The sequence below is a fragment of the Pagrus pagrus genome (assembly GCF_965226575.1).
Source record: "Pagrus pagrus genome assembly, chromosome: 9".
In the NCBI taxonomy this organism is placed as follows: Eukaryota; Metazoa; Chordata; class Actinopteri; order Spariformes; family Sparidae; genus Pagrus; species Pagrus pagrus.
Window position 1 is genome coordinate 31,357,262 of NC_140193.1, and position 144,179 is coordinate 31,501,440.

At 40.9% G+C, this 144,179-nt stretch overlaps 5 protein-coding genes across 5 annotated transcripts in view; 4 read left to right on the forward strand and 1 right to left on the reverse strand.

The window, feature by feature from the left end:
* Positions 1-14,288, reverse strand: part of kdm6a (lysine (K)-specific demethylase 6A) — a 58,308-nt gene extending 44,020 nt beyond the window's left edge. The window contains exons 1-4 of the mRNA XM_084362740.1: positions 13,472-14,288; positions 13,268-13,331; positions 11,108-11,216; positions 10,573-10,622 (exon numbers count right to left, since the gene is read on the reverse strand). Of these exons, the coding sequence (XP_084218866.1) occupies positions 10,573-10,622; positions 11,108-11,216; positions 13,268-13,331; positions 13,472-13,698 (450 nt within the window). The 5' untranslated portion in view covers positions 13,699-14,288. The remainder of the gene's footprint in view (positions 1-10,572; positions 10,623-11,107; positions 11,217-13,267; positions 13,332-13,471) is intronic.
* Positions 14,289-15,525: 1,237 nt separating this feature from the next.
* Positions 15,526-18,319, forward strand: fundc1 (FUN14 domain containing 1). The gene is made up of 5 exons (XM_084362742.1): positions 15,526-15,574; positions 16,089-16,242; positions 16,622-16,697; positions 16,823-16,951; positions 17,511-18,319. Exons 1-5 carry the CDS (start codon positions 15,556-15,558, stop codon positions 17,586-17,588), a joined length of 456 nt encoding a protein of 151 aa, XP_084218868.1. The 5' UTR covers positions 15,526-15,555; the 3' UTR covers positions 17,589-18,319.
* Positions 18,320-18,736: 417 nt separating this feature from the next.
* efhc2 (EF-hand domain (C-terminal) containing 2) lies at positions 18,737-33,280 on the forward strand. The gene is made up of 15 exons (XM_084362741.1): positions 18,737-18,847; positions 19,895-20,083; positions 20,428-20,578; positions 20,778-21,001; positions 21,958-22,206; positions 24,478-24,585; positions 24,938-25,076; positions 26,273-26,438; positions 26,539-26,681; positions 27,149-27,345; positions 27,627-27,760; positions 28,832-29,026; positions 31,292-31,384; positions 31,706-31,805; positions 33,088-33,280. The coding sequence occupies exons 1-15, from the start codon at positions 18,806-18,808 to the stop codon at positions 33,214-33,216; spliced, it is 2,259 nt and encodes a 752-aa protein (XP_084218867.1). The 5' UTR covers positions 18,737-18,805; the 3' UTR covers positions 33,217-33,280.
* Positions 33,281-44,295: 11,015 nt separating this feature from the next.
* ndp (norrin cystine knot growth factor NDP) lies at positions 44,296-63,774 on the forward strand. The gene is made up of 3 exons (XM_084362780.1): positions 44,296-44,562; positions 55,118-55,616; positions 59,568-63,774. Exons 2-3 carry the CDS (start codon positions 55,410-55,412, stop codon positions 59,790-59,792), a joined length of 432 nt encoding a protein of 143 aa, XP_084218906.1. The 5' UTR covers positions 44,296-44,562; positions 55,118-55,409; the 3' UTR covers positions 59,793-63,774.
* Positions 63,775-72,655: 8,881 nt separating this feature from the next.
* On the forward strand, positions 72,656-115,042 carry mao (monoamine oxidase). Its single transcript, XM_084362385.1, has 15 exons — positions 72,656-72,744; positions 90,587-90,681; positions 91,945-92,082; positions 102,881-102,985; positions 103,084-103,175; positions 105,306-105,447; positions 107,886-108,035; positions 109,198-109,357; positions 109,468-109,564; positions 110,489-110,542; positions 110,628-110,685; positions 110,777-110,874; positions 111,293-111,404; positions 112,035-112,097; positions 112,194-115,042. The coding sequence occupies exons 1-15, from the start codon at positions 72,690-72,692 to the stop codon at positions 112,353-112,355; spliced, it is 1,581 nt and encodes a 526-aa protein (XP_084218511.1). The 5' UTR covers positions 72,656-72,689; the 3' UTR covers positions 112,356-115,042.
* Positions 115,043-144,179: the final 29,137 nt, after the last annotated feature.

Genomic DNA, 144,179 nt, shown 5'->3' on the forward strand with positions numbered 1-144,179 from the left:
TGTAGGGTTAAGTACTGAACTCTGTATTCACATTAAATCAATCAGTGCCAAATTTCAGTACCTGAGTGTGCATCTTTACAGTAACGTTATAGAGAGAAAGAGTGAGACGTCTACCCAAAACTCAGCCACTGACTGCGTCTGAAATACCTTCCCAACATGCTGTTTAGTGTACTAAAACTTATGTCCGAGACCTTGGTATTAAACCAATAGTATGTGAACAGCATATTGTCTAGGAGGAAATATTACAGTACACTTTCTATGACTCCCCAAATGGATTTAATTAACTCAATCTGTTGTTGTTGCACTGTAACACTGAGCTGCTACAACAAGCTCATGGGGGCAGAACATTTTATTTTATTATAAAAAAAGTTAAATAAAGTTACCACTAGTGAAGACACTGCGTGCCAGGAAAGGGCAGCACATATAGGTCTTGATGTGTTCTATTACATTTATTCTGAAAGCACTCAGTTGATGAACAGGAACAGCTAAATGTAGCCATTTTCTATTTTTTTCCCCCCAGATGTATATGCATTAAAGCAAGATGCTACTGAAATAAAACTTAGAAAGACTAACTGACATGTAATGTGCATTGTTAGTGGAAATATGACTCAAGATATGTTGTCTCCAGAAGTGAATGATTGAACTGGTTAGAACTGAAATTACTTTTTTATTATTTGAGAGGGATTAAAGTACCGAAATAAGGTATAGGTTCAAATGTGAACGTTACTAACCCTATTGAGATATAGCCTAAAAATATAACAATACAATTTTCTGGCCATATCGCCCAGCCCTAAGGTGTACCTAGACTTTTCTTTACTGCTCCTGTTAACATTACCCAGGTTTCATCTTTAAGCCACACAAAATTTTAACCTGTGGTACCTCTGTCAGTGATAACAGATGTGTTACCAACAGGGCAAAGGAGTTGATAAATATACTAGTTTAAATATATCTCTCAGCCATTATGACCATGTCAACTCACTGCACACACAACCTCTGCGTGTAGTTAGTGTCATACTACAGGGGATTTTTGAGACCGATAACGATTTAAAAGGGGAAAAAATCCACTGATTGCTGATATGGCAGTTGAAATACTGACTTTTTGAGCTGAAATTAAAATAGACCTTTTCAACATGGATTGTGCACCAATTTTGATAAATGCAGAATAAATGTAATTGATCATATATTGTACAACTAATATATTAATCTGAAAAGTAACTAGGAACTAGGGCTGGGCAATATGGAAAAAAATCGTATTACGATTTGTTTTTCATATCAGTCGCGATCAATATATATCATGACATAAATCAAATCACTATTTCTGTCAGGTTTAAAGGATTTACTTTTTTACTCCTTAGTGAAATGTTAATGTTGGTTTAATCATTCATTTTCTGTCAGAAGCTGAACATGACAAATGTACTGTTGAACATTACACAACTATTTCAAATAAATAAAATGGGTATATATAATAAACTAAAATCTTAGTTCTGATTTTGCAATAAAGTAGGCTATTGCATTTGTGATACTGCCTCTTAATTTTCGTTTTTTTTTAGCCAGAATAACTCTAACACTACCGAATTCCACGGACCATCTTTTCAACAGTGTCCTTGTCTTTTGAGCCTTGGGCTGTTGTCCGTTGGGTCGTCTTCTTCGGTAACGCTGTCGCTCAAGTTAACATTTCTGTCATCATTTGCCCTTTCATCTCGCTCCCACTCCTGGAGTACTGATGAGCACGACTGCAGTAGCCCAAACATTAACACATGGGGTGCTGCCAGCTGCTTCTCCTATGCTCTGTGCTGTGTGCGTCAATCTTACCCGACGTGGCTGTAACTCTATTCCATCGCGCCATTCTCATTAACATTGGCTCGTGTTGTTTATCAGAACATGGATGGAATTAGTTCAATAGACGTGATCGACCATTTCTTATATTTCTATAGAGGAAGAGTTATTTTGCGATAATTATCTTTATTGTTTTATCACCCGGCCCTTCTAGCAACTATAGCTGTGAAATAAAAAATGCAGTGGAGTATGGGGTGTCACCGAGAACTGCTGTCGGCAATAAGTGTAATATTCAAAAAATTATATATTGATGTCTTGTTAATAATAGAATAATTTAGAGCCTCTTAATAGTAGGTGGCGGTAATGTACTTTAACACTGGTTGCCAATTGCCATACAATGGAAAGGAAGAAGAAAAAGCTGCCATAACAGTTAACTGTTAGCTAACTAGTGTGTGGCATGGATCTGCTGTGTGGCTCCTATGCATAGTTTCATTGCCGCTGTGAAAAATTAGCAAAATGCAAATGTAAATGTTTTTCACTTAACAAAAAAACAGATAAAACAGACAGTAAACAAAGTTAAGAGGAATTTGACGGAGAGCATTGTTTTTCCTTCAAAATGTCAATATATATTGGGATAGTAACATTGACGTGAATTATTACAGTTACTAGTACAAGCACCTATAAATTGTACTCAAGTACAGTACTTGAGTAAATGTAAATAGCATTAATGAGTATGATAAGCATGTTGTCACAAAGTAAAGGACAGGGACTCTTCTGCATAGCTGCACATAGATGCTCCGACGCTTACCCTTTCATCTGCTTCTACTACTACTATAGTACTGCTTATACCCACACACTATAGCCGTCTAGCTAGTTACCTCACTAACATTAGCAAGCAGATGTCATATTAGCATGAGTGATGGTTGGGACAGGGTTGTAGTTATATTGAAAAGGGAAAATGATGGGGTCATTGTTTATCAACTTTCCAGAATATGCTTCACTCACAAACCAGTTAGCAACTTACTGTGAAGACGGCGCTTCACTTAGCTGCGTCAGAACTACTACCTACTCAGCTGTGACGCACCCTGCTACATGTACTGCTTGCCCTGCTGAGTCTGAGTGTTGTTAAGAATCGAGTTGGAGCGCATTCTACTGGACAAAGTGCGTCATGACACCATTTTAAAGGACCCCAAGCATTTTTTTCTGTATACGGTGTGTGTAAAATACATTTTTCATATTGCCCCATACCAGAAAACAAATACGCTGATTGGTCTAACAGGCCCATTTAAGGGGCGACCAACAAATGGTCAGGCTCTGTGTTAAACCCATTATAAACTAATGTGCCACAGCCACAATCACACTTTCATGGGCTTTGTAGTATCAAGGCTCATTATCAACGTATGATTATTATCCACAATGGCAGCATTGGCAATCAAGAGAAGAAAGAAGAGCCACTTTAGGATGAAAAACTACAATATTTTTTTTATTTTCGTACTAACAATGTATCAAATGGTAATGTAACACACACACAAGATAACATGAAAGGTCACTTGTCAACTATCATCTGTGACAGCCCAAACTTGCACAGAGTAAAGGGGCCTTTAACCTTTGTACCATAATATTTCATAACTGACACTCCTCTCTTCTGAAACCCAACACAACACTAGGTCAAACACTTCAGACAACCACAAAGGATAGACACTTTTTTGTTTCGCTCCCATTTATCATCTCCATCTTAGGGAGCACTTCAACATTGCCAAGATAATATAAAGATGCTGATTAAACACCATGATTTAGTCACAGGTGTGCCTTGAACTTGCCACAGTACAAGGCCACTCTAAAATATGCAGTTTTATCACACAACACAATGCCACAGATGTTGCAAGTTTTGAGGGAGTGTGCAGTTGGCATGCTGACTGCAGGAATGTCCACCAGATCTGCTGCCTGTGAATTGAATGTTCATTTCTCTACCATCAGTCATCTCCAATGTCATCACTGAAAATTTGGCAGTACATCCAACCAAACTCACAACCGCAGACCACCTTTAAGCATGCCAGCCCAGGATCTCCACATTAGGTGGCATCACCTGCAAAATTGTCTGAGCCCGGACACCTGGACAGCTGATGCAACAGTTGGGTTGGCAAAACCAAAGCATTTCCTCACAAACTGTCAGAAAGCGTCTCAGGGAAGCTCATCTGTGTGCTCATCATCCTCACCAGGGTGCTAACAGTACTGCAGTTCGTGGTCATATCAGACTTGAGTGGGCAAATGCTCACCTTCAAAGGCACCCAACACTTTACAGAAGTTTTCTCTTCATGGATGCACCTAGGGCTGGGCGATATGGCCAAAACTGTTATCACGATATGTTTTTTTATATTGATCAATGTCGATAATTATCACGATATACAGTATATTTAACAATAATAATGTTGAGCTGACAGTTTAATACACTTTAATGCCACCTGTTCTGTAAGACGTAATGTCAGGCATCATATCTTTATTGATACAGTACATAACTGTGCTGGTTCTGTCTTTGTGTCGCTTTGGCTTCCTTTCATATGGGGTAATGGCTGAAAAAGCAGCAGCAACTGTTGGTTGTCGAATTGAAGTTTGACTAGTAGAAGCAGTGGGGCTGGGCTGTTGGCTACTTGAGGGGAGGCTAACGCTAGCATGATAGCGCTAACTCATACTTTTGAAGTACTGTTTGGGACGGTACCTTTTGAGATGATGGAAGAGGTTGGTGGTGTTTCCAGTTGGAAACACTGGTCGCCGACACATTTTGCACCTAATGGTGGTCTGTGCTTTGTCAGACTTCAGGTAGCCGAACTATTTCCAAATAACCAAAGTGGTATGACCTTTCTTCGGTACAATTTCTTCGTCTTTGTCAGTTTCCTCGCACTCAGTTTCGAGTGGACACACAGGTGGTCACCGTCACTCTGAGTAGTTGTGAGTGGGAGGGGCCGGAAACATGCATCAACCACATGCATCTGTTTCTCTGCTGTGTGATTGGCTGTTGGTGTAGTGTTTTCTAGGTAAAGGAAAACAGACTCAAAAATAACTATCGAAAATAAAGTAAAAAATGCATCATTGTTATTGTGGAGAATTTTATCATGAAAATGATCAAGATCGCTTTATCGCCCAGCCCTAGATGCACCCTAGTTTCTTCTGTACCACACAGATGGCATACAAAGTCCAGACAAGAAGGCCAGGAAGGAGCTGGCCTGCTTGATAAGTTTATCAAGTCTCTTCCTATCTCGGCAGCAGATAGGAAGAGACTTGATAAACTTATCAAGAAGGCCAGCTCCATCCTGGGATGCCCTCTTGATCCAGTGCAGGTGGTGGGAGACAGCAGGATGATGGACAAGCTGTCATCGCTGCTGGTGAAGGAGTCCCACCCCCTGCAGGTCACCATCACCGCACTGGGCAGCTCCTTCAGCGACAGACTGATACACCCAAAGTGTGTGAAGGAGAGGTATCGCAGGTCCTTCCTTCCTGCTGCTGTCAGACTCTACAACCAGCACTGCTCCCAGTAGACCTCACTGTGCACTGTGCAATACAAAACTATACACATATCCACACACTTTCTGGTTTGCATTAGTTGGACAATTTTTAATACCCATATTTATTATTTATTGTTTGTAAATATAAATAGCAAACTGTTTATACTTACACTGTCCATATTATAAATACTATGTCACATTGTAAATACCAAGTTCATATTGTAGATACTATATATATACACGAGTTAATTCTATTTCTTATCTCTTATTATATTGTTTATTTTTTACTTTCTATTATTGTTTAAGTGTGATACTGTCCTTTGGCTGCTGTGACTAAGAAATTTCCCCATTTGCGGGACAAATAAAGGAATTCTGATTCTGATGCAAGCACTGTGCATGTTTGGGCACTCTGTATCAACAGTGTGTTCCACTTCCCTCCAATATCAAGCAACTTCACACAGCCACTGAAGAGAAGTGGAACAACTTTCCTGGTGTTTTCGATTGGTCACCAAGTAACCAAAAATGACAAATGAATATCCTGTTAATAAACACTAATATAGGTCATGTTGTTAGATAGGTGTCCTGCGTCTCTCGCATTCAAATCTGAACGGACGCAGTGAAATCATCATCCATGCATCCAGGGGACGCACCATATTTTGTCCCCAATAGCGCTACATCATGAACAACACATCCATATTGAAATAATTATAAAAGGAAACTAGCTACCAAGACAGAAAAAAAAAAAAAAAAAAATCATCTTGACATGATACTTTCTGCTTCAACAAAGTCCAATCCTTGACACACAAAATGCAAACTGGGCCACCGTCAAGAACAATCTGCTCTGATCGATTCTGTATTCTCTCACAGCGATGATGACGGATGATGCTTTACCGTTGAGGACACGTGCCATGTTGAAACCATAAAAGTAAACTACTATTTAGTTTATTTGAATTTTTAAGACAAGTGTATCAGGATGATGTTTTGGGGCTCTAGGCCTACCAGAGTTCATCAGTTGAATTGGATTTTACTGTCCAACTATTCATCTTTATTCAGTTTAGCGCCAAACTAAACTTCCTTATCAGCATATTTTACCTGCAAGCCCCATTCACACTGCCCTTTTAGTGCGGGAATTATGCGCCAATACTCCACCCCGCCCTGTGTGAAAGTTACAGATGTGGAGAGGGGGGACAGTTTTGCTGCGGTTATGATCCGCTGGTGGAGGTAGTATCAGAGCCGCAGCAGAGGCGAGACGGCTTTTGTGTGAATGGAAAAGCCAGAGGCGCGGATCAGGGGTGTGTCGGTCTGATGGTGTTCACAGTCTGACAGCTAAACAGATCCTTCACTCATCAAATAAAAGAGAAATAACCCACAAAGCAACGTTACAGGACCAAACAACAGTAATGTGGTAACTGGTAGTGTCTTTGGCAACTTATGAGGGAAAAAATACCGTAGTTATACATGGAAAAGTGTCTGTCATCCTGTCTGTCCTACCGACTCAACGTCACATTTCCGCCCGAAAAACAGTGTCTGTCCCCGGCAGCAGAGCCAGACAGCTCTTGAATGGCAGTGATTATGTGACATGATTTAACTCACCACGTCTTTGTCTCCTTCCACTATTGTGTGTTGTAGTTACTGTCTCTGGCAACTTGTATAGAAAAAAAAGTAGTAGTCGATGGAGAGTGGCGCATGATCTGAAATAACTATACTACTATATGAGCAGCTCTTGATAATAGGCAAAATTATTTTGAGATTAAATAAGTATATATGCGAGTGTGTGCGATATGTGGAGGAAAAGCATGAAAATTCCTCTATGCCAGGGTTTAGTTCTCTCCATACGTCACAAGGATTTAATTACAAAATAAACTGAGAAATTATTTTTCTAGTCTGTACATGGGAGGTGTCTCGACTTGATGATCGATTTAACATAGGATTGAGGGTACAGTTTAAGTCCCCTCCCATTATAAAGTTACCGCTCAAGAATATAATATTGAAAAATTGTGGGTTGTTGTTATTTGGCCCAAATATATTGATCAAATTCAAATTTTCACCGAATTAAGTTCCTTGCAGTATCATAAATCTGCCCCCTGGATTCATAGAAATATTGATGACCTGAAAAGGGATAGATTTATTAATTGACTGCCACTGCTCTTGCCTGGGATCAGTGATTTGCTGTTATGACCTGTACCTGCCATCTTCTCCTCAGTCTTAGAACATTATTTGGACTTAAGTGGGTTACTTGCAGGAACACTAGTTTAGTTTGCATATGTTTAATTCTTGTCATTGCCTGTTTTTGTTTGGATAATACTCCTAGGCCCCTCACATTCCAAATTCAGATTTTGAAGTTATTATATGCCATCAACTTGATAAAAGTGTAACCATAAGTGCCCTGCTGCATACACAAAGTCAGCTCTAGATCCATCTACAGACATCATTACAATGTCAGAACACAGAACAGAAAATAATAATAAAGACATGAAATAACTCTATCCTCAGTCTCCCCAAATGAGACCTGGACCCCTTACACTGCCCATCCACCTGTCCATCTGTCCCACCTCTCTTTTAGACCTCTAGGTTAGTATTCAGCCGACCCTACAAAGAGGAGCAGCTACAACGAACAAAGTAAATAGCACACAGTATATCCCGTTTTCCCAACCAAAGAAAATAGTAAATGATATTCAAACCATACTGGACGTGTCATAGTGGGCTATAAACCCCCCCTTTATGATAGTCCCTGGGCGTCCGACATGTCACTATCACAATTGGCGGCACATCTGTCCATTCATTTGTCTGACCAGAGCTGCATGTCAAATTCCCGCTCCATTCATCTCTGAGCCGCATTTACTGAAGGGGAATGCTCAGTCATCTTAAATGAACAAATTGATTAAACTATGTACTGCCAATTTATGTCTATTTGAGTGTTGTACCATCAGTTTCATTCCTCAAAAGTCTAACCAGGGACTGCAAATCAGAGGATTATTCTGTATGTGCCACATGTCATGGGCCTGACACAAAAGTGCCCATCAGCCACTCATCTGTGACCTTCCATTGCCCTCAGTTCTTGCAGTGTCTCTCAGGCACTGGTGGTACTGGTCAGTTCTTGCTAGTGTTTTAGCCAAGTATATCAGTGCTCTAGAGCAAAAACAGAGAACCAATCAGAAAAGCATCACTCCACAGACCACACAAGCAACATGGTCATAAAGTGGAAAACGCTGCATCTGTTCAAGCCACCTGAGTAATCAAAGAATATTTTGTAGGATAGAAGGCTTGTCTTCATTTCCTGTATATCCGCTCACATAGGCACAGAATGTACGCATATTCATGTCATCAACTTTGGTGTTTGCCTGTTTCGGTTGTTAAACAATATGTAATGATGGTAATGTTTTTCATTGTTTGGCTCTGTGTAATTATATATATATATATATATATATATTTTAAATGACTACAACATAGCAGTGGCGAGTCGTAGCTTAGCTCTGAGGATGGCACCCTCAATTCATTCATATGACCACAATAAATTTATTGCAAATTTCCCTGTTGTGGAACTAATATAGGATTATCTTAAGCACATGTTTCACTTGCTGAAGACCAGATGTAAAGCAAAAAAGCCCAAAAATAAGCAAGAAGTCAAAATGACTGGAGTACAGGCCTATTTTGACTTCAGCTATTGACCAGAACAGGCTGGACACACTGGATGCATGTGCAGTGCTGTTGCGTGTTGTTACCTCTCGCTTTTCATTTCAGCATCTATGTTAACAGGTTAGACCGGCCACATTGGATGCATGAGATGCACTTCTCACACGCTTGTCAAGTGTGGCTGCTGCACCGCTGCTGCGTTGCGTGATCTAGACATTCAGAGTCTCACCTATTTCTACTGCGACACGCGCAGTTATGGGCAAAAACAGACCTGGAAACGACGTGTAGACAGTCATATCCACATCATACCAGCATTTCACAACAGTTTTAATGTCTGTACCTGTACAATATGTCACAGACATGAAGAGAACACACACAACAACAGGTGAGGGGCAGTTTCTTTCACTTTCTCTCCCTCCCTCTCTTTCCCCCTCGTGCTTTCACGCTCATTCAAAGGGGATGAGGCAAAATCACTCCATCATATTTATTGATTGATATTGATTGATTATTATCAAAGGCAAACGCCATGTAAACACATAGGGCAGGAAGGAGCCGCGCTGCAGCAGCAATGCAGCCTATGTGAACACGGACACATGAGTGACCTGCAGCAGCTCAGCAACGCAGCCGCCACGCAGTACACAGGCATCCAGTGTGTCCAGCCTGGTAGGGTCACCAGGGTGACAAAGTTTTCCCCACCAACTAATGAACTTGTGACAACACTAGTGATACCAGGTACACTGGCTTCGTCAATGACGGTCATCATATTTAGACCGCTGTGTTAATTTACTACAAATCAAACTGAACATTTCATATTGCAGCAGCTTCACATTAAAAGCATTTAACTGGCGACTCATTTAACACGAGTTGACATTTATTTTGAAGAAGGGTAGAAACACAAAATGCAATGTGTTCAGTTAACACCGCTATCGTTCATTGAAAATGTGTTTACAGAGAAAAACAACGGTCATTTTCAGCATTTAGTGACACAGGAACTATTTTAAATATGTCAGGCAGTAGTTTTATACAGTCTGTGGGAGTAACAGAACAAGAAGGAGCTGTTAGATGAAGCACTGCAGGCAACTAGCTGCACCCCTCCAACTTTTGCATTATCATGAACATGAACATTATCAGGTTCAGTATTTGCATTGGGTTTAAATCTGACGGCAGGTGCTTAACTTTGCAATTTTACAACAAATCGTCTGCCTTTATCTTGTCAGTCTTCTACTTACTCTCGTCACATTACACATGAAACGCAACTCTGCTGCTGGCCCCGCTGCTCCACAGAGCAGACAACCGACAGTAATTGTAGCATCCGCCGTCCGAATAAGTATTGATTTTTAAAAAAGCAAAATGATGGTAGGGGCGGTGGGCAAGTAATGTAATTGGTGTATGCCTTAAAACCATGCAACATCGGTAACTATCACAGCAAGCCTAATATGTATAAAGAGACGATGCATCATTGTCCCAGTATGTTCTGACTGCTCTAGCATCTGACTGTTCAGAGTATGCTGCAATAGTCTGTGTCCAAAGAGGACCATGTAGACTCCAGGACTACTACAAGAACAGCTGTGAAGGAGGTCGGAGAGAATAGTGGCTTCTCAGCTGTTACAAAAGAAGATTTAATTGGACTTTAACACCAATATGGAGTGTTGTTCAAACTCACCTTCCAGTAGTCCGACTGTAAACTGAAGTACCTCTGGTATGCAGATAATGCTGAGAAATTGGTGAGATGAATAAAAGAACATGTTAAAGAAAACAGACAGAGAAGGAGATTGTCAACAGTTTGTAACCATTTTAAATGCACTTTCAACACTTCAAGTTGCCAAAGTTTTCAAGAGACGCACAAAATGTCTAATGGCATAATAATAATTGTTTTCCAACCAGTTTTAGCAGTGTAAACCAAAATAATGACTGAACAAAATCAAAGTAACAACAGCACACATCTGATGACTCCTCATGAAAAATCAGCAATCGATATTTTGTTCTTTATTTGGACCCCCAGTGAGTTCCATAAAGTGGTCGCTAGTCTTTCTGGGGGCCACATACTAACAATAACAATACAAAGAAATAATCTAAAATCACACAATAGCAAAACAAACAAAGGCAAAACTTGCCAAACATAAAGATCAGAAACTAATCAGCTGATCTTGAGCCACAAATATGGAAAAATAACAGGATTTACACGTCGAGACTCTCACCTTTTGGATAGTCCTCCAGCAGGAGGTTAAAGTGGCCCAGCTGACAGAAAATGTCAGGGTCCACTTTCCCCTCCGCTTTCAGGATGAGGGCATCATAGCAGTTAACAGCCTGAATGAAAGAACAATGGCAATGTTGAGTTAAAAGGGTGTTACAAAGCTGCAGTGAAGAATAAAGATTTAAAGGGTTGGTAAATCTATGCATATTACACAAAAATGGTCAGGTTATAAATGGTGAATATGGCAAGAAAACTTAAGCTTGACCCGAAGTCTTAGGCCAATACATTGGGTTTAGAGGTTATGACCCAACCAACTGATATAACACCAAAGAGGTGCATTTTCCCTTGTTCTTTAACTTATACAATTGTGCTGCAGAAGCATGCTAAGGCCCAGCAGAGCAACCTGCAGAGACAGTGCGATTCAGCAAACAAAACAATTCACTAACACATGCATCCTCCAATTGTGAAAACTATGGATAGCCCTGGATGACTGAGAACCTTCATCAACATATTCGGGATGGCACCATAATGAATGTATCTTTCCTTGATTTAGGTGTGTTGACTATCAGTTTAAACAGTACCTCATACTGAACTAATATTCTCCCTTCCCCCACATTTAAAGTGGTAAAGTCCAGAGGGAGGATATAAAAGGAACTTGGTATCGATATAGACACCTTCCACCAGATAAAATACAATGTCATTTAATGTGACAAAGCCTTATATGTGTAATGTTATTAAAAAGAAAGATCTCACTCCGATTTTGTAAGTTAAATGATATGATGTGGATAGGCCTGACTGGCTGGCCAGGTATCCACTATCCAACATAGTATGGTGGACAGCGACAAAAAAGGCAATAACTGAGTACATGGCTGGGCCTAATCTGAAAGTACACACTGACAAAACAATGTTAACAGCCAGCCCTCCAACAAGAAACCCAGAAGCCACATGTTGAAGACACACATCAACCACAGGCAGCGTAACGGTGGTAACATGGACTGCATGGACACAATTACCTTGTGTGCAGCAAGCACTGCACTGTTAGTTTAGTGGGTGTCCCTGGCTTCCGCTTTATAATCAATCATCTTTGTTACAAACACTGAACGCCCTCGTCGTGATATGGGTTTGCGAATGGTGATTAGCCTGCTAGTAAGCTAGCAAACGCTGCTGCTAGTAAGCTAGCAAACGTTTGCTAGATATTTTCTTCCCATCCCCGCCATCTTGGGCCAAGTCAAGCAGCCATTATTTTGCAACCCTAAACTAGCACTATGTATTTGATTCTCCGTCATTAATGTCAGCTAAGTTGAGCCGTTGAACCTTCGCTATACGTGTAAGTGAAAGAGGGAGAAAATCGCAGGACAGTTAGCCGCTACATGCTACCAGGCTGAGCTGACGCACAACCCAAACTCTGCCTGCCGTTATTAAAGATGGGACAGGGGGTTACAAACATATCTGTCGACTTAATGTCTCTTCTCTCGATAACCGTTAAGGAAGTGAGCGTCTCCCCCTTCAGAGACTCGTTGTCATACTTTTGCAAGTCACAACAGTTAGCTAGGTGGCAAGGTGGTTTACATTCGTTAACCTCACCTTAGAGCCCCTTAGTTTAGCTTGACTATAGCATATGGCGCAAGCAGAGTAACAGCAGGTGGAGTATTAGTGAGTTTTCTTTACACATTCCCGTCTCTATTTAAGGATCATTGTATTGATAGCTGTACCCAACAGTCATCATTTGACAAACGTTTTCAAAAGCCGATACAATGCTATCACGTAGCATGGTACCTATTCTAACAACCGATGACACCAGCGATCGTAGCAGGGTGGAGAATCATATCATCCTGCAATTCTACTGTGGCGATTGTGTCTGCTAACTCGGGCCTGTTTGTAATTGAAATATCAAACAGGACTGCACTGGAGTAGTTTTATCATATGCTCGTCAGTGCAAAAATTGCTTGGTTAATTTAACAATCACGTCCATAATTGAAAGCAGCTTTTCCAGTCAGACACTGCTTCAGCGTCAAAGTTGGGAAAATTGAGACTTGTGTATGTCGCGGCTAGCCATGTAGCCAGAGTGGCATTGGGAGGTCTGTACCACTAATTTCAGGTGGGATATGCACTAATCACAGGAGATAACCGACAGAGGCGACTGTGATCCTATTCTGTGGCATACCTTTAACAGCAAGGCCTTCGTTCTGGCGCCATCTTCTTGAAGCCTATGAAATCCAAACAGTGAACTGCAAGTAGAGGACAGACAACACACAGGCGGTTCCGTATTACTTGGAGGCAATTATATTTGCTGTTTCAAACTGAGCCAAGTAAGATTATATAACAGAAAAGAAGCGTGTGAGACAGTTCACACAACAGATCATCTAACCTGTCAGTTCCGACCAAGCTCTCTTTTTCTTGCGCTGTTAGCTTCGGAAAGTCCTCTTCTATTTCAGTCGCTGTTCCCGACGCCATTTTCTCCTCGTCATTACCAGCAACGCCGAGACTCCGGGCAGCAGCAGAGGCAGCGGCTGTGAGCGACACTCCACACGATTTCATGGAAAAGAAATGGGAAGATCGACGGGACCGAGAAACTCCGGCAAAACGCAATAACATGAAAGTGTTGCACACCTATCCAGGACTAAAACGGGGCGTAGCGTAATTCTTGCCAAATCCTCAAGGAAATGATCCCTTCAAGTTACCTTCCACTTTCCTCATTGTACATCAAAACACAGCGTGTATTCCAGTGGCAAATTATGCATGAAGTTGGTGTAATGTTGGGTTTTACGAGTGAGTGTTACTTGATAATATCGCAAACTTCCCCAACCATCGGCTCAAAGTTGTTGTAATTGTGTCACATAGGCAAACGCACGCCGCCACCGTCGGCACGCCCTCTGCTCAACCTGGCCAATCAATAGCCGGCGTGTGCAGTCACCTGACTGTCTCTGGTTGATGTGTTGCGAACACGCGGACGAACACGCTCACGCACACATCATATGGGCTTCCAAGACCCACCTCAAGACCTGTGATTGGTTACTCGCGGTATATTATGATTACGTAACTGCAATTTAAAGCAGGTTATTGGTGAAAATAGCTGTCATTTGAGTCATTGGGGGACGGCTGTCAAGGATGTTTGTTGCAACGTTGCACATGTAGGATGGATAGATAGATAGATTAGATAGATAGTACTGTTTATATCTATTATTATATATCAAATTTTGGTTATAAAAATACATTATATCCATTACACGCTTGCATATACTATATTTGCATTTCTACAGTTATACAGTGAAATTATCACGTGCAATCCAAGTCGCTGTGTAATTATATATTTTTTATACTATTATACTGTTGTGTAAAACACTTCACTCTAAATGTGTACTACGATTACGGGTACACTTATTCATTGTGTCTGTATATGACAAAGGTGTATATAGGCCTATAGACTTTGGTTTTATATTTTATCATCATATCTTGTTTCATCTTTATCGATCACTCTATTCAATCACTTTTTCCTTCCGCTTCTGACTGCTGTCATTATTAATTACATTTTAATTTCATTTGAAATCAAAGTCTTATCTTGTCTCATCTTAGCATATCAAAGAAGTTCTACACACTGTACATTGCACATGAATGCAACATGCATGCATGTACAATGATTTGGACACTCTGAAAATATCCCCACATTATGTCCCATGACTGCTTCGGTTTAGTTATCATCAATCGCAGAGAATACACAACCAAACAACAGAATTGTCCCAGCCACCACAGTGTATGATGGGAAGGAAGTCAAATTGACTGCAAAACTTTACAAAAGGTATGTAAAGTAGAATTCATCTATAACAACAAGCAACCATACAGGTGTTTAAAACAGGCTGATTTTTTGTATCATTTGATCCATCATGGTTTGAAAGCCTCTTCCCACTTCCCGCTTTCTTTTGTATGAGCAGATTTGACAGGAGCTTCCCCACTGACGGTACTAGCCTCCTTGATTTTAGACATGGCAGTCAGTTTTGATAAGCATTTCCCACCTGAGTAACTGGTTTTGTTACCATTTTAAAGATATATATTTGTTTTGTTGATTGGAATTCTGCCACTAGCAATCGCCTCACTTGGGAAGCAACCCCCATGATGAATAACTTAACCTTTGGCTGTCCATAAAACACTTGATGGAGTAGCCAGGGTGGCATACTGGCTTTTAAAATGTTTTACTTTTTAAAATTAAAATACCATTGTTTGTTAGTAGTAGCAGTGGATGTTCTGTTTTGCTTGATCTCATTTTTATTCTTTTAAATAAATAGTAATAACTATACTTACACGATGCATTATTACAAGTATTATTAGTATTACTATTAGTATTAGTATTATAGGCAGACCTGTCCCTGCCTCGGTTTCTGTTTTACTTTTACCGTCAAAGTTATGCAAATGACGCCGAACGTGCAGGCAGCTGAGGACAGACCAGCGCACTCCAAAATGGCGAACCGCGACAAGGGTAAGCAGGCCTACAAACTCATTACCGTTTTAACTGAACTATTTAAACTGGGACACTGGTCATTCTAGAGCTTGAAGTGCACGCGGGGCACGTTTTAAAATGTATAACTTACCTTCTGGTGTCCTTAAAGCTCCTCTGCCCCTCCCTCTGACAGCGCGATGTCTTCAGACATAGCATTAACAGCTAACTTTTCAACTGTCGCTTAGCTCTACTTGTCTAATCATGCTAACTTATTGTCTGGCCTAACAACTTTACCAAGTTCTCAATGAAGCCATTAACGATCTGTCGTTAGCTTTGTTGAAACCTCTGTGACACGAACGTCCAAACGGATGAAGTTAATCGTTAAGTTGTGCCAGTATAACGATCAAAATGTTGTGTTATGTGTGTTGACTGTATTACTCTACACAGATTAAGTTAATATGGTAGCACTGCCCTTGTAGCCAGTCACTACTGTAGGACATTACTTTCTCTGCTATTGTATGCCGACTGTTTGTATTTTTCCATGTATTTAAAGAGCTGGAAGAGGAGATCTACGACAAAGTCGTAGACCTGACAGAATATGCCAAACGTCAACGATGGTGGAATCGCCTGTTTGGGAACAACTCTGGCCCCGTAGCAGAGAAATACTCCGTGGCCACACAGATAGCCATAGGGGGTGTGAGTGGATGGTAAATATTCCGTTTGGAAATATATTGTGCATCCTCTAGGTACTCCTTCTCAACTCTTCCACATCAGTTTTAGATGAATAACTATGCATAACAGAAAACGGTTTGAATGGCTCAGATACAGCCCAGTACCAAGTAAAGTATAATTTGTGGCCCCTGGGGTCTCAGATGATGTTCTGATCTACTTTTTCTAATCTTGTCCCATGTCTTAGAAAGACAAAACTCCCTTTGCCATCATTTATGAATACACAGTCCATGCTCCCTACCCATAATTATTTCTGAATGTGGTGCATCATACCAAAATGTTACAGTGGTAATTTTAGAGGCAGTTCAATTCATTAATGTGAGATTAACATTCATGCTCTGTCTTGATTCATTTTAGGTGTGTGGGGTATCTCTTCCAGAAGGTTGGTAAAGTTGCTGCTACATCTGTGGGGGGAGGTCTTCTGCTGTTGCAGGTATTCTTGCATCATTACTCACAATCATGCATGAGTTAAGCCTTGCTACAGAATAAACAACATTTCTGTGAATCTGCCTCTAATCTTTCTCTCTCTTTTTTTTGTTTTTGTCTGACTCTCTCTAGATTGCTAACCATACTGGCTATATCCAAGTGGACTGGAAGAGAGTAGAGAAGGATGTCAACAAAGCAAAGAAGCAGTTAAAAAAGGGCACCAAACAAGCAGGCCCAGAGCTGAACACATTTGTTGAGAGGGTAAGATTTTTTGCATGTTGTTTTGTTTTAATTGTCACAAAATGTCTTGTATTTTTCATCCTTCCATCACATTTGAAATGAGACATTTGAGATTTCCTGGTGGTCTTGTGGTTAAAACACTTACCATCTGACTGCAATGTCCCTGGTTTGATTTTGAGACCTTAGCTTCATGTCATACCAGTATTTAGACTGTCACCATCTATTAAAATGTAAAATGTTTGTACTCACCTTCAAACTAATTATGAGTTACAGAATCATGCAGTAACCTAGTCAGACATGCTTGTTTTTCAGCTATTCTGTACTAACTAAAGGTTGAGCTTGATTAAGCTGTCAGTAACAACATGTCAGCAAAGCAGTTAACTGCAATCACTGCAAGCTTACAAGATTCTAATAATATTTTGTTAGTTTTCTTAGTGTGACTTTGGCCTGCTTAAAAAAAAATTGTTGGAGTAAGTCAAAAGCTTGACTAAAAAAGTTAATTCAGCTGTATAACATGTCAATGAGAATTGATGTAAATCTACAATAGCTGTAACTACTTTATATCCTGTTTTCTTTTCAGTCCACCGAGTTTGTGAAGAAAAACATTGTTGTCACAAGTGGTTTCATTGGAGGATTCCTGCTCGGCCTGGCATCTTAGGGTCTGCCAAATGACAAGAGTCCCTGTTCCTTTTGATGTCATGAATAACTAGGGAAACAATATAAATCATTGCTGGATGGTTTCTAAGTGTTTAATGGCAGCAAGCAACAATTTCATATTAGTTTGTAGCTGTGTGTCTCTACATAAGCTGCACATCCTTTTGTCTTCTTAAATACTGGACCTCCACATGATGAGCACTGTCCATATAATGTGGGACTTCTTGTTTTTTTGCCCATTCAGGAATGACCCTTTCAAAATACTCCACTTTCCAGGGCAAAAAATGATACATATCATACAAAAATATTGTAAAAATTTAAAGGCCACCAGAATGTTGCATTTTTTTAATTTATTTATTGTTAGCCAACTGACATTGCACCAAAAAGAAAGACAATGCACTGTTATAGCTGCCTTGTTGTGCACAATTAAGCCAAGTCAAGTGCAGGTCGATTGAAATTCACCTTTACATGGCAGCCCCATAGGACTCCATCAATGCCAGTTCTGGTTTTTTAATTTCCAGAAATAGTACTCTGTCATCTTCAGGGTACTGACAGATACGGGATTGATATGCCTTTAGAGGTGCTACATGTTTGATGGGTTATGTCAGCCTCCCCTGCATCTCTCTTTTTGTATGTATTTTGTTTGGCAGTAAATTCATGCTTTAGGTCCTGAAGGTTGTGGTTTGTCTATAATGTAAGTTTGATGAAGAAATAAAAATGATAACATAACTTGAATTGTCTTTAAATGAATTGAATGTCTTTTTACTCTTGATGTACACCATGGCCATTGCATGTTATGTGTTTGTTATCAAAGCTTGGTTTTACTTTGACTTATAGTGTACTATAGATTTCTCTGCCCATAATTAAATAGTGAAACGCATAAAATTAACGATAATTAAAAATATATATATAATGGGTTTTTTTCTCTTTTATACTCGTGGTAAAAATTCCCTTTAAAAATTTGGGATCCCTAATTATTAATTAAGACAATATTCTACCCTACTGTGGCTGGTGTTGTCTGTCAGTATCCTTTGGACTCTGCAGACATCTCACTTCACTGATATCACTGATGCTCTGTACCAATGATGTTTTGGGTGGTTTCAATCATCATCCTTCGGTCAGGACCGTCTCCAAGGGATACCAACAAACCGCTTCCATGGCAACCAATAACAGCACAGCAGCGGACTTGTATGAAGAAACAACCTGTTTTATTTTGCAGACATGGCTTTACCATTCCTACCTGGCAACTGTCCCAATAAACAAGTAAGATTACTACATTTGGTATTTTTCACAATGATTTTTAACTCTAGCCTGGTCACTGCACAGAAGTTCAGGTTAGCTAGCTAGACTTAATTAAGCTAACTAGTCTCTTATGTTAGCAGGCTCGCTGCTGAACATGCAGGCTACGCGATGTTTGCGTATTTAACAAACCAACGAGGCGTCTTTATGTACGTGGGTAGACACCAGATACAACAAATGCATTTTAGATACAAGTTAGAGAGACAAATAATTAAACCCGTTCAACAGCTAGTGTGTTAGAAAGATTCAAAATGGAGATTGATTACAGACGTATGTGTATATATGTGTATGTTCTGGTGTACACAGTTTTGGTGGTTGGCTTCTTTCTGAGAGAAACTTAAGTTAAGAAGGATGTTTAAAAAATAAATAAGTTTGTTGTAGCGTTAAGTGTTGGAAATAAGACGTTGTTTGTTCTTTGTGGGAAATTAGACGGTCAGGACCCAAGCCAACTTTCCTACACTCTCTTAATGAATTTAAACAGTAGCTATAGCACCACTGTATGATAAAAACATGAAGGCCAATTATACCTTTAAGTTGTTAAATATATTTGACATGTAACATGAAGTCTAGCCTTGTAAAAAGTGAATGTAATTGTTTTTGGTTTTGTCCTTTTTGTGTTTTTTCTGTATCATCTAGGTGTTTGTACCTTTGTATTTGGACAGGTGTACAATAAAGAAGTGAAAAGAAATGAATAGGACAACTTGTAATCAGAGATTGGCATTAAGATGGCATTTTCTGATAAGGCAACAGAAATTGTCAGAAATCAATGATTACAGGTTGTTTTGTGGTTGAACTAAGGTGCCTTTGACACCACAAGGCTTTCCAAGAGCTTTTCAGTTTTTATAAGCCTAATATAACTGAATGATATGTCATTTCCGGGTAAATAAATAAATAATTGATTTCATGATTGTATACCGTACCAAACTGATATTACAGTATGATTTTAATAGAAAGTGATCATTCTGTCTAGGTTGGCAGTTGAGTAGTTGCTTGCTTTCTTCTCTCCTACAGCTGGGGAAGGAGAGATTTCACAAACCCCATCATTTCGACCATTCCCATGGAGCCCCTATGTTTGTGGGATCTGCAAAGCCAGGCATTGGAGGAGAGCTGCTATTTGGCCAGGAGATCAAACCGAAGTATTCCATTTACCCCAAAGGACAGGGCAGTGACTTACCATCCTGGGTAGTCTTTGACAAACAGGTGAACTGCCTTAAAATTGATAATTTTTTATCTCCCAGGCTATACACACATTTTTCTCCATACCAGTTATGCAGTACTGAATGGACTTGTGTCTCGTGAAAAATCCAACTAATATTTAGCACTGGCTTTAAAAATGTATATTTTGAATACAGTATCACAAATGGTCCATTTATTCTGTCACTGTATGTATTATGTGAATGATCCATTTAGTTTAAAGCATTGTTACCAACACTGCATTAACATTTGCATATTTCTGTTAAGTCATTAAAGAGATATTCAGACCCATTGATCAGTTATGTAACTAAATGCCATAATTTGACAGACTGCCATTTTGCCCCCCTCAGGTTTTGTGTTTTGAAGCGTACTGTCAGGAGGCTGTGCCTTACGCCCGAGATGAGACGTACAGAATCAGGAGGTGTAAGATCTACTTCTACCTGGAAGATGATACCATACAGGTGGTCGAGCCAGAGTACAAGAACAGTGGCATCCCTCAAGGTGCCTGTGATATTGCAGGAAATATCTTTTGAATATAGCTCAGATGAAAATGTTTTATTGTTCATGTACTTTTACTGCATTCAAGATTCCAACCGGCTAAATGATACCCAAAGTCAACAGACAATACACTTCAGTGAGTTATGATGAGCAGATTCATACCTGTAGCTCACCATTGCTGTGTTGTTGTTCCTTGTGACAGGAACACTTATTCGTCGCCAGCGTGTCCCACTACCTCCCCCAGATGATGACCAGTTCTACAACATTTTCCATTTCAACATCAACCAACAGATGGTGCTGTACTCGCGTTCATTCACCTTGACCAACTGTGACTCTTTTACAAGGAATTTTCTCACAAAACTTGGGATGCAGCTCAATGACTGTGCCACTGTACCTGATGACCCCTACAGCAACCTCCGGAAACAGGTAGGCATCAGTGTCTTTTTTCAAAATCTTTTTTGAGGGGTTTCTTTGTATTATTTTTAAGGTGTTTTCATAAAAATAACAATAACACATTTTAAATGTAGTATAATTTCAAAAGAGAAACTTCATTTCATTTCTGATCATGGATATGACTATACATTTTTCACTGTAAATCTATGTAAGTCTGTGATTTATCTTGAGTCAAACCATAATGACTGATAAAATTATTCAATCGTCATAAAATACAATCTGTTTCTCCTCTCCTCCAGCACCACTTAACTACACTTGCATGCGCTGTCACCTAATTTTCCATCACATGTAAGATAATGTAATGATATCATCATGAGGGTACAACTTCATGACACACAAAGACAGAATACTTCTGCTGCAAAAAAATGATCTACCTATTATGATTTGTATTTTAAATCAATTTACACAGGATCATGTAAACAACAATCTCCTGGGGCCTACGAGAGGTCCGTTTATATAGGGTTTATTTAGTTAAGTCAAAATATCAATAATAATTTCTGTTACTTCAGTATATTCAACCAATCAATATATTGTTTCATAACAACAAATGCCCTTAAAACTGATGATTTTAAGCAGCCCATTTTCTTGGAGGACACTGTACAAAAAGTATATTTGTTGTATTGATTTTAAAACAATATAAAACAGAATTTGGAATTGTGAAGGTGGTGGAACCGGCAAAAATTTAGATTTTAGTATTTTCGGGTACAATGTATTTTAATCATTATATAATTGTGGTTGAATTTTTTGACGTATTTATATTTTTTGGACCATTAAGTCAACTACTTAACTCTGCTAATGGGAATGATGCAAAGAAAAACACTGATGCCTACCCTTGGAGAAAATGATTGTCAAAACAAAAAATGTAATTCTCTCATGTATTTGACATAAGATGTGTCGATTTTTCTTATTTGAAATGGTCCCTCATCCAGATTGAGAAAAATATGAAGCCACTTCGGCCGTATGAGAGGTGCGACACACTGAAGCAGTACCTGGAACATGACCGTAATGTCCTGCGCTTCAACTGCTTTTGGGATGACACAGAGAGTGTGTTCGGGGACGTCCGGGAGCTCATACTGCATTACTTCCTGGCTGATGACACCATAGAGATCTGTGAGGTTATCCCGCCAAACTCTGGGAGAGATGTGTCCAAGTTCTTATGCCGTAACAAACTACCTAAGGTGAGCCACCCAAAAGAATCTGTTTAAAGGTGTGTCAGAGGCTACGGGAATGGAGAGAGGAGGACTATATTTGTTGTTAAAGCTGGTGTGCGTGACTTTTTCGTACAAATGATTAATGACATCTTTCACATTCAAGCCTTGCCAAACAACTTCACACATTGCTGATCAAGCCTACACCCTCCAGATAAATCTTGCTGTGTTTTGCAGTAGGCCAGTCTTTAAATGAGGCGTCTGTGGAGACAGTCTTGCACTGGCACAGGTCAGTGCCCGATCCGTACTGGCTGCCCAATCTATTCTGCACCTGTGTGAAAGTGTTATTTTTTTTTAAAATGTGTCAGTCAAAGAAGGTCCACTTGCACAATGTAATGTGACGTATAGCCGCTTTACAAACTGCATGTCTTTTGGCTTCCAATGGCAACTCCGAAGTATATGTTGAGTTATCTCAGTGCTTCTTCATCCGTAAAATACTTAGTTAAAATACTTCACTATTCACAGTTCGCTGTATTCACAGTTCTGTTTTTGTATATAGTGTATTTAACATTTTTGATCATTTAAATAATGAAGTAGGTATTTTTAACTAGTGAGGTTAGCCTGTCAGCTGTCTGACTTCCTAAAAAGCTCTGCATATACACATAACAGTAGAACCAGTCACCCCTCTCTCTAATTGGGGATTTAAATCTCTTATCCACCAATGAAGTCGGACCTTTACTGCTAGCTTTCTGAAGATGGCGTTCATCAGTCACTTTCATTTTTGGCAGCTATTCCAAGCACCGAGTATAAAAGAGCCATACTGACTGTTAGCGTGTGGCTAGCTTACATCGCTAACAGTTATCCATCTATATAGAGGATCAAAAATGTTTAAAAAAACTTTGTACAAAAACAAACAGTAAATTATCAACAATATATACAAAGCGAACTGTAAAAAGTGAAGTATTTTAACTAAGTTAAAAATAAGTTATAAGTGAAAAAGTGATGATGTAACTATAGACGTGTTATGTTTCAGATTTCGTTCATTATGAAAGTTGCTGTTAATATACTGTACATCACAGTAAAAATAATAATATATAAATAATGATTTATTTTGAAATCACTGTCACTAAATTATACTTATATTCGTAGCTGTTTTTAATTGAGATATTGAATTTCTCTCTTTTCTCTTTCCTCCTATTTTCTCCGCCTCTTTTTTGTATGTTGAAACAGTACTTTCTATTCTTCCCACCCTTTTTTAATCTGGATGGTTTAAAAGCATCTTTGTCTCTCTATAAAACATAATTCCTGTGAAAGTTTATCAAATTGTAGGTGGACTCCTGATATATTTAATGTGATGTCTGAAATACATTTAGTTAAACTCTATGTTTTTAACCTTTCAGTATAGATGGCTTGAATTGTAAATTTCCTATCTTGGTTTTAAGCAGTTCCCAATACCTCCCATGGTTATCATTAAACTGCAAATTTCCAGTACTGTCCAAATTGCATTTTTTATAACTTAAGTGAATTCCCTTTTACATAAGAGTTAACTATCAAATTTACAATGATTTACCAATATGTTACCTTAATTTGAAAGATTTTGTTTATGTAGGATTGTTTTATGATCACTCATTCATGTGACGAGTAATTTTGAACAAAATTCTAGAACTGAAGAGAGGAGCGACCGTTGTCAAGGAATACGCTACAGCAGCTATGGCAGAGCTTATGGCAGAGAAAATCCCTAACGAACATTTAGTGAGTTAATGAATGTAGCACAATTTGTTTTGATTCTTGTCCATGACCAAATGTTACATCTATAGATAGTTATTCCAAAACCTGAAGGTGTAAAGCGGCCTCTCTTTCTGGTTGGGTGACTTCTTTTCATCCTTCTCCCCGCATCCCTCCCCTCACCAAGACCTCATTCAGTCTGACAGGACTGCTGGAGCATCCAGTCTCCCTCAAGCATTTTGGCTTTCTCCTCCAGTTACTGACTGAAGCCTAATTCATCTTGAAAGACAGCCAGGTCTCAATCATGTGTGTTTGTGTGTCTATGTGTGTTTTCTGTCTAGTAAATTTGTTTCTTGTGATGCCTTTTATTAAATGTCAGCCCTAAAGGTCGACCAGCATCCACCATCCAATGGGAAATTGGCATGTCCTGAGGAGAGATTATTTATCTTTTGGTCTCTCTCCAGGTTTGGGATTGCATGCAGAATGGTGCTCAGTTCTGTCAAGATCTTGTACAACGTGTTTTGTGTAACAGTTTCTGCCCTCTCCTGCCCATGGTTGTTTGGTATGTGTCTGTAGTGTGCTCCAGCCCAATTGAAGCAGCCTGGAGAGGTGACAGGCCGCACCGTGCTGAATGTGATTGCTTCCTCGACTCAGGGAAAACGCTACATACTGGACAGCCTCAAAGTATGTCCTGTCTTAGCCATGCTCACACTACAAACATGCTGAACATTATAACAAGAAAAATAAGAATGAAAAATGAAATGTTAGAGAGACACCCATTTAACCTAGGGGTTGTAGTACTGACAGTTGGCCTAAAACAAACTACTCTTTATGGCCAAAAGTAAGGGGACACCAAGTAAGGTAAACATTCTTTCCAATTCCAATCTTAATGCTACAGCATGTAATGACATTTTAGACAGTAATGTGCTCCCAACCAAGTGACAATTTTGAGAAAAGCTCTTTCCTGTTTCAGTAAATGGCTGAATTTTCCTTTTTTTCATTTTCCTCTCTCCCCTTTTCTCTCTCTGTCTTACAGACAGGAGCTCTCCATGAGGACTTTTATAAGGACTGCGATCTGACTGTGGGCGGGGAGGTGAATGTGTGGGGCAGGAGAGTGATCATTGCTGATTGTGATGACTTCACCAAAGACTACTACCGCTCCAAATACGGCATAGGTAACCAAATACTATTATGTTATTGATTTTTTAAAAATCAGTATTGCTACAAATGTGTTTTGATGTTTTATTGACTGAATTATTAATCCAAAAATGATTGATTTACAGTAATTGTAAGTGATTTATCTATGCAATAAAAGCCTGTAAAAACCTTATCTATCAAAATGAATCAAATAATATGTATGTTTGGTATTTTGCTTAGTCACATATTTGAATAGATTTAACCTTCAGTTATAAATTGAAGATCGACTACACCAACTCCAGCCACAGTCTGTTCACCCTGCTGTTGTCTGGCAAAAGATACAGAGTATCTGCTGCTGTACCACCAAACTATGGAGTGGCTTCTTTCCACAGACTGTGACTCATCCTCAACACTCCACCATGAATAGTTTATTTTTCTGACTTGATTATATTTATGAATTAGTCTGTGTAGTTAGTTTTTTCTGTGTGTGTATGTAGCTTAGAGAATTGCAACAAAAATGTCATTATACAATGTTTTATTGCATTATGACTGTTAAATTAATCTTGAATCTTGCTCATGCCTGCAATACACGAATCTGAACACTTAGTGGCAGTAAGAGCAAGCGCCAGCAAGAGGTATAATGAACCTTCCTACAAAACGGATACCTGAGACTAATGGAACAGGGTACCTTTGTTTTTATTTATACAGTTAAAAATGAAATAAAGTTATATCTTCTGAGTAATTTGTTTTCCAAGAAAACAATATAAAAATCTATATAATGTTGTGGTTCTCTTGGTTACGTGGTCAGTGGATAGAAAAAACAATTACAGAGTTCAGCACCACTGTCTGCTTGACATAAGATACTCTGGCCTCCAGCGATGCTATTTCTCCATGCCTCCACAGTTAAAGGCACTGGGGACCACAAGACGTACAGCACTCCCCAGCAGGAGAAACCCAAGCTGGTCATGGATGTGTCTGCCACCCTGGGCAGGTTTTGGGGCTCGTTGCATTAGTCACAGTAGTAAACCAGACAGAGCCCCTTGTGACAGGCCACTGTGATGGAGGGTCTTGTCTAACTCTAAGCAGTCAGAGGTCAGCGTAGGGTTATAGTCAGACCCAGGCTGCTGTGCTCCTGCATGAATGGATTACCTGCTGCCCTCTGATCGTTTCAGCTCTCTTCCTGGGTTTCTTTCTTCTTTTAAGTGTTTTGTCTGTTCGTTCTCCTTCTTCTCAGAGGACTTCACCCCAGTGCAGTACAAAGCTCCCCCAGCCCCTAAGCCCTCAAGGACTGTGCCCCCCTACAACGGCTTTGGCTCAGAGGAAGACTCGCTAAGCTCCTGCCAGGGCCTGCTGCCCAAGCCCCCACAGAAAGATCTCCGCAAATTTATGGAGAAAGACAGGTTGGATTGTAGTCATGATCACAATCACAATCAAATTACACTGAAATGTTTGTGTGTGTCAGTGAAAGCCCCACGCTCTAGTATTTGTGTATCTCCCTAGATGTGGCCTGGACAGTAATGTGCTGAATTTCCATGCCAAGATGGTGACCACTGATCCAGTTGACAGAGACAGGGTATTCATCATCTCCTTCTACCTCTGTGATGATTCCATCAGTGTGTTTGAACGCCCACAGAAGAACTCAGGTAAAAACTCCAGAGCTGCTCCCAGGACTTGAGATACAAATCTATGACTGTCATGGCAAACATTAGGTTTGTCAGATTCACTGTCCATTTCCAGAATCTTTGGAAAACAGATGACGTTTAGTGCATAGACCTACTTTTTTAGGGATCTATTGAAATCAATATTTGACGGTATTTCTTGCATTTCAAGATGGATAGTATGTCACTGGTTCATGGACTGCTCAGCATGACAAAAATAAAATCATGTAAAATAAAACAAGTATGAGTAGTGATTTAAATTCAATTTAGATTTGAGTTTAATGAAAAAACAATATTGCCAACATGATATAAAAATATAAATGGCAGCACTTTTAAACGGTGGTCCAACTACCTTGATTTTCAGTGAAATTGAAAAAATATGTCCCAACAGGATAAGTAAAATGAAGAATTACCTCCCTTTTATCCTTCCCCCTCTCGCACACATGTACCAGGTGTGCTTGGTGGTAAGTTTCTGGCAGGTGGCCGTGTGAAGAAGCCAGGCCAGGAGCTGTTTAAGAGAGAGCTGCCTGAGTACTTTGCAGCTCAGGATCTATACGTCGGAGCTACACTCTGCCTCAACAATAAGAACTTCCAACTTCTGGATGCTGATGAATATACCTTCAACTACATGGAGCAGCATCCTGAGGAGGTAGTTAGGAAACTGAAGGGGGAGTATTTGTTTCCTGTGGTTTTCTGAGGTTTATGTAGGGTTTAATATTGAAGGTTTTGGTATCACAAGCATGTTTTCAGTTCAGTCTTTGGAGCAGGTTGCTAGAGCTAACATGGCTGCCCAGCCTGGTTCAAGAGCTCTTAATTCCAAACCATCAGCTGTTAGCTGTGCATTACTGTGAAGCAGTTATTTTAACCCTAACCCTGTAACTTAATGATACGTATGATTTAATATTACATGTTTGTGTGTTAATGTCTAAGTTCCCCAAAGCCAATGTGGGCAACATCCTCAGTAAACTACGTTCCATTCCGGAGGAGAAACAGAGGGAGATCGGGAAGTTTCTGGCTCTCATTGACCCCAGCAACACTGGTTTCATCCCGTATGAGTCATTCAGGTACAGTATTACTGCAAAAAATAAGTATAGCTCAATCTGTCCAGTATTCCCCTTGCATGACCCAAGTGAGAGAAATCCTATATGTACAGGCTTTAAAGGAGCAATGTGTAAGATATGGCCAGAATTTTAGTTCAGAACATTTAAAAAATGAACTTACATTATCAGCAGAGTTTGAAGAAACAACAGTGTGTGACTTTATGTTGAAGACGTCTATGTTCTGTGTTGCAGTGATGTCTACCGAAGTTAGCATGCTAAACATATAGCCCCAGCCCATCCTGTCTCATTATACCACTTCGTACCAGCATGATAGCCCCTGTAGTTTTAGCTGGGAGATACAGTTTATGCCAGCTGATAGCGTAATACAAAATAAAGTCACAAAATGTCAAGAAATAAAATACTCTTACTTGTATTTTCCTTACTAAACTCTCTTTTACTGAACAAAGACAAGCTTATTTGCCTCATTAACTCATCATAAAACACACTTCATTTACACATCTCGACATCAACTAAATTAAATTCACCAACACACTCTTGGTTTGTCTCTCCACAATCACCTCTGGTTTGGTCGAAATAAATCCTCAATTCACAGAGCAAGATGTGAAAATATTCCAGCTCTACACACTGTTTTCGTCCACTACTTTACCACTACTACTGCTACCACTACTTTACCATTGTAAATCACCTCTGTACTGTATCCCCTGTTGTCAAACTGACCTCGGTTGGTCTTGGAGGCTGTATTCAGACCAAGTTTGTCTCATGTCAGGCTACCAAATCCACTTGAGCTGAGCTCTGTTGCCCTTGGTGACTCCCCCTGTGATCCAAGGTCCTGGTCCAGACAAACCCTACGGCTGCTAGCTCCACGGCTAACTGAGTCATGAGCTAATTAGCTAATGGTAGCTAGCTACAGACAAGAATGACTAGCAAAGAGTAGCATTTGCAAGTTACTCTGGTGATATGCTGCCCTCTATGTTTTTGGAGCAACCTTAGAATTCTGACCACGTATGTCCTGTCAGTTTGGCTCTGTTATTTTCTTTATGTGTATGCATGTGTGCATGTGTATATGCTCCATAGGGGCCTGCTGATGGGCCTGGAGTGCGGTCTGACGGAGCATGAGGTGCTGGTTTTTGGCCGAAATTTCTCAGAGCATCAGCAGCCTGAGGTGGACGTGGGCCTGATGCTGGCTGTGGCCCAGGACTTCCTCAAGAAGAACTTCTTTGAAGAGCTCCCTGACATGGCCAGAGCCTTCACACACCACGACCGACACAAGTAGGCGGGCGGGTGCACACACATGCACACACACACACACACACACACACACACACACACACACACACACACACACACAGATGTTTTGCTTAAAACACTGTTGCAGCAGAAACACACAGGCAGATAGCGTCACAACAAGACATCAATCGTGCAGCCAGTGGCCCCATATCTCAGACTAACAATTAGTTCCAGCAGTGTGAGAGTGGAGCATTGGAACCAGATGGAACTTACAGACCTGTATTGCATGTAGCTCTGCTGGCCAGAGGACACACACATACACGGTCTGTGTCTTTCTCCCTATCGTCACTTTCATTGTCTTTTTGTGCATAAAATTACATATTTAATGCATGTGTCTTACACAGAAGCACCTATCCACATGTAGTAGATCTTTGACGTGGGCAGGTTAGCTGAAATGGATGGTCAACAGTGCCACAAACTTAAGCTGACTTTTCTGTTCACATGGCTGTGTTGTGACAGATTTTTCATTAACATCCTTCTAATGAAGATGGCATGACAAGAAATGAGCCTGTGGACCTTCTGGCATCACAGTAGAAAACAACTCTGGTCTTAGAGGACATGCATCCTCTGTTTTTCACACGCACATGCACGCACATTCTCTAGCACTTTACCCTAACAAAAATGGTCAAACTAAATGCTAGAACCTGATCAATACTCGATTTTTGGAGCCAGTGCCAATACCAATAGTTGGAGGTAAAAACTTCCAAAGTCGATATTGGTCAATATACACACACTTAAGCAGTGATCCCACAACTGATAATCAAACAAGATATTTTACAGTTAAACAATAAACTTTATTGTCTAAGATGACATCAGCGTAATGAAACAGTAAACTTTACTGCGAATTGACTGAATCCAAAGTTCCGCCCCCTTAGCTTTTGGTGCTAGGTTAGACAAGCTTGACAATAAGAAAAATGGCAATCCCAGTCCCATTTAGGTTAAGACGGGTGACGCAGAGGTTTAGTAGTTCTGGGGGTCAGGCAATATAGCTTCAAGAAGCAGACAGCAGGAACTACAGAATGCGATGGAAGGATATATTTATGATATCAAGTTTGATTTGGCAAAACAAGACCTCTTGACAAATTGAAGCCAAGTCATTCCAGTCCCAACGAAAACGAGAGAAGCCTTGATCTTTTGTGGACAGGTAGCCACAAAAGATCAAGGCTTCACTCCTTTTCCTAATCTTGTTAATGTTATAGAAATAAGGAGGAAGCAAACCTGGCTGACTTTGGTGATCTGACATTAGGCTTTTTCTCTTGATGTAATGTTAGCTTTCTGCTATGTGTTAGCAAGCTAGTTAGCTAGCATTTTGCAAACATTAGCTAACTTAAAATGTGAAAATATACAATGTGATGCGTCCATGAAGATTGTGGCCTCAGTATAATGTGACAGTACATTGTAATGTTAGCACTGAACAAATGCAGGCGTCTTTGGTGATGATGGTCCGCTGATGGTGAGGTCTTACACACAGCCTCACTTGTGTGTCAGACAATTTTAACTTTACGGTTTTGGGGACAGAATAAACAAAACACCTTCCACACATTCAAGGTATCGAGGTACAGGTGCAGGTCCCCCAGCAACATCTTTTAGCCATCTTCTAAACCTAGCACATAGCATATATAAGTTTAACAGGAAACAGATGACGGAGGTTCATCTGGATACCAAGCTTGCTCAGCTGTTATTGGAACACAGAGGGAAAATGGGTGGGGCTTGAGAAGGGTGAATTTAATGATTATAAATTACAACAAGCATTGTTATCATAAAAAAATCATATGATATAGTCTTATCGGTTCATATCAGTCAACATATATGTGGATACCGATATATCTGTGATAGACCAATATCTGCCAATGGTGTCGGCCAACTGATATATTGGTCTCCTGAATGCCAGTGAAAGTTTTAACCCTCAAGCAGAGCTTTAAAGGTCTGCCCAAAAGTGAGGACCAGCAAAAATGTCCTTGATGTCTTACAAATACAAATTCAGTTTGAGACATTTTTATATACTATAAATAATATATTGATACAAGAGTGGTAGTTTTAAAAAGTATTAACAAAGGCCAGCTCAATTATTGCTGATGGCATATTTCCTCTGATCTTACAGTATGTATTTTTTAGTTTAGTGTAGATTCTGGCCTTGAAGAATTATATAAGCAGCCCCATGTGGGTCCAAACGTCAAGTTACACAAGTAGGGCTTCTTGTTTTCTTACATTATAAACCTTTGTCACTGCTATCCTTTGTGCCTCCAGGACCGGCCGACTCTCCACCAAAGAGACACGGACCATCGTTAAGGGCTTCCGGCTTCCTCTGCCTGAGAGCCTGCTGGGAGGTCTGCTCAGCAAGTAAGAGCCCACTAATCACTGCACAGCTCTGGATAGAACAGTTCCGAGGTCACATTGCATTTTCAGACTGGTTTTGAATGATTCATGTAATTTATTGTAAAGTATAGCCCAGTCTCAGTTCTTTGCCCAGAAATATTTCTTGGCATGGTTAAATATTCTCTGAAGCAGTATTTAGACTGACATCCACTATCCACTAAAATTATGCATTGGAAGTAGAGCAAAATAGCTTCATTTAAATCAAGTGAGGGATGCTGGCTTTGTTATTTGGAGGTTTCTAAATAGCATATACCTGTTTCTGATCTGGATGCATGTCTGCTGTAGGTTTGCTGATGGGGACAAGATTGACTACCATGCTTTCTTGGCTGGCATTAACTGGATGAAGCACCCTGCTCCCCCAGTAATGCCTAAAGACATCTTAAAGGTAAAGAGAGGAATGACAGTAATATATATATATATATAAAACAAAAGAAGCAGAAAAGTGGGATGAGGAAGGGGGGGCTTTTTTTTCCTTTTTAGATGAGAGTGTATCTGAAAAGGACACCAAGTGATTTCACAGAGTGTGCAGAGATTTTTAAATAGTTGTAATTGAAAATCAATCTGCATTTTACCCCTATCTGGGATGACTCAGTGCATATGTGGGCCAAAAGCAGAATCAAGTGAGTGGAAAGAAATGGTCAAAGGGACAAAACGACAATTTATTGTGCACAGAAGATGACTCGAAAGACACACACACACACACACACACACACACACACACACACAGGTGGTCAAAAAGGAAGGAAGTAGCTCCTTTGTTCTTCTGTCTTGCATTTGTATCTTTCCTATGTAATGCTGATTTAGTATGCTTTGCCACAGCCAAGTCTAAGTAGAAACAGGTGAGCAGGAGAGATATACACCATGGCATGACAACAAAGGCTTGCATGGACAGAATGAGAATGGACGTACTCCGTGTGTGTGTGTGTGTGTGTGTGTGTGTGTGTGTGTGTGAGTGTGTGCCGATGTAGTTCTTGCCCATTTCTCCATTTTCCTCTGTCACGGTTTCTAGCTGCTCTTTGCCTATTGGATTTTCAGCCCAACCTAGTCGCTCAGTCTCTGCTCAACTCCTCCGCCATCCTTAAAAAGCTCCATAAAGACATAAAATGGCCACTGAACCGTGTGTCTCATAGTGATGACAAAACAGGAATGTCATGTTGACAGATGCAGATTGATTATCTACTTTCCATATGCCTTTTTGGTCTTTGTTTCCATCTTTATGCTGTTAAGTATCGCCAACCTTATTATACTTTCTTTCTTTCTTTCTTTCTTTCTTTCAATATCTTTACCAATCTTGGGACCATTAAAAAAAAAGTTTGCTTTAAAAAAATGTGTTATTTTGTTTTCTGTCCTTGTGGTTTAATCAGTCTAGTGGAGGTAAAGTACATCCCTAAGTTTTAAAGCTTTAAACAAGGCGGCAGTACTTACACAGCACTGTTAATACACACTGAAAGGTGGTTTTCAGCTTGTATAAAGTATGCAGCAGAGTAAGACAAATAAAGGAGAGCTCTATCACAAAGAACCAATAACAAAGTTAAAATATTAAAAGGACAGCAACAAATAATAAAACCGAAGTGGAGACTAAAATAATCAGTTATTGCAACACTGAACAATGAAGTATTTATGCTGTCAGAGTTGTATAGTGACTTGTGTATTTTTGTCGTCTCCAGTTTGATGTGAAAGCGAGGTTCGACGCCGGTGGGCCGACAGTAAATAACGTCAAGTACTCCTCACTTCTGGGGGATTTATTCAGCTTTCCCTCCAACAACGGTGACCCAACAACTGCAATCTCAACATAGGCACAAAGTGCCTCTCAAACATTCATACTACTTGTTCCTCAATTAAAGAGCATCAGCTAAACAGCATCTGTGTTTTCATTGTGTGTCATGATGGAGGTGTGTAAAACAACAGGATGTATGTGCTTAATTCGAAAGTATGTTTTCTTGTATATGAATAATTTGGCACTAATGGTCCGTTCAAGTGTAAGCTAACACCATCCAGTTAATTGGGAAATGGATGCTACAGGGTGAAAAGTTCTGAGACCAGCGATGCTTTTTGATGTGCTTGTGTGCTGGTGCTAAATGTGTTTACATGAGTTGGTGTGAATCCCTCCAAGACATGGTAAAAAACACAAGGCGTTAAAGCAGAACCATATTTCAGCTCTGGGCTGCGTGCACTCACACACATTACGACTACAGGGTGTGGGTGTTACTCTGTATCCTCCCTCACTGTTAAAAAGGAGGGAATTGTCCTTGGAATGCATGATGTGTGCAATATGCTGACTGTACAGTGGCTACATCTACCAACAGGACAGAAGCCATCCATACTGTCAGCTCATAGCTGTTGAAACTACAGATAAAGATTAAAGGCTGTAATGACTTCAAAAGTCAGAGTGTATGCATGCCACAAAGACCTCACATGTTTACCTTCTGGGCTAAATTTTAAATGAAAGGGTTGAAAAGGAAAAATAGCAAATCAAACGCCAGAATAAATGTTGAAAATGTATGTTGTAACTTTTTTTAGATTCAATTTTCCTTTTCTATGTTGTGACAATTACTGTGCTTGTGGTCTGGTTAGGTTTAGGCACAAAAGCCACTTGGTTAGGCTTAGAAAAAGATAATGTGTTGGCTAAAAATACCTGGTTCTGTCTCCACAAACACAACTGTAACTCCACCATCATCCCCTCCACATCCTGACATGACAGCCAGGTCATAAACATCTAATATGAATGTGATAGAAGATTGTAGAAGTGTCTTTATGATTCGTAGTCCACACTGCCACAACATTTTATCCTGGCAACATTAGAGCCATTTTATGTCCTTTTTGTTGTCCGTCATCACTCTTCAGCACCTGATTGAGCTTCTTTGAGGCTTATCACAGTATCAGTGGTTTAGTCTTGATTATAGTTATGAGATTTATTTTCTTATAATAAATGCATAAAACCATATAGAGGAGAATGTTGTTAGAGGTTAGGTGGAACTACATCCTCATGTGTTTGGCTGTCTGTGTGTGGCACTGTTTGACTATAAAAAGACACACAGGTTGCTCAGGTTGAGGCGCCACTGTAATCAGAGCCTGCATTGCAAATTTTAGTAAGGGGATAAGTCAAACATTAGGTAATCAAACACCCAACCCCCTTTATGTAGCTAGCACACACACACACACACACACACACACACCTCTGCCTCACCCCCGTCACACTTGGTACAGAAACGGTGCATTACATCACCCCAGGCATTATCAGGTCCTCTCTGTCTGTTTTCACACATACTAAAATATTAGCTTCTCCAGTCACCCACCAGCAAAACACAAAGGGTGACGTCGATGTGGTCACTGGTGGCAGGGAGCTTCCTGGGTACATATGTGGCCTTTTCTTGTCTTCTGTAGCACAGTGTGAGAGATGGAGGACAGTGAGGGAGGAACTTCGACACCCCTCCCTCCTTATCCATCTCTTCTTCTCCTGTCAGTTTCTGTCTCTTTCTCCCACACGTCCCATTTACTGCCCCGTCATGTTCTGTGGCACAGCAACAGCAAACTGAATGAGTTGCATCCTCGTCTAAGTTGAACTGTTGGAAAACAGGTGTTTCCTACTTCACTGTAAAGTCCATTCTCAGTGTGTGTGTGCTGAAGGATTTCCACATCACATTTTTGAAGTTGAATATTGGAGCAGGATCAGCTTCCAAACTATTTCTGATGTCACAAATCATGCAGGTAAGCCCACCCCTGAAAATGGGATTCAAAATGAGCACAGATACATTTTACAGCTAAGAATATGGAAACAGACTTTCAGTGTCAAACTCTGCACATACATCATTCTGTACACTGATGCTCAAACACTGAACATTTTTGACTGGAGGGGAACTTTTAAGATATTATCGGTCATGAAATCCCATGAATAGACTAACAATGTAGTAGGAACAGATCAGTGTAAATGTTTTTGTGTTTTCATGCGATGTGTGGATAGTAAGAATATTACCAGCCTTATCCTTAATATTTCTTTATTATCTTCACCAAGGAGGTTGTGTTTTCAGCCATGTCCATTTGGTTTACACAAAAACTACTGAATGGATTTCCACAAACCTTGAATGGAGGATGGGTCACAGCCCAGAATAGATTTTTTTTTTCTCACTTTCTTTGACATTGCTTGATAGGACTTGATATTGGATTAGGCATGATTGAATTAGGGGACTGTTAGGCCTTTGCAGAGGTATGCACTCTACTGAGTGTCATTCCATTTGAATATAGGATACGAGGGTGTTGAGTGGCTTATATTTTTGTGACATCCCACTTTGATTCTTGATGGTAAATATCTTTTAAGTCAATCCTAACCCCCATAAAGATTTTAAAAGAGACAGAGACAGACAGACAGGTCTGGGAGCCCTTAAAGGTCCCATATTATGAAAAACATGTTTTCTCTGGTCTCTACATATATAAACTGGTCCTCCCTGAGCCTACCAACTCCCAGAATGAGGAAAGCAAACGAGTCCTGCACGGTCTCTGCAGCCCACCCACTGGTAAAACGGGGCTCCTACAGGCTGTTCAGATTCAGCTCCTGTCGTTACGTAACAACAGGAGTCATTTTCATAGGCCCGGCTCCTCTGCACGAAAACACTCCCCCCCCTCCCCGGAGACATCCGAGAGGGGGACGTTCATCCCCGAGGTGAAGTTCGGTATGTCCAGCGGTGCGACAGCAGTGTTTCGCAATGTCGTCGCTCAGAGCTAGACACGCAACTTGCTTCATTGTTGGTTGTAAAAATCAACATAAGTGCCTATATTCTGTCCCAGCTACAGAAGAACAGAAGAGACAGTGGTTGCGTTTACTTTTTAACGACAACGTGCCGGCTACGGTTCCTGTAAGTCTGTTTGTGTGTGCTAACCACTTCACATGGACTGCTTCAGTAACGAGGGTCAGTACAAAGCTGGCTTTGCCTCGACACTGACCCTCGTAAAAGGATCAGTCCTAACCATACGGGACCCAGCAACTGCACCCGAGCCACAGGTAAGTGTCGCCACGTTTTGATAGTATTTACAGTTGCCTACGAGTATGGTGAAGTCAGCTTGAAACTGGCTAACTAGTTAGCTCTGCTTCGGTCCGCTATGCAGTGGCGTTTGAAGCGAGTTTAATGTTAATAATATTACGAGGGAGCTTGGTTGTCTGGAGTCTGGAAACGTGCAGACTGGAGACAGAGACAGTGCGAACAGTGTCCAAGAGTTTGGAGACTGTGTTGGAGACAAACACAGCTTTCGCTAGCTGTTTTTAGATGTTACCTGTTGCAGGTCAGTGGGGGATGGAAGCTGGGTAGCGCATGCTACCGCTAGCGTAAGCGGCATCCTCTCCCTGAGAGGGGCGTGTAGCAGGCAAGGCAGGCGTTGACAGACGGAGCTCATTAGCATTAAAGGTGCAGGCACAGAAACAGCCTGCTCTCAGTAGAGCTCACTTGAGCGACTCTTAGACAGCTGAAGTTCAGGACCAGGATGGGTTTGGGGCAATACATTTCGAATACAGTGTTGTTGGACCTCTGACAGCTGTGTGAAATTGATGAAAAACAGTATAATATGGGACCTTTAAACTGTCATATATATATAATGCAACATTTGAATGTGGTTTTATAAATTCACATGGTCGTTCCATTGCTTTCATTGAATTAAACTGATATTGGTCTACATGTTATATGAGAGCCCATTAGCATCATCTGCTACTATCAGCATTTAAGAAATTATTTGCAGAAACTCCACAACCACGTTGACTAACACGTGAATTGAACTTTGCAGCAAAGACGAGGATAAAGCCATCATGAATCACCCTCCCTGATGATGTCTCCCCTCAGCACGCAATATTTTGTTGATGTGGTTTGAGCATCTGCCCTCTGTTGTCTCTGTCTCTACTCAGCAGAACATGGAGGTTGTTGTAAACGATCTGGTTCTCTTGTTTTGTCCTTGTTCCACTTTACTGCTGTTCTGCTCAGGAGCACTGCACTGTAAAAACTGATACACAGGAAGGTCATAAATGTCTCTGGGGTTTAGAGGATCGGAGAGTGTTTGTGCACATGCAAGTACATGTGTGTTTGTGTGCACGCATATGAATGTGCGTGATGGGCTTAATGCAAGTCTGATGGAGTCATGGCTAATCTATGAAGTCTAAACAGATATTTGAGAACAAGAGGGGGAAAGTTTCTGTTTACTGGCTGCATGCCTTTCTTTTCTCATGACAACAAATCCTAAACCTGGAAGCACACAGACACACACACATCACAGAGCACCTGCATTCAGATGTTTTTCTCAGAACTGTTCTCCCAGAGCAGCAACTTTTGGCTCTACAGTTCTCTATGAATAAACTTCTAGTAATTGATATCACTGTGTAAGCTTGAATGTTACTTGAAGCTTGAATGTTGCTTCATTTAATTTTTACAAAATTGAAAACCCTAATATTGGAATTAAGTACCTATACGTACCTTTATTCTATGTATTAACCCATTTAAAACTGAAAGGTCTGATGTTTAAAGAAGTTAGTAAGATACTGTATGGCCAGATTAGTAGTTTAAAACATTAAAAAAAGGGATGTCTGGTTAAGTTAGCATGCTAACCAGCAAGCCCCAGCTCATCCTGTCTCTTTTTACCAATTAATACCTCAAAAGATCAGTCCCCAGTAGGTTCAGCCTGGGAGATGTAATCACTACTTAGTCTAACAAATAAAGAAAATAAACCATCTTGGTTTGTCTTTCCACAGTCACATGGTTTGTACTATTGTGGCTCTACATGCTGTTTTCACCGGCCGCTGTTTCCTGACTCTCTCCTTCTCCTCTGTCGCTTCATGCCTCTTCCGTTCCTGCTTGCTGTGTCTCCTCATCCCTACAATCATAGTCCTGGTCAGAGCCACTGTAATTCACCTACATACTGTATCCTCTGTCTTAAAACTGCCGTGCTCACTGAAAGTTCACTGAGCCCAGTTGACAGGGTTGCCAGGTCCACAGTTTCACCATGGAAATGGGCTACTTTTGAAGTGTTGCCGCTAGTTGAATTTTTTGCCCGCCGGTTAGATCGTCCTATTTTTCATGCACACATTCGATCGGTATTCTATATGCCTATACTCTCCACCTGCCCGTGCCCGCCTCTTGTTCCCGACTCTGCTAGTTAGTGAAGCAAAGAAATTAACAACAAGCTGGCTAGCTTGGCACCTTTGTGAGAAATATAAGGCCTTTCCTTTTTTACTCTAAGGCAATTAATGTTCTGCAGTTTAAACAGGTAAACTGAGATGATTTGAATTCAGCAAAAACAACATATTAACACATACAGTAGCCTACTGTATATGTATTGTGTATGTTATTAAAAAGCTCTGACTTAACATAATAATGTGTATCAGTTGAAATACGGTAAACAGAGATACTGACAGTAATACATAACCAATTTAAACATGTACTTACTATAAGAATATGATTAAAATGAAAGGGTTGCAACATGTTTTTAGTTGAAATAAGGTTTGGCATTAACTACAGTAATATGGTAGGCTTATAACAACATTAGTGTTTATTAGGCAGGGAGGAAGAGGGAGAAATGAAGAGAAAGCAAAAGGTTTATGCATTGGTTTATGTGTCAGGGTACTCAGGGTTGATCACAAAGCTATAGTTTACTTTTACTTAGAATATACTTACATAAGCCCATTTTAGGACCAGGTGAAAGAACTGTTTCGGAAAAACTGCTTTTAATGCACACAAAACATTTATGGTGTTACTTTGTAGATATTATAAAACATTTGTCAACGATAGCAATACTGTTGGACTTCAAAAGCAGTATAAGGGAATATTATGAGTTCCTGTATTAGACGGTTTTTGGGCTGGTTTCATTCAATGTCTGGCTAGTTTTGGGCTGGTTTTGTCACACAGACCTGGCAACCCTTCTGGTTGAGCTGAGCTCCGTTGCCTCCGTGCTCCCTGTCATCCAAAGTTGGGGTGCGGGCAGACTCCTGTTAACCAACAGGGCCAGTTAGCTCCATGGCTATTTAAGCTACTTGTAAATGGCAGCTAGTTGCTACAGCCAAAGATAGCTACAGTGAAGATACAGAGCAGCGGGGAGCAGTGTTGCTGTACCTTTAATTGAACAAGGTCGAGAATCTACTGTCAGGCTAGCAGCTCTTATTCAATGTTTACCATTGCTCACCCTCTTAGTTGAGCATGTTAGCATGCTAACATGCATTAACTGACACTAGATACAAAGCTGAGGCTGAAATGTCATTAATTTTTGTAAAATATAGTCATAAAAGTCATTTCAAATTTTGGCCTGAAAAGTTAAGGTATCAGCAAAATAATTATACATCATGTGGCAACAATACATTTCTTCATAACATTCTGTAACACTCCATCCACTAGTTGTTGAGATATTTCAGTGTGGAACAAAATGGTGGATCATTGACTCAGCTCATTGAGTCAATGAGCTGACATCCCTAATATAGACACAAATTCATAATTACAACTTTGAAATGCTGTCTATCTACCTGTTGGCTTCTTATCAGAAAGAAGCCAGTCAGCATTGAGAGTGTCAGTATGACACTGTCACAGACAGGCTGGAGCAAAGATGGAGCAGCCTGTAAGTGTCTAAGTCAAACTGGAGGCCTTCTGTAACGGCACTACAACTTAGATAATGAAAGTGCAGCAGACTGTTTTTGGACACTCTCCTTCATTCCAGCGATTCCTCAGTGCCTATGGGCATTGGCACTGAGAGAGAGGGTGGAGGGAGGGAGGGAGGGCTAAGGCTTAGACCCTGCTTTACGGGGTCAGCCACTGCCCCAGGTGCACATGGGGAAACACTTAGCTGCTCTCTCATTATTCCACGTCTCCCTCTATCTCTGTCTCCAAATATTTCACTCTCTCTATTTTGACCCATCTTTCTCCACGAACCACTCACCCAGGGCTGTGGTTCCCATCCCACGATATCATGCATGTGACTGTGTGCATTTGTGTGTAAATGAGTGTTAAGATCATTAGCTGCACTGTGGTCTGCACTCACCGTGTCCTCAACTCCATCTTAGATGTCTCTTTGATACCAGTGTTTTGTTCCTGTACGGGACATTCTACCTTGATTCTGAGCACTTGCACTGGCTAACTGTGTTTTCCCCTGAACTCAAAAACCAGACCTGGTACACTCATCAAATATCAGTTGTCTTTGGCAGCTGCTGTGACATTACTTTACCTGGTCAAGAAAAGAGAACGTTATTCTACACCAGCTGTAAACTATAACTATGGGACTATTTTTTGTCAGGCTTTTGGCTCCCAGCGGAGACAGTCTTTCTGTTGCACAGCGGTCCACATAAATCTCCCAAAATTATTGCCCTTTTCCGTTTTTTTCATGTAGCTTAAAATAAGCCTGGAAATCAATCTTCCAAATGAAGACTGAAAATGTTTGTGCACCATCAGTCAGTCTACAGCTTTGTGCCTCTCACACATAATATGAAACCGGCTTGAAACAGGCTTCCTGCACTAAAAGACAGAACAGAGAGCTTTGTTTGAAAACTGAGCGAGAAAAATATTTAACTGTTTACAACAACAAAGACAAACGTTGCTGGTGTTAGGACACCATGCCCATAGGCCAGTGAATGTGTGACTCTGGTGTGACTGGGCTGTGATGTGACCCTGCGCTGCTAACGGGATTAGCAGAGATGGAGGTTGAGATGACACGTCATGTCAAGTCCAGTCACATCTCAGCTGCTGGTGCTTATGGGGACAGAATGTTGGACTGCCTGCAGCACAAGGTGGGACTTCATCAAAGCAGCTGCCATGTGACACTCTTAAAGGAGCAATTTGTAAGATATGGCCAGAATTTTTGTTTAAAACATTAAAGAGTTGATATGTCAAAAACATCTATGTTCTGTGTTACAGAGATGCCTGCTGAAGATGCCAGCTAGCTCCTGCCCTCCTGTCTCCTACTTCCCCATGTTTTATCATAACAGGCGACAGTCTGATATCCCCGTAGTTTCAGCTGGGAGATGTAAGCAAGCAGCGAGTTAGTTACTTAGTCTGTTAAGTAAACAAAATAAACTCACAAAATGTCAAGAAGAAAGACAGTATTTTTACAACCACTTTCCTTACTAAACAGAAAAATACAACTGTACACCAACTGAATTCAAGTTTCTCTCTTTTAAGTTTACTAAGACCAGATTGTTAACACACTTCATTCTACACTTGGGTATACATTCCCAGTTCCAACTTCTGAGGTAAATGGAATGCACCGTTAGCTACATAGTTAACTGTGCCAATTACTAATCGCAGCTAGTTGCTATAGCCAAAGACAGTTACAGCAGACAGTAGCTGCCCCTATAGTTCTGGAGCTACCTTCGAATTATGGCCAATTCCTACAAATTACACCTTTAGTGGTGGCTTATACAGTGATACAACATGGGTAGCCTGACCTGCAGCCTAATCACTAAGGTGAGCAGCCACAGGGTATGGGCACAATGCTCCAGGCTGTAGCACATTAGTAGGATGGACTTCTATCCAAGTTGAATTTGAATAAACATAAAGGGTTTGGGGAGTAAAGAGTTTATCATAATCTTAAAAAGCAAGTTACCTGTCAACAGCTGTCACATAGGGACAACATTACTGTGATTTTATTACTGTCCATTTACCCTCAATTGCTACAGAAAGTGAAAGTTTTTACAAGTTGTCACAAAGCTGCTTTTGCGGCGGTATGTCATCTCAGTATATCCCCTCCTTTTGCTCAATATATCTTCTGGCTTCTGGCTTTTCCCCCACTCTCTGCCTCTTACCCCACCCTCCTCTCTCCACATATGGGATTCACATTTGGCTTCGCTGAACATTTTCTTAATGTGATATTATGATACATTATCTGAAGCCATTCACTCCCTGTCACCACCTCTCATGTGGACACAAGCTGAGTAAGCCAAGGAGAGGCGGTCAGATTCTGTTCAGGTGAGTTATGGCCATTTAATTTGACACTGTTCACAGTGGTGATCATTTACAGTGCCTGAAAGTGTAATCAAAATACAAACTGTGCTTACAAGGCTCTCATGCTCTATTTTTCTCTAGGAGCCTGTTGGTGGTGTATAAGTTTTCACCCTCTCCTGCTGCTGGCTGTAAATCGCCTCTGTCAAAGGTGTGCGTGTGCATGTGTGAGGGAACAGAAGGTGAGAAATTTGGGGGTTAGCTGAGGTCTTTCAGGTAATTGTGCTTCTTAAACTTTTGACCCACTAAGCCCTACTTAGTGTGTTGCAGCTTGCTCCCCTTATTTCCCCAGAGAGTTTGGACTCCAAATACCAAGACGCATGTGTGTGTGTGTGTGTGTGTGTGTGTGTGTGTGTGTGCGTGCGTGCGTGTGTGTGTGTGTGAGAGAGAGAGAGAGAGAGAGAGACAGAGAGACAGAGAGAGCGAGAGAGAGATACAATGAGTATCTGAACATATGCTGTCAGCCTCACACAGCTCTTGTTATTTTGTTTTACCCTTTTGGCATTGCACCCATTCCCATACTGTCTGACTGCCTGTTTCTTATTTAACCAGGCTATGAAAAATACATTAGTTTGTCATGTTGTGCCCTCCCCAACCTGCTCTCCCCCTCTGTGAAACATGTTGAAGGAATGCCTCCTCAGTACTTCCGCATTAGATGATGTGACTTATTTGTCTCGCTGTGTTCCTCTTTTCCTCTGAATTCCTTCCACACCCCAATTAGAGGATAAAACCTTCGCCATCAGTGCTTTTTTTTATTTCACAGTGCTTTTTTTTTGCTAACTGTTTAATAAAACCATCACAACAGCTGACACTGATGAAATGCTGAAAGAGAAGCAGAGTGACTGATGTAATATATCGCAATATTTTGCCAGCAGTTATGTGCAAAGCCTCAGAGAAGGTATGATCGCCCTTGTCTCAGGGTAACAGTGATGCCTTCCTCATTATTAGCTTTGCATTCATCACAGTTTGTCCCATTTATATCTTCAGGGTGTCTGCCGTCATGTCGAGCCTTGTGAGAATGACGGATGAGGTCGTCACAGTTTGGATCTGCTCTGTGCCGGGCTCTGCTGCTGTTGTTTTCATCATTTCCAAACCTACAGGCATGGCACCATTACATGATTGTTTACAGATGAAAACAAATACTTCAAAAAGAAATATCGACTGACCCACTGGGTCCTGTATATTTTTTTAAAGTATGATGAATGCATTGTTTTTTATTCAAATCCATGTACAGTGTAGATGTAGAGACATTACATCTTTATCTGGTTATTTGAACATTTGCAAACTTTCATGATGAGAATGCTTTGTCTTATGAGATATTTAACATATATATAACTTTAACTTTGACTATATGTGGACGATATCCCAGTGTCACAATCTCATCTGCACGAACTGTTTTTACAACACAAACATTCCCATCATGTGAAGATTGCTGAGGTGAGTTATTTAACCTCCCATTTAACTCCTCTTCTCTTCATCACCTCCTCCCCCTCACCCACCCCACCTGCGCACCCCCACCCCTCATGTCATGGTAGGAGAAAGCGCGTGAAGAGGAAGGCCACAGGGGCCAGTTGTTTTTAAATAAACTAAATCTGCTAACAGTTTTATAACCCTGACCTCGTAAAACTGGCTGCAGCTTTTGGTCAGCTCTGTGCTGATGGGGCCAGCAGAGCCGTCCAGGGCTGGTATTCCCATTTGCCGCTGTGGAGCGTGTCAGTGCGTCAGCTGGTGTGTGTGTGATAGAGAGAAAGAGAGAGAGGAGGAAAGGGCGTATGATATACGATTGCTGTGTCACGATCCACATGTGACGATCGTCCTCACAGGCAGAGCATCCAGGCTGCTCCCTCCTTCTGGTGATTTCCCTCTTAAAGAAAAGTGAGAGAGTGTGAGTGTTGGACAGGAGAGAGGGAGAGAGAGAGAGAGAGAGAGGGAGAGAGAGAGAGAGGGAGAGGAAGGCGTGAGAGAGACAGTAAGACAGAGGATAAAATAGCATTCAGACAATCTGTGTGTGTGTGTGTGTGTGTGTGTGTGTGTGTGAGAGAGAGAGAGAGAGAGACAGAGAGAGAGAGGTAGAAACAGGAGTAGAGAGGAGCTGGCTGGTAAATAATAGTTGAACAACAAACCAGTGTTGCGTACAGGATCTCAGCCTCTGTCTGGATACCTCTGCTGTCTTTCTGCTGCTGGGAGCTGAAGGTAAGACCACCAGCCTGGGTGTCCAATCAGCACACTTCCAACTACTGTGGGGATCTGTCTTTCCTTTTTGAATACTTGAAGATATATTCTATCAAAACCTAAGTGACTTCTTGACAGATGTTGCACAATTGTGTAATCTAGTATGAACTACTACAGGCTGGATGTGAGAGAACATTATGCATTTTCATTTTACATGCATGCTTTGTTACATAGCTGCTATACATGCATGATACATCACTGTTCTCACACAGAGTTTGAGTTAAACTTGGGCTGACTTTTTCTCTGCTGCACATCCAAAGCTCAGGTGCACATTCCTCTTTTACTGCAGGTATTTTCTGCCCCACATGTGTCCAGAATCGGCAAGTGGTTCTGATTAGGAAACAGTGTGACATGATGTGTAATAGGAGGAAACATGTTTGTGTTGGTGCTGGTGGATTTGCTAATCAGGCACTGACAGTGAGGCTGGAGGGATAGTGCAGCTCGCAGAGCTTGTAGGGAGTGTGTATGCTGGAGCATGAGGTTAATAGCGGTGTGAATAACTTATGGATATGTGTTTTACAGGTGTGTGCGTTTATGTTCATGAGTGTATGATTGACTTGGCCTGTCCTATGGGCCCCGGGGCTGCTGGCTTATGCTAGAAGGAGATGATGACAGATATAATAGACTCTGTGGTAGGTAGGAGGAGGAGATGAGCTACCACTTCCATCGAACTGAGGAGGAGAGGCGTGTGTGTGGGAGAAAGAGAGAGGGAGAAGGTGTTTAAATGAAAAATGAAGTGACTGCAAAAGACTAGGGGATAATGAGAGGGGGGAGAGAAAAAGTCTAAGTAGGAGGAAAAACATCTGAGAAAGAGACAGGAATAGTGAACCCTTCAGAGGACAGGCAGTGCCTGAGAAAGACACAATAAATAGAATAAACAGAATGAAACTGAGATGTGTGAGAGGGTGAGAGAGAAAGAGAGCTGAAGGAGGTGAGAGTGACAGAGAGTCTGACACAAGAGGAGGAAAAAGAGAAAAAGATGGAGACTGTGAAGCAAACATCCCTCCAGACATCCTTCCCCATGTCCAGTGACACCAGATGAGAAACAGTTTGTATTGTAAGGAAATGTCTGTGTTTTTTCTCTGCATTGATTGAGTCTGCATCCTCGCCTCAGACTCTAAATCACCTTTGAACTGTTTGGAAAAGAGAAAGGTGAGGAAGAGGAGTAGGAGGTGTGTTTGAAAGATTGCACATTCAGGTGCAGATAGACAGCAATGCTCTGGCAGAGCAGCACATGGATGGCTTTGTGTCTGTGCTCTCATGTTTCATATTCTCACACATGCATGCAAACACACACACACACACATACACATACACACACAGGGGCCCATTGTGAGTGTATTTATTTGGACAGTGTTGAAGCTCTGATAGGCAGTTCACAATGTCTCACTGCCGCAGGAATGTGCTTCTGACAAATGGATCCTCTGCACGAACTGCAGGCCATTGACAAGATCCTTAACGCTGCCCTGTAAGACAAGCATGTGACAGAGCTGTGCTGCCCCAAGAAGCCTGGTCCAACGCGATAAAACAAACACGCCTACGACTCCTTTGCTCGCTCTTTTCGAGAGCACCTCAGGCTTGGAGCTGAATGGGGGATTGATCTAGTTTTATGCACTGGCTTTAGCCTGCAGATCACTACGTTCTCAGTGTTTTTCTCTCTTTCTGACGAGGATGCAGAGAACAGAGAAGGCAGATATGGGAATTGACGTGCATATGTTTTGACCCAGCAGGATTAGGAGTTCTGTTTTCTGTTCTATTAAATTATAACAAATGTAACTCCACATTCTGACAGCTTCCACATTATGATACACTGAACAGTAGCCAGAAAGCAATAGAAATCTGGGAATATTCATACATATGTCCTCTGTCTCTTTCATTTCTGACTCTGGCTCTCTGCTGTTTCTGAGAAGCCTAAATTGTAAAGCTAACACAAGCTTAGCTCCGGCTCACATGGCTGTCTGTCATTGGCTGTACCCTGCTCTCAAATCCACACTGTTTGTCTTATCTTTACTGTGGGGGATATATTTAGTGAGGAGCTTAGCTTTTAGGGGGTTAGCGCGTGGGGAGGGTAAGAGAGGGTGTGTGCGGTGTGAGACAGAGAGAGGAAAGAGTAAGTTTGTGTGTGTGTGTGTGTTTCAGGAGCTGGCGTCAGTAGACAGTGGAAGAGCTTGGCACTCTGCATGCCAAACTCTGTGTGTGTGTGTGTGTGTGTGTGTGTGTGTGTGTGTGTGTGTGTGTGTGTGTGTGTGTGTGGCTGGAGGACAGGTCTGTTGGTCTGCCCACCCCCCTTGCACCAGTCAGGAATCTGCCCTTTAGTTTATTAAAAGCTGGTGAAACAATGGAGGGAGGTGATTTTTTTTTTTTTGGGGGGGGGGGTTAGAAGCACTAGAGCAAATCAGATAGGAGTGTGATGATGTAATTGGAAAGAAGAAGAGAGGGAGGGAAAGAGATGACGCTTCCCCCACCCTACCTGTCATTTCCCCTCACTCCTCTGCTGTGCACCTGTTTTCTGTGCATGGCATCAATGGCTCTATAACTGAGCAGCCCATTGCCACTGCAGACAACCCCGTCCCTCGATAACAACTGTGTACTCAGCTGCCTGCTGGCCTCGGTGATAAAGTGGAGGATGCCTCTGAAGTTCTGACTCCTCAGCCCTGCCCGTGTGCCGTCATACACAAGCATCTGAGCAATATTTAGAGCCCCAGAGCGGCAGCACAAAACCAAACAGCCCCCTTGTACACCTACTGTATGTAGGTATTTGTGCCAGTTAGCTTGTGTGAAAACAAAGACCCATAAGAAAGGTGGGCAGGGGATATTTATACATGCACCCCACTGCTAAGAACAAAAGGTAGATATTCCGTTCTACACAACATATGGCCAGAACAGTCGGGAGGCTGTCTCAAAAAAGCACTCAGTATGCAGAAGAATGGCCCTTGTCATTGTTTTATTATTACATGTCAAAATATTCTATGTCCAGGATTATTATGGAAATTCTTATTCATCAAAGTAAGGAAGTACTATAGTGGTCTAATGATTGTATTAGAGTAAAAATGTTTAAAAATAAAAATGTTTCCCTTCATGGTTGTGAGGAAGACGTATAAGTACCACAAAGTTTAATTACTCGAGTAAAGTACTTTACAGGTACTTCATAGTAAAGGCTGTAAAGTACAGCAAAATATAAAACTACAGTACTTGAGTAAATTAACTAAGTTACATTCCACCACTACATCAGTGGCATGTCAAGCCCTGCGTGTGTGTGTGTGTGTGTGTGTGTGGGGAAGGAGGCATTTTTCCCACTGTAGCCTCTTAGAGAGACATCACAATGTCTGCAGCCTTTAAGCTTGAAATCATCATCTCATAACTCCCAAAGTCCTAAAGCTTCAAACCAGAGGGATTGTGGTGAATAAGGAGGGATTGTATTGTGGTTTTGTGGTTTGGCTCCCAAGATATTCTTAACCAACACTTGATCTTTTTGCAGATACTGGGCCCTCCTGAAACAATCTGCTCTTTGGTGATACTGCTAAAACTACAGCTACAAAATGAAGTGGAATTTACAAAATTTGATTTGTTGAATGACATATGATATGTCTTTCAATGAGCAGTAAATGCACATTCAGAGATAGGTCTCCAAACTAGTAACATACAATGCATGCTGCTTAATACATTCTTCTGCTTGTGGGCCTTCAGCTGTGGCTCTCTAATTAGTTTTTGAGTGCGCGGAATTCCACATCGGTCAGTTAAAGAGGAAAATGGTGTGCTTGAGCTTTTCGGGGTTGTTGAGTAAAATTATTAAAGTTTTTTAATTTGTATCAAAATGTGTTTAAGGAAAAACTGAGCCAATAGACAGACTTTGCTGATGTAGCAATGTCACTTACCTGGAATGTAAAAACAGGATAGATATATGAGGTTAATGTAGAGCTGAAACAGTTGACCGTTTATTAAACCCCCACTCTGAACTTAGCTTAGCAACCATGGATAGTTATGTCAGGCCTTTTCTGTAAAGCTCTGGATTTCTTGCCATGATGTTCTCTATTGTCTGATGCAATTGTACTATATTCAAAAGAACCTGATTGTCACCAAGCCCTCAGGAACACTGCCGAGCTGTGAAGCAAATTTGATGGATAGTGGCCAGACTGTGTTACTGCAACATCACATGAGGCACACTGGCCCAAGGAAACACAGCAAAATGACTTGTTTCATTATCAGAATATGATCCACTCAGTCTGATAATATTTCTGAGCCGCAACATTAAATTGTTTATTCCTATACAAGTTAGCAGAGGGCTAAACTGGAAGTTAGCCGCTCAGCCTGCAGAAGTCTCTAGTGCGCATGATCTAGAGCATTCGCACGTTTTGAACTGCTTTCCAGTTGTTCTCTATAGACAGCGTATTGCACACTGCTTATTGGCATTTTAGGTGCTTTTCTAGGAGCACTCTTAACGCCTCGAGTTGAAAAAACTAGACTAGACCAGCTTGTTGTACTCTCTGATATCAGTGTCCAGTGTACTATTGGGGAACAGCCTCTCACCCTCAGTTGGAGCGAGAGCACTTCTATGCAGATGTTGTGCGTAACTATCTGCTAAGTAGGAAGTTAACTACCTCTAGCTAGCCAGAATAAAAGGTACAGATCGGCAAGTATACAATAAATCACGGTAAGGCACTGGTTGCCTAGCAACAATGAAAAAAGGACCATACTACTCTTTTTTAAATTGTAGGCTTCAATGAAAAAGGTAGTACAGTGAGCCGTTTTGCAACCTTTGTTGGAACAGACCCTAATTAAGTATGTTTGTATGAAAGCTATGCAGCCAACCTGTTGTGTTACACTGCAGAGCCCTGCTTCTTTCTGCCACAGTCTGAAGGTAAGGAATTAAGAATTCTGAGTGGTAAATCTGCCACCATTATCGTTTGTAAATTGCATATGTGCCATGCAAGACATGATAATAAAAACTGGAAGTCATCTTGCAATGAGATCACACTTGTAGTTCCCGTTACAGAAGTTGTGTCCAGGACCACTAATATGGGCCAGGGGCCCCCTTGCTCGGACCACGCCGCCCTTTTTCTAACTTAGCCTTCATTTTAATCTCAACTACACACCTGTGCATTTTTGTGACTGCATCTTGCACGGTTGTGACACTATCACAGTTACAATATCTGTCCACAGACAGACGGACATATGAACACCTAGCAAAATATTCAAAATGGCTTCTGTGTTAGTTCCTGCTACAAAACGGTTACACCCCGCTTTTCCGAAACCCCGCTGTCCGAAAATAGACTTCCATTCATCGTAATGGCGTGGTTTCCCATTTTTTCTAAAGACCCCGCTATTCCAAAAAGGCTATTGTGGAACCCCTAACCCTAACCCCTAACCCTAACCATATTGGGAAGTAATTGGAACTTGAAAGTCGGATTCGGAACAGCGGTGTGTCGGAGTGGGGTGTGTTGGAATGGATGGGTTTCGCAATGGAGGTGTTTCGGAATGTCAGGCTGTTCCCCTACAAAACATGTCTGCAGGACCAAGTTTTGCCATGATGACACACACAGACTCACAAGGTGACAACGTTGTTGCAGCTGGTAATAACTATTAGTTGCAGCTCTCGTTGAATCTTGCCTCTCTTGGCCCATGCTCTTGGTATTTTATTGGATCTGTACAACATAGCCTACTCTCTCCTTCTTTCTTGCTAGGCCAGAATATCTCTTCACCCACCGACCCTACCCCACTGTTTTTTAATGTTTCACCCCAAGTGCAGCTTTCCCACTCCGCTGACCGTTGAACATAGAATGGTATCACTGTTGTCAGGTCAGAGGCTTTAGGATGACAGAACAGAGAAGCTAGACTTGAGCCATTTAGGACTGGTGTAGCTAAGACATCAGCCTGTTTCTTGTACCAGCCCATACTATTCCTCAAGCTCAAATGTATCTGATTGCATTCTAACAGAGATAAGGTGGCTTTGTACTCCTACTAAAAATCCCTTGCCTCGTCAAATGGAAAATTTGACTTCCTTGGTGGAGTTTTCTTGGATGGAGCCTGGCCTTGCAGCAGTTTTACTACAATTGTCATCAAGTGAAGTTGTTTATTTTAATTGAGCGGAAATTTCATGGGTAATTTCAGAATGAATGACTTGTTGTATTTGGTGGAGCTGTGTGCCAACATAGCTGCTTTATAATGAAAAAAGTAGGACCCAAGGTGACATAGTGAGTTTTGATCCAACCACTCCTCTAAAAACATGATCACAGTAGATCAGACCTGTGCTTTTCAACAGAGGGGTATGAGAGTGGATGATTGGGTTGATTCCCAACAACAGATCCAGGAAAGATACAGACGTTAAGTGTTGGGTTCACTGGTCGTCATACTTGGAAGATATGAGGGGCCTGACCCTGTTTACTTCTGCTTCAACCTATAGTACAGACAGGCAGGGAGGCAGCAGGCACCACACACATGGCCAGGCACTCAGTTTGCACACTCAGCGCAGTAATGAACTCACTCACACAGATTCTAGCTCCATATCATCCTAAAAGCCCCTTTATATCTGAGCCAGCTGCCATTCTTAGCTATGTACTGATATGCTTTGAAAGCTTACACGAGTCTCCAAAAGAGAGAGTAGTTATGATGTGCAGTCACAATCTTTGTATCTCTTTGCTGCACATAAAAAGTGAATATGGTGGGAAGCTCAACTAATTGTTAATCAGAGTGGACAGATCTGGCCGTAGATCAAAATGACAACATTTGGGTCAAATAAAGTTTATTTGGCTTGTCCTGGTTTTTACAATGTGGAGCACTCCTGTCATTATCTTTGCTTGTTTTACTTCATGGCAGAGCGAGGACCTGTTGTCTGTTTAGCAAAAATGTTTACATGTTTGGGGGGGGGGGGGGGGGCAGTTATATGTTATAATTGAACATGTTTTCACTTTCTAAAATCCTCTTACTGTGTTTAGAGGATGCTGCAGTCACATATATTGTCTGTTCCTCCATGCAAAGCTGAGTTGTTCCATGTTCACCACTTAGTTGGTAGCCTTGTCTAGTGCTGGGTGCTGAACAGTGTACACTGGATTTTTAGTGCTTTTAGAAAAAGCAGCTGCCTATGGCAACAACACCACCAGAGCAATGAGAGTTAACTGAAAGTGTGGAGTTGTGGACCATATAACCAAAACAATAAACTGACAGACCCTGAAAGAAGCTGAAATTCCAGAGCTCAGGGGAATGACAGAGTCCAGAAATTATCTGGGTTCATCACCATGAACAACCCTTTTCACATTACACACAGTCATTTGATCAACTGTGAAAACAGTGATCATAGCAACTTTAAGACAGTTTTTATTGTGGCCCTGTTATTAGAGAGGCCCTGTACTAAACCTTGTTTTAATTACTCTAGTTTATAATGTGCCCACATGGTGCATATGCATTTCTCCAAAAAAAAAAAGTTGCGTACTACAGACTGACAAGCAGAAAACCTGGGGCCCATTAGTCCTGAGTACTGGCTGTTCTCTGCATCTCTGGGCTTATAATGAAGCTGCTATGTGTAGTATGCTGAATTGTACTTAGTGGGAACTTTAGTAGGTTTACTAATTCCAAACTACATCTTTGTTTAAATGAATCATAGCATGCCCCTACTTGTCCTGTCTTGTATGTGAAACCTCTGATTGATTTAATCCATTAAATTATCCTATAGCCGACACTATCCTACATGCCTTGAGGGTGTAATGCCAAAGACAAGCGCACCAATGATGCGGATAGTGATAGCAGCAGCAGAGATGGAGATAACAGTCACCATTGTTACACTCGACCAGGTACGGCTGGCAGAGCTGGAGGTGCTGATGGGTGCTGGCTGTATAAGGCAGCGTGCTGCTCAGAGAGGACTGGGCCGTCTGCTATGTAAACCCTGCAGCACATGCTCGATGGGCCAACAAAACATCTCGGGGAGTATTTATTTTAACAGGCCAAATGATACTTCTATTTCTCTCAAGAGGAATGTTAAGGTTAAATGATTCCCCTTAGAAAGAAAAACACGGGTTGGAATGGGGAGGTTGGGGACGGAGCATAAGTGAAGAGGCGTATAAAGGTTTTGAGTTAGCTGGTTGCATTCTGTGACTTCACTTAAGGAAATCAGTAAAGTCATGGAGCAGTGAAGATGGATGGTAAAGACAAATTTTGTTCATTACCCTGTTTTAACAGTACCAAACACTCCTACTCAGGAGTGTAATTACCAGAGGTGGCAAAAGTACACACATTCTTTATTCAAGTAGATGTACAGATACTTTTTTCTAAAAAGATTCTGGTAAAAGTAGAAGTACTGATTCAAGTACAGGCTCTGAAATGTACTCAAAGTATAAAAGTAAAAAGTATCGCTCTGAAGGACATTTCTACTGGCTATTTCTGTCCAAAGCTAACTGAAGCTCTCGTCATATTAATGTCATTCAAAGACTATTAAAGTTAAAGGTAGAATCAGTAGGATTTGTCCCAGCCGTTCCTAAACGCACCACAAAGATAGCTGATTGTTGAGTCTCATTTCCAGACGTAAAGAGTCACATTTTGTGTTGGTAAAGCGTCCCGAGCAGCAACAAAGTGAGAAAATAAGAAACTCTCTGCAGAGACGAGACACTAACACGCCTTTTCTCCCCATTCCAGTCTCCCTCTCTGTCTGTTTACGTCTTCTCACGTCTTTTACGTCATTTCATTTCGCTGTGTCTGCCGTGTGTGATGTGCACTGATAGGTTGAAATCAGTCTTGTGATGTTGGGAAGGCGGCGTGCGATGACGCAAAACAAAAGGAATCCATAATTCCCCTCAAATGCATCAAACTAAAACAACGAGCCTGTTTTGAAAATGGAAGGAGGAGAAGGTACAGCTTTGTGTTCAGATGTAGGGAGGAAAAATAAAAAGTCGTCAGAAAAATAAATACTCAAGTAAAGTACAGATACCTGACAAATCTACTTAAGTAGTAGTCCTCTATGATATTACCGTTGGTGCTGCTGTCTCAAAGACAGCATTAGCAACATGGCTAGCGCTAATAGCCTGGCTGCTGTGCGTAGCAAAAAACATCACAGCCAGTTGTATTAATAAGTAGGCAGGTTTTGTTACTAACTGATCTAGTAGAAATAATGCCTGTCTTAAGTCCTGGTGGTAAGAGGAAACACATAGCAACAGACTTTGACACGACACTGGTGCTGTCCATTGAGTGAATGCTCGACTGTTCACTCTAGTTTTACCTCGATTTCTATCACTCTCCCACGTCACCCTCTCTGCCTCCTCCATCAGTGGGGTTGTTCTTCTTTTGAAGTGTAGAGTTTCCACAGTTATTCCAGTTGTTCCACCGTTACTGGGGATAGTGACCGGGGAAAACTACGTATGTCTCCTCCTGTTTTGGTTGTGCAATGGCAGACACGCTTCCTTTTAGTTCGACCCGTGTTTTTCCGTGAGCAATCCAGCCCAGTGGCAGACTGAATAGCAAAGTGCAAGCGAGGTTTATATTGAACAAACCGATACGGCCATTACACCATGCAAAAAGTTGCCATTGCAAGTTTAAGTTTTAAAGGTCTAACCAGGGTGAGTAAATCACCAGTTTGAATTTGGCATAATTTTGAGAAGGCGCACAGCAGCTAAGTCATAGCCTCAGTAGCATCATGTGGATCTCTGTAGTTTCACCCTAACCTTTGATGCACAAACTCATTAATGAATTTTAGGGAGCTAGTGCAAACCATGGCAGTAGTGAAGTTACTCAAGACAAATTCCAGAATGTATATGCATTTACAAACGTCTCAACATAAAAAGCCATACATCTATAAAGACCAGGTAAACAGTAATAGCAAGATTAAAAAAAACCTTAACCCCAGATCATTACGCTCCTTTCTCACTCCTTGACCCGACATATACGCACACCTCTCCCTAATTCACAACACATTGCCTGTTAGCAAACCTGCCTCAGCCAGCACCAAGCTCCCTAACACGAACCCTATTGTCAGGAGGACAATAAAACTATGAAGTTGGAAACAGAAAAAAATACATAAATACATGTGAAAATATGCTGCAGGAGGACTGACAGAGGGTTTGCAGTCATAAGTGGGCTTGTTGGGAGAGCGATTTGTTTTAATGAAAAAGTCATTCCTAGGGAGAGGAAAGGGCCTGGCTGCAGGCTGTTTGTGCATGGCTTAAGTTTCTCCTCTGTAATAAAAGCACCAGGACTTATGTGTCTACATGTGTGTGCAGTGTGTGGGTGTACAGGGGCGACCATGGAATAAAGGAGATGAAGTAGGCAGCCAGGTTTGGAGACTCATCAAACAGTCACTAAAATCACCAAAACTGGCAAAAATATCAGTGAGAAGCTGCCTGGAGGTATCTCCATACACTACACACAAACATACAAAGGGTGTATGTGATCTTTTCCAACACGTATAGTAGTTCCCTTGGATGAACAAATGACTAATAGACAAAACATACTGCCTACACACACACAATATTGTTTCGTCTTGCCTTTATCAGTCCATGTTCCCACTGATGCCTTCCTGTTTATCTCCTTGTTTCAGCCTGTGGTAGATCCAGACAGTGGGGGATGGAGCGAAACGAAGCGACCCTCCTACTACCTTTTTCCCTACAGCTCACAGACCTTGAACCTCCGCTGTACTAGCAGGAGCAATACAGAGACAAAGACGTCCCCTTTTTCCTTTTGTGGGACCCTGAAATACAACTTGGCTAGAGAAGCAAAGAACTGTGGGAAAGTTACAGAGAAGGAGAAACAGAGGGGAACAGAGAGGATCACAGAGACAACGTGACGTATTGGACATCCCGTGAGGATCGAGGGCCTCGGGGTGGTCCATCATGAAACCTTCAATATCTGTGGGTCCCCCTTCGGGCCTGCTGCTGGTCCTGATGTGCTGCCCCCTGCTGGGCTTGGTTCAGTCTGCCAGCAGCAACAAGGCCAGCGATAATGGACACCCACACCTGGGAGATACTGACCCAGAGCAATGCATGAGGCACCACTTTGTGGAGACCATCACACACCCGATTTACAAGTGCAACTCCAAGGTAAGGCAGAAACAGACCCACACAAACACACTTTAAACCAATCTGCTTCATTGTGGTCACCTGCTCATGTTTGTAACATGTTGCAGGTTTAACAGCGCCAGTCCCCCTGATAAATGAACTCATTTGTTACAAATATCAGGGAAACAAACCTTAGGACTCAGAAAACCCCGGAGCAGCAGCCAACAGAAATCCTCCAACACTAACTTGAGAGTCATTTATCTTAGACACATTTTTTGTGTCTCTTACTTTCCTTCTCTCTCTTTATCTCCATCTCTCTGTCATTTTGACAAGTCACGCTGGGTTTCTTGGGGAGTGTGTGTGTGTGTGTGTGTGTGTGTGTGTGTGTGTGTGGTGCTGGACATGGGCCATGCTGCAGACATATTCTGCACCTCAGCTGGGACTCAATTTGGCTGAAATGGACATCTCCCTGTCAGCCGGCTCTCTCCTGCCTCTGCCACAGCCTAAAGGGAGAGAGGTGGGCTGTAGAAAGAAAAAGAAAAGTGGAAAAGTGTTTCTTTCTCTGAAGTGTCAGATAACCACTTTATGTAAAGAGACTGATGATCCATTAAATCATGCCAAATATGTGAACGCTATTGTGGAAAGGAGCTATAAAACTCTGCCCTTTAGTTGTGCACTGGTGCAGTTGTTCAGCTAGCGTGAGTGATCAGTTCTTTGGTCTTTTTTTAATATTCTGACTCCGAGTGCACAGAGCAGGTGGCCAAACCACAGCTCAGCTCAGGGAACAAAGGGCTGAACACACTCACAGCATGAGTTGGGCTTTCTATTACAGTACACAGAGAACTGACGGTACGCCTGGCTTAGTGACAGTTTTATACCTAAGTATGTGCAGTTCACACAGAATCACCTGCACCATGACTCACCACCGCTGACTGTAAAAAATTGTGGACAGAGCCACCGTGATGTCACATAGGTTTCTGAAGGGCAGGTGTGAAGAAGTGGGTGGTGCCAGCCATTGCCATCTTGACAGTGCCTCACTCACCTAACTCCCACTTATCAAAAATGGGCAAAGTGTGGTTGGTGCTGAGGCAAGCGAAATGAGGCCTAGTTAGTGGAACACACTCACCTAGCTGGAAGCTACCAAGCTAAGGTTACCACGCACGCTGTGTTTACACAGTAAGAACCTTATTCTTGTGACTTAGTTAGCCATAAGCTAACGAGCAACAGCAGGCACCAAGGGTGTTTGTGTGTTTGTGTTCGGTTTAGCCTGTGACCAAAGTTAGCACTCACCAGGGACTCCGGCTCTATCCTCCAGTGTCTTTTCTTTGTCCCATCTCCTCTCTGTACGTTCATGAAGTAAGTACATTTTCCCTCCATTTATCAGTCAAATAAAAGAGAATTATAGAACATTACAGTGGACTTCAGCACCTCCGCATCTCACTGCTGCAAAGAAGTGAGACTGAAGATAAATCCACTTTCTAATCTCAAAAGTTTAAAACATAAACTGTGTGCTATCCTCAGTTTGTATTCCTGCAGAGGCTTCAGGCACTGAGATGTCTCCCCCAGAGCGCGCTTACTAGCTGTCTGAGAGTTAACAGGGTCTGTTAGTGCAATTAACAGCACAGCAAACCATATTATTTGAACGATATGTGCATTGGAAATTCTCCCTTATGAATAGACAGCTCCAAGTCCAACATGACAGTTACACCGGTTGCACCATCTAGGCTTAAGCCTTCTTCTCACTAAGACCAGGTGTAAATGTTAGACCTAGTCAGGAGCAAGAGTGAAATCTAAATTTAGGCTTTGTATTGAATGTATTTTCTTATTTAAATGTTGTCTTGGTATTGCAGCCTTGATTCTCTGAAAAACTTTTATCTATACTGTTCTTTGACTGTTAAAACGGCAACTTATTGCTAGCCTGTCTTCTCTGCTCCACTGGTATTCACCGTCATCTTCTGCCGCTCACTCTCTCGCTTCACCACCCTCGCTACACATACACATTACACTTTGCCCTATTTTCCTTTAAGAAGCCAGGCCACTCTTATAAAAAAAACGTATCCAAGCAACTCATGCTGCTGCTAGGTAATAGCCATAATCACATTGGCATTCACATGAATCAATGCAGATTGCTTAGACTTAACTATAACCAACTTAGCAGTTAGGAGCAGTCTGAGTAAAGACCAGTTGGTGAACTGGCCCTAGGACGGGAAGGCTCTGCAGCGGGTGATTAAACCCAACCAAAACATTACTGGTACCATTCTACAGAGCAGTGACATTGGTGAAGTGAGATGTCTGAGCAGTCCAAAAAGATACTAAAAGACAACACCCACCCAGCCACAGTCTGTTCACTCTGCTGCCATCTGGCAAAAGATACAGAAGTATTTGCTGCCATAGCACCAGACTACAGAGCAGCTTCTTTCCTCCTGCTGTGAAACTCCTGAACTCATCTTCAACACTCCAATGTATAAATAGTTCATGTATAGCATAAAGGGACTACAACTTGCATTTCATCGTACAAGCCTGTGTTGTAGAATGACAAATAAACAAACTTAAATCCTTGAACCTATTGCATGCAGTATACATGCAACTGGGACATACTACTTATAACACTACACCTTGAACTTTAACCCTCCACCCTCCAGCAATAATATATCATGTATTTATTATACACAAAAGCAAAAATTATATGGGTAGTACTTAACACTTCAATGCACTATGATCTGTCATCGTGGATTCTGTCATCAGTCAGTGAGGTGACATCTGTCTGTGCTCTCTTGACAGCTCTCTCGATGTGATGTATCTTCCGCTGTGCAGAGGTCTGTGGGTCAGGATAGCCAGAAATGCATGCTGGCTCACACTGTGAAATGGTTACATTTGGACAACCTGGTATTTTTGGCATACTGCATTTAACGTACTATGTATTGGGACATACTAGATGTTTTTCTGGCATACTAAATAGTATGGTAGTATGGGTATTGAACAAAGCCCCTGACACACCTCAGCCTCCAATATCTGTGTCTTCCCCAGCATCCCTAGTTTTCTCTGCCTCATCCTGTTAGGATGATGCTAGTTAGTTCATCCTTATCATTGGCTTAGTAAATGCATGAAGAGGTGAATGATCATTTATTGTATCAGCTTTTTTGATTAAGTTGGTCATGAAAGAAAGGAGGAGCAGGAAGGAGCTGACAGAGAGGAGGTGGGTAGAGGAGGAGAGTTGTGTCACAGAAGAAGAATTGTCACTGTTAGACAGCATGATCCTCCACTAGGACAAAAGACAAATGGTCTTAAAGTGGCGACAACACTCCTGATGTATGTGTGTGTGTATATATATATATATATATATATATAAGTGTGTGTGTGTGTTCGTGTGCGTGTGTGTGTCACCCTGCTATGGCCCCAGACAGGCTTTTGTCAAAGTGGGTACATGGGTGGCGACACACAGCAGCTGACAGAGGGACATGACACAGGAGTCTGTTTAGGGAGGTGACAGGAATGTGGTGACCCACAGAGGAATGCCAGTCGGATGGTCACAACACTAATCAGACCTTTGCTTTGTCTGTGCATGCATGTGCGAGTGAGTGTGAGCTTACATGCTTGGGGAAAGCTTGATACAGCGGTTTTGTTCCCACCACAAGTATCAGCACAGGATAGTTTGCCACTTGATCACTCTGGATGAAAAGAGTGGACTTCAAATGTAAACCTTGTTCAAATGGCTGTGTGTGAACCTGAGTTCTGAGCTGCAGCAGGTGTTGGAGTGAGTCACTGGCCTTGTTGATATCTCTCAGTTTGCAGGTGCAAGGCAGAGGCTTGGAGAATTAGGAGACATTCTGAGCCCGAATGGACAGCTCACTTTCAGTCCAGACCCAAAAGCTGGCTGATTGTACCCAGAGAAACTTTTCCCATCCCTGACAGAGCCTGAGAACCATTTAAAACATGTGTGAATGACTTTTCTGTACTTTCTTAACCCTGTCTTTTCTGCATGCTATGTTCCAGATGGTGTTGCTGGCACGCTGCGAGGGCCACTGCAGCCACACCACCCGCTCAGACCCCCTCATCTCCTTCAGCTCGGTGCTCAAACAGCCCTTCAAGAGCACCTGCTCCTGCTGCCGGCCGCACACCTCCAAACTGAAAGCGGTGAGGCTGCGCTGCGCCGGCGGGACACGCATTACAGCCACTTACAGATACATCCTAGCCTGCAACTGTGAGGAGTGCAGCTGAGCATGTTAGCAGCACTCTCCCAAACCCTCAAGATTCTCAAGACCCAGGATCCTCTTGGCCTCAGGCCTTACTCTATGGCTATCCAGAGCATTTTGATTGATTTGAATGATTGATTTGGAGGACAGCAGCTCAAGATGCTTGTTGTTGCCTTGGGAGTGAAAGTTTGGAGCAATCGTACCACCCTCACTTAAGCCTTAAAATTGACCTGCAGCCCCTGGGGCTAAACCCTCTCCATTATGTGTATTCAATCAGTATAAACCATACAAAGTATATTTCTCCACCCTCAAGGCCAGACACCACAAACTACTGCTCCCATGGGCCGGATGGAGACCCTCCTCACTGCCGAGACACACTGCACTCATTACAGGCCTCTGTAATTCATAACACACATGCTCACAAACCACAGTATGAGAACTCATTACAGATATCTGTTACAGGTTTCTCCTAGCTCCATAAAAGCTCCACCATGCATTTGACAACAAAACAACACGGCTCGTGAAAAAGCAGCATGGGAAAGGATGAGGCTCGATGAGAAAGTGCAGGTCCACATGAGCCTAGACATGTGGTAAATCTATAGAAAGGCACCTGCGCTGTGCTTATTCACCCAATAACATTTTACACACTCTCTGCAGACTTTCATCTAGCTGTGTAAAACATGGGCGATGCTGACAAGAGAGCTCATCAGGTGAACAATAAAAGAGTATTGACATTGTAAAAGGAGCTCTGAGGGTGAAAGAAGATCCAGGATGAAGGTTAAGCCAGCCTGGGTGGTGGAGTGTACTGTCAATAGACTGTCAAGGCTATCAGTGTTCATTTTTCATGTGATCTATTATGTTTGAATCTTTGTGATCCTCTTGTCAACATTATTGAAATTGTAGCTACTATCATGCCAGATTTATCAAACTGCTGCTTCTGCCTGTCGTATATTGTTACTAATGACACGTCCAGTGTTTTGAGTCTTGTCAGAACAGTGCTATGGTTGCTCTGCATATGTCTGTAATGCCTGCATACATGTTCCTCATAGTCCACCATTATTTACAGTACTTCAAACTTAAGTCAAGTCATTTGGTGTGTGTGCCAGGCTGAGGTCAGTTCATCTGAATTAAAAAAAATAACAATGCAGTGCCATGTACCAATTGTGGTCTCTTCTGTTATAAAAACTTGTATTTTAAATTCAAACAAACTAATTGGAGGTTTTATGAAAGCTAAAAGGCCATAATAATTTGTATGATTTACTTTCCAGCATTGTCCCTCACAAATGACGCAACCAACGTAGTGTGAAATGAACACTCACATCGTCTTCTGCTGAGCTGTACAAAGATGCTCTGATGCTTACTGCTTACCGTTGAATCTGCGATGTTACTACTGCAACATAAGTAAAATAGCTAAAATATAATGAATTCATCTTCATTTGTAGAGGAACCATGTACAATATTAAACATAAATGTTGCCTTTAGATTCATTATTCCAGAGTTAGCTTAGAGCTACGTGACGACACCATTGTATCCCACCACTAAGCTCTTAGATAACAATATACAGTAGCATTACGTAAACCTTCAACATTTCAAACCACCACACTGTTGTCTGCTCAGCTGCATAAAGATGCTGAAGCTTACCTTACAGTCTGCTACATTACTGACTGACCTAACCGCGCTAAAATTGGTTAGCTAGCTAGAGTTACCTCCCTAACATTAGCAAGCAGATGTCATATTAGCATGAGTGATGGTTGGGACAGGGTTGTAGTTATATTGAAAAGGGAAAATCATGGGGTCATTGTTTATCAACTTTCCAGAATGTGCTTCACTCACAAACCAGTTAGCAACTTACTGTGAAGACAGCGCTTCACTTAGCTGCGTCAGAACTACTACCTACTCAGCTGTGACGCACCCTGCTACATGTACTGCTTGCCCTGCTGAGTCTGAGTGTTGTTGAGAATCGAGTTGGAGCGCATTCTGCTGGACAAAGTACGTCATGACACCATTTTAAAGGACTCCAAGCATGTTTTTCTGCGCGGTATGGTCTGTAAAATAAAGTTTTCATATTGCCGCATATTGGAAAACATATTCGCTGATACCAATATGTCTGTAACAGTCCCATTTAAGGTCCATATACATATAAACAGGGCTACTGTTTACATCCAGGCACTAAAATTCAAGATGGAAATCTCAAACCATGGATAATCAGTTTAGCCTGAGGGAATCAAACATGCCTTTGTCTTACTGTATCAGGCTATGTCCCAAAGACAGTATGAAATGCTCAGTTTGTACAAGCAGCAACTTGATACAGTTTTAACTGTTGGAAAATGAGTAAGCAGTAAGCATGGAGGCTGATGTCAGTTTACCTTGTGATGCAGTTGGATTCACGAGATAGCAGAAATCCATCTGCCATCAAGCTTTGCTTATGGCCAAACACACAGGCGTCAAAACCAAGCAGCGTCCTATGAGAAACTACTGGCAGCTACAGGTTAGCATATCTGCTGCTAGCATCTGTTATATCAGAACTGGAGAGTATATGCAAAGAACGGCTTTTCTCAATGAAAAAGATGTTTTAACTCTCCTCTGGACTGACTTCTGTAAGAGCAAGATCTACAATTGAGCCCCACTGTGGTAGCGCTGTCAAACTGTTGATCTGATTGGTTGAAGTTAGCAGTGATAAATGATGATAGACAGAAGGTATTTTTGAAAGGGCCCGCACTCTCCCAAACATTTTCTAGCTGTGCCTTTTCAGATGGCTCTGTGTTACAAACCATCAGGTGCGTCAATTTAGAAATCAGTGGGATGAGATAACAAACAGAAATGCTACTATATAGAGCGGAGATACCCTTTATATAACTTTATATAACTTTATATAACTTTTTCCCTTTGAGGGCCAAAACTAAAACTTAATGGTGGGCCACGGGCCAAAAGCAAATTCTTATTGTTATGAGGCATAAATGGTGCTAGTACCTGAAGTTCCCTTAATTGACTGACTTTCAGTGCAAACTGTCACTCTGGCTGCCAAGCTTAGTTTATAAATAGGAATTATATATTCAAAGAGCATTTATGCCTCAGTAGAAATACAACTGCATTAAACTATTTCTTTTTTTAATTAATGAATACAAAATAAATTCAACTGAATCATCTGCAAGGCCAAATTTGGCCATGGAGCCACACTTTGGGGAGCCCTGATATAGAGAGATAAATACTGAATGTAAACACATCGAATGACTGACTGTAAAAATGGGGTTTGAGTTCATCAAAATCTTTTTGGATTAGTATTCAGTTGTGGTTAAAATTCACATTTTAGTATGCAGATTAAAGAAAACAAATATTGTATCTGTTGTTTCCACCAGGTTTTAGCTGGAATTCCAATGTAACTTTAAATATGAAGCTATAACTTATCTTTGGTGAGAAAAAGTTGATCAAGTGACTGCAGGCTAATATGTGGCATTTGAAAAACCAATGTAACCTTACTGAATTGTCTAATCAACTTACACTAGTGAAGACCAGCCTGTTACGGGCTAGGGCCCATGGTACAATAAAGCTGAAAGTTTAAGAAAAAGATTATATAGAGAGTGGCTAGAAAAAACATCCTTTTAACAGTCATGTTGTGAGTGATAGACCCATTCTGCTGTGGTGTCCATGAGCAAGATGCTGAATCCCTTCAGCTCCAGGGATGCTGCTGACCCTGAGCAGGAGTACTGTGCAGAGCTGTATGACTCACACAATCTTTATGGTATACTATTCACACACACATACAGTATATGCGCCCTGTACAGATGTCTTACCCTCCCCTGTGAAACAGCACAATATGCTGTTCTGTGGACGTTTCAATCCCAACTACAACTGACAGCACGGCCGACTGCTTCACACGTGAACCTAATAAAAACGTTTTCCCTTTGACTCTGGAGATTAATCTGCCTTTCTCTGCTGTCTCCTCTTACTGTGTTTCTCCTTTATCAACACACATACACACACACACACACACACACACACACACACACACACACACACACACTTTAGAGGAGAAGAGACATGAGGCAGGAAGTATAATTATTTGGGGAACCAGTGTGACAGAATGACAGACGGGCGAGATAATGAGTCAGGTTGATGCTTACTGCGCCCCTAAACAGGTGTCCTAGTAAAAACACATGCAAGCGATGGTTGGCACGTTCCATACTTTCGAATTAAAAGAGCAAAAATATCATTCATCAAACACAGTTTTTCACCTGAGTCAATATCCATGTGTGAGGAAGGCAGACAGGCACATGTGGTCTTTTTATAGCCCTTCACATCAGTAGACATTACACACATTTATTCACCCTCCATCCTAATCATAACCATCCAACTGTTTAATAAAACTCATAGAAAAGAGGCATTTTATTGGACTTCACTATAGTTGCCTCCTTGTTAAAGAAAAATTCACATCTGTGTGTTTAGCATTACATTAAAATGCCAGACGTGAAACATGGACAACAGCCATGTGCTGGAGGCTTAACAATATGACTATTCACTGACTTCACATAAGTATGGTGCAGAGGTTTGTGATAGAGCTGTCAGCACATACTTCACTAAGAAAATATGAATACAATAATGACAGTTGTTCTGGAACACTTATGCATGTAAACAGTCTGAGCACCATCATTAATATGATTAATATCTTTAACGTGAGAGCTTAACAGGAAATAACATATCAGTTTGAATTTGAATGAATTTGTAAGTGTGTGTGTAATGGTGCCTTATGTTGAACATTTTCTATGATTGCCAGCATTACTAGCAATAAAAGAAGAAGTGAGGACTTTATGTCTGTGGTAACAATTAATGGCATCTGCTGAAAAACAACAGAGGATAAACTTGTCTCAGTTTCTGGTGCACTAACAATATCAGAGATAACTGAATTTGTCTTGTAAAATGTTCACACATCCCAAGAATTAGCTCTACGTTCAGATCACACAAATGAAAATTAAATAGTTAACGTTCATTTCTTCAGTTTCTTTCCTTTAAAAGCACTTCTCCTTTGATTCTTCTTCAATACAACTGCCTGCCCATCCGTCCCCAGCCCCCAATAGTGTTGGGGAGAGGCTAACATTACAGCAATGTGTCACTTTAAGCAGTAAAAAAGTAACTAAATATAATAATGATAATATGATATAATATGATGATAATAATAAATAATAATAATTAATGCATTACCATGAAAATGTATTTTGGGGAAATGATCACATTAACTATGTCAAGAAAAGCACCCGACCTCGTCATCAACAGTGTCATATGTAACATCAAATATGTCATATACAACATACTAAATATCACCGGAAAGCTTCATGTTACAGATGTACTGTACTTCTTTAGCCATACCATTGTCCTCATGATAAATCTAATGCTGAATGTCCTCTGTAATTACTAATACATTCTCCATGTTAAAAAAAATAAATTGTTGTTGTTAGCAAGATTGTTAGCTGTCCACTGGCAGTACCATGATGCCTTGGGCTGCCTTAAGGGCTCTGGGCCATAAAATATCACCCACCACTGGATTGGATTGGATTGCAATAAACGTGTGCTTTGGTGGATTGATTACTAGATATTAATCATTAATCTTTTCCAATTTAGGATGCCTTTTCGTACTTATGAGCGTTGCTAACTCTGGCGGGAGTTAACAACACTCACATTCACATTCATTAGTTCATAACAGTGACGCTCACTTCACAGTTCACCTGAATTTGAACTCTTTTAGTGTGTTCAAAAACAATGCTGGACGGACCACATTTTTGTTTCCAATCACAGTGAAAGCTTTTTCTTTGGTAACAATTGACACCTGATACAACAGACACCTGCTGACAATAAACAACAAGAGGGAATGTTGCTCAATGTGTTGTCTGTAGTTTTCAAAGCAATGATATGTAGTCATTTTAATTTTGTGCGATTTGGTGCCCTTCACTCTCTCTGAGTACTATAGGCATCTGACAGACCTGCAGTTAGGCCCGTCTTCATTTTGCTCTTGGACTGTCTGATATACAGTAAGTTTAACAAAGAGAGTTGGAGAAAAGTGAAGACTAAACACATTTAAGACTAAAAAAATTTTCAGGACAAAGACCTGTTGTACTGATCAATGATTCCTGAAATGACCACCAAAGGGCAGGTTTTTTGTGCCAAAAAACGTCATATTTACATTATAATATGAATATGTACTATGTGTGTATATACTATAAAGACATATATTGTATAAATGTTGTAATCTACAAACAATGAAAAAAACTGTACATAAACATTTTTCACAAACATTTTTTCTGAAGTCTGACTCTGTGCTGTGTGTCTTTGTCAGGCTGCTGCTGCCCTCTGCTGACAACAAACACTTTACACACCTGCAGCTGAGTTCAATGTTACCTCATTATCTCCATTGTGCTCCCTCTATCACACATTATGGTTGAACATAGAAGGAGGACGGTACAATCTGTACTAATTTTAAAGAAAAAAAGAAAAGCAGGACATGTGCAGTAAGACTCTCTCTATACACAATGTGTATTCTGTTGTGTGTTTTGTCTCCCGCTGAGTCTTGGATAAAACCTAATACAGACACCTAGCAGAGAAAAAAGACAGTGCCAGTACACAGTGTGTGTTCTTGTGTTGCTTTTTAGTTAGTATGAATTGTGTTTCTAATCTTCACCTCCCACACACACACTGTCATGGCGACGTCTGCACCATCTTTCTCTGTCTTCAGTCTTTGTGCATGTTTGTTATATTGCCTCACCTGTCCACCAGTTACTTCCACATCATTATCTCATCAGCCAGGGTGACCTTCTATCAGCCTTCAGAGCTATCCACAAGATTTAAGTGTTAAAACAGCACAAGAAACAGAAACAGCTTGATACAGATGAGTACAGAAAATGTACACAGAACACGCAGAATAGAAATGAGCTGTAAATAGTTCGGTAACCAGCATTGTTATCATATGTGTGAGTTCTTTGTAACCAGTGGCAAAGACATAGGCTACTAAACATGTGATTTGTAAATGAAGCAGCAGCACCTTGTAATATTACAAAGTTACAAGGTAAATGTATTATCATTTTTTTAAATCGCAAGGGTTTAAAAAATAAAAACAATGTTTGAGTCTCACAGCCTGGGGAATTAAACTGCTCTATAGTCTGGTGGTATGACAGAGGATACGTCTGCATCTTTTCCATCAGGCAGCAGGGTTATTACATATTCTAATATAATAAGCATCAAAGTATAGAAATATAAAATTATTATTTGAACATGTAAAAGACAGTTTTATATAGAACCTTGGGGTTCTATATTGAAGCTTGAAGTTTTTTATAGAAACCACATTAACCCTTTTTTCTGTCAATGTAGTGAGTCTGTAAAATCCCAGACTTTCTATTTGTAAGAAAAGTTGATTTTTGACTCCCATTCCCAACTTGTCAATAACTGATGCTTTGGGATTGTAGGACGGGTTGGCTTCATCCCAATTGGAAATGAGACTCAAAAAACAACTTTTCTTACAAATAGCACCTCTAAAATGGTGACCTGACCATACACTGAAAAAAGGGAAATGGTGGGGTGTTCAGTTTACAAACATGCATTTAGTGAATACTACACAATCATTTATGTTTCTCTCTCAGACATGTTGTATTCTTGTGGAACTAGTTTAATCTTGAGGGATGTAAAGTCTACTAGTCTCCATCATGTTGAGATGACTCAAAGGAGTTATGTTTAGTTCCAAATGGAAAGCCCCCGCCTCCTGAAAACACACGCAATGACTGCCAAGGACCGTTACAGACGGCACCATTTTGTCTCTTGTGTCAGAGGATTTGTTGTGGACCTCCAGGACTTTCTACAGTGAAGGTAATTAAAACCTTTCAAATCAGTAAGAGTTAGAGATGGTCTGTTAATATGCATTATTGTTACTGAGCTGTCATCCAGTTTATCTGCCAACAAGCAACTTGAGCCAGTTCATGTTAATGCAGATGTTAGCTAGCTACTATTCATTCATCAAACTAACATTAGCCCTTAAATAGCTTTTAAAACCTTATCTGTAACATGTGTTCATGCAACAGTCCCAGTCTCTTCTTTTGATTTATAACTGCATTTTAAGGTGGTTAAATACATTTTAATTCTTTTAAATTAATTTGAATTGAAATTAAAAATATATATATATGAATTGTAATTTAACTATTACATCATGAAAATGTAATACTGTTGCAATAAAAGGGATTGAATTGCGTTGGAATAAAGTGATGAAATTGTGTGGGAGTAAAATGATCAAAGAGTTTAATTTACTTTATAGAAACACATTCCAATCACTTTCTATTAACACTAACTAACACACAGTTTGTGTTGCTTTCAGACAATTTTGTGAGATTCTGCCAAAGCAAATGATCTGCGTGCTCTGTTTGTTTGTTTTTTTAATGTTTTTTACATCAAGATTTTAAACAATGAGATTAATTGATATGTGATGTGTATATGATGTGGACCGATATAAATCATAAAATTTACGTCATGTCCTTGATTATATTGTAAGATAATTCAAGTCTGAAAATGCTAATTGACTACACTCCAATATCCGTTTCCTTTCATCAATAATTTTTTTTTTGCCATTTTGTCCATTAGCTCAGTTGGTAGAGTGGGTGTCCCATGTGCAGAAGCTTTGCCCTCGCTGCAGCAGCCCAGGGTTCAAGTCCAGCCTGGGCTGCATGTCACCCTGACATGTGTCTGCAGGCCCACATCTGAGATGTAGCCTCTGCACACCAATCAGTGAACTTGCTGGTTTTTGTAAAACAATAACTGAACACATGGCCACACTTTAAAATAACTTATATAAACATATTATCATTTGATCAACTCCTCTCTCCTCTGCCCTGGGTTATTGCAGCTGGACAGTATGCAGATTCTGACTGATTTGAAAATGGAGGGGAATATGTCCCTCTGGTCCCACTAACAATTGCACTTGCTTTAGACCAACAACAAGATATGCAACCAGCTGTTGTCTCAATGAGGCAACTGCTGTGACCCACAGATGAAGTCATTCATTGTGGATTTCAAAATAGACTCTGAACTTAACTCAGTTTCCCAGAATTCCCCAGTCTTCACACCTAGGTGCAAATTCACCTAGGTGTAAATGTAAATGTAAATTCAGCTATCTGGTCAGCACCTCTGACCAGATAGTCAAAACTCCAGCTCCTTCCTTTGTTTTCTCTCTTCTCCACCTCTCTCCCCATGGGGCTGCCTGCCCTCAAGTTCTCTTCTCTTGGATTCTTCTGGGCCTAACAGCTGCTGAGAGCTGCCAGCTGCATTTCCAGCAAGCCCAAAGAACTTCTCCTCACAGCAGCGACACGAGGTCCTGCTAGTATTCCAGCTTAGCGCCAGCAGCTGCAACGCAAAGCTTACCAGCTAACTACACAATCCAACCATCTCCTCTAACTTGGCATCACGTCACACACACACACACACACACACACACACACACACTCCTTCAGGCTGGAGCATATCACACCCACATGTGATATCAGTGAGCACATGATGCAAGCACCACTATTGATTCTTTGGTGATCCACCATCTTGGACCTGAGTCCAACCCTTCGATCAGCCATCGTGTAGTCCCTTTTGATCAGCCATTTTGTTTGTAGTCTTCCTTTGTCCATGCCATGCACGTGGTACATTGAACCCTAGCCACCATTTTGTTTTTGCTCTTCCACCCACACACACACACACACACACACACACAGTACATGTTAGTTAGATTGTGTTTTCATCTTTGTGTTAAATAAAAGACTTGAACCTTCATGCTGTCTATTTAATTTTGTACAAGAGTGAATGTTGCCAACCTCCACTCTGTCATAGACTCCAAAATCCTTCAACCATTACTAGCTGTTATGGTAATGTGGTTGTAGTTGTTTAGTTAATTATTAATCAGAGTTACAAACTGACAATTCAGTACCTTTTTATGAGACTGATGTGGGTGAATCGGCTATCTTTTCCCTTCTTCAAGGGTGGTCCAGGTGATCTAATGTAAATTTGATCTGATTATTTATCATAATTATTTATCAGATTATTTATCATAGTTAATAATTATCCCTGATATCCCGATCAGGGATCCCTGATCCCTGATCACAAAGACGTGTGAACAGCTGACGTGGAAATCTGTTTAAAATCCCCTGTGACAATGGAACCAACTTCACAGGAGGAAATCATGAACTCCAGAGGGTTTTCAGATCAGTGAAGGAACAACTGAGAACACACAAACAACAACTTAAATTTAAGTTTAATCTTTTGACTGCATCCACTTTTGTTGGGGTTTGAGAATAAGAGTGGAAATGGATTTAAAAATCCCCTCAGAGTCGTACTCTGAGAGCAGAGAACAGTCTTCACACTGTACTAATAGTACCTGTACACTGTACCCACAGCTCCAAAGGGCTTCGTGGCCAGCCCAGGTATTCACTAGATAAATAAGGAGAGCACCAGGCCAGGTCAAGGAAAGCTGCTGGTCACAGTGCACAGACTCAGGGTGGCTGACACAAGGTTTGGCCAGAGACATGTGCTCTTTGTTATGAGTGAATGCCAGAAAGTGAGTAATGGACAGTATTTCGGGGTCACCTCACATCTAAATCTAAAACACTTGTTGAACACTGACTTATTGGTGAATGTTTATTGTTCTTGTTTTCAGATCTACTGACACATTTTCAAGTCATGCACCTGGTAACGTGTTTGTGTAACGGTAATACACGAAGAGTGGAAACTAGTTAACTAATGAAGGGCTAAACTGTGCACTTGTTCCTGTGATTCTCTGATATGCACATCCATAATCTTCACCTAGTCTAACCAGGAAAAGGATTGGAGAAGGATACAGCATCCTTCATAACGCCTTAAAATGAGTCTTTTATATCTACAGAGAGAATGTTTCGACAGTTGCCCAGAGTGGACAAACCCAACACTGGCTCCAGAGAGGGCCTTTAGGGTTTTTCAAGTCTAAGCAGCCACTGTAGGGGAGGATGAGCCAACCTCTTCAAATGGTTCAATCTGCAACCACACCACTACATGCCACTCCATCCTACACACTGGTCCTTTAACCACTTGATTTACAATACATTCTGAAAGGTCTTGTGTGTGCCTTTAACTGCTGTGCCACATCAGTGTTGGTACATTATCAAAGCACACCCATCATAATGTCTGCAGAACATTAACACAGCACTGACAGTACATTACACTTTTCTTCTGATATGAGCTCTGAGAAATAATAGCAGGATTTTGTCAAGAAAAGAAGCCTTGTTTAATTTACGAGTGGATGTATTAGAATGAAATATTTTCTAATTAGACTTGGAATACAAAACAAGTACAGACTTGAAACTTACCATTACCATGAACTGACATGTCTCTGACAATAAGAGCTAACTTAGCTAGCTTGATAAAGACAGGCTTTATTGTTGGTCTATTGTATTTCATTACATTAGATTGTATAGTTGTCAACTGAATGTAATCACTTTACCTTCCCCCTTCTTCCCCAGTCTCTTCCACACTGCCCTAGTCCCTGTGAGGACAGGGATGTGCTAGCGTGGACTTGAGTAGCTTATTCCATAAATTAGATCAAATGAGGATTAGGATTAACCATAATTGTGGGCAGATTAACCCACTAGAGGGCCCTTGATTTAATGTCAACCCACCAGAAAAATTGCATTGGAAAGATGTAAATGATGTAAATCACATCTTACAGCACACCTTCTGTGGCTCAAGATCATCTGATGGGCCAGTCAATCATGGAGTCAGACAGATCATTTTACAAGAACCGAGACAAAAGCTATAATCCTAAAAAATCAATCAAGTCGATAGCATGCAGACTGTGTTGGCCCTCAACATGTCTGACTCTGGACCTGTGGCCCTTTTTATTATTTCTCAGTAAAGTAAAAACTCGAGCAATGTTGCAAATGTATTTACAGGCTTTACAGAGCCTTTTCAGTCTAGAAGCACAGCACCTAATTATGCTCATAACAGCTGACACGCTGAGCTGTACCTGTAGAAGCTTGAATGTATCAGTATCAGTAAATCCTCCCACTGGTCAAGTGAGAGCACAAGACCTGACTACATACAAGCCATACAGCATGGGCAGAGATCAGCTCTTGGCTGGATGTAATCAACCACAAGAGGGCAACAGAAACTAAAGAATACAACTGTGAAGCTAGTCCATACCCAGGAGGATAATACTGCACTGCATATAATACTATAAATTAACATGTCAAGTCCAAAGCCCTTGAGTTATTGTCAGCAGACTTGGGACTTTCAAAGTAAATCAGTGTGTTGTCTAGAATTGATTCCATTATCAGTTGTATCAGATGGTAGAGGCTTTGTTTATAGCTGTGTGGGCTGAAGGAGAGGTGAGCTGCATGTGAGACTCTGACTGTAACTCTCTGTGACAGACAGTTCTTTGATTCTGACTCTGAGGTATCAGACATGCTGATGGTCTTCTTATCACACTCTATCTTCCTCCTACTGGCCTGGTTATTGAAAGCTGGAGCTTGGAGGCAGAAAGGCGTTTCTTGACACAGACTAAACTGGGATCAAGTTTTTTTAATAGATTAACTGGGTAGAGAATGAAATCCTTTGCTGCCAAGTCTGACCGACCACAGATTTACAGCAGGTGTTCAAAGTTTGGTCCTTTGGTAGGCTACTGCTGATAACAGGAGACATTGCGCAAAGATCAGGAGCGAAGTTCGTGTCCTATTGGACAAACTAACTATTAAATGCAGCATGTAAAGGAGGTGAAAAGTAATGTCTCTGCGGCTCCATGAAGCCAATAATCCTCCTCCCAGGCTCTACTATCGGTGGGCGGAGCCTGGAGGAGTGGGCCTGCCCGGCGCTTTTAATACAGATGCGCTCCTCCATGCGCCCTGCGTTCAGCGGCGGAGCGGGGAGACACACAACTGACAGCACCATGACTGCACCCAGCAACACATACGATGTTATAGTGGTCGGCGCAGGAATATCAGGTAGGAGCAACAGCAGTTAACTTAACTTTGCTGTGCAGGCTTCGCAGACAAACTCTACCTACAGCGGCTGATCGAAGCATCGCGCCCCTCCTCTGCAGGCTGCTGCGCTTTGTGTAAGGTGACCCGACAACTGTTGCACACAAGCTGCTCGTGTGTTGTTGTCAGGTAGTGGTACAGCTGTCCGGAAACGATTCTCCAGTCATCTGATGATTGTAGAGACTTTTCTTTGGCAGAGTGCGGCTTTTCTCCTTCTCAGTGTGCCATCCATTTTCTCCGCGTTCACGTCTCTTCCGTGAGGCTTCCTCTCCCCTGTCAACCGCTGTATCATCACAGCAGCGCCTGTTAAGTAACAGCTAATCAGCCAGCATACTTTGTATTACATAAGAGGTGGCGGTGGGGTCCTTGTGTTTGTTAGTGTTCCGTGTGTCAGGCTGACGTGTGACTTGTTTGGTTTGAATTGTGCCCTTCATTAAAACTCACTTCTTGTTTTTATTGTGTCTGTGAGCCAATTAGACGCAAGGCACAGTGCTGCTGAGGATGAGCTGCACCAGCAGCTGTTTGCATGATCTAAGGGCTGCAAACACTGCTGCTCATGCAGCCTTTCGTGTAATGTTGCATTGTTGCACGTTAATTACAAGCTAATTATTTGGATGGCTGCTTGTTTGCCCAATAACAGCAGGTTGAGTTGATCAGAGGAAAGGGACTTGTGCTTTCTGATGGGGATACCGACAGCTCTGCTGCTATCTCTGGACGCAGACTGTGCTGTTAAGTAACAAGTTATTTCCTGTGAACAAGGGGGGCTGTAGAGCTCCTGGAATGGGAATATTTCCAAGCATGTGTTTTGGTGGCCAGTCTAGTTCAGCACAGACTGTCTGTGATCTTTGTTTATAATCCACCATATCACAGATTGCTGTTATTTCATGAGAGTCAGTCCAAAAGTTACCAAAAGAGCGTGCGCACGTTTTGTTCAGTTTTCCTCCTCAAAATCTTACACTGGGAAAAAAATGCATGATGAGTATGCCTTCAGCATGCAGTTATCCATTCAGACAACAATAATGGGTTTTAGCTTTGCAGGAAGACTGGGAAAATATGCACACAGGTGACGTTTCTCCTTTGTAACTGTGATTAATGTTGTGAAACCAAAGCAGCTATGAATGGAAAAACAAAAGAAAACAGGACATATGAAGTTAACAGTATAACAATAGGTTCCAACCAGGCTACGGACCCCAGTCTCATAGGTGAGAGTCCTGTACTTCACCCAGTTGGCCTTGACAAATTGCTCTGAAGCAGACACTGTTTCAGAAGGTGAAATGATGGACCTGGACCAACATTAATTATGATGCTGTAGGAACAACATCAACAGGGCAATATCAAATAAATCTGTCTCATGAGACTTGGAGGAAAAAAAGAAAATCTGAGCAGGATGTCCTGTTGATAAAAACAGTTATGTGGCTGTAACAGAATAATTAGATTAAAGCTTGGACAAACTACTTAAAATATGTATGTGCTGGATCACAGAGTTGCACCATGGTGTTACATGACTTGATTTTGACCCAGGAGCATTTCTGCAGCTACATGCCATTAAAAAAGCTCAAACTTCCATGAAGTGTGCAGATGAACAGTGTTTTTGGTGCAAAGTGCAGCAGGAGGATTTAAACGTCCGTCAAGTTGTTCTGTTGACTGACGTTGTTTTGCCTGACAGTGACTGAACCCGTCCTTTCTGTCCCCTCTGCCTAACCTCCTCCACTCTCTTCAGAGTGACAGGTCAATCGACCGCTTGCCTGCCTGCACGTCTGTCCGTATGTCAGACAGTGAAGAATTTAGGTCAGTGTCAGTTCTAATACCAGTCAAACTGGCACAACAAATTCTACAGAAAAAAGTCAATCTAATAACATGTGCAGACAGCCCCCCCGCCGGCTTTCTCCTGCCCTGCCTCTCTTCCCTTGTGTCACATTAGCCTCTTGTAATTACACCATTTATTTATACCCCTGCCCTTTCCTGGGTTACAATGAGGTCCACACATAACAATCACTGTCCAATCGAAGGAGAGATGAAACAAGGCGAGTGCTGCTTTCTCTCTTTGCTCCTATCTCTGTGTCTCTATCACGCTCTCTCCTGAGATGTGTGTTTCTCCATTTGCCTGCAAATGCAATTGTCATGGCATGTTCCTGCCTCCCAGCCACCGGCAGGTCCTCGGCTCTCGAGGGGCAGCCGGCACTTTCTGTGAAAACATTAAACATTTGTGACAGGCTGTTATCAAACCGGCAGCAGAGAGGATGCTGAGGAAGAGGGGGGAGGAGAGACAGAGGAGCGAAAAACACAAATAATGGGGAAGAGAAGGAGGGAACCACTTCTTCCTGTTTGGTCTCAGCAGCTGTGAACGTGAGAAATCAAATGAGGCAAAACTGGGAAACAAAAAAAGAAGACAGACGTGAGAATTCAGGAAGGAAGAAAGGGAAGTGAATGTTGCAAAGAGAGAAAATCAGGAACCTTGATGTTGTTGTGAAAATGAAAAGATGTAGGAAGCAGTGAAACACACAGACTGCAGTGAGTAAGTGTTTGATGGGACCCTCACTTGACTCGACATTGCCATGCAGTCAGATGCAGTTGTCCCCAAATAAACTGTGCAGTAGGTGATTTAGAGGACCTGGCTGCACTTCCTGGGCTGTGAGCCTAAAGACTGCTGGATTCCTCTTCGCCACAGACCTTTTCCCAGAGAAGTCAGCAGTTAAGTTAAATAACTATAAATTTACAACATGCTTAATAGAAATCATGGCTCAGCTGACCATGTATGCATTGACATATTACTGAAAGCAGGACCACATTTGTGAACCAAACGTGAAATCCAAAGACTGGGAAGGTGTTTGTGTGCACTTGATCTGTGCACACACAGTTTTCCTCTGCAAACTGTGTACTTGCCTAGAACAGGATTTGTATCATGTGAATCTCTTCTATTATTTGAACAGGTATTTTATATTTTGTTTTTTGTTACCGTAGTTTTTGTAAAAGGGAGATAAATCTGAGTAGAGATAACAGTTCTCCTGACAGACATTAGTGCCCGCACACTTGCACATGCACACTGTAATGAGTGTGAGAGCTGAGTCAACTGAACAGTTAACTTTCTCTCTTGTCACAGATGACACTGTCGCCTCTTGAATCCTTCACACGTTACATTTCTGTGTTTTCCCTTTTTCAAAGTCACAAAAGCTGTGCTTCTGGGGCCCATCACCAATTACTAGAAGCAGTATCAGCCGATACTGATCACTGATCGTCAATTGAAAGGTTGTTCCTTTACTTTATTGTCAACTTTACTTGTTAGTTATTAGTTACATAATAAAATACCATTAAAATATTGATGAAATAATTCAATTTATTCTGACCGATTAAAAGAAAGAGGTTTTAAACAAAATGAGAGGTCTGTAAACTCTAAACTGTAAAAATTATTTTTTCTTTAAAAGAAAAATTAATAGTACACAGAATTTAGTAACAAAATAGAAAAATAGTGCGTCTCAGTGTTTGTATTGAAGCCACTGCTCCACCACCTGGTCCCTGCATGTCTCTGGTTACTTTCATGTATGACAGCAGTTTGGTAAAGTGCAGTACGCTGATGTAAAGTGTCTGTAACTCCAAACTCAGTACTTTTACTTCCAAAATGTAATCAGAAGTAAAGCACTTCAGTACAGTAACTTACTGTACACTTGTTCTGTTGCATTAGACTGCAGTTCATTGTGTAACACCTCATGTTCCTATTAACTGAAACTCTCTAAGCGCTGTGTTTGTAAGCTATTAACTCAGTTGGGTGTAACCAAACACACCACAGGACCAACAGCTAACAAGCCAGTTTCACAACGGATTTACAGTGCACTCTTTAATAAGCAACAATATTAAAAATATTTGTGGCTGAGATGGAGAGGTACATTTCAGAATCTTCATCTTCTTATAGGTCTGGTGCTGAGTAGCCAGTCAGTGATTGTAGAAGACGCTCTCCGTTGTAGTGATGATGATCAAACTCTTGATTATTAACGGGCACTATTTGCTCAATCCCACGCTACCTTTCAAAGACACTGACATGCACCTGTTTAGTCTGCACATTAATAATACACAGTTGGTCTTCAAGTGAAGTTGAATCTAACGATCGATTCAGGCAGCACAAACCCTTAGCCTCTCTGACAGCTTGTCTAATTGCCATCAACATAGATGCAATCCTAGAACACCACTTTCTTTGTCCAGCTGTGCAAACAAGAGAACCAGTTGGCTGAGCTGCCAGATATAATCATTAGATGGACAGCTCCATGTGTTTCCATATGTCATTTTCTGCACGCCTGCGCCTCTGTGTTTGTCTTGTGTGTGACAAGTAAAGCAATGACAACTGTGCAGCCGTAATCTCAGCTGTATCAGTCTTTAAATGACATTGATTATGAAAAAGGCACAGGTAGAAGATGAATGTTTGCACAAGACAAGGTCCTCATCTTTATCTGTGATATTTTAAGCGAGGGATTTGAGACAGGTGTTCTGTGGGAAATGTTACCATTTTCCTTTTCTCTTCAGTGTTTGTCAGTTATTTCTCAGCTGATGCCAGAGGACATTGCCTTTTCTGTGAGCTTATTCAATGTTTGCATGGAGGTAAATTGTGACATTTCCATGATTCAGTACAGTCACATTGCAGATCACATCAAGGTGGGTGCTGTCCTGAGATTTATACATCCAAAGGAATAGTTCAACATTTTTGGAAATAGCTTGTTGGCTTTCTTGAAGAGAGTTTGATGAGGATCAATACCTCTGTCACATTGTGCAGTATGAAACTACAGTACCGCCTGCCTGAAGACTAGAATGTAAAGTGACAATTAGCTGATTTATGGGGGTCTCTTTTCTTCCTAGAGTCCAGCCAAGAAATAGTACTACACAATCCCACAAGATGGGGAATTGTGATTATTTTCCATACGTGTACATGTGAGGTCAAATACACAAATTATTGAAATACAACATGCGCTTAGAATACTGGATGAGACAGTCTGAGTTAGCCAAAGAGTGGACTGCTATGTCCTGACCTAAAAAAAAACCTAGAGAGCTAAACCTAATCATCTGGCAGGAGTCAGACTGTAGCACTGTATGTGGTGTATGAAGCAGTTTTCATCTGTATAAAACATTCATTGTAAAACTCAAAGGCAAATCATCACACATTGTTCTTGCCTACACAGATAACAACAGTTGCTTGTGTCAATCCTGTCTGGTCTCTCTCACACCTCTCTGTCTGAATTTCAAGCTCATGTAATTGTTGCTCCTCAGTTTGTTGCCCATAAACAGCCAATCAGTGTCTCCGTGCTGAGAACACAAGACGGGAAAATGTGATTGCCGTGTGTCTTGTTAGTCTCCCTGTCCGGATCAATATGGAGCCTTTCAGGACCCTGATTCAAGTGGCTCACTTGTCACTCAGCTGGTATTGGATTTTTTGTTTGTGTTACTGTGAAAAAGAACATTCGCTGAGGTGCAGAGTGAAACACACACACACACACACACACACACACACACACACACACACACACACGTGCAACTGAGTAACTTTTCAAAGAAGATAAAATGTTACATGCTGACAACATTTAGCATCTTGGCATCATGCAGAATCCTTTGAGAAGACTTCATTTATCAAATGGTTTGCTGAGAATGTGGGCCTTTGTGTTTTATTAAACATTTCCCTGTAATGGGGAGTATAATGTGTCGCCTCTCTCAGAGAACACGTGAGCAGAAATCATGTTTTATTTACATTTTCAGCTCTCAGAAGCCAGTGAATGTTGTGAAAGGACAACTTGGGGACAAAGAATATTTGAAGTACGGAAGGCTGCTGAATTGAGACTGTTGATATTACCGTAATCTACGTTTTCACACATTCAGGACTTCAAAAGCACATTCAACAAGTGCAAAGCAACCTAGTCTGTAAACAACTATTTTATTAGGTAAGTAATAACTGCATAACACATTTATATCTCTTTAAATAAAACTAGTAACACAATGAAACAGCTAGCCTCATAAAACCTCAACTTTTTTATTTAAAAAATTCAACAAACATAATATAGTGTGTTAATAAGTTAGTTTCAGAAGTGCAGGTGGAAGTTCTTTTTACCACACTGTTTCCAGTCTAAATGCTATACTAAGCTAAACCACTGCTGGTCGTAGCTAGCTAACTATTCCTTTAAAGATATAACATGTAAGGTTTCTGCATTCAAATATCTAAAACTGTTGTTATATATTTAGTTATATCCCAAATTTTCAAACAATGTTCAAAAAGTCCACAAGTTTACTCAAGATAACGCTGTGTTTCATTTGGTTGCCTGGTGCTGTAATTTCCAGGAAAGAGTCAGAGTGAGGAAGGATGTTGGCGAATGAGGCTAAATACAACATGAATAACACTTAAATGTTACTTCATCTGTGAACATGTGTGCCTGAGTCTGGTCAGATAGATATTTATCAGCAATGTTGGTTGTTCAATGTTGTGCTCACCATTAGCACATTTTTGCCTGGTGTTACTCTCACAAGTTTGATTGCAGGATGATGCGATGGTTTCTTTGCCCCAAACAGCCAGATAACTTTATTGTAATTCAGCCACAAGCTAGCAAGCAACGGCACGCACCAAGGGTGTTGGTTTGTATTCAGGTCAACCACCAAACTCTCGCACTCAACAGAGACTGGTTCTCTCTCTTCTTCCTCCCTTCTCCTCTGTAACGTTGCCTTGAAATGAAGTACACTTCCCCTCCAGCTCCAGTCAGCAGTCAGCATTACAGAACGTAAACACCCAACAACTGAAGCCTCCTCTGTGGATCACTGCTGCAGTCAGGTTGATAAACGGGAGTGAAGATATATCCACTTTTTAAAATATACACGTTGCACTCTCCCCCCATTACATGGCTACAGTTTTTATTATTTTTATTCCTGAAGGAGGTCTGGCTCTGCGCCTGACTCTCTCCTCCAGAACAGGCTAGGTCTGGTCAGCCTAGCAGTGGCTCTGCCTCCACCAAACCCCCAACACACAACACTCTTTTGTTTTGTTTTGATAGAGACCCCTAGCAGAAGAAATGACATATTATGCATTTACAAGATTACAAGGTACATTTATTGTGATTCTTTAAAACACAAGGGTTTCTAAAACTAGACTATGTTTGAGATCTATGTGCTACATGTATTTTAGAAAATGTGCGTTGATGAATTGAGGAGTCTCACAGCCTATGGAATGAAGCTGCTCTGTATCTGTTGTCAGATGGCAGCAGGGTGAACAGACTGTGGCTGGGGTGGGTGTTGTCTTTTAGTGTCCTTTGGGCTCCATGCAGACATCTCCCTTCACCAATATTTAGCCATTGCCTTGACTAATTGTGGTCGGAGTGCTTCATATGGTTTAATGATTGAACGTACCTTACCTATATGGAGGTATATGGAGTATTTCCTCTCTGACAGCTGGGTCAAAGCTTGTCTTTCTGTGCTTGCTGTGTGGAACTGTGACAGTGCACAGGGTGGGGCTTGCTTTCCTGCCCTCTGCGGAGAAGCTACAAGCATCCTCGCCACTGGTTCTAGGTTCCAGGTTCAGGTTCTGTTGCGGTAGGTTGGGTGATGGCATTTGGAGTTGTGATGCGATTGAAAAACGCCAATATCTTTGCCTGGTTTTCCCTCTGGGGCCGACGTTCATTCATTTCAGTTTTAGTATTACACTGAGCGTACGTCTTCTGCTCGGGTTACTGTCAATCAAACCAGATCCTCATCTTTACTGTGTGTGTAAGCAAGGATAAGCCACACCCTCGGTAGGGACACGAGAGAAGAGCATTCACGGCTCAGGAGTGAAACGCACATAACAACATTATCTTGTCGTGTACAGATCCATTAAAATACATACTATTGTGTGCAGACATAAAGAAGACGTGTCATTGTTGAATTGATGTTAGGTTCTGAGCAGAATGTGCATGTCAACTCATCTGCTGTCAGTGAAGCCTGCTAATATGATTTAGACTATTACAAATGGGAAACACTGGGAAACAGCAGGTAGCAAGAGCAATTGGAAGAGAAAAGATGACAACAGGTGGTAAGCCAGGCATAGAACAAGTGGTCAGATGAGGGAAGTCAGGGAGAGCCTAGCGGCAGCGGAGAGATAAAGGCAGAAACAGGAACTGGCCAGTGGACCTTTGCAGACAGCTGTGTTGTAAATTTAAATGCAGTTCATTAGATACATTCTGGCCACAGACTTTGCCAAGAAAATATCCAAACAACCACTACTGACAAAATCATGCCATATGGTCAAGACCACGAGTTTAGTAGCTCAGGAGATGGTATAGATAACACAACAGGATTCATATCAGTTCTAAAAGAAGCATCTTTGTCAGCCTCATTTATCAGGTATTTATTTTGTTGTAAAATATTGAGGCTCAAATGAAGAACCAGGAAACCAGGAACACTCAACATCAGGCTCATGTTTAACTATAACCTGGCTGCTGTGGCTACAAGCACTGAGCACAACCATGATTCAACCATCCATACATCCAATCTCCTGAATCACTTGTTCACCTGTTCATGGTTGCAGGGGGCTGCAGGCTGTCTAGTATCTCAGCGTGCTTGGTGAGAGGCAGACAAAACCCTGGATGTGTTGTCACTTTATCACAAAATTAACACACACATGCACACACATTCATACATGCAGCACAGAGATGAAAGACACACAAATTGCGACAAATCGACTTTATTTCACCAAATACTTGGATTTGCACCTACAAGAAAACAATCCACCTCCTGACACTGAACATTTTCTTTTGTTAATGGTCTCTAACAGATGTGGAAAGAACTATGCTCCGCTGTTATGAAATACAAAACTCATATATCTAAAATTAGTGAGGGATATTGGGATATTTTAGTCTTTCACTTGATGGTTTATTTTGTGACATATCTGAATTTTTATTTCGTGTTTTGGTCACCAAAATAAGACACATTTCAGTTGACTTGTATTGCATATGTAAAACTTGTTTTTTGAAATTTTGATTTCAATTTGATGAAAGTCACGTCTCTTCTCAAACAACAACACAATTTGATACACCTGAAGCAAACACAGAATTGTTCATTATTGTAAATAGGGGTCCAATATTATTACATTAAAACAAATAAATTACTATAGAATAATAATTTAAAATAAATATGAACATTGTGCGATGGGTTGACAGGGTATGTTTGTGTAGCAGTGATACAACTGTCTGTGATCACTTATTCTGCATGTCAACATTGCCAATAATTAATGTAGCCAGGATCGTTGGTGTGTTCACTGGTGGTCTGGGGAGGAAGACAACCATAAGCTTTGTGCACAGATGCTTTTGGAATATCTGTGTGTGTGTGTGTGTGTGTGTGTGTGTGTGTGTGTGTGTGTGTGTGTGTGTGTGTGTGTGTGTGTGTGTTTGTGTCTACTTTGCATAACAGCTTTCGTTGCACTCTGGATTTGTACTTAAAGCGCCTGGAACTCACTCCTGATTGTTGAATACATTCAGGTCAAACAATAAATAACAATGTTTTTGAAACTTGCATTCTAGACTATGGCCAATAGTAACACACAGTTTTCCTTTCAAACATCTCAGAGACCAGACAATTAGGTCAAGCCCCAAGGTGCTGTGATGGAGAGCAGTGGAGCAGTGGTAGGGAATCGGAAGAGAGGGAGAAATGAAAAGAAATAACTGAGAAGAAAAGAGATGAAGCAGGATCAGAGAGAAACATACAAGTACAGTAGAGTGAGAATCAGAGGAACAAGTTAACCTAGATTATAGCACCAAATGATGTTGCACTGCATTCAGTTTCTGATCATTTGTGTGTTTTTAGCTTCAGATAAAGTAACACGCAGCAGCCTTGTGTATTGCATCTGAAGCAGCCTTTAGACAACAAGCAACATGGACTTCTACTCCAGAGCACAACAGGAACAGTGTGGAAGAGGTTGACTGAAACGTGAGAGTAACATAGCTTGGTGTCTATTATTTATTAAAAAATATTTTTTTAATTGCAGAAAGGTTTGTAAAATGAATGCTGAAAAATTCATCAAACAAACTTGTACAGAAATGAAAAGCCGATGAAATGATATAAACAGACAAAACAAAAGGTGCATTATTAGCAGCTCAGTGAACTTCTATTCAGTGAGCACAAAGCCATAACTCTGCTTCCTGTGTGGTGCCATAAGACTGTCACATTTTCTGTTTTGCTGCACCTCACTTTAATCTGTCCACAACCAGTTAGTTCAACTCCTCATAACATCTCTATATTCAATATCTGCACAGATTTGCACCTCCTTTTTAAAGCTGAGTCTTGAGTTCTGTCTTGCAAATGCACAAAGGAGAAGGATGCACTTCACACCAGCTGCACCTCAAATGGCAGGAAGACTGCGCTCCAAGGCAGTCGCATTTGTTTGATAAATATGAGGCATGTCTTTAGGTGCAGAAATGCTCTAATATGATATGAAATCTGGCTCAGAGTGAGGAGAGGAGGAGGAGAAATCTGTGCTGTCTCTTTTTGATTCTCCATGGTTTCCACCAAAGACTGGCTGACCTTTTTCCTCCATTTGTAATCCCTTCAGGCAAATTTTTCATTGCTGGGGGTAGAATGGAAAAACCTAAGGTTACTTAAAGGATAGGTTAACCTTTTTTTTCACATCTCTTGAAAAATAATATTCAGGTGCCCATATGTACATTGAAACTAGTTGTGCTTGTTGTAATTTTTAAAACCAGTTTCTTGTAACTAGTTAAAGATTTCTTATGGTGCGCCTTGGTAGCTGAATGGTTACAGTGCATGCCGCATGGCAGCACCATTGTAACCGGCCCAATCTGATATTGTTGTGTTGATGTTTTCAGGGCCGGCTCTAGCCATTTTGGTGCCCTAGGCAAGATTAGGATTTGGAGCCCCCCCCCCCCACCACAATATATGGACAACAGCCATCAGAAACATCATCGACAGTAAAATTGTTTCTCAAACAAAAACACTGAATAAAACAACAGACAATAGACAATGCCCACAGTAACATACAATTAACAGAAGTCACCTGCTTCAGGCTGCTGGAGGTAGGTGGCGTGCTGGATGTGGTGGTGCTTCTGCTGCTGGTTGCCTGACGTGGAGCTGTATTCAAACATACAATACATACATACTGTTACACTGCTGCATTAAGTCTGTTGTGTCATTCTTCTTCATATGAAGTAAGCACTGTACAAAGGCTTTATTTAATTAGACTAAGACCTGCATTCAATTAATAACAACGTTTAACTGTAACATTCAGTAATAATAAAAATAACAACAACAACAACAATAAAAATAATAATGACATAGCAGTGTATCAGAGACCACAAATCATTTTCTTCTGAACTTACATGCTTCAGAGAATGGTGTAGATGTCAGAGTAGAGGGCCATTCTCCAGCAGCTGCTGGAGGCTTCTGCAAAAATGTCCTGAGTGCATCTGGACAGTTACAGAGTAGATTAACTTGATTATTACTGTACAAGCAAAGACATGTAGCTGCAGCAGACAGAGAAGGACAAACAACTGCTGCAGCCTGCACACTACTACATTAAGAGGTTGCACTATAATTAAATAGTGACACATGCCCAACAATATGTGTATTTTTTTGTCTATATTGGTCAGTGAATTGCAGCGCAATGTCTATCACTAGGTAGGAGGATGAACACTGAACAGCAACAGTTAGCCAAATAAGCTAGCAGGCTCGACATTCAGATGATTCATAAACATCCTTAGCAGCTAACATGGCTTCATTATCGAGCATCAACAGCTTGTTTTGCTCTATTTTAATTTAAGCTGGCTAGTATACTGTAAATGAAACGTCTTCATACAACACGGTATTGTTTTTAATGATATAAAAGACGACAGAAAATAGGCACCTGGGAGAATTTATCCTTTCTAACAAATGGTTAATGTTGTAAAAGAGTCTATTTTAACCCAAACCTTGTTATTCTAAACCAAACTAATCAGTGGCCTTATGCTTCAAGATATGTCATTGTACCTAAAGCTCTTGCATAATATTTGGATATGAAGGTGTCTGTGGTAAAGTCACAAATAATACGTAATATGCAATGTCCTCACAGACTTGAAAAACTTTTGCATTGTTATTAAGGTTGTCAAACGGTCGCTGATTGGTTGGTTCTAGGCACCAAAACTACTTGGTCAGTTTTAGATGCTACATTCAGTCTCCTACCATATGGTAACGTAAATTATGTAAGGGATGTAAGTACATCATTGTTACATTATTTCCGTATGTTGACTTATTTACCTAACACAACTTAAAAACTTACTCTTGACTCGTACAAACCGTACAAACTGGATATAAACCCCAGTCTCTGTGTATGACCCATTCAGCCACCCTGACCATCCCCCATCATGGACTTTTCTCGCTCTTTATACTACTGCAATAGAAGGGCACTTGCAGAAGTGATGCCAGAGGGATAACTAGAGCATCAAACTTAGAAGCTTAAGGTCAGTGACCATGCTGCTGTATCAGATAGGATGGAGTGAGAATGGGTCGGCACAACAATATGTTCCAAACAGGATACAAACCCCGGTCTCACTGGTGTTCTACTAACCAATTCAGCCCCAGATTTGTGTCTGCCTCTTCACTGTCCCTGCCCAATAACACCAAAACACCCCCCCCCCAAAAAAGTCATCTTAAAAATAGAAGACAGCATCCTATTATATTATTATTATATTATTATTGGTGCTTTTGTTATTATTATCAATTACATACACGTGCCTTCTTGTTCTGTTGTTCCTTGTTTGTAAAATTAACAAAATGTGCAATAAATAGAAAACAGCATCCTTGTTCTGTGTAAAAAATATATTCCAAAGATTATCTGTAGTTAATATGAGGCTTTAGCAGTCTGAGTATTTCAAATCAAATGGCTTTTACGGACGTTTTAGAATAACATTCCCTCTTTGTATTTCTCCTTCATGTGTTGCACTGTGTAGGGATAGTAATGCAAAGAAGAGTCATACTGACATCACTTACAGTACATTGAAACTGCTTGAGAGAGGGATCTGTTCGCAGTCAGTATGAGAAGGGGGAATGATGACAGTGATAAAAAACTGTTTCATTGTTCATAAAGGCAGCTGAATAGTATTTTAAGACAGACTTAAATAAATCCGAACCTGTCCTTAAATGTTACCCTGATTGTCTGTGCAGTATCTCAACCTGGCAAATGCCCCTTTTAATCTTTGTCCAAGTTTTAAACTTTGCAGACACACCAATTGCACCAGGATAATGTTGTTGTGACTGGTTGTGAGTGTGTGGTATGCAGTTTGTCTGTCAGATGTGTCAGAGTGTAGCAGCAAAAGAAACAACTCTCGGACTGCAGATGTTTTTCCAGTGTTGAAATCTTTATCTCTGCACATTCTGTAATGATATAGATAATAATAGGATAAATATAAAAAGTGTATCCTTTTATTGTTTCATTCTAATTCATTCTAGTTGAATTTCAATCCGCCCCTCTGCTTTTCCTCATAGCTGAAGTTGATTTTTGATTTTTTCAGCTTACTCGTGTCTTCATTTCATGGTGGAGGTAAACAGCAGGAGAGAGTTTAGTCAGTCCTTTGAAGTTATGGTAGCTTCACTGATCTGTAGGCAAGGGTTTTTTATTATAAAAAATGATGTCTCAATTAAGACAAACAAGCTTTCTGATCAAAGCAATATCCCAACAGGATGCTACTTTTTGCAGTGATAGCTGTAGGCATAAACTAGAGATGCACACAGATGCTCTTTGTTTCTCGAAGACAGACACTGACCTTTTGAGCTGAGCGAAGGTAATAGCATCAATTTAACGGGGGAAGATTTGTGAGCCTCCTCTGGTCAGGGCTAATGCTTTCTCCAAAGCCTGGAATAGTGGGTGTGTTTGTACAATGAAGAAAGGCTGAAGTTGGGTAATACAGAACAAACTGGTTTAACTTATATAAACCTGGCTAGTTTCAACATAGCTTTAGCAGGATTTGGAAGGAGAGAGTGGGAAGGAAGTGAAGATGGGGCGGTTATAAGGGAATTTGGGGTGAAGTCCAGGAAATTATTTGCACAGATGTGGCTACCTGCTGAGAGTTCAGCTCTGAGCTGTTTCATTCTCTGCTGTCTGTTGTAAGCTAGCTCCTGCTGTCGTGTTCTGCATTTATCAAACTTGGTCAGGCACATGCCAAAAGCATACGGACATACATATACTTTTGTATACTCATGGCAGTATGGGGGTGTTTTTAATGGTTTGGGCTAGGGTCCTAGTTTCAGTAAAAGGTTCTGTTTATGTTACAGCATAAATATCATATCATATCGAAGGAAAGCAACAGTATTTCATGGTGGTGCACAGAGAAGGACGTACTGCACATTGTTAACAAAACCGCATGTTGATTTTTAAAAAGAAAGGACACGAAGACACATGCCCCTGTATACATCTGTGTGTTGAGGTAGAGCAGGTGAACAGTTTAGGTTCCTGGAAATTGACATCACTTAGAACCTTCATGCAACTCCACCCTGGTGTTTCAAGTTTGCGTTAACTTTTACAGGGAAGCAATAGAAAGCATTGGTTCGTGCACGGCCTTGGACAGAAAGGCTCTACAGCGGGTGATTAAAACCATCCAGAACATCACTGGTACCATCTACAGAGCATCAGTGATATCAGTAAAGTGAAATGTCTGCACAGAGCCCAAAGATACTTAAAGACAACACCCACCCAGCTACAGTCTGTTCACCCTGCTGCTGTCTAGCAAAAGATACAGAATTATCCGCTGCCATAACAGGACCATAAAGCAGCTTCTTTTCTGAGGCAGTGAGACTCCTGAACTCATCATCAACAGTCATGCATAAAAGACTACAACTTGCATTTAATTGCACAACCCTGTGTTGTAAAATGATCAATAAATAAACCTTGTACCTGTAAAATGACATCCTAGACAATAGTGTGCTTTCAACTCTGTGGCAAGGTTCTTTCTATTTTACAACATCATAAAGCCACCGAGAAAATAAGACAAGGTTCTTCTCAGTTTGGTGTGGAAAAACTTGACTGGCCTGCACAGAGCCCTGATCTAATACCTTTGGGGTAAAAAGAGTCACAAAATGGAAGGGGATATATCAGGGGGGCCCTGGTTCCAAAAGTCCCATTTAATTTAAATTGTTGGAGACAATTTTTATTTTTTTCATTTTTTATTTTGTTTGGAAAAGGCATTTCCATCAGAATCAACAGTACAAAAATACAAAATTGGTGTTTAACATAGTCCTTTTCCTGATTATGCAACCATTTACAGGTGAGCAACAAGAGTCAACATAGGACACAGATTGTGTGGTAAAGGACAGTCCTCCTAATCCTTCGTGAGCAACCATTGTCACTTTCCTGAGAACATGTCCTTATATATACCCCTAGGTATGAAAGGTTAAGCACATTTACACACATTAGACTCTCTCTTCAACCGACATGCTTACAACCTGCATAGTAGCATTTTATGCATCAACACATTATCAATCTTGAAAAAGGCAACTATATACATTGAAGTGAGGGAACTTGCTTATTGTTATTTCCATCAGGTATAGTAAGTTGACAAAAGATAAAAGTAAACAAATATGAATAAATAAATAAATAAAGAACTTCAGAGGGATCATACAAAGTCTGCTCGAATCGGGGTTATAAATTCAATCCATTTTTCCCAAATTTGATAGAACTTAACCTTTTGGATTCTCAAACAATAGGTCAGTTTTTCCATTTTGAATATTTCCAGAATTATTCCGTGCCAGTCCTCAGTTGTGGGTGGTGTTGGATTCAACCTGTTGGAGACAATTTTAGGTGACTCACAACTTCTACCGCTTAGATTGGCATGAAACTCTCCCAGTTGAACGTCAGGATTAAAGATTATCAACTGTAAAATATTTGTTTCTTTGATTAAAAAAAAAAAAAAAAAAATAGAGGTTCCAAAGCTGTGTACATAAAAACACAAGCAACAAGCCAGTTATGACTCCCAAGATTAATTTCCAATCACAGAACTTAAAAGTAGCATGGCACTCAGTAGAGTGCATACCTTTGCCAAGTCCCAGCAGTCCCCTTTTATACTCACTCATAGATACCAGTCACCTTAATACACCTGATTTTTTATTAAGATCCATACTTTATTTCCTGTGAAATGAGCAAAAATGTCTCAGAATGTAAAAGAAAGTGAGAAAAAATGAATGGATCACTCCCTTTATTTGGATCTGCACCAAAAGTTAATGGGGTCCATCCTCCATCCAAGTTTCATGGAAATCTGTTACGTAGTTTTTGTGTAACAAACCAACCGACCAACAAACGGACACAGTTGAAAATATAACCTCCTTGGCAGAGGTAATAATGTCATGTACAGTGCTACTGAGTGTGTTAATATTATAGTATAATACAGAGCTAAATATTACACTGTTAAGAAAACTAATAATACAATCTGCAGTTTGAATCAGTTTACTTCTGGATTCTCGGTTTATTTAGCATGAATCCTGCCACTATCACACCTCTGACTGGCTTCTTCTTCTTAGCAACAATGGCTGAGGCTTATGGGTATTGTAGTTGCCATGACAAACTGACAGGGATGATAAGTGGTGGCTATAACTTATAGCTAGGGGGTTGTCAGGAGACTCTTGTGTTCATAGATTAAGTTGCATTGAAGATACACAGTATTTTAAAAAACAAATTGAAATGGAAAATAAATACTTCTGAACCAAACAGTTCTTCCCACTTGGCAACTCTGTTTGAACTCAAATGCCTGCGGTCAGGATCCTAAATCCTGTGGAAACCTTTCCCTGAAGAGTTAAGGCTGTTGTTACACCCATGCCTTTGGAATGAGATGTTCAACAATCAAATATGGGTATGATGTTTTGGTGTCCACATACTTTTGGTGGTATTTTGTAAGTAAGCATTTATCTCTCTCATATATAAATCACTTTCTGTCTATGGCTGAAATATGTGCTCTACAGCAGGCCTTTAAACATCTGCTACACTGACATAGTCCAGTGCTGCTGGGGCATATGCTGCACACTAATCCTCCTGCATATGTGTGTTCATGCCTAAATGCATTTATGTTATGTCTTATTCAATTACAGTTATGACAGGGCTTGCCTGAGGTCAATGTGTAAAAGCTGTTGCCTTAGCCTATGTGCCAGAATTTATGGTTGGTCAATATGTCAGTCAGTAAGTCAGTATATGTGAAAGTCTTAACTTACTCTTTGCTCTGCCCTCTTCTCCCTCACATGATCAGCAGGTCAGCTGGCTTGAGGTTTAATGTGGAAGAGTTTCTCTCCTTCTTCCCCATCCCCCTGCTCTCTCATCGTTCCCATAGCTCTCTCAAAATAAAGCCAAGTCATCCAAAAGGCAAATGTTATTTGGAAATCCTTCACTTAATAATTTTTCAAAAGAGACCTGCATACATAAAAAATCTATTCATAAATATACACAGCATAAAGGAACACAATTCAAACAGACATTGCTAGAAATTGTAAAATGGTGTGCTGATTCGTAGAAGGGAAACAAGATCCCTAACCCTACCTGATCAAGAAGGGTAACTCTGAGGGTAAGCCTCATATGATGAAACGGTTTTTCAAAAAGGATGTGGCACTTCGCGATTCTGTCAAATTTGTCACGTCTGTGTGGTCTTAGTGTGAGCAGACTACAGATTAAGACTAAAGAAAGGAATAGCAACTCACCCAAAGTCACACATATATTTCTCATTCAAAACAAACAATGCCAGCATATGACAATCATGCACAAGCAGTACACAAGCGCAATCTTGCCTGTGTAGTACAGAAAGTGTATCATACGTGTCCTTACTCACTCCTCTATTTATCCTTTCATTTGCAGGTTTGAGTGCAGCAAAGCTGTTGAAAGCCAATGGACTGAACCCTGTGGTGCTGGAGGCCAGGGATCGGGTCGGTGGTCGCACCTTCACTGTGCGGGTAAGAACAGGAGAGCTGACACTAATGCAGATGCTGCTATTAAAAGGGACTTTTTGTGCAGTGGAATTCAGTTGTACAATTATTATTAAAACATTTTTTTTTTTTTTAAACGCTAAAACTTTATATTAACTGTATTTCACAAAATGCAGCTCAAATTGGTTTACATATTAAAAAAGAAAAACAAAATGGTCAAAATGTCATTATACAGTTAAGAAGAGGAGTAAAGTAAGTCTCAGTCTTCGTTCTCTTGATGTTTTGCGATTTGTTGGTCCCAAAGTCCGAACTGAATTATGAGACAAAGCTTTAAGGTTTTCAGCACCCACTGCTCGGAACAACCTACAGACTGAACTTAAGCTTCAGAATATTGAACCTCTGAACAGCTTTAGAACTATGGTGAAATCAAATGATTATCTGATTATTTGAGTGTACTTTTTCTGTTAATTTGTTGTTGTAACTCTGTGTTGCTGGAATTCTTGGCCAGGCCTCCCTTGTAAAAGAGATCTGTGATCTCAATGCGACTAACCAGGTTAAATAAGGGCTAGATAAAAAAAAACAATAGCTAAATGATAAAAGAAATAAATGTTTATATAAATGAATTTAAATACTTAAAATTTACAAGCTATAATTGAATATCCTGTGCCTGATCATGCTCTACGTATTCAAACTCATTGCGCCCACACAGCATGTGCAGGGAATGAGACGTATGCAGTGAGTAAGACGGTAGATGAGCAGATGACGACTGGACTGTACAGCCCACGGTGACATCTGATGAATTAAAATGCGGCATGAAAGTTAGATCAGAGTCAATGATAACAGATTTTCAGATTTCCTGCCTGTAGTGTAATACACTGGGATAGTGTAGTTAACTGTGGGCACATTTTATGACCAATAATGAAGACCACTGGTTTGTCAGTCCAGTTTTCAAAGGGGTAAACCTGGGTCAGGTAATCTGGATCAACAGCTATGTAGAGTTGGGTGTCATCTGCATAGTATTGAAATCAATCCTGTCCTGATTACCCCTGGTGTCAACATATAAGGACTGAGAAGTAGTGGAACCAGAACAGAGCCATGTGGTACTCCATACAGAGTGTCTGTTCTTTATGATGAGAAGCTTTGGAATGAGACTCAACAGTGTCAAAGGCTGCTCTGTGGTCTCGAAGCTCAAGAATAAATCATATTATACTTATACAGCATTATCTTAGAATATTTTTTGTACATTTGTCTTTTTATGTTTCAGGGTGTGTTTTTCTTTTTCTTTTTCAGAATAAGGAGACAAAGTGGGTTGATCTGGGCGGGGCTTATGTCGGACCAACACAGAACCGCATCTTCCGACTGGCAAAGGAGTATGGCATAAAGACCTACAAAGTTAACGAGCAGGAGAACCTGGTGCATTATGTCAATGTGAGTGTGTCCCAGTATCTGTCTGTGTTGTTTTGGATGGTAAATAATATTTTACTCCAAGCTTTGGCTGATGTCGTATCTGTGCAGGCCGACGCATATGACAGATCCATACATGTTCAAGATGGGTTTGTGTGAGCTCTGCATGCAATAATTTGCTCCATCAACCGATAAGCCTACATTAGCACTCCCACATTACTAGTGAACCATTATTTGCTTGTTTGTAAATAATTCTTTAGCCTCCTTAACATCTGTGCAGTTGGTGGTCAGGCTGGTCTGTGCTCATCCAATGATGGTGAAAAAATGCCAAACAAGGGTGAACATAGCCGTTGTTTTCTTTGTCATTAAACAAATCAAACATGCTCGAAGCTGTTGCTCTAACTGACTGATGATAATTAGAAGTGGCAACTGAGTTTAATTGCAGTAACTGGAAGGCATGATGGTTGAGCTGTACAATCTGTAATGGGAATGTGATTCAAACTTCAGCTGCCACTTAAATCTCTTACTCTCTGGTCATCAGCTACACTTGCTTTGCCCCCCAGACACTTTTCCATGGTGCTCAGAAAAGACTGAAGTATTGTGCAGAAGAAAAGTAAACATTGTGTCCTTCCTGTGACTACTTACATGTCTTCCGAGCAGCCAGCCACTCACTAGCATTGGTGACTGGAGATGCTAATCTTTGCTGGAGGGATTTCTATAATGCAGTTTCTCTTTTTTCTGAGTGGTTGAAACACAAACAAAGAAGGAAGGAAGAAAGAGACACTGAGGCCATCTTTGTTCCTATTATTCTTTGTTCCATATCTCATTAGTGTGGGTGCACTGCTGTCCCTTACACAGTTGGTTTACTCTACCTGATTTGATTTTGCCATTGCTGCCACGTACTCTGGTCAAACTTCCCCTGCTGTAAATCACTAGACTGCCTAGTGTGGCTGGCAGCTTTCTAAGTGTGTGTGTGTGTGTGTGTGTGTGTGTGTGTGTGTGTGTGTGTGTGTGTGTGTGTGTGTGTGTGCGTGCGTGCAGTGGAAATGGAGATTGCTTATCTCAACATGGGCTGTTTTCAAGTCATTCAATCATACCTTCAGAGATGGACCTTAAACTTCTGTCTCGGGGGTGTGGACACAAACTTGCACACACAAATGAACTTTCACTGCATTTTATAGCGACCTGTTTCTGAAGTCTGCCCTCCTGTATTTACATCATGAGGGCCCTCAATATAATGAGATCCAATACAACCGCACACAAAATTCTGCCTTATCAATCACCACAGGGCTGTGGTGTCAAAAACGTCAGTATTATAGGCTTCAAAAAATAATTTATTGAAAGGCTGCTTAGTTGCAGCTATAAAATTGTACTAACTTGTTTAGAGTTCAGGGCCAATCAGTGTTTGTCATAAGTATAAAGTAAATATTGACCACTGCTGCTTTATACCCACAGAAGGGTTTTCCACTGTAGCAGCAGAGTTATCGTGCACCTACTGTGTCCTGGACCGGCCTGAAATCTACCTATGGTCAATTTGCAAAAACAATACAGGTTAAAGATGATTTGAAAGGCTGCCAATAAGTAAAATAAAAAAAATATTATAATCTGCGATAAATAAATTACATTTCTCATGACTGATTAAACAGCGTGATTATTGCACAACTGTGCTTTGGACTGGTCACAACATATCACACAATGCCATAGATATCATAAGTTTCCTGCAGTCAGCATGCCATTTGCAAGAATGTCCACCAGATCTGCTTCCTACAAAATTTATGTTCATTTCACTATTATAAGTTGTCTCCAAAGTCGTTTTCGAAGAATTCAGCAGTACATCCAACCAACCTCACAACTATTTGTAACGATGCCAACCCAGGACCTCCTCATCTGGCTTCCTCACCTGCATGATCGTCTGAGCCCGGCCACCAAGACAGCTGATGCAAAAACTGTCAGAGTGTCTCAGGGAAGCTCATCTGCATGCTCATCATCCTCACTAGGGTCTTGACCTGATTTCAGTTCGTCTTTGCAGCCGACGTGAGTGGGCAAATGCTCACCTTCAATGGCATGTAGCACATTTATGTTGGAAAAGGGTTCCCTTTATGGATGAATCCCAGTTTTCACTGTACCAGGCAGAAAGTAGACTAAGTGAATGACATTGTTTGCTAAAATGTCATTTGCTAAGGTCAGCATTGTGAACAGAGCGGGGTTATGGTTTGGGCAAGAATGAACAACTGACAACGAACACAGGGGAATTTATTTATGGCAATTTGAATGCAGAGATACATCCACCACCATCTTCTCATGTTGTGGCATGATAAGGCCCGACCCCATGTTACAAGGCTCTGTACACAATTCCCACAATTCCTGGAAACTGAAAACATTCCTAGTTCTTGCATGACCTGCATACTCAACTAACATGTAACCATGGAGCATGTTTGGGATGCTCGGGACTGACGTATATGACAGCGTGTTCCACTTCCTGCCAGTATCAAGCAGCTTCACACAGCCACTTAAGAGGAGTGGAACAATATTCCACATTTTTCTGATTGTCTTTTTTCATAACCAGTCCAAAGCACACCTGTGCACTGTTCATGATGTTTAATCAGCATCTCGATATGCAACAACTGTCTGGTGGATGGATTATCTTGGCAAAGAAGTGCTCAATAAGGTGGGTTTTAACACATTTCTGCTCAAATTCTGATTCTAAGTAATTGTTTTGTGCACATAAAAAAAGTCTTAAAATCTTTTACTTCGACTTCAGCAAAAACAAAAGTGCTGCATTCATATTTTTGTTCAGTGTATACAGACAGGTGATAACTGAATGTAAGGACAATGAATGACTAGCACAGACTATTCAAATTTTGGACAAAATAATTAAACTCTTAAGGAGACAATGGGCTTGTAAGTAAATGTATACTTCTATGTTCATCCATCTGTCATGTCAAACGGACTGGCACATACAACAGACATTTTCAGGAAAAGCTTAAGGTGACTTGACTTAAAGGTCACGACAGAATGGAAGGTAGACTTCATTCACGTCATTCACTCTCATTCAAATCACGCAGGTGACACTTTTTGTGTTTTTCCATTTGCTTTAAACGTACTGGATTTGGACTAATATGTTAAAAGCATGGTTTCATAGTCTTCATTATGCTGCTTGTCTTACCACTGTGTCCTTAGCACTGATGCCCTATTGACATGACCTATTTTAGCAGTGCTGTGAAATGTCATCAGCATGATGTTTGGCACCAACAGCGGTTGGAAAATAAATCTTCGGTTTAGTAAAGGACTTGACTGGGCAGCCCTGGTGTTGTCAAGCGTTATGTGGGCTCTGCAAGGGAGCTTCTATGAGTGTGTCTCCTTAGCTACTATCTCTGTAAGATCCACTCCAAGACCCAGACTCACACACATGTGCCACTCGTAGCTTCCTGGCTGGTTTCCATGGCAGCATGCCTCATCAAAAGCTGCTTACTCCTATCAGTGTCAGACAGTATTTGTCTGTCTTTTAGGACAAGAGGTTTCAGTTATTCATCTGAGGGTCTGAAACTGTCAGAGAAGGGCCTCCATCTGTCATGGCATGGAAGTGATTAAGTGGCATGACCATCATCAGCTAGAGGGGGACTAACAATGGCATTAACATTGCAGACAAATTTAACATGAGTGTGGTGCAGAAAGGCATATATAGGGGGACCTTAAAAGAACACCACAAGGCAATGCCTCACCTTTTAACCACGCAGTTCAAGCCTCAGATATTTTTTAACTGAATGCCCTATCTTTGACCTCTTTGAAACAGTGATAAAGCAAAGTGAATTGTGCCACCCGCGATCATTTGAGTATTACATTATTGTCATAAAGGAAAAATTGAGAATATTTTGCCTTGGATTCAAGTTCAGAAACTTAAATGAGCTGAAAAAATGTTCCATTTTTACTCAAGTGGGTCTTCGTCAAACAAATAACCATCATGATAAGGACATGGGTTTTGTAACTTTATGTTTCTTTAGGTTCAGTTAAAAAAAAATCATGTTTTGGCATAAAATACCTGTTATGGTTGCCACAAACATGGCTGGAAATTGTCTCCTTAAAATTACCCAGTGGTGTCACGCTTGCAAAGGTTGAAACGCAGTCTCAATATTCGGTCACTGGCTTGGCAGCCTTCAAGCCTCTAACTCCACCGCCATACCCTCCACCTCCTGATGTGACAGTCAGGTCATAAAAATGTTATGTGAAAATGATATGAAACGTAATGTAGAAATGCCAATATGGTACATGGTCTATGACACGAACAAATGTGAAAGTATCAGTGGTTTGCAGAAACGTTTAAGTGCCAACCTTTTATCCTGGTGACTGGGCTGGTTAGGTACAATCTGTGCTATTCTGTACGACATTAGCAGGATGCAGTCAGTTTCGTGCCTATCCCCAGATAGTAACAATGCTTTTTTGCAGCCATGTAAAGTTTTAAGGGAGTTTTTTCTGTTATCCTTCACCTGCCTTCCTGCAGTATCACTAATAGTATCAACTCCATTTACAGCTTTTGATCACACTAATTTTCCCCCTAATCAACAACAGAGAATAAATCACTGTTACCGATGCTTCACTACATGGAAGTTCAAACATTTAAGTATGTTGCTGTCGTGAGTATCCCTACACCATGTTTTGACTGTAAGTAGCTTTGGATTAGCCAAGAAGCTATTCAGATGAATAAGCTCAAAACCAGTATGTCAGTTTTCTGATCACTGTACAAGTCTGAACTTACCGACAGAGCAAAGCATGCAGGGTGACATTTGCTTTGGTCTAACCTGTATGACAGTGTCTCCTTTACTTCACAGGACAGAAGTGGAGTAATAGTAAATCAGCATGTGTGCCAAGCCATTGTGTAATTAGGGCTAGCTTTCAAGCAAGCCGCGTAGCTAATCAGCTTTTCTATGGCCGATTGTAATCCAAAAGGCCAGTGATGGTTTCCCTTATCAGCAAACTATTGCCTTACAGGCAGCTGCAGCTCTCAGCACTGGATTTATTAATGAGGTATCACTATCAGAAATGGGAAAACAGACTTTGATTAGATATGCTCTCTGGTCATCGGAGATTGAAAAAGAGCATGGGATGTCCCATTGCTCCTCCAGCAGTGTGGATATTGTGCATATGTGCACGTTCATAGGACCTCTGAGAGAAATGGCTGATGATTGTGCAAGTACAGTAGATTAACTACATTCATTCGTAACATTGTAATGATTAAAGAAATAATTATATAGTTGTAGTGTTGAACTTGAGTCCCTTATCTGTTTTCATATGACCTGACATCTAAATAATAAAAGATTACATTTATCTTAATTAAATGCTAATTCATTTGAGGATGAACTTCAGAACACTCAGTACTGTAGTTAAATTATGACAGGTCTTTTAAAGTCATTTTAAAGGTGATGAAGCAAAACTTGGCTTTTCAGAACCAATCAGAAGATAAAGCATATTGGAAATCATCTTTAAAAACTCAAATAGCCAATCCTCAGCTAGATTTTCCAATTCTTTATTAATGTGTCATCACTTAAGGCTACATGTAGCTGAATGCACAACATCTGGCTAAAATCACATTATTAAAGATGTCGTGGCCGACACATCTGCTGAGAGACAGTGTGGTTGATTAGGAGCTGTGTTTCTGGTATAATGATGAATGTAAATCCAGCATTCAATCTCCTTTTTAGACCGGTTTTGGTCTCCACCAACTCCTGAGGAAAATATCTTACTCTTTAGCTGCTAGATGCTAACTTTGTATGTCTGCTGTTTGATGATGGGGAAGTAGTGCACAGGGAGTTTATTAGAGCTTTAGTGATGAAAACAGCTGCCTGCTGCAGCTGTAAATGGATTGATGAGCGTTGTTTTGCATTCAAATAAAAAGAATGCATAATGTTCCATAAAGCTGAAGAGACCTGCAGAGTTGGGTGATAATTCATTGTGAATGTGTCATTATCAGTGATACTTAGCCTTGCTTAAAATGAATGAAGTTGCCTGATCTACTGTTAATGTAAAAGATATAAATGGACACAACTATAAATGCACTACTTCTTACAATTTGCAATTGTTCATCAGTAGAGACATACAGATATCTTAAACCTGCAATAACTGATTCATTTGCTACTTGACACTGACATTTCATGAAGGTATAAAGTTGATATGGTGAACAGACAAAGCAACATTAGCACTCATTTAGAGTTGCTGAAAGACTAACTTATTGACAGTAAAAATTAGGTCAGACACGGGTTGGTTGCTGCAGCGAGGACAGGGCCTCTGTGGGACACGCGTTCTACCGACTAAGCTACCGGGGTGCCTACCCCTTATTTTAACCCAAAGTATGATCTTTTCCTAAATCTTACAAAGTAGTTTTGGAACCATTCCAGAATGTTAATAACCAAAAGTCCAAAAGTCATAATATGTGATTGTCAGCAAGGTGTTACATATTACGTATTATGTTAACTTGACCATGGAGCCCTTCACATGCAAAACTGACTCTAGAGGGGTAGGTAGAATGTCATAGTTTGAAGCTTAAGGCCACTGACCAAGCTGCTGTACTTGACGAATGAGAGTGAGAATGTGTTGGATATAACTGATACTATAGCAGCTACACTTCTTCTAACATATTGAGTAGCTACCATTGTTGTTTTACAAAAAAAAGCCACTTCTCTCGCTGGTCTTCACACCTAATCCACGCCTGTAGCTGCCAGTAGTTCCTCATAGGCCACAGATTGGTTGAAGTATTGTGTGTTAGGCTACAAGAGCGTCATTTAAAGCCTGGCAAGGTAGAGACATTGTACCTTGTGTTTTGGCCCATTGTTAGGACAAAAAATATTGATGAGAGCAACTTTAAAGGTCCAGTGTGTGTGATTTTTGGGTGACCTGTTTGCAGAAATGCAATATAATATTATCAATTATGTTTTCATTACTGTATAATCACCTGTAACTCAGAATCCTTGTGTATACCTTTACCTTAAAGAGCCTTTAGTATCTACAGAGAAAGCAGGGCCTTTTCCACGGAGTCGCACGCCCATGTTTCTACAGTGGACAAGCCAAACACTGGTTCCAGAGAGGGCCTTTCATGTTTTTAGCAGCCACTGTAGGGTAGGAGTGTTCAGTTGGTTTCAATCTGCAGCCTCAGTGCGAGGTGCTCCTTAATCCTACACATTAGACCTTTAAGGTCAACACAGTATATAATCAGGAGTAAAAGTGGAAATTTCGACAATAGATGTTTGTTTACAAGTCAAAATGAGCCAGTGGTGGTAGTGGTACTCCAAAGGAAAGAGATTAGTTTATTTTATAGACTCCACTGTATAACACCTTCCTTTCTGCAATACAGGACCTGTGTCTCCATGTAGCATTAGGTTTATACTTTCTCCTTTGAGTGAGGCTGACTCACTGCTCACTGATGTGAAAACAGATGCTGCCATGCATTCTCTGCCCCTCCCCTCCTCTGCACTGCTCCTTCTGTATTCACTTGGCCAGCATCACCATGGTGACAGACCTGTTGTTACATGGCGACGGACAGTTCTCTGCACAGCAGTGACACTGTATGATTTGAGACATCTAATCTTCTCTCTCTGTCTGTTTCTGTCTATGAGTTGAGGTTATTGTTGATAATGCTTCATAAAAATAGTGCAGTCTCGACCTTGAAGTGCCCAGAGCGTTATCTGTTGGGAAATAATACTAACAGATACTTAGCAGATTATAACTAGAGTAGTAGTACAGAGCAGCAGGCCTTCTGGTGTAAGAAGAAACTTTATGAGGGTCAGTGTTCACTGACTTGATTCATCTTTCAGAGTCAGTCATTAAGTCATATCAGGGCTGTTTCTATACCTCTACTTGTGTGTTAAGTGTTTTGTTGTTTGTGGATTTGCTATTATGTCACACTGTGTTGTAACTAACTGTTTAAATGGAAATATTTTTACCTATTGACAAAGAGATATGTGATAAAGCACACTAACACAGGGCGATGGATCTGAGTGTTAATTTATTGGTAGCCTATAGGATCTATTGTTGTATCTAAGTTGTCGTGGTCATATGTAGGGAATTAAAGACTTTGACTTAAAATCCTGATCCTTTCACCATATATATATATATATATACATATATATATATATATATATATATATATATATATATATATAAAATTAGACTGTTTTCAGTGACTATAATTCAAGACATGTACCTTTAAAGGTTAAAGATACAACACCGCAGCCACTAGATATTACACTAGAGCACCAGCTTCTCAGACCGAAACAAATGTGTTGGAAAGGGAATCTGAAGAGACACTGCTCATGGAATTAAAATCAGACTGTAAAATCAGGCAGGGCTGATCAAAAATGAATCACAATGCTGTTACTGCACAGCCTGTTATGGCTTGAAATGTTCACAAATCCATATGTTGGTGTAATCTTTAGCTGTAATATGAGAATGTTTCTTACCAGGCTGCCATATTAATAACGGATGCAGGGAGGACAGAGAGGGACTCACATACATCTCAAGTCTCTTGACGTGTACCCATTTTAGCCTCATTTGCATCTTTTCCTTGCATCCGAGTCCCTCCCCACAAGGATGCATGGAGTGACACAAAGAGACCATGTGAAAAAAGAAAATGAGGAAGTGTGTGTTTGTTTTTCACATAAAGTGACATCTGTTTCTGATGACCCCAACTGGATCAGCTTTCAGTGGGGTTTTAACAGCTGTAGAGACTTTTAATGAATTTGTGTCTGCACACATATGCACTGTGCTAATACTGCTAATAGTTATCAGTGCAGAGCAGCAGTGTTTTCTCTCTGTAGCCTGTTACCTGTTAAACAAACACCTGCACATGAGTAGCATCCTGCATTCTGCACTAACACTTACTGTAATAGCTTCAACATTAAAAGACCTAACAGGTGAAGTGAATAACATTGATAATCTCATAATGCAGTGTTCCACTGGGCATTCATCTGGATGCCACTTGACACACACCACCCACCCAAACACAGCTGCAAACCAAGTACACCCCCTCCATTGCAACCTCACTCTCAGATGACAGTGCCCTGTCAGCAGGACAATGCACCCTGCCACACCACGACTGCTCTGGAATGGCCTGAGCAAAGAGCCCAAGAGGGCTGTTTATGCCAGTAAAGGACTTCTGTGTAGGCTGCTCACACAAAGGCATCACTGTGTGATCACTATGTGATGCCTTTGTGTAGCTGTGTTTTTAGAGGGAAGCTGGTTTGTAATGTGGTCTGAAACAAATTTACTTGTCAAGCAAAATGTCAGTGATGAGGCAGTGTTAACTCCCTTTTAAATAGTAAAATCCTGGATGGCAAAAAGGTTCCTTCAGGTTAACCAGAACAAGACTGAGGTCATTATTTTCAGCCCTGCACCCATTATCGGGCCCCTGTCTTCAAATTTAAAGTCCCATGCAAAAAAATCTTGGTGTTTTCTTTGATTCTGATTTTCCATCTCAGATCTATCACAAAATCAAAACCATTCCTGTCCATGAAAGACTTGGAAACTTTGGATCACGCTTTCATTTTCTCTTGCCTCGGTTGCTGCAATTCTCTTTATATAGGAATCAGTCAGTGAGCCCTGTCACACCTGCAGCTCGTACAAAAAGCAGCAGCAACACTCCTCACTGGTGCTAGGAAAAGAGTCCATATCTCTCCTGTTCTGACTGGCTATCGGTGAAGTAAAGCATTGATTTTAGGATTCTCTTATTTGTTTGTACTGCATGTACCCCTCCGGTCTGCTGACCAATTGCTGCTCTCCATTCCACACACACAGCTAAAAACCAAAGGTGATAGAGCATTTTCAGCTGTTGGCCCTAAACTGTGGAATAGTTTGCCACAGTTAACAGTTAAATCACCCCCTCCATTGATACATTCAAAATCCACTTACTGCTGTTTGTGTTGTGTTTTGATCTATTCCTGTGTTTTCCTTAAATTCTTGTGTCTTGATTTGGTAATTTCTGTGTTTTATGTCATCTCCTTGTAAAGCACTTGGTCAACTTTTTCTTGTTTTTAAATGTGCTCTAGAAATAAACTTGACTTGACTTAGGCTGGAAAGACTGTACACAGTTACACACACACACACACACACACACACACAAACACACACACACACACACACACACACACACTCAGCTCAGAGATAATTGCTAGAAAGCATCAAAACGTGGTCTTTAACAAGAGTTCGATTTTGGAAACAGCGAACACGCTTGTGACACAGAGCTTAAAATGTAATCTGCTTGTCCTTGTCAGAGCTGGCATAGATAGCTTTGATTGACCCCACCACCACCACCAGTTGTAAATCAGTTGTGTGGTTGACAATTGGAGCAATAGTTCACCAAATGGAATATGGACACTCTTATCACTTGATTACTCTGAATCTTATCACTTGATGGCAATATGTCAATATACTCTTTTTAAATCCACTGTGTACACGCTGACTCAGCGTGCTGGAGGTCAGCTAGAGGTTGAGTAAAGTGGGTTTTCAAAGACAAATACCAAATTTCTCACTTTGAGACACTTTTTACTGTCTTAAAATTTACTAAAGTTTGAGCTTGCCTTCCACAATGGCAGCCAAACTCTGCAATCAACAGGTGTTTGTTTCCAACAGTGTGTTTCTGAGCAGACAGACATTACTGTCTTGTATGTAAAATGTGACACACCATCACATGCATACAAAGTGAGAAAGTGAATTTACACACTACAACCACTTAGAAAAAGTAACATTTCCATATGTTGGCAACTGGCGATTACAGAAGTTGTTTTTTTTGACGACGACGACAACAATGATGATGATGATAATGATGTGTATCCAACAGGGAAAGACTCACCCATTCAAAGGCTCCTTCCCTCCCATGTGGAACCCCTTTGTCCTGCTGGACTTCAACAACCTGTGGAGGACAATGGATGACATGGGCAAGGAGGTAAAGCAAGAATCACCCTGTTGTTTGCTTTTACTCTACACTCTTTCTATCTCATCTTTGCCAAATGTTAGTTTCTTGCTCATCTTCCTGTATTTCAGATTCCCAGAGAGGCTCCCTGGAAAGCTCCCCATGCTGAGGAGTGGGACAAGATGTCCATGAGGGAGCTCTTTGAAAAAATCTGCTGGACCAGGTAGAGAAAAGAGGATAGTATATTACTTTTCCTCTTTAACAAGACTAAGAACAATTGTGCATGTTTTCCCTTTGTCTCCTCAAGCTGGGGTTGGTAAGATAGTAGAAACCAGCAAGAGCAAGCTACATTTTTAAAGTGTCCAAGTGAAAAAAAAAATCCCATCATCCCTTCAGGCCTCCCTCCAGAGCCACTCCTCTGAAACATATGAACGTGCACCACCTGACTACAGTGACACTGACTGTCCTGTTCCTCTCACTGGCCAGCTGGGAGATGTCTTACCGGCTAGTCTGTTACATTTAAAGAGCTCTCTTAGTCTTTTTAGTCTGATAAATACATAAATAAACAACTCCACATTCATATAAACTCAACTCATGCAAAATAGCTGAAGTATACTTCAGTCTGAAAAGGCTAGCCTTTGCAACAGTTAGCTTACTCATTACTGCTGTAGATGTATGCTTTGTGCTAACTGGATTAGCTTCTGAACGAGTCTGTTGCTGCCGCAGCCACTCTGTTCTTTGGCTCAGGGGCTGTGTGCTATGAGCTCAGCACATAGTTGTCATCGCTAACTGTATCCAATTACCTCATGTCTCACTCACATGTAAGGAAACACATTATCATGATGAACGTAAACAACGAACATGGCTGTTGTCACTCACTGCCATAATTCTAGCATGTTAATATTGGCAAATTCTGGCTGCACTTTCTCTGCCATTCTTGTGACACGCACTCCCCAATATTGAAGATTCCAGTCATGTACAAAGGGCAGAGTGTGTGCAGGCAGGCAGGTATGAAACTAGAGAGGACTACCTAAAAACTGGATGGGTGTGGTTTTGCAGGGACATAACAGTGCACACTTCAGCAAGCTCTGTCTCAGCCTGTGCCCTAAGTGCACGTTGTTTTTCAATTATTTGTGTATCTGTCTGTGGAAGAAGTTGGCTGAGTGGATGATGCATATTACTTTTGTGGGTCAAAAGTTGTGGGTGACGAGAGTTTGTGTCGCCAGTACATTTAGATTTTTGTTTTATGGCTTTTTACTAGACTTAGTGTATTTATTACTTTAAGGTATTTAAAAGAACATTTCCACTCTTCAGTCACAGTTTGGTCAGATTTAGGCAACAAGACTACTTGGTTAGGTTTAGATCATGGTCTGGATTAAATAAATAAATCAGCGGTCACTTTTGGTTTCACACCGGACAGGAACAGCTATGAAGAACTCCCATAGGTACACAGACAGGTAGCCTGTGTAATCTTTTCATATGGGCAGAATGAGCAATTGATTTATTGATTGCTGCCCAGATGTTGAGATTTTCTACAAATATAACAAAAAAGGCTTATCTGAATAACTTACCAACCCTAGCTTTAACTCAGCCCAATCATATATTTCTTTTGAAGTGATTAATATTTTTTTGCCATTTTCACCTTTATTAGACAGATGACAGTGAGGATGCAGTCAAATAAAGAGGGGAGAGAGATGTGTATGACATACATTCTGGTTTTATAATACCCATCTTAACCATTTGGCCACTAGGGCACCTCTTAGCTCAATGATTTGATGTCAGTGAAATCAGTTGGAGCTTAAACATAAGGAAATACACTATATCCAGTACTGAGAGTTTGATACTTTGTAATTGTATTTGAACAAATGTCTTCGTCACCATGACTCTGGGACCATGTGAACATCAAGTGGAACAGTGAAATGAATCATAGTAAATTATAGTGTGTTGTTCACTTAGACCAGCAACCCATCTCTGGAGAAATATATGAATTTCCCTACTGCTGATTCAAGTTGTTATTCCAGTAATATAACACATAACACATGCATTCCTGAATGATCCCTTTGAAAGCAAAGCCCCACACACTGTAAAGATAACTCATAAAGATACATTTATTTGCAGTGGTTTCGTACTGGACCGCCATAAGGTGAACTGATGAAGTTCGCTTTAACATAGTGGAACATTGTAAATGAAGAGAGTCTCCAAACAAAAAAATAAGGGTTAATGAATGAAAACCTGTGTAGGATCTATAGTTACAGATACACATACTGTAGTTCATTAACAAACAAAACTGTGTCATGTGTTTTTTAGGTATTGAGTCCTAACTGTTTGTTCAATCCCTCTCCCTTACTTCAAGCACTGTCCGTCGGTTCGCCACGCTGTTTGTCAACGTGAACGTGACCTCTGAGCCCCATGAGGTGTCGGCTCTGTGGTTCCTCTGGTATGTGAAGCAGTGCGGAGGAACCATGAGGATCTTCTCCACCACTAATGGAGGACAGGTAGGTGAACTTGAATGTTTGTGTATGCAGTATCAGTATTTCTAGCGGCCAGTGTTGGAGTCGTTACTCAAAAAAAGTAATGTATTACATATTACTTGTCATCTTTTTTAAAATGTAATGTGTGATTTCACTTTTTTGTCCCTTATTTATCACACGACCTGTTACATTTCATTAGTGTTAACGTTGTCTGAGATGCACTGTCATGTAGTTGCCAGTTAAGAACAAAAAGTTAAACCTTACATATGCCCATACATCAGTCCTAACCTAGTTTGTAGGACCTACACAAGATCTTTCTTTTATGCTCTTCAGATGGCATATGGACTGCACGTAACAGGCTAGACACAGTCAAACAAACTCGCCCGAGTTGACTGCTCACAAACCATGGCACAAGTCCGGCTGATTTGACATGTTTATCACAAAGTGGTTATACCCCATGAGGAGGAGTCTCTCAAACTGTCTGTTCCTCCTGGTAGTCATGCACTAGACAGCATCGCTGTATTGAGTTTTTATTGATGCCAGGAGAGGTCAGGAGATGTGAGCGTGCATGTAAAGGAACGCTCTCTGTCCACCCATTATACAGTTAATTCATCAACTTATGCCACCCTGGTTACAACATGACATTTCAAATTAATAACTACAATGTGATTACTAAATTTAGGAACAGTAACACCTCACATTCCTGTAACCACATCACAAATGTAATGTGATTACAGTAATATGTTACTTTGTAACACGTTACCTCCAACACTGCTGCCTGAACATGTGGGCTTTCTTGTTTATTTAAGGAGGCAAAGTCCAATCTAGATCAGAGATTAATGTGAGATATAGTTTTTGAAAAAATCACAACAAATCAACAAAACGAGAGTGGCACTCACTACAGTGCATACCCCCTCGAAAGCCCTGTATCACTCTAAATTTTAAACCACCCATAACTGCTTAATCATAATTGTACTCTCTCATTGATACCAGTCATCTAAATGCACATGTTTTTTTTAATCCTGATCCATGCATTATTCCCTGAGGAATCAATGAAAATGTTGAAAACTACCGTGAAAAATGCCCTATTACCTGGATCCACACCGAAGGTTGATGTGGTCTATTCTGGGCCAAGACCCATCCTTCATCCAAGTTCATTAAAAAGCCTGTTCAGCAGCTTTTGTGTAACCCTGCTGACAGACCAACCAACCAACCAACCAACCAACAAACGAACATAAAGAAAATAGAACTAGGTGGAGGTAATAATTATTCTTAATTGATACCCATTAAAATTGGAATACAAACAAAATACCCCAGTATCACCTTTCAACTTTCTGCAAAAAGCAGCCTGAGGGACTGAGGCCAGTGCAGATGAGGCTTGCCAAGAGGATGTGTGAACTTAAGCTCGCTGTAGCCAGCAGAGAGGCATTCACTCATGCAACACATGAGGCTGAGCATCAGTAAGAGATCCCTCACTCTCCTCTTTCAGCCCTACTACGTTTACCTTAGTCTGCTGCTGATGAGTGTAGCATAATTATGAGCCTGACAAAAGCTGTTTTCTTGGAGTGCTGGGGGAAAACATTCTGCCTCAGTACTCCCCAAAGCCAAGTGGCCCTGTTGCCATAGCCACTGAGGAATGGGATTGTGTTTAGGTAAACAGACAATGTTGTAACCAGCTCTGTTGTCATCTTCCAATAAGCTGGACCTTCCGATTTAAAACATTCACACTTGTAACGGGTGCATGCATGGGTATGTGTACAATATATACACCTCAACAGTCATTTGAGCTTACATTTTGTTTAAAGGAGAGGGTTATGTAAGCTGTGAAGTATTATACATGGAGGCACATGTGGTATTTCTTACTTTTTGTGGAATTTCCACAGAAACTGAAAAATGTTTTTGTCTTTCACCAAACAAGACCAGCACAGACTCACCCCATTTCACTGCCACGAGTGATTTAGGTTCAGTTCAGCATTTTGTGGCAACTGGCAGGCATATTCATCCAAATGCCACAGTGGAATACACACAGTGTATTTGTGAACAGGAAGAATGGAGAGACATCTACACTTACCATATGGAGGAGGTCACTGTTGATTTAAGTTTGTGTATCAGAGCTTTGGCAGCACTTATTGCCTCTCCACCCCCACTATATTCTCCATTATTCAGCAGTTGCTGGCCTGAGCTTTACAAACACAGTCTCCCTTTGGTTTAAGATGTAGAACATTCTTAGTGAAGGAAAGAGAGTGGACTGAGGATAACTGGTATGTAACACCAGGAGAAATCAACAGATTTTATCGGTCTGTCTCCTAGTTTTATTACCCTGGCAGAGTAGTAGTCTGTTTTGCAGGGGGAGATTTAAAAAGCTGGTCTAGACCAGTGTAGTCTTTCTGCATCTGTGCTCTGTGTTTGTGGTGGTGGTGGTGGTGGTGACTGACCCCTGATTTCTCCAACCTCTTTTGCAGGAGAGGAAGTTTGTAGGTGGCTCCGGTCAGATCAGTGAGTGCATGGCCAGGGAGCTGGGAGACCTAGTGAAGCTGCAGTCTCCAGTCTACAGGATCGACCAGAGTGGAGACATGGTGGTGGTGGAGACAGTGGACAAACAGACCTACTCAGTAAGCATATCAGATTATTAAGCCATACTGTGGTGGAAAGTAACTAAGTACAATTACTCAAGTACTGTATTTACGTAAGCATGGTTTTGAAGTTCTTTTACCTAACTTACAATTATTTTCGTTTAATGTTACTTTATACTTCTACTCCACAAAATGCCAGAGGTAAATATTATTCTTTCTACTCCACTACATTTATCTGACAGCTGTAGTTAGTTCCTGCACATTGTTAAAGATCAAACCAGTGATTGCTAACATCTCTGGTCTCGTGACTTCTCACAAAAGAATGTGTTTGGGCCTCTAGTTGCATTTCTCAAATGTATAAGTTAGTAGTTCCACCAAAGTGAGATTTTCCCTCTAAACTTATTAGATTTAGTTTCTTTGTTTATTTGTTGTAACAGTTTGAGCCCCAAATATGTCCGATTATACAATAAATCACAAAGACAGCTTTTACTTAGAGAAAACTAAAAAAGAAATGAAAGAAATAGTGGTGCTAAACGTAGTCCTTCCCTTTTCCTCTCACATGCATCGTCTCACAGCTCAGACCCTTTTGAGGGGTCCGACCACTGAACTTAGCTACCAAACTGTATGTAATGTACTGAAAACATAAACCCTACATGGATGCATTAGTATTAACTATTCACCCATCTTATAAATAATAATAATGTACAGTAACAAGAGTATTTTTACTTCTGACATCTTTCCTGATACTCAAATAATAATAATATAATTCCTAACAAAACTTATTGTTGAAGGAAGGACTTTTACTTATAATGGAGTATTTTTACATTGCTGTATTGGAACTTTAAATGGTGCAAATAATCTGAGTACTTCTTCCAGCACTACAGCCATATTTGTTACTACACATATTTTTTATCATTGTTACATTTTTGGAATTATTTATAAACAGAAATAAAAAAAAATAAAAAATGCATGTTATTGTACACTGCATAATGTGACATGTAGTTGTAATACAATATGTCCTCAGAGATGAGAAATAGATGTTTAACAACATAACTCCTTCTGAATCATAAATTGCAGCTTGCACTATTGTTCTTTGCTGCCATCTACTGGTTTATTGGCGAGCTGCTGCATGTGCGATGAGATGCAGCTCACACTGTCCTGTCTTATTTGTGTTTGCTTGTTATGTGTGCCTTTGTCTTAGGCCAAGTATGTGATTGTGGCCACCCCGCCTGGTCTGAATCTGAAGATGCATTTTAACCCTGAGCTTCCACCGCTGAGGAACCAGCTGATCCACCGTGTCCCTATGGGCTCTGTCATCAAGTGCATGGTCTACTACAAAGAGAACTTCTGGAGGAAAAAGGGTACAGAGGAAGGGTAGAGTGAACGAGAGAGAGGGAATGTTGTTGTTTATGTCTTATTTTACCTGTACACTATTTTTATTTACAATAGTGATCATGGTGTGTGTCACCAGGTTACTGTGGCAGTATGGTAATTGAAGAGGAGGGCGCTCCCATCGGCCTGACACTGGATGACACCAAACCTGATGGGACTGTACCTGCCATTATGGGGTGACTGCAGCGCTCTGCAAAATTTGATAAAGATAGATAACAGAGATTTTGGTAGAAAATTGAGATAATATGATGACTCAAAGTATGTGTACACATGCACATTACACCCATGTGTGATTATCTAATTTTAAAACCAAGAGAATCGTCAACAAGTCCCAAGAAAAGATCAAACCAACACTGTGTTTGTCCATCTCATACAGTTTTCTGATTTTCCTTTGTAATATCAGTGGCTCTCAGCCCTAAAGACCATTGGCTCCTACTGAAGACACATCTTTAAAAATGACTACAAAACATATAGTTTCATTACTAAATGAGGCTCAGTAATTTCCTAAAATAGCACAACAAAAAATGCAACTGAAACAGGATGAAATAGTGCGTTTGTTGCAGATTATTTTCAATGGTGGATTTGGCATGGGGCTCGCTGAACGCCCTGGTGGCTGTAGCCAAAAATGTATGTAGGGATTGAATATTATCCATATTTTTATGATAATACAGAACTAGTAATTTATTGTAATGCCTTGTTCTATAATAAGAACGGGTAAATTAATTATGTGACTGTGACAGAGGAAAATCCCCAGAGGAAAGAAAAATGTAACTTTTAGCTTCTGAAATAAATAATTTTTAGACAGCTCTGATGGAGCTCAGGATTTATCAGGAGGATGGCTGCTGTATTTACTATTTCACTGTAGAAATCTGGAATGTGTGTGTGAACTTTAGATGTACAAAAGAACACAGAACATTAATTAACATTAGATCCTGACCAGTTCTGTTACACAGTACGTTTTAGTAAGATCTGTTCATTGTTGGTTTGGGTTGTTTCATGGGATTTGATGGCAGTCAGGAAAATATAGAATCTGACTCTACTCAGGCTCTACTCATGATATATTTTCTATCTAGTCAATAATATTTTTCTTTTCTCTCCAGATTCATCCTTGCCCGCAAGTGCAGAAAGCTATCAGGACTGACCAAAGAGGAGAGGTAGAACTATGGTGGAGGCAATACGTTAGATCAATACACTCTCACGAGCTGCAAGATCAGTTTAATGTTGTCTCTCTGTGTTTAGGTTGAAGAGGATCTGTGAGATCTACTCCAGAGTGCTGGGCACAGAAGAGGCCCTGCATGTAAGTTTATACAGGCTAACACGTAGTCACACAGCTAAAGTGGAACTGCATCACTAGTTAAACCATTCATGTGTCCACTTGTGTCTGTCAGCCGGTGCACTATGAGGAGAAGAACTGGTGTGAAGAAGAGTACTCTGGAGGCTGCTACACAGCCTATTTCCCCCCAGGAATCCTCACCCAGTATGGCAAGTAAGTCACTCATGTACACGTGCGTGCACGCACGCATGCACACACACACACACGCCACGCATGACAAAGCTGTATTTTCATTCAGCTTGAAAACGAAGCTGTTTCTGTCTTTAGAAGTTGACAGCTGAGGGGCTACAAGGTTTTCGCCCAACAATAATTTAGAATGTGAAAAGACAAAACCCACTGCAATTAAATAAATTGAGGGTTCAAAGTTTTTTAAATCTGCTGATCCATCGCCCCTTTACTTGACTTAATTCACACAAAACAGTGTTATGCAGTAAGAAGCTCTCAATTCTTTGCAGCTGGTTTCAGTTGTTCAGTTCATTTGTAATACCAGAGATTAATGGCAGTATATTTAATCACAGGCCACCTTTAATGCTTATAAATCAACTGTAACTCTCTCTTTTCCTTTCCCCAGGGTGCTAAGGGAGCCGGTTGGCAGGTTGTACTTTGCAGGCACAGAGACAGCCACGGAATGGAGTGGCTACATGGAGGGGGCAGTACAGGCTGGAGAGAGAGCAGCCAGAGAGGTCAGAGCATAGACAACCTCAAAGCACTGCTCTTTCAGAAACCAGGAGATCCACAGATACAATCATGGTCAAAAGTTTACATAGACTTGTAAAGAAAATGTATATCATGGCAGTCCATGGCAGTTCCAGTGATTTCTACAGCTCTCATTTTTCTGCGATTGAATGAGCTGGACACATATTACTTTGTCACAAATAACAATCATGAAGTTGTAATCATGAAGTAATGAAATTATTATCAAATCTGCTGGGTCAAAAAATATATATAAAAATATACCTATATATAGTTGTGAAAATGTTTTCTCCTGCTGCTGATGCCCTCCTGGTTGTCCTGGCCATGTCTTAGTGTATCCCCTGTCGTCAATCTGGCCTCTGTCAGCCTACAGTAGGAAGCTGTGTTCAGCCCCAGTCTGGTTCTCTACCTCAACGCTCCTGCTCTTCCTGCTGTTTGCAATTTTACTCCTTAGACAGCCTCCTCCAGGAATAACATTAAATATGGTGTCAGGAGATTTTGGGGGAGTTAGTGAGCTTATCATATTCACACTGCCAACTGAAATAGATGTCATCTTGAAGTAAAGGCTTAAAATCTTCATGTGAATGTACTGACTGAACAAATGATGTACTCTGTTGCAGGTCATGTGTGTACTGGGTAAAATCCACCAGAGTCAAATCTGGCAGCCGGAACCTCAATGTTTGGTGAGGGAAATCTTTCTGGAAATGTTTTAACTAATATAAGTCAGAATAGAAATAAATTTTACATTAACCCCCCTCTGCCTTCTGCCCCTCCAATAGGAGGTTCCAGCATTCCCGTTTGTCACCACCTTCTGGGAGAGAAACATGCCTTCAGTTGGTGGTCTCCTCAAGTTCATGGGAGTCTCCACCTTCCTGTCTGTTGCCACTGCAGCTGGCCTGTTGGCCTACAAGAAGGGCCTCCTTCCCCTTCCCAGGAGTTAAACTGCTCACGCCAGTCATCTCACTCCTCTGTATCTTAAGGGGGCATGCCCCAATAGACACTGTACTGTTATCCTTCTAGTGCACTACTTTTTGGCCCAGACTACAAAGTAGTAAATTATAGGGTATAGGATGTTTTTGAGAAACACGCTGCTGTAAGACAGACTGTTCAGCTCACACAAATAACTAATGCACCATTACTCTGTGCACTGTCTGTTCACAAAAGAAAGAGAGAGTGAAACAAATAGTGAAGCACTGATTAATAGTACATTGATACTTTTAGAGGAGTGAAGGAGAAATAACTTCAGTTTAAATCTAGAAAATCTAAACCTGTGAGTCAGATTGTGAAACCAATGAAGGAAAAAGTACAGAATCAGTTCTTAAAAGGAAAAAATATATGTCACTGTTAATATTCCATAACATTGCCAATGACATTCACATTCTTAAACACATATGAGTTTATTAATCATGCTTTCTGTGTGTGTATGAGCTTTGTTTGTGTGCATGTGCACATGCTTTGGTGATCATGAATTTGTGAGTATGTGTTGGTCAGTTGTGTGCATAGTATGTGTGTGTTTATGTGTGTGTGAGTGTGTGTGTGGTGTCTAATTACCTCTGCTGATTTTAGGTGCTGATTTATTCTGGCCAAGCAGCTGTAGCTGTTTGATGAGATCCAGCAACATCAGAATAGAACAGAGTTGTGCCATTGCCCGTTATTACAGCTTTTACATTTTATTTTATTTACTAGTACACTAAATCCACAGATCCATTTTGAGTGAAATTGCTAACAATGACAGTGCCTAGCTGTTTTACTTAAGTATCAAGAGACAGAATAGTTCATTGTTGGTTTATACAGGATTTGGTGACAGTAAGAAAAATAGGTAAGAACATGCATGAGAGGCCCTATCCTGAAATTCAAACTTATAATTCGGGGGAATTAACTGCAACTAAGCTGCTCTGTACGGTTATCTTTTGGTACATGTTATGGAATAATTCGAATGTATTTTCTTCAGACTAGGTAACACAATCTATTTGTTGTTGTATTATGATCAGAATTTTGACGTATATATTTTTACTTTTTCTCATTCATAATTTAGATGATCACAAAGGGTAGTACTGTGGCTAATCAAGCAAACCACATACTTTCTTTTTTTTTTTTTTCTCCAGGAAACCCAAAACTGACATGTGCATTATTATAAGAAGCCATTTGTCATCGAACATGGAAAGATGTGGCCAGCCTGCAGTTTCTCTGTAAAGGCCTCCAACAGTAGAGTCTTAGATTAAATTGACTTATATTATTGCACTTATCTGATGCTTTATTGTGTTAATTACTTCTATTGTATTATTTACTCAATCTAATGAGTTTAAATCAAACAAGATGTTGTTTTTGTTTTGTAAGAAAAGTTTTGAAGGAATCGCCTCTTCTTAAAATAGATTCAAGAAAAACAGTTGAACAAACGAAGGATCAAGCTCAGAAAGGTTATACAGACATTTGAAGAAACATCAAGTTATGTTTCACACTTTAAAACACAACTTGCAAGTAGATGTTAAGTGTGTACCACACTTCAAGCACTTTGACAGCAATCCATGATGATTTACACTTTGACCATAGCAATCATTTGTCAGAGTAGGGGTCAGATTTGAAGAAATCCAATCAACACATGAGTGAATCTGAAAGAGTTTCTCTGTTAGAACATCTCTTTTGAGGAGCATTGTACTGTGCATGCAGCTCGGTATGCTCGCTGAGAGAATCATGCTGTTCTTGTCCCAAAGACTGGTATGTGTGTGTGAGTGTAGTTATCTGTTGTGCCTTAATGGAAGTCGTAGTGTTTTTTCATTTCTCTTAAGTGCCTGTGTGACTCTGACACTCTCTGCCCTTATTCTGCTCCACTCCCATCTGCACTGGAGGTGAGATGTCAGATGGACCAGGTCATTGGTTTAATGTGTCATTGGTAACCGTCATTGTATAGGGACCCGCAAAACAACTGTGTCCCTCTTAGCATGTCCAAATTTTTTTTTTTTTTTTTTTTTTTTTTTGACATTCCCTGTATTACCTGAGTTATGAACTCAGTACAAACTTGACTCAGGTAAAGCTGGGTGTAAAAACACAGCATCAGCTGTGATTAATAGAGCTCAGATCATTCGGTTGATCAAACTGCTTATCTCCAGTGAAGCCAAGTCTGTGTGTGTTTTATATTGTGATTGCAGCGCTTCACTGTGATCTGTCTCTCCTTGTTGTGGTGCCCTCGTGTCTCTAAATGCTAAACTCACCCTGTGTGAACCGACCTTTGACCCTCTAGCCCTTATTCCCTTGACCTACCCCTGTTTCACCCCAGCACATGCACTGGTTTTGTGCTCAACCAGGCCAACTCTACAAGTAATGATTGGACAATGAACAAACACAGCCAGTGCACTATGTCCATCCTTCAAAACCACAGTACTAGCACCATCAGCAGACATAATGTATAATATGGTAATAAATTATCTGATCCTTCTTTATTGTTTTCTGGAGACCTTTGACTGCTTCTCCATCCCTCTTGTCTTTCTGTGCATTTGAGCCTCCTTTATTATTCCTGTGACCATTATTATACCAATTAGTATACCAGTTATTTGATGTATTTGATCCCTTAAACAAAGCTGGTGATATTTGAAAGAAAAAAATGTGAAATAAATCTTTTACTCGCCTTCAACTGTTCTTGTGTTTTTATTTTGTGTATATCAGGGTTAGGGGATGCAGCTACATGTGTTCTGTTCACTTAAAGCAGTGGTTCCTTTCCTCAGGTGGCACTGCAGCAGTTGACAGGATATTTTAAAAAGATTTTGGAGTAGTTAAGCTTATTACAAAGTTGAAAATCATGATGAGACAGAAACAAATACATTATACTATATCTACAAACTTGTATCTAGGAGGAAAATACATAACATCGCAAATGTTGTGAGGCTGCTCTTTAGTGTGTTTAGTGTTAAAAAGACAAGAAGCTTTCCAGGAAAGATCTGCTGAATGCACACGACACTCCTTCCACTGACTTCAGTCAGTTGCAATGCCTTCACACTACTTGTGACTGAGAGTACATGAAAACAATTAACCGATCAGAAAAGTTGAAACAGAACGTTTAACGTCTAAGACTTCACTACCAACCAACTCAAATGCAACAAAAAAAAATCAATCATATCCAGAATTAAGACTCAGCTGGGAATATCAACCAGGACCCCCAAACATTAAAAATAGAAGGAAGAAAAAAACTCACTACCTACACTCAGCAAACACCAGGCTGACGCCTTAGACATAGCTAATGTCCCCTATCATTATTCAACATACAGTAGATATCAAAACCATCAGTAAAGTATAAGCAACTCAATTCAAAACAATAATTTCAATCTCATTCATCTGGATTAAGTATAATTTATTAGAGGCAGACTTTTTTTTTTATTCTTTGAATAATACACACCGCTTTTTCAATCCCTCCAGAACAAAACTAATAAAGCTGTCATTAAAATAGCAGCATTACCAGCTTCACAACAAAAAAACATAACACACAAAATCAGTCTCCACACAAATGGATTATTTTTATTCCCACAAAACCCACACAAATCACTCAATGAAGTTATCAAAGTCATCAATGCCTACTCTGGCCTTTCTGACAACTTAATAAATTGGAATAATAAATATCTCCAAGACTGTCCAAATTATTCCATCTCAACTTCATCCCATTATTAAAAACAATAGAAGATGATTAAAATGCTGGATGACATTACCACCATCCATTATGGGCCAAATTTCTACTGTAAATATGATGATATTACCAAAAACAAAATTCTATTGAAAAAATAAATAAATAAAATGAGCCCACTATTTTACAAAAATCTAAAACGCAAGGGAGAAGCACCTCACTTGCAGAACTATTACTTAGCTAACCAACTAGATCACCAAAAGCATTCACAATACCGACCACGATCACTCATGGCTAGACATAGAACAAACTGAAAAGAAATAACAATCAAGGACCTACCATACCTTAGTAACACTATTAAAAAAACACAACTGCTTTAAACACGAGCACATGAACAAAGCGAATGCCAAAACCCTGTCAGCATGGGGGAAAATTAATCATTTCTTACATTCACAAATTCACTTACAGTGGTATGAAAAAGTTTAGGCACCCCTCTGAGGCTGCAAAATAATTTACTTTGTCTTCACAGAAAATGATCACAGTGGCATGCCATTCATCTTAATAAAAGCTGAGTACCGGGGTATTTTCCAGACAAAGATTTTTAGTGTAGCAATATGAAGTTGTATGAAATTAAATCAGACGTGAAAAATAGGCTGTGCAAAACATTTGGGCACCCTTGCCATTTTGTTGATATGAATACCTGTAACTACTTAGCACTGATTAATTGGAACACACAATTGGTTTGGTGAGCTCATTAAAGCTCTGGTCTGCGATCTGAGAAAGGTTTGAAAAAAGCATCCCCCCCACACACACCCCTCCTCTCTGTGCTCCTTAACCCCTCCCCTCCGAGCTCGTATCGCTCTCCCCTCGGAGCCTCCCGCGACACACACCCTCCCCCAACAAGTGCCAAGAGCAACAAGCCGGCAGAAACCAAACACAGCCCAGCTTTGAATGCGGTGTAACGATGTCGGATTCACAGGTAAATTGTTATTACAATGCACGTTGAAACGCACGTAAATCTTGTAAGTCATTACAATGTCCACAGCTAAGCTCCACAGCCGAGCTAGCATAACGTCATTAGCATGCTACAGCTACGTTACCTTACAGCTACGTAATAAGTTACAACAGCTAAGTTAGCCACTTCTAAAAGTTATTGAGGGCCAAGAGACTAACAGATGCTGCCGTCCGCTTTCATCACAACGATCGCTTCCACATTGTGGCTGAAAACTAAACCTGTGTGAGTCTCGGAGCAGCTGTGTGTGTCCCAGCTGTTGTCTGAGTAGCACCAGGCCGCGACACAAACGTGCCCGTAAACCGTAATCTCTTGTTTATGACAGATAAGAGACACAAATACACACATCATAACGCCTATATGATAATCCATCATATTGATTTAGCAAAGGCTTCGTTGAAAACAAACGGACAAGACCGGGAGGAGGTTGTTAATCCGGACAAATAAAATAAAAATCCGGAAATAAATCCGAAACCATCCATTCATCCATCCATTCATTCATCTTACTTGCTGCTTCATTTAGCTGCCACAAGCAAATAAATAGGCTGATTTGGTGTAAACATGTTAGCAATGTTAGCTTGTTGTTAGCTTACAATGCTAGCATAGAAGCTAACGTCTCCGTCGAACAAGTAAACAAGTGTTGACAACACTGCAGAGACAGACACCGTCTAATAACACAGAAACAAACTAACAGCAGCTTTCACAGTCATCAGAAGCATCAGCATGAAAGTTATCTGTGTCACAACATCCACAATAAAGACGAAGATTACCTGCTCAACAGAAACTCCGCTGTATCAGCATCGCTTTTCACGTTCAAATGATGACCCGATGTTTACTCGGGTTTGAGCCCTCTTTGTTTCACATCTCCGCTTTGTGTCTTTTCAGTGACAGACTTTCTTTCTTTGACTCTTTGTCGGTGGGGCAAGCAGAGGCCGCTGAACTGCTCAGGGCAAAACAAACCTCTTGTCCGCTTGTAGTTTCAAATGCGGAAGTGGGTCGGGACCAGACGTGAGCAGGAGCAGGAGAGTGAGCGAGGGGATTGGATCGGAAAATTGATCCAATAGGAGCCATGCGGGCCGCATGGCTCCTATTGGTCAATTTCTTTTCAGTTTTACAGACACTAGAGAGAATGGATTTATTTGGTTCCTTTTACTCTTCACATTGTGTAGGTCGTACTATTGGGCCATAACCACCATCTAAATGATGTTAATAATAATGACAAATCTTTCAAATCGTAGACCAGAGCTTTAAGCCTTGAACTTCATAGACAGGTGCATCCAATCATGAGAAAAGGTATTTAAGGTGGCATATTGCAAGTTGTTCTTCTCTTCCACTCTAAAGAGTGGCAACATGGGGGCCTCAAAACAACTCTCAAATGACCTGAAAACAAAGATTGTTCAACATCATGATTTAGTGGAAGGCTACAAAAAGCTATCTCAGAGATTTCAGCTGTCAGTTTCAACTGTGAGGAACATATTGAGGAAATGGAAGACCACAGGCACAGTTCTTGTTAAAGGATAACTACCGTTTTTTACAACCTGGACCTTATTTCTAGCATAAAATACGATGCTTTACTCACCCAGATAACTTTGGTGTCATTTGGCATTGTTCGGATTAAATTAGATCCAGTGGAGCGCCGCGTATATATAATGAGAGTGATCCGGGCACCGAAGCGCAGCCTCTATGAGCATTATCTGCCACGAAACTAGTTCATTTCACCAATATTTTGTTACAATACGCTAGTGCTATTCCCCTCTGAGTCCAGGCTTGTCTGTTATCAACATCCGGGGTCTGTAGGTTGACCTACTACCTCTGACCTGGAAGATGTCCTCTCTGAGCTGCGTGCGCACCCGCGACAGCCCGGCTTGTTTACCTGTAGCTGCTTCTGCTAGTTTGACCCCGGATGTTGATAACAGACAAGCCCGGACTCGGAGGGGAATAGCACTAGCGTATCATGACAAAATATTGGTGAAATTAACTAGTTTCGTGGCAGATAATGCGTTGTATAGAGGCTGTGTTTCAGTGCCACGTCACCCGCATTATATGGATATATTGGCGCTACACTGGATCTAATTTCGTCTGAACGACTTCAAATGACACCAAAGTTATCTCGGTGAGTAAATGATAATATTTTATGCTAGAAATTATGTCCAGGTTGTAAAAAACGGTAGTTATCCTTTAAAGCCAGAAGTGGCAGGCCAAGAAAAATATAGGAGAGGCAAAGGTGAAGGATGGTGAGAACGGTCAAAGACAACCCACAGACCACCTCCAAAGACCTACAACATCATCTTGCTGCAGGTGGTGTCACTGTGCATCGTTCAACAATACAGCCCACTTTGCACAAGGAGAAGCTGTACGGGAGAGTGATGCGGAAGAAGCCTTTTCTGCACACACGCCACAAACAGAGTCGCTTGAGGTATGTAAAAGCACATTTGGACAAGCCAGCTACATTTTGGAATAAGGTGCTGTGGACTGATGAAACAAAGATTGAGTTATTTGGTCATAACAAGGGGCGTTATGCATGGCGGCGAAAGAGCACAGCATTCCAAGAAAAACACTTGCTACCCACAGTAAAATTTGGTGGAGGTTCCATCGTGCTGTGGGGCTGTGTGGCCAGTGCCGGTACTGGGAATCTACATTACATACACTATACACTCAATATCAGCAGATTCTTGAGAATAAGGAGGAATGGTCCAAAATACCTTCATCCAGAATCCAGACACTCATTAGAGGCTATAGGAAGCGTCTAGAGGCTGTTATTTTTGCAAAAGGAGGCTCTACTAAGTATTGATGTGATTTTTCTGTTGGGGTGCCTAAATTTATGCACCCGTCCAATTTTGTTTTGATGCATATTGCACATTTTCTGTTAATCCAATAAACCTAATTTCACTACTGAATATTACTGTGTCCATCAGTTATTTGATAGATCAAAATGAAATTGCTGATCCAAACACCCAATGAGTTATAAATGAAAATAATGGAAATTGTCAGGGGTGCCCAAACTTTTTCATGCGACTGTAGCTTACATACACCTATTTGGCACTTGAACTTGTTTATTGCATCTAATTGAAGGAGACAGGCACATTCTTTACTCCAACAGTTGATGCAAACATATGGTATTGGGGAGGGACAATATTTATAATAAACTCAATTAAAACATGCAATTAAAGCAAAGAGCAAGACGTCCAATAACAACCTTTAATCACCACCTCTAAGAGATAACATTTATAAAATTGCTTCCACAACAAACCATTCAAACGTTTATCTACAGTTGACTTCACCATACCTTTTCCAATAAATAAATGGGAAAATATCTTAACATCAGCACCAGTAATGATATCTGGATCCTTATATGCAAAAATATCTTGATCATGTCCATGAACATACAAATTCATTCACAGAATAAATATTACATAACACAAGACGCACACAATGGGACTGACAGAATCAGACATATGTACTCACTCTACTATCAACACAACTGACCACCACTTCTATGCATTCTGGCTCTGCCCTCCTGTATAACACTCCTTGAATGCAATAACTATTAAACTATCACTGTTCTTCAGAAGCAATATTCCACTTGCCCCGTCACTGTGCTTACTAGGAGACCTGATCCCACTCGACACATTACATAAACAGGTCACACCATCTCTGCTAATAGCCCTAACTATTGCCAAGAAAACTATTCTGCTCAACTGGAATACCGGAAAACAACTTAGCATCTTACAGTGGTTAAATCTCTTAACAGAACACATAATAACAATACTCAGCTCCACAAAAAAAAAAAACTGTTAACAAAAAGTACTCCAGACTTCTCAAATCTCTTAATCGCTTGAGTTCCTGGTGAGCTACGGCCACAACAAACTTAAACAACGTTCATATACATTTATAAACACAAATGGGATTATAGACTCACTACTGCAAATGCATATATACACTCTTTAGAGGTGGACATAAAAGAGACAAGACACTGACACAAACACACAGCTCTATTATTATATTTTATATACAACTATGTTTTTTGTCTTTTATTATCTTTGTAACACAAACATTGTCATCAGTGCATTTGAATGTTCTCCTTCTCCTTAGAAGAAGCCTGACTTCAGGATGCTCAAGGTTTGTCTCTCTGAAGCTGGGTTTAAGAGCTTTGTCATTGATGGTAAGATGTCTTCACCGAAAACATCATCTACTACTGATGGACTGACTACAAGAGATTACGCAAGAACAGTCTGTTCTGGGTCAGGGGGTGATCACCTTTGAATGTCAAAAGATGGCGCTGACACAAGGCTGAGACACTTCACAACCCATTTCATCTCCAGTGCTCATAAGTCATCTCTTCATGTCATCAATTCTCTCCCTCTCTTTGATAAAGGCTTCATCCTCATGAGGAGGGGCTTGAGGTCACTGTGACAACCCATCTGCATCACGATTGGCATGCCCTGCTCGATACTTGATGGTGAACTGGTAAGTGGAGAGAGCAGCCAGCCAACAATGTCCACCAGCGTCCAACTTGGCAGATGTCACCACGTACGTGAGGGGGTTGTTATCAGTGAGTACAGTAAAGCTAGTGCCATAGAGGTAGTCATTAAACTTCTCACAAACAGCCCACTTCAGGGCCAAAAATTCGAGCCTGTGGGTGGGATAGTTTCTTTCGCTTTTGGAAAGACCTCGGCTGGCATAAGCGATAACTCTGAGCTTTCCCTCCTGCTCTTGGTAGAGTGCAGCTCCCAAGCCCTCGCAACATGCATCAGTGTGTGGGATGTATGGTTGTTGTGGGTTGGCAAAGGCAAGGATCAGTGCAGATGTAAGCTTTCCGATAAGAGTCTTAAATGCCTTATCACATTCCTGAGTCAACTCTTCTCCAAAAGGCATGTTGGAGTTTAGAGGGGGTTTGAAATTTTCTCTCTTGCACATCTGACCCTTTTCTTGGGTGGATAGTAGCCTGCTGTTAGGCTGTTAAGTGATTTGGCTATCTGGGAATATCCCTCGACGAACCGTCGATAGTATCCAGCGAAGCCTAGAAAACATTTCAACTCCTTCCTGTTTGAAGGGTGTGGCCAATCTCTCAATGCAGATATTTTTTCAGGATCAGTGTGGACTCTTTGAACATCAACCACATGACCAAGGTACTTAACTGAAGTCTTAAAGAAATGACACTTGTCTGGGGAACGCTTTAGGCCATAGTCCTTAAGGTGGTTCAGCACTATCATGAGCCTCACCTCATGTTCCTCTAATGTGTCTGAAAACACGATTAAGTCATCGAGAAACACGAGTACCTCATTCAGGTGCAGGTCACCAACACACCTCTCCATGAAGCGCTGGAAGGTGTTTGGAGTGTTTGTGACACCCTGTGGCATGCGATTGAATTCAAAGAAACCTAAGGGGCATACAAAAGCAGTTTTAGGCTTGTCTTCTTCAGCCATTTCAACCTGGTAATAACCAGATTTGAGATCCATGACTGAGAACCATTTGGCACTGCTGAGGGCTGTGAAGGTCTCTTCAATGTTGGACAGAGCGTATGCATCTCTGATGGTCCTCATGTTTAACTTCCTGTAGTCTATGCATAGTCGGAATGAGCCATTCTTTTTCCACTCTAAGACTATCGGTGATGCAAAGGGGCTCTCTGATTTCTGGATGATTCCTGCATCAAGCAGTTCCTTGAGATGTTGTTTTACTGCCTCTCTGTCACGTGGATGGATAGGCCTTGGCCTCTCCTTGAAGGGTGTTTCATCATGCAGCCTGATGTGGTGTTTGACAGCCGTAGTGTGACCATATGATAAGTCATCAACTGCACAAACTTCAGATATGGATTTCAGCTTGGTGAGAATATGCTCTTTCCATTCCTCTGAGATTGGTGAATCATCAAGGTTGAGCTTGAGGTTGTCGCTATCAAGCTTGTCCTGACGAGGCGTACTTTGTTCAGGTCCAAGTGATGTTATATGCTGAGCTGCACACACCTGGGCAATAATGCATTTAGGCTGGAGCGTGACAGTGTGGTCACTCAAATTACACAGGACAACAGGGACCTTGCTGCTAGCTTTAAAGGGAATGTCCATCAAAGCTGCTTCAATGAACATACCTCCAGGCAACCAATGTTTTTCATGTGGCAGCATGAATGTGTTGTTCTGATAGCTTTTCTTCAGCCTGACATCACCCGTGACACAACACTTCTGTTTTGCAGGGATAGTGATGGGATTTCTTCCATGTAATTTGACAGGACATGTGCGATGGTCAACTTCATGGGTCCAGGCTATGTGCTGGAAAATCAGTGTACAGTCTTTGGAGCTGAGTTTGCGAATGAACCCTGGACCATCTTGCTCAATAGTAGGGGTGGGGGAAAAAATCGATTCACATAAGAATCGCGATTCTAATCATCCACGATTCTGAATTGATTCATGAACTTCAAAAATCGATTTAAAAAAAAAAAAATATTTATTTATTTTTTTTATATATATTTTGAAAAATCACACAAAACACCAATTTGTGTCATTTGTGTACAGTTTATTTTTGTAACTTCTGGGAGAAAAGGCAGCTGGCCTAAGCATTTATTCAGGCAATTTTATTTATGCAAGTTATTTCTTGTACAGTAAGTAAGTTTTTATTTGTTTAGCATGAATAAATGTTACCTTTTTTTAATGTTTGCCTTTGTGTGATTACATCATTGGAATCAGTTCGTTTAAAAATCACATTATCTTATACAAACTGTATTGTTTTGATGCCATAATTTGCCTTAACACACTAAGCACTGCATAAATTTTTGAATCGAGAATCGTTTGAATCGAGAATCGTTTGAATCGAGAATCGTTTGAATCGAGAATCGGTTGAATCGAGAATTGATTCTGAATCGAATCGTGACCCTAAGAATCGGAATCAAATCGAATCGTGAGACACCCAAAGATTCACACCCCTACTCAATAGCATGTTCATAGAGTCTGAATAGCACATTAGTCCCAATAAGCAGGGGGATTCTGCTGTAAAAGTGACACTCTGGGACTATGAATGCTAATGCAACTAGCTCTGCTTCTTCACAAGTGATAGTCTGAGGAAAGGTGACATTTGTTTCTATATAGCCGAGGTGGGGAACATGCTGTCCACCAGCTCCCTCAATTTCAAGAAGGGCATGTATGCCTTTGCCCTCATTAAAAGAAACAGACAAAAAATATCTTGATGAGAATATTACTGGGGGAGAAATAAAATGGGCATCAAAAAGCCTCTGTTATGGTAAGAGTCCTGGAGCAGATGGATTCAGCGTTGAATTCTATAAATGTTTTCAGGATACACTGATTCCATTTCTTGTTATATTATTCAATGATATCATCAAAGCTGAATCCATGCCAATAACTATGCGCACAGCTGTCATCATATCAATACCAAAACCTGGAAAAGATCACACGCAAATGAGCAACTATAGACCACATAGCATACTTAACAATGACTACAAGCTCTTTGCGAAAATACTTGCAATGCGACTTGAAAGTGTGGTTCCTTCGCTTGTCCATTTTGAACAAGAAGGTTTTGTTAAGGGCCGATCCGCTGCAAACAACATAAGAAGACTCCTTCATGTCATGAACAGAGCTGCTTTATCTCAGCATCCAGCGATCATGTTATCGCTGGATGCTGAAAAAGCATTTAATCAGATCGAATGGCCATATCTGTTCTACACATTAGAGAAATACGGCCTTGGTCCTGTGTGTATGCAGTGGATTTGTGCACTTTATTACAAACCCCTTGCCCATGTAAAAACTAATGGTATTGTGTCTCAACCCTTTGGGTTATCTAGGTCAACTAGACAAGGATGTCTAGTCTCCCCGATAATTTTTATTTTAGCGTTGGAACCACTAGATCAGAGCTAACCAACGAATAACAGGCATAAACATACATGGATATGATTTTAAAAGAAATATTTACGCAGATGATATTTTGTTGAACCTCTCAAAACCAAATGTATCAATGCCTCACTTACTTACCACCACTAAAAAATGTGGTGATCTATCGGGCTATAAAGTCAACTGGAATAAAAGCGATTCCAGTTGGCTATAAAGTCAACTGGAATAAAAGCGAAGCAACCCCACTCAACCGCCTGACCTTTCCAATACACCTCGATACAACCCAAATAGTGTGGAGGAAAGAAGGACTAAAATATCTGGGGATTAATATTATCTCTCCCACGGAGCAAATATTTGAACCGATTGGGCGACAAATGTTACAAACTATAAGGGATGACATTACTAGATGGAGTACTTCCATTGTCTCAGACAATTTGTGTCTGAGACAATGAATATTTTCCCTAGAATATCTTTTTTCGTTATCTTCAATTCCACTTAAAGTACCAGAATATTGGTTTAAAGAAATCAAGAAATTACAAACAAAGTTTCTTTGGAGGAACAAAAAGCCAAGACTAACAAACAAAAAAACAAACTCAAAATTTGCAGGAAAAAAGGAGGTCTGGGGATACCTGATATTCATGCGTATTACTTAACACATATTAAAGATCCTATTATTAGTTTCTCATAGACCATACAAAAGAGATGTTCATTTAATGGCTTAATGTTGCCCTCATGCCAATTATGGGAGAACCTATTGCTCACGGCTGGAGGGAAAACCCTTATTAATGAGACCTGGGAAAAATACAAAATCAGGAATTTGGGTCAGATTGTAAAGCAGAATAAAATAATAAGTTTTCCTGAATTCAAAAACATATTTGCACTTAATGATACTGTTTTCTTACAGTATCTACAGATCAAATCCATTCTAAAGGAATATTTAACAAAAGGAATATCACTTGCTTCAGATGTGGAAACAGATATTAAACTGAAAGAAATCATAAAAAATCAAGGCACAGTATCTAAATTATATAAGTTTATTCATCCCTCTACCTGTAACATCTTGGATTAAACTAAAGCACAGTGGGAACAGGACTTGGGGAAAAGTCCTGTTCCTGTTGGGTCTGAAACTGGACGGAGTGGAACCCAAAGTATTGCAACACCTGTTATCACTGGCTTTTCTTTCTGTAAAAAGGATCATTCTGATGAACTGGAAAATAAGAAAACCAAATTGTTTTTGTTTAGATCACTGGCTAAAGGATTTTATAGACCTGATAGCGATGGAGCAAGCAGCCATTCCCCTGCTGGAATCCTACAGGGATAACTGACTTAAAAATTTATGGATTTCTGTTCGGGAATATGTAGAGGAAAGACAATAAGAAAGCATCAGGCTCCGTATTTTCTTTTTCTCCTTCCTTGAGAAGAATGAAACCTTGATGTAATACTCACGAGAAATAAATGTGTACCTTTAAAGTTTAATTAATCTGTGCCCCTCGACGCATGTACTGTCGTTGTTGTGTTTGTATTGTCTGCATTGTTCTGTTTTGTTTCTTGTGTAGATTGATTGATTTTCCCTACGTCTAAGGGCGCGTTCACACCAGCCTTGTTTAGTCCGGTTAAACCGAACTGTGGAGCGTTTGCTCCATGGTCTACAGCATAGGGGCATTCATTCATTCATTTGTTTGCTTGTTCGTTTGTTCGTTCGTTCATTCATTCAAGGAGATGCATGGATTCTATAAACAAGAGCTGCTTTTATGATGAGCCAACTTTGTGATTTTTACACGTATGTGATTGTCTGCTTCCCTCACTGCTCCCGCTTGTGTAGAAAAAACGTCATGGTAGGCCCTCATTATTGCCTGTCGTCTACTTCTGTATGATCGTCGGATCGCATAGCATCTTCGGCGGAATGCATGGTCAAGACATTATTAATGCCCGCTGCTCTATGAGGCGTTCATATGCCAAGATCCAAGATGGACTCACATGGTATGCTCTCAAGGAAGACTGAGGCTGTGCAACGAGGGCCTATAAATCCTTGGGGTATTGACTGCTCTGTGCTATTATAAGCTTCAATGGTTTTTGCTTGGATTTTTTCTTGTGCTTCAGCACTGTAGACTTGTGTATTGGGACTGGGGGTATCAGTGAGTTCAGCTCCTGAGCGTCCCTCAGCAGGAACTGCTACAAGTTTAAAGAAAAAGGGGAAGCAGCCTGCTGAGCTTTGAACCTTTCTTGCCTCTCTCTTTTTCTGCCGAACTAGTGTTGGATTTGGTTCGTTTGGACAGTGAGCAGCAATGTGATTGTCTTCTCCACACTTGAAGTAGAACCACGCTCTTGGCATTCCAGGGACCTTGGGAAATTTCCTCATGCTACTATGGCTGACTGCAAAACAGTCTGTCTTTCTGTTGCTTTCACGCTCTTTGGGAGCCTTCTGACTCAGTGCTAGCCTCTCAGCTTGTTTTATCAGTCCAGTTATCTTAATTTTAAACTTTGAGGGTTCATCATGTTTGGGTTTTGGTGCTGAAGGAGGGTAATTAAGGCCACACTTGTGGCTCAGTTTTTCCATTTGTTTTGTTAGCTCTTCCACCATTTTTTCAAGTTTGGAAACGTTTTGTTTTATGTTGGGTGATTGGACGGGTTCACGATCATAGGAGGCCATATCGAAGACGGAGTGTGTATGTGCTGCAGCTTTTGTGGTTCCAAAATGTTTTTTCATTCTGTCTAGCTTTGCTGAACAGCAGTCTTCCTCAGTTCTCAGCAGGAGGAGGAGCTCAGGGAATGACGGTGGATTGCTCTTTTTGTACTCTAACTGCAGACCTATAATGAGGCTCTGATCCCAGCAGCCCCTACAGAACTGTCTGAGTAGCTGGTCATTTGAATTTTCGGCATGGGCTCCCCCTCTTGAAATTACCCTAGTGAGAAGGCTGGGAAGTCTGGTCGGGTATGCTGAGGGTTTCTCTCCATTGTTTTGGTTGGAACTTAGAAGTACTGCATACAACTCCTCTCCATCCTCTACGACTCCAAATGCAGAATCCACCTGGGTGACATAGGCACTTGGTGGAGAGCAGACCCCAAGGGGTTTCACAACATCAGCAGCTGGGCTTAACAAGCTTTCAAGGATTTTCCTCACCTTCTGTGCTTCACTAAGGGAAGGATCGCTGAGGAGAAGATCAACTTGGGTGCACCAGGTGTCATAGTAATCTTCACCATTGGGCCTTGGCACTCGGCCAGAGAAGGTGTGTATCCTGGTTTGGGCAGATGATGAAGTGATTGACTCATTCCGAATAACATTCCACAATCACTTTCTGAATCTGAGGTTGGTTGAAGATATGTTCAACCATGTGACTAGAGTTCACTGGCACATTAGCAGGTGCACTATGAATGACTGTTGGCTCTACAGGCTCACTTGGGTCATCTCTGGGGGCATTGTCAGCGAGCTCCCTTGCAGCTCACCCTGAAGTACACTTAAGAAGCCTGCCTTGCTACTACTTGTGACAGCCTTAATTTCATCCAGGTACCTACAAGCTAACTCTTTGCCTATCTCCTCCTGGCAGATATCCCGCACGGTCCTCACTGACCACACTACAGCAGAGTCTTTGGGACTTGGTAACTTCAAAACGATTGCAAAGATCCATATCTGACCAATACCTTATGAAAAACAGTTACTCAGAGGGTGTGTCAGATGGCTACTAATAACTCCTAAAACCGGGGGGGGGGGGGTTCACCAAAATACATTGAACTCAAAACTTAGGGGTTGATTTGGCTACAGGTTTCTTTCATTTACTAGGTTCTTAAGGAGATTGGCAGAAGCAGACTCTATGAAGAGCAATAAGACCTCCAGCCCACACAACACACACACAACAGGTTTATGGAAGATAGAAAAAAACATTTATACATATATTGTCAAGAGGTTCTGTTCAGTTTTGTTTCCTTGTATATATAATCCTTAAAGCATATAACTTTAACTTGAATTACATTTGTAACTATGTAAACTGCAGAAAATAACCTGGGTTACATTAAGTTTCAAGGGGTCAGATTAAGAGGGGGCTGGAACGGGAAGCGACACATAGTTGGCATGAACCAGAAGGTTAAAGGCCCCAAGACATAATTTGATTACAAGAAAAAAGATTCACACCGGTAGGGGGTGAAGAGATTGTTCCCTCTCCCCTCACTGTAGCCTTGTATGTTGCCTTAAATCCTGTTCTCACAGTTAGCAGAGTGCTCTTGCACAGGCTAACTTGGTGGGAAGCTAGCAAAGTGTGCGTTTAGTATCGGCTGAAGTTGTAATCACTGTGCTAGTGAAGAAAGTATCCTTGCTACCCCTTACACTGTATATACTGTTCTCAAATCTTTTATCTACAGTCAGTGGAGTGCTGTCGCTCAATCTGACCGTACCTGGCTGTAGCATCTGGCGTTGTCTCTATGATTAATTCTCAGAGCTGTGCTACCTGTATGGCTCCCCTTCAACCTGAAGACGGACACAACCTTTGCCCATCTGGTCTTGGCCTTTTTACCATTTGAGGGAGGGCCTCTCAGATGACATGTGCATTAATTGTAGCTTCATGCCCTGCACAGTGTCTGTAACATTGGTACAAAGAAGGGTTACGCTCTCTCCAAACAGTACCTGTCCCATTAGATTGAGGATGCCATCATTTATGCGTACAGCGTGTCAGGCCACACTGTACCATCTGGGGTCAAGTGTCACTATCAGGAGTGTCTCTATATCATGGGCTATCTTGAGAGAGTTGCACTCAAACGACATACGTGCTGTGGACATTTTCCAGATACTACGGAGTCAACGGGGCCACCCCTTGTCCATTGGGTGTGGTTTTTCGGCTGAGCTCCTCTGCTTCATCTTTATGAGGTAGGTACTTGGGATACCTTGCGACTCTGTTGTCATAAGTCATCCAGTGAGAAGTACTGCCTCTGGCAGTCAGGAAGGGTGAAATAGAGCCAAATTTTTAGAAACTGTTTAAAGAAGTCGACTTTTTAGCTTTTATCTTGAGCAGCTGTGATGAAGTAAAGGTAAGCGTCAGAGTAAAGCATGAGCATGATGTAAAGTATAAAGTGATGCGCTTAGCAGCATTACATCATTTATTTGTATGAGGATGGTGCACACAAAGTGTTAAGTCACTAGTGAGCTTTTATTTATATCAATTGTTATGCTGTCACTGGTGCTTTAAGTAAAATGCTAATCCTAGTCTCTACACAATGACACAAACATGATGATGATGTTCAGCAGACAGAATGTTTACCTTGATTACCATCTTAAGCACGTTAACATACTAGCATTAACTAATTGACACTTAAAACTGCAGTGATGGGAATGTCATTAGTTTTGCAGGTCTGCGTCATAAATACAACCAGGGGATCACCAAAGCTCCTTCAATTCATTCTAAAATGGACATAAATATCTAGACCAAATTTCAAGGTAATCCACTTATTCACCTAATAGTTTTTGAGATATTTCAGTCTGGACCAAAGTCATGGACAGACAGACTGACATTGCCATCCCAGAAGCCATGCTGCTAGTGTGTCTGAAAATATGCTAGTTGAGCTCTTAGTGAGTGCATCGCACTTAGTATAATCAGTGTTATGTTATTTACAGCACAGAGGACAAAAACCTATTTAGCTGGAACAGTTCTAAGAAATAGGTCATAGTTAAAAGCTGCAGCCAACGATTATTAAGACAGATGGGTAAGTGATTCACATTAGGCTCACATTTAGTGTAAATGTCAAAATAGCCCTCTAGCCTCACTGAGACCATTTGTACTGTGTGTGTGTGTGTGTGTGTGTGTGTGTGTGTGTGTGTGTGTGTGTGTGCATTAACTTAAAGGAATAGTTCACTCTAGAACAAAATTCAGTCATTATCGACTCACCCTCATGCTGATGAGAAATTCGGTGTAGTTTCTTATTTCTCAAAGTGCAGCTGGAGACCCGCGGGGGTACCCTCTGGCAGCAATACTCCGTATAATGGGCGTCAATGGTGTCTGAGACGAAAAGGTCCATAAAACTACACAAAAACTTTGTAATATTCCTCCATACTGCTCGTCCGCTGCAATCCAAGTGTCCTGAAGTGGTGACATCCAGAGTTTACTCCAAATGACTATACTATATTTGCCTTGAGGCATGCTCCCGCGTGCACGCGAGTCTCCCTCACAGCCGTTTGCACTGCGGAAGCCACGATTTGAAACTTTGAAACTCACAGCAGGATGTAAATACCGGTGTGTATCTATCGCTAGTTCTGTTGATCTGGTCTGGCGCGGCTTCCGTAGTGCAATTGGCTGTGAGGGAGACTCGTGTGCACGCGGGAGTGTGCCTCCAGGCAGATGTAGTATAGTGACTGTTTAGGCTACAAAAATGTACTAAATGACATTGTTTCGAGTAAACTCTGGATGTCGCCACTACAGGACACTTGGATTGCAGCGGACGAGCAGTATGGAGGAACATTACAAAGTTTTTGTGTAGTTTTATGGACCTTTTCATCTCGGGCACCATTGACGCCCGTTATATGGATTTTTGCTGCAGGAGAGTACCCCCGCAGGTCTCCAGCTGCACTTTGAGGAATAAGAAACTACACCGGTCTTCTCATCAGCATGAGGGTGAGTCGATAATGACTGAATTTCATTCTAGAGTGAACTATTCCTTTAAGCACCTCAAAACATCGAGCAAAATCACAAAATACAGTAACTTAGGTTCAGATGTATGTATGTGTGTGGCTTCATGCCAATACTTCTTCAGACATAAGATGCTGTCCCTTTCTCTATCTCTTTTATTTAATTTAATCTCCACTTTAAGCTCCTCACTGCAGGACCATTCACATAAATTCAGCAATTTTAAAATCAATATTAATCGTGATAGGTCACCATATAAGGATGTCAGTAAGGATGTGCTCCTACTGTTTTTTTTGGTCTGTGGTCTATGTTGTAGCCAACTAGAGTCTGATAATGAAGTGCTTTCTAAAGCAGATTTTTACCTGCAATTATGTGGGCGGCCACCAGAGGGCAGGTGACACCCATCAAAGTTAATACAGACTGCTGTACAAATAACAAAATAACACTATCCAAGCAAATAACATTGTTTCTTTCTCCTGACCCTCTCATTTGTTGCTCTAATTGCTGTAATAATTGCTTACATGCACACAAACACACATGAAGGGCTGTAGGAAGGCTTTGCTGTCACATTAATCCTGAGCAGCCTTGGTTAGTCATGTTGTCTCTGGGCTGGTTTTGCTGGTTGACATATGGCACTTATGTTGCTCTCATCACTCCCGTCTGAGCTGTGATAGCCAGAGGCTTGTACAATCCCAGATTGACACACCAGGCTTAGTCACTGCAACCACTTTCCAATACCATGCTACAAGGCTCTGACAGCATATGCTTCCCAGTCTGCAAAAAGATTGTGTAACCGCAGTACAAGAGCAGCTGCATTGGCGGTGGCCTGATGGTGGTGGGGTGCTGTGTTTCTTCATTTCATATAGGTGTCAATACATCTGCATGCAGGTGCACACGCACGGACAAGCGCACACAAACACAGACATATGCTCCCCCACCAACTTTAGACACACTGTCCTCTCTTTATTAGACTACAGCCCTGCTCCTGGCCCCACTGCAGCTTGCTGTGATATGAAATCTGACACTGTCAATTTGCCTCCCAATCCGTCAGACTATGGATTGGATTCAGATGGCAGTGTTGTGGGACTAGGGGGCTTGGAGCTGTGGCCTAGGCAACGGCTAACCGCCATCCACCCACAACCATACCACCACTAGTTCCCTCAACAGTGAAATCGTCTGCAATCTAGCATATAATGGTCCACTCACAGATTCAGTGTTAGATTGTTTTCTCGTCTGCATGTATCAGGGGTGCTCAGAATCTCTCCCCTGGGTACTGAGGTGAATTTCAGCAACAAAGTTCAAGAAAAATAGCTCTTTCTGATTGCAAACTATTTCTTTCTGTGATTCTAGGGGTTAGAATTGTATGAGTAAAGCTTAAGGATTTGCCAAAGTTCAAAATAACATTACATTTGTTTTTATTTCAGTGCACATTCCAGCTGAAGACAATAGGTAACCCAATTACTTTTCACAGGAATTATACTTTTTAAAAGATTTTTGTGGCCATTTATGCTTTTATTATCAAGCTGACCATAGCAAGATGACAGAGATGAAAATGAGGACAGAGGGAGGGAATGACATGCAACAAAAGTCCCCAGCGGAACTTGAATCGGGGACATTGTGGTTCGTTGATGTTGCCACAATAATCATACTTCATATAATCATACAAGCCATGTAAGGATACCAACAATAATTCTAAAAATACCAAACTTATATGTAAATATCCTTATGGGTGGTAACTATGCTTCAACATTTACAACACTATGTAATAATGCAGTCAAAGTTTTGGTAGGCCCCAAAGAGATTTTTCACAATGTGGCAGCCCAAAAGTTGTTTTTAAGTTGCTTGCTTATAACAGATCTAAAAAGCTTTAATGGATGCTTCATAATCATTAAAAAGTCATTTGTTACAGCTTAAACTCTCTTTAGATATTTATTGACTATATTTCAGTGTGTAAGGTTGTGGCAAAAAGGTGAGGACCATAATGCAGAAACAAACAGGAGGCAGGCAGGCTCGAGAACAAAAAGCAAGCTTTAATAAAAAGCCGAAAATCCAAAAAGGATATAATCCAAAAACCGTGCAAATTCCAAAAATACAAAGTAGCAACACAAAAGCTAAAACAAAGTACAAACCAAAAGCAAAGTTCAAACCAGTAATGACGAAAGCTACGCAGAAACATAAAGCCAGGAACAAAAACTAGAAAACATACCACAGGGGACACAGAGAGACACAGGAACAGGCTGAGGGGAATGATACAGGAGGAACTGAAAAGACATCAGGACGCACACAGACTATATACACACAAGGGCTGTTTAACAAAGAAGACACAGGTGAACACAGAGAAAGGGCGGGAAACTACGCAAAAGGAGGAACTAAAAAGCAACACACGACATATGAGGGCAAAACTTCAAAATGAATTAGGAAATCACAGGAACACAAACTGAAACATCACACAGTGCATGTCATCATCTTATAAGAACTGTGACTCCACTGTCATAGGCAGTCTGTTGTAGGTAATACAGTCATCCCACCTGACTTAGACTTGCTCACTAAAAGCAGGCTTTCTATGAATCAGTGGGCCGGGATGGAGCTATCCAAGACAGCACTGAGCCTGCAGTGCTCAGTGCTTCCCACATCTCATGGTGCTATAGGCTTTCTAACTTATTGTTCTGGGATGGTGGGACCTCTCTGATTTACTGTGAGATACTCAACAGATTACAGCATCTTCTCTTGTTAGACATTTCACTTTGGATGGATGAGGGGAAATAAGCTCTCCAGTTGTCCACCTTCAAGGTTTATGGATCATCAGGCTCACTCAGAAGGTATCTTTCCATATGTTTCTGAAGCTATTTAAAAGAATAGTTTGACATTTAGTGAACTATACCTCTATGTTTTTTTGTTGAGAGTTAGATGAGAAGAGCGATACCAATCCCATATTCCTATGATAAATATAAAGCAACAGCTAGCAACTGGTAGCTTAGCCAGGAGCATAATCCCCCATAAAACCACACTGTGTTGTGTACACCACATGTTTTATGAAGTTAACAAACTAGATAGATTGTTTTAATTAAACTAAATGTTATTGCTGGTAGACAGTCTACCTTTGAACAAACCAGGCCATGTTCATTAGAAAAATTACCATATACTGTTGGTTGACTGTAAAAGCAGCTTATTACAACCGATATTTACTTGTTGTTAGGCAGCAACCTCAGTACGGCAGCAAAAAGGAAGTCAGACGAAGTAGTATAAAGAGCCCACACAGGGAGGAGGTTGGATCAATCAAGAACAGAACTTTGCTGTTCATGTCCAGTGTGAAACCAGAAGTCAACGGTGAGTTCTTTTAACTTACTAACATAGTAAAGTGGCATCATGTCTGTATGTAACTGAAGTTATGTATGCAACGTAGGTACGTCAGTAACTCCTAGTTATATAGTTATGTAAGTATCATAGTTATTTTAACCAAATTACAACAATTTCCTAAACCTAACCAAGTAGTTTTCGTGCCTAAAGCTGACCAAACTGCTAGCATACGATAAAGTTCTGGTATGCCTGTCACTGGCACGCTACAACGGTCATGTTGTTTTGGGAATGGTGATGTATGTTTTTTTAAGGAGTCACTTGTAATCAAACTATTACCGACCAGTCTTTCAGATAGGAGGATGTGTTGGGCAAAACCAGGACAACATAGCTGTTTCTTTATGCTAAGCCAAGGAAACAAATCCTGGCTACAGCTTTCTATTTACCATACAACTCTGAGAGTAATAGGGATGGGCAAAATCGACTCAGAATAATATCCTGATTTTTTTAGGCTATATATAGTATATATCTCGATATCTTAAAATCTCCTCAGAAACACTACATAAATGCTCAAAATATTGAGATATTTTTGACTAAATACCTCAAAATCAATATTACGACAATATTGTGACTATTAATCACGTATCACCATAATAATATCCAAACGATATATAAGATTAAGATAGCATTATAAGATTGATATATTGCCCAGTAATAAAGAGTGGTGTCAATCTTCTCAGCTGGCTCCTGGCAATAAGTAAATAAATGTCTTTTGAAAATGTCAGACTATTCCTTTAATTTTGAGAAAATTATGTAATCTAGTGGTTATTTTTAGTCTGTAGATCCACAAAGATCCCAGTGCTAGAGCTGGACCATTAGCTTCAGAATGGCTTCTCTGTGTCATTTACAGAACACTGAGTAGGATTTAATCTGATCCAGAGCCATCAGAGCCTAGTAATGATCAACATCACTCACTCTGTCAAAGCACATAGACAAAAGAGAGTGAGTGCGTCAAGAAAAGTTAGAGAGAGGTAATCTTTGGAGGGCAGGGGGAAAGGAGGTGATGGTGCTGAAACATCAAGAGAAAGTGCAGAGAAAGGTGAGGGGAACGTGTACAGATGGGGCAATTTCTCTGGTACTCTGATAACATACAGAGTTTTCTGTCATTCCTGATCCTTGGGTTTTACTTCTAGAGAGTCCACTGGGGCACTGGAGGAGACAGAACCTGACTTTGACCCAGCACTTTTAGTGTCCCTTAGTTGCAAGTGACAATTGTATAATGCCTTGCTTCCAGTGCATGGTGCAAAGTGCATTTTACAGCATGGGCAGGTGCCAATGGCAGGTAGGGTTTGAAATTTTACCGGCCAAAATATGTTTTGACCGGCCACTGAACTGTTCACAATCACGACCTTCCTGTAGGAAACACTGAGCAGCATAAAGATAATTGTTAATTGCCCACTGATTGTTTTTTAGTAGGAAACTATATAAATGAAGGTTTCAGATACTGTTAAAAGAATCATAAATTTAATTTTCAATATTGTATGACATATTGAAAATTAAAGTTATGATTCTTTATTCTACCGTTGACAGATGTTGCACTTCATGGTATTAGCACTGCCATTGTACACCAACCACTAGCCCTTTTCACACAGAGACGCCGCATTATCGCCGCAGCGGCGGTTCACCAATTCTCTGCGGTTGTTTGTTCACACAGAACCAAGCAGCTCCAGCGTAAAAGATGAACCAGAGTACAATTCACACAGCAAACAGGCGCTGCGGCTCCAAAAGAGGCGTGACGGTACACGTCATGGTGATGACGTGTGTGTTTTTTTCAACGTGTTTCCCCCGGTGTCCTCCTGTTAATCTAAACATGTACCCGCTGACTGTTTATAATCATATGATGCAGTTATAATGTGTTGTGATTGAGATTCTGACCCACCAAACATCCTGGAAAGTGACAAAGTTACGTTTTTCTCTAATCAAATCAAATTTTATTTGTATAGCCCAAATTCACAAATCACAGTTTGCCTCAGAGGGCTTTACAGTCTGTACAGAGACAACACCCTCTGTCCTTTGACCCTCGATTCGAGTGAGGAAAAACTTGCCCCCCCCCAAAAAAGCCCTTTTAACAGGGGAAAAAAAATGCAGAAGAAACCTCAGGAAGAGCCACAGAGGAGGGATCCCTCTCCCAGGACGGACAGACGTGCAATAGATGTCGCATGTACAGAGCAGATCAACGAGATCACAATGTATACAATTATAATAGATGGTTGACAGGAATGAAAGTACATAAAGAGGTATTACAGCAATAATAATGAAATGCACAAAATGGAAATGTGACTACTAGTAGTAACAGTAGTAGTGGTTAACGGTAAGGATAGTATGTAGTAATGCATTACAATAATAGTAGTGAAACGTATGTAACAGAGATATGACTAATATTAGCAACAGTAGTGGTGGGTGTCAGGCAGGGCCATGGCAGTAGGCGCATCCACGATCCACGACCCGGGGGCAGCCAGGATCCATGAGAGCCTGTAGGACTAGAAAGCACAAGGACTCCGGGGAAGAAGTGAAGTCAGTGACATGCAGAGATGGGGCATGTATACAGGCATAATGTATACAGATGGAGAGGAGAGGAGGAGAGAGAAGCTCAGTGTATCATTTGTCCCCCGGACTGGGCCTATAGCAGCATAACTAAGAGCTGGTCCAAGACAGGCCTGGGCCAGCCCTAACTATAAGCTATATCAAAAAGGAAGGTCTTAAGTCTACTCTTAAAGGTAGAGAGGGTGTCCGCCTCCCGGACCAAAACAGGAAGATGGTTCCACAGAAGAGGAGCTTGATAGCTGAAGGCTCTGGCTCCCATTCTGCTTTTGGAGACTTCAGGAACTACAAGTAATCCTGCTTTCTGGGAGCGTAATGCTCTAGTTGGGTAATAGGGTAGTATGAGCTCCTGGAGATATGATGGTGTCTGACCGTTAACAGCTTTGTAGGTGAGGAGAAGGATTTTAAACTCTATTCTTGATTTTACAGGGAGCCAGTGCAGAGAGGCCAATACAGGAGTAATATGATCTCTTTTCTTAGTTCCTGTCAGTACACGTGCTGCAGCATTCTGGACCAGCTGGAGACTCTTTAGAGACTTGTTAGGGCAGCCTGATAATAGAGAATTACAATAGTCCAGCCTGGAAGTAACAAATGCATGGACTAGCTTTTCTGCGTCTTTTTGGGACAGGATGGGCCTGATTTTTGCAATGTTACGTAGATGAAAAAATGCAGACCTTGAAATTTTTTTTATGTGGGAGTTGAAGGACATATCTTGATCAAACATAACTCCCAGATTCCTGACGGTGGTGCTGGAGGCCAAGTTAATGCCATCCAAACTAGCTATATCATTAGATAATGCATCTCTAAGGTGTTTAGGACCAAGTACTATAACTTCGGTTTTATCTGAATTTAACAGCAGAAAATTGCAGGTCATCCAGGTCTTAATGTCCTTGAGACATGCATGGAGTTTAGTTAGCTGATTAGTTTCATCTGGCTTTATTGATAAGTATAACTGGGTATCATCTGCGTAACAATGACAGTTTATGGAGTGTTTCCGAATTATATTTCCTAGAGGGAGCATATATAAGGTGAATAGTATGGGTCCAAGCACGGAGCCTTGAGGAACACCATGACTAACCTTGGTATACAGGGATGACTCATCATTAACATGTACAAACTTAAATCGATCCGATAAAAAGGACTTAAACCAGTTTAATGCGGGTCCTTTAATGCCAATTAAGTGTTCCAGTCTCTGTAGTAGAATGTGATGATCAATGGTATCAAATGCAGCACTAAGATCTAGCAAGACCAGGACAGAGACAAGTCCTTTGTCAGAAGCGATTAGGAGGTCATTTGTAACTTTCACCAGTGCCGCCTCTGTGCTATGATGTGCTCTAAAACCTGATTGAAAATCCTCATATAAATTATTGTTATGAAGAAAGTCACATAGCTGGTTGGCGACTGCTTTCTCAAGGATCTTGGAGAGGAAAGGGAGGTTGGATATAGGTCTATAGTTGGCTAAAGCTTCTGGATCAAGATTAGGCTTTTTAAGAAGCGGTCTAATTACAGCTAGTTTAAAGGACTGTGGTACGTATCCTGTTAATAGAGACAGGTTGATCATTTCTAGTAGGGATGAGCTAATTAAAGGTAAAGTTTCTTTCAGCAACCTAGTTGGGATGGGGTCTAGGAGACAAGTTGTTGGTCTAGATGAAGAAATCATTGAAGTTAGTTGGTGGAGGTCAATGGGAGAGAAGCAGTCTAAATATAAGTCAGAATTTGCAACTGTTTATGAGGTTCCTGTGTTTAAAGATACAATAGTGCCAGTTGAGGGCAAGCGATGATGGATTTTGTCTCTAATAGTTAAAATTTTATCATTAAAGAAGCTCATGAAGTCATTACTACTGAGCGTTGTAGGAATACATGGTTCAGTAGAGCTGTGACTTTCTGTCAGCCTGGCTACAGTGCTGAAAAGAAACCTGGTGTTGTTTTTATTTTCCTCTATTAATGACGAGTAATAGCTTGCTCTGGCATTGCGGAGGGCCTTCCTATATTTTTTAAGGCTATCTTTCCAGGCTAAGCGAGATTCTTCCAAATTGTTGGAACGCCATTTCCTTTCAAATTTCCGTGATGTTTGCTTCAATTTGCAGGTATCCGAGTTATACCAAGGTGCTAACCTCCTGTGTTTTATAGGTTTCTTTTTCAGAGGGGCAATAGAGTCCAGTGTTGTTCGCAATGAGCCTGCAGTGCTATCAACAAGATGATCAATTTGTGAGGAACTGAGGTTAGCAGAGGAGTCCTCTATTATATTAAGACATGGCTTTGAATTAAGTGCCAGCGGTATAATTTCCTTAAATTTAGCTACAGCACTATCAGATAGACATCTAGTGAAGGAGTTTTTGCCTAATGGTGTGTAGTCCAGTAATAGAACTTCAAAAGTTATTAAGTGATGGTCTGATAAAAGAGGATTCTGTGGAGAAACTGTTAGATTTTCAATCTCGATACCATAAGCTAGAACAAGGTCAAGGGTGTGGTCAAAACAGTGAGTTGGTTTATGTACACACTGAGAGAAGCCAATAGAGTCTAATAATGAGATAAATGCAGTACTAAGGCTATCATTAACGACATCCACATGAATATAAAAATCACCTACAATAATTACTTTATCTGATTTGAGGACTAGACTTGATAAAAACTCAGAGAATTCAGATAAAAATTCTGAGTAAGGACCAGGTGCTCGATACACTACAACAAATAGAACTGGCTGTAAAGTTTTCCACGTTGGATGTGAAAGACTAAGAACAAGGCTTTCAAATGAGTTATAATTTAATTTAGGTTTAGGATTGATTGACAGACTTAAGTCATAAATAGCTGCAACACCACCTCCTCGGCCGGAGCCTCGAGGAATGTGAGTATTAAAATGACTAGGGGGAGTGGATTCATTCAGGCTGACATATTCTTCAGGATGCAGCCAGGTTTCAGTAAGACAGAATAAATCAATATTACAATCTGAAATTAAGTCATTTACTAATACAGCTTTCGATGACAGGGATCTGATGTTTAGGAGTCCACATTTAATTCTCTTGTCTTGTTTTTAAATTGCAGAGTTGCTGTTAATTTTTATTAGATTTTCATGCACAACTCCTCTTCTGGTGACTTTTGATTTGATTAATTTAGGTGGTCGGGGGCAGACACAGTCTCAATAAAGTTTTGGGTGTGCAACTGATCTAATGGAAGCTCAGAGAAGCGTGTAAGACTGCAGCTCTGCCTCCTGGTCTCAACTCTGGGTTGTCAGGTTGGTGGTTGGCTAATAAAATGGGTCAGATTTCTAGAGATGAGAGCCGCTCCGTCCAAAGTGGGATGGATGCCGTCTCTCCTAATCAGACCAGGTTTTCCCCAGAAAGGCTGCCAATTATCAACAAAGCCCACATCGTTTGCTGGACACCACCTCAACAGCCAGCGGTTGAATGATGACATGCGGCTAAACATGTCATCACTGGTTAGATTTGGCAGGGGCCCAGAGAAAACTACGGAGTCCGACATTGTTTTGGCATAGGTACACACCGACTCAACATTAATCTTAGTGACTTCTGACTGGCGTAGCCGGGAATCATTACCGCCGACATGTATTATGATCTTACTATATTTACATTTAGCTTTAGCCAGCAGTTTCAAATTTGATTCGATGTCGCCCGCTCTGGCCCCTGGGATGCATTTCACTATGGTCGCTGGTGCCGCTAACTTCACGTTTCGTACTATGGAGCTGCCAATAACCAGAGTTGGTTGCCGCTTCACGTTTCTGAAGCGGCAGATGGTGTACCGTGGGCTTTGGCGTGGTACTATGCTTCCTTCGACTAGTCACCCAGCCGCCCTGCTTTCCCGGCTGCTCGGGAGTTGCCGAGGGATGGCTAACTGAAGCTACGCTAACTGAAGCTACGGTTGCTCGGTCCGCACTAGCTAAGGGGGCCTGGCTAACTGCAGCAGTTACAGTCGGAGTTTCCATGCTGCAGGGCCGAGCCTCCAACTCACTGAGCCTTGCCTCCAACACTACAAATAAACTACACTTAATACATGTACCAGTATCACTAAGGGAGGCAGAGGTGTAACTGAACATCTGGCCCACTGAGCAAGAGAAAAGAGGAGAGCGAGAGGGAGAGAGAGAAGCCATCGCTAGTTAAAAGAGTTGGCCGGACAGACAGGCTGACAGACACTTCTCCACGTATAACTGTCGTATTTTTTTCCTCACGTAAGTTGCCAAAGACACGACCAGTTACTACGTTACTGTTGTTTGGTCCTGTAACGTTGCTTTGTGGGACATTTCTCTTTATTTTGTTGAGTGATGGATCTTTTTAGTTATCAGACAGTGAACACCATCAGGCCGACACACCCTCGCTCTGCGCCGCCGGCTTATCCATTCACACTGGTTCAGTTCGCCAATACTGTGCCTCTGATACTACCTCTGATACTACCTCCGGAGGCGTATCAGAGGCGGAGGGAAATTTCACCCCTCGCCGCATCTGAAACTTTCACACAGAGGCGGATTTCGGATCTCTAAACTCCTCGGTTTTAACCTCTTCTTCTTCCTCTACTTCTTCTTCGTCGTTGTCTTCTTTTTTTTCTCATCTTCTTCTTCTTTTGACCGAGCATGGATGTATCCGTATCCAAGACAACTTGATACATTTTCAAATGTTGAATGACGGTGGACAGCGAGGGACGAATTTGAAATTCGAAACACAATCAGTAGATCTGCTGTAGCTGTAAACTGTGTCTGTTTTACTGTTTGGCATTTGTGTTGAAAGTTATATAGCAAAGTCGGCATATTTCAGCAGCCTGCCAATGGCGTGTGACCTATTTATTTTACTTGCCAAAACATATTTTTACACGCATTTGGCTAGTGGCGGGTGCCGGTTTTAAACCCTGAGCATGGGTTTGTACAACAAAGAGTAAATTGTAGGCCCTTTATGCTACACAAGAAAAACAAAGAATGTTATGGTTAAGTGTTGGGGAGGATGAGTTCAGGAGTCTCACAGTCTGAAGAAAGAAGCTGCTCTGTAGTCTGGTGGTATGGCAGTGGATGCTTTTGTATCTGTTATCAGATGGCAGCTGGGTGAACAGACGGTGGCTGGGGTGGGTGTCCCCAGATATCACTGGTCCTCAGGAAATGGGTGCCAGTGATGTTCTTTTGTGTCACAGCAGTTTCATGCCACCTTGCTTTGACAATCAGCTTAGCACCATGCCTACGCAGAGGAGGTACTAACTGCAGTGGACGACAAAATCGACAAAAGTACCTGGTATCAAAAGTGAGTTGAGTAGAAGAGGCTTAACATCAACATATGACATGGAGAGCTCCTTGTCCCCCTGCAAGACATCCATACAACCAGGATCTGGGCAGGAATGGCCCAACCACAGAGAGAGAAAAGGCTTCCTTCGATGATGGATGGGAGAGTAATCAAATCAAATTACACAAGTCTGAGAGTTTTAATTTCAGCCCTGGCAGTGTGTCACTCTCTCTAGGCCCGCAGGCCTCTCCATCACAGCTCTACAGTGATAAATAACTGGGGTACATAGTATATTCACCCTAGGCTGCAGTGGGAAGGAGGAGATGAGGGAGGGAGAGCCGAGGGAAACTCTCTGCATCTTAATCCCTCGAGTGATATGACTACAGTACAAGTCAAGCCCTGAAACCCCAAATAGTCTTTTTTTCTCACACTCACCCTCATTTTCTCTCCCTGTAGAATAATGGCTCTCCTCTCCTGTCCCCTGCCCATGTAGATAAATGGTCCATTACAGTAAAGCAGAGAAATAAACACTCAAGTGCGCACTTAAGGGAATCAGCTGCCACTGTCATATTCCCAGCTGGTTAAACTGTGTTCCATTTATATGCATAATGCCTTAGAGGGTGGAAATAGCTAATCACAACTCATTCTAAATTAGTCTCCACAAATGGCAACCTGGCTTAATCATATTGGAAAGCTAACTGTGAGAGGTTTATTTGATTATTCCGCCTCACGGAAGACCAAGCATGAGAGCTTACTTCTGCAAGGGAAGTTGGTGTTATGTCGGTACAAATACAAATGCATCATAGTGCAAATATACAAAAAGGTTATTAAATACAATCTCACCTGTAGAGCCAAGTGCATCACCTACAGCACTGAGGAAATCATGTTTCACAACAAAATATGGAGAGTCCACCAGAAAAGCATAAGAGAGTTCAAGTTAATTATGTAGATTTGCTATCATCAAATTGAAATATCTCAAAGAGCTTGTAGTTGTTCTGAATAATAAAAGTATTTTGTGTGGTCTGAATGAGCAGGAGTGTGTGGAGGGTAAATGTGATGGTGCAAACTTTCTCCATAAGAAAAGCATCTAAATGAATCAATTCTAGTCACGCTTGGTTTGGCAAGAGGCTGCTCTTAATTCAAACTCACTAAACCGTACAAAGAAAGCAAGTTCACTGCAAAATAATGTTTATCTTTGCAAGTCATTTAGGACCAGTTTTAAAGGGGCAGTCCGGCATAGCTCTTCTATAAAGATAGGAAATAGCACATACCTGTACACACTGGCTGACAATAATTTGCACACGAAGACAAAGAAAACAACAAACAAAAAACAGGCTGTGTCCCAAATACCACATACTAATTCTCTACAATATGCATAATATATCATTCTCATCATAATATACTGTTTTAGTAATTGGTATACAAAAAATTCAACATGTCAATGTAAATTACACTCCACAATACAAACCAAAATATTTTTCCAAAATGTTAAACTTATCGGTTTGTTTTCCAAGATCTTTTTGGAGCAGTTTCACTGCCATCCACAATTTATTCAAATGCTAGTTGTGTATTGCTTTGTGGGAGATTAGTGTGCATCAA

Coding starts and splice junctions, on each gene's coding strand:
- ndp (XM_084362780.1), top strand. CDS start 55,410: ATGAAACCTTCAATATCTGTGGGTCCCCCTTCGGGCCTGCTGCTGGTC. Junction 55,617..59,567: donor TTTACAAGTGCAACTCCAAG/GTAAGGCAGAAA, acceptor GCTATGTTCCAG/ATGGTGTTGCTGGCACGCTG.
- efhc2 (XM_084362741.1), top strand. CDS start 18,806: ATGGCTTTACCATTCCTACCTGGCAACTGTCCCAATAAACAA. Junction 21,002..21,957: donor ACAGCAACCTCCGGAAACAG/GTAGGCATCAGT, acceptor TCCCTCATCCAG/ATTGAGAAAAATATGAAGCC. Junction 27,346..27,626: donor TGGAGCAGCATCCTGAGGAG/GTAGTTAGGAAA, acceptor TTAATGTCTAAG/TTCCCCAAAGCCAATGTGGG.
- mao (XM_084362385.1), top strand. CDS start 72,690: ATGACTGCACCCAGCAACACATACGATGTTATAGTGGTCGGCGCAGGA. Junction 109,358..109,467: donor GAACTTCTGGAGGAAAAAGG/GTACAGAGGAAG, acceptor GTGTGTCACCAG/GTTACTGTGGCAGTATGGTA. Junction 109,565..110,488: donor ACTGTACCTGCCATTATGGG/GTGACTGCAGCG, acceptor TTTTCTCTCCAG/ATTCATCCTTGCCCGCAAGT.
- fundc1 (XM_084362742.1), top strand. Junction 16,243..16,621: donor ATAGGGGGTGTGAGTGGATG/GTAAATATTCCG, acceptor GATTCATTTTAG/GTGTGTGGGGTATCTCTTCC. Junction 16,698..16,822: donor GAGGTCTTCTGCTGTTGCAG/GTATTCTTGCAT, acceptor GACTCTCTCTAG/ATTGCTAACCATACTGGCTA.